This window comes from Cupressus sempervirens, chromosome 9, assembly GCF_028749045.1.
Source record: "Cupressus sempervirens isolate cs-2001-9-10 chromosome 9, ASM2874904v1, whole genome shotgun sequence".
Taxonomy (NCBI): Eukaryota; Viridiplantae; Streptophyta; class Pinopsida; order Cupressales; family Cupressaceae; genus Cupressus; species Cupressus sempervirens.
In genome coordinates this window covers 557,152,435-557,296,613 of record NC_143126.1, presented here as the reverse complement: position 1 = coordinate 557,296,613, position 144,179 = coordinate 557,152,435, and positions in this window count along the sequence as shown.

Sequence of the window (144,179 nt, the reverse complement as noted above, 5' to 3'; positions counted from 1 at the left end):
CTACTACCTATATATGCTATTAGAGTTTCTGCAATTCGAGAACTAAGATTTATACCAAGGAATAATCTATCACTTGAAGGTCTGATAGGTGGCTCACTGGCTTTGAACTATCTAACTTTGATAATTACAAACTTGAGAATATTGAATATGCTTTCAAAGCGAAGTTGTCATTGAAGGAACCTGATGAGAAGAAAAAGAAGAAAAAGATAAAGTATGTGTCCAGTAGCAGTGATATAGATGAAGATGATGTAGAAAAACTTGAAGCACTACTAGCAAGAAGATTCCATAGAGGTAAAGGCATGTTCAAAGGTAAATTACCTATCATTTTTTTTGATTGCAATCAGGTTGGTCATATTGCTGCTAGATGTCTAGAGAAGAAGAACTACAAAGGTGGTGACAAGTACAAAAGTAGAAGAGATGAAGATAGCAAGGACTACAAAGACAAAGGAAAAATGTCATGCTACATTGCTAAAGAGGAAAAAAAAAGATGAATTTGATGAACATGATGATGAAGTGGTGTATGTTGCAATGAAGGATGAATTTGATGAAGATAAGGTGACTACACTTGTGACTTGTGTGAACAAGAATGACAGATGGATCATTGACACCAAGTGTTCACATCACATCACTGGAGACAAAAGTAAGTTCATTACCTTGAATCATTATGATGAAAATAGTGTAATATTTGGAAATGATGCACCATGTTTGATAAAAGGAAAAGGTTCTATCAGACTCATAGATAAGATTTTACATGACAATGCTTACTATGTTGAAGGACTTAACTATAATCTCTTGAGTGTGTCACAACTAAATAATTTAGGATGTAAGGTTGAGTTTTAAAACAAGATTGCTAAGATATATGAAATAAATAGAAAACTTATTGGAAAGGGTGATCAAACTAGGAGTAATCTATTCTAAATTGACATAGTGGATGCTACTTGTCTAGTTGTAAAATTTGATGATGTGTGGCTATGGCACAAGATGGTAAGTCATGTTAATTTTGATAACTTGGTTAGTATTAGTAACATGAGAAAAGTTAGAGTTTTGCCTAAGTTGAAGAATCCTAATAATATAATGTGCAAACAATGTTAATTAGGAAAAATGACAAAGTCAAGTTTCAAGAGTAATACTAGAGATTGTTCATACTAACTTGTGTGGACCAATTGAAGTGTAACGATACAAAGGAGATAAGTACATTATGCTATTTGTTGATGATTATTCTAGAATGATGAGAGTTATGTTCCTGAAGCAAAAATCTAATGGTTTCCAAATGTTTAAGTGTTACTTAGCAAGAGTTGAAAAGGAAACAGGTAAAAGTCTAAAATGTTTGAGATCTAATAGAGGAGGAGAATTTACATAAAATGAATTCAAGATGTTCTAAAATGTTAGAGGAATCAAAAGATAGACATCTGCCCCTAGAACCCCTCCACAAAATGGAATTGCTAAAAGAAGGAATAGATCTATAATGGATTGTGCTAAAACACTCATGATGGAGAAAAAATTGCTTTGAAATACTAGAGAGAAGCTGTAAGTATAGTTGTCTATATCTTAAACTATATACAAGTCAAGAAAGGTACTCAATCAACACATTTTGAACTATGGTATGGATACTCACCCAATGTAAAATATTTTAAAGTATTTGGAAGAAAATGCTATATTCTTAAAGACTTCAGAAATGGTAAACTAGATGCAAAAGGTGAAGAAGATATATTCCTAGGATATTTCACAAGAAGTAAAGCTTATAAGTGTTTAAATACTAATACTAGAAAAGTTGTGGAAAGTACAAATATGAATTTTGATGAATATGCAGAAGTATATGAGGTTGAATCTATGAAAGAACTAGAAGAATACAAATCATTTGTATACTTATATGAAGATATGCCTACTAAAGAAGATGCTACAAATCAAGCTACAAACCAACAAGAAGTTTTAGTAACTACTGAGTCACATACTATGAATGCTGAGTTGCATTCAGGAAACAAGATGCATTCAGATGTTGAGCTACAAAATGAAGTTGAAGCACATTCTGATTCTCAAATTAGTATACACAAAAGAGATATTGAGTTACCTAACAGAGATGTGCATACTAACTTTGGAGTTGAAAGACCAAATGAAGAAACTAGAGCTGAACCAAGATTGTCAAAATATGTCTAGAAAAATCATCTTGCTACAAAAATTATTGGAGATAAAGATGCTAGACCAATAAAAAGGATCAAATTGAGAAATGATACATGTTTACTAAGCATGAAAGAACCTAAATCAGTGAGAGATGCCTTAGAAGATGTGGATTGGAGTAAAGCCATGGAAGAAGAGATTAGACAAATTGAGAAAAATAAAACATAGACTCTAGTTCCTAGACTAGAAGACAAAAATGTGATTGGAACCAAGTGGATATTCAGAAACAAGCTAGATGAAAATGGTGAAGTCAAAAGGAACAAGGGAAGATTAGTTTGCAAAGGATATACACAAGAAGAAGGAATTGACTATGGAGAGACATTTTCTCCTTTTGCTAGATTGGAAGGAATTAGAATTCTACTTGCTTATTTTGTATACAAAAGTTTCAAAGTTTATCAAATGGATGTTAAATCTACATTTTTGAATGACATATTAGAGGAAGAAATTTACATAGAACAACTATAAAGATTTGTTGATGTTAACAATAACAACATGGTATGTAGATTACACAAAGCTCTATATGATTTGAAACAAGAACCAAGAGCATGGTATGAAAGACTTCATAAGTATCTTGTGAAGATTAGATTTGAAAGGATTGATGATAACAACAATCTATACATGAAGACAAAAAAAGGCAAAGGTATTTTCTTATCTGAAATTTTTGTTGATGATATCATATTTGGAGGTCAAGAAGCTTTATGTAAGGCTTTTGCAAATAAAATGAAGCAAAAATTTGAGATGTCTATGTTTGGAGAGATCAAATTCTTTGTGGGTTTGTAAGTATATTAGATGAAATATGGTATATACATCACTTAGTCAAAGTATGTCAAAGAAGTATTGAATTTTTTTGGATTGGAGGATTCCAAACTAGTAAGTACACCTACGGTGATAGTACACAAACTGTCAAAGAAAGATGATTCAACCGAGGTAAATCAAATATTGTATAGGTCTATGATTGGAAAAGTACAATATGTAGTACATAGCAGAATTGATATTGCATTATCTATAAGAATAGTTACAAGATTCTTTGCCAATCCTAGAGAGAATCATCTAATGGCTATAAAGAGAATAATGAGATATTTGAAAGGAAAAGATGAGTATGTACTATACTACAATAAAAATGATAAATTTGAATTAAGAGCCTATACTGATCCTAACTGGGCTAGAAAAATTGATGATAGAAAGAGCACCAGTGGAGGAGCATTTTTCTTACGTAAGAGGTTGGTTACATGGGCTAGCAAGAAAAAAAACTACACTTCACAATCTACTACTAAAGCTGAATATGTTGTTGTTGTTGTAAACTATACAAACATTGTATAGATCGAAAAGCTACTCAAAGGTATGAAAGAAGAAATTAAAGAACCAATGACACTTTATTGTGCTAATACAAGTGCTATAAATATATCAAAGAATCTCATGATGTACACAAAGACTAAACACATTACAATCAAGTATCATTAATTTAGAGAATTAGTTCAAGATAAAGAGGTGAAGATGGAATATGTTAACACAAAAGAACAAATTGCTGATATCTTCACAAAAGCATTAGCTAAGGATGCTCATGAGTATCTAAGAGGTTAGCTAAGGTGATACCCCTATCAAAGGCTATCTAAGTAACAAAAGGAGTACCCTGCATCAAACAAGATGATTTTCATATGTTACAAATTGATGCAGTGGATCTTAGTTTAGGAGCTACCTAAAGTAATCAAAGAGCTAAAACTACAAATTAGTCACAAGCAAGGTGACAGAGGGAGAAATTGAAGAAGTTTATATCTACATGTTAAGATGAAAAGTCTTTGGAATTATTGTCAAAGAGGGAGAAATACAAAAATGAATAAAATTGATCCTAGAGGGAAAGATTTACTAATCAGGTGAAATACAAGAGATAAGAGATTGAACAATGAGGAATAAATCCTAACAACACCTACCTAGTGAGAGGAAGATGATTGTAGAGGGAGATACAAGGAGAAATTCAAAGGGAGTTAAAAGGATGACACAAAGGAGTTTTGTAACATGTTTAGAAGATGAAAGTTGCCAATAGAGGGAGAGATTTCAATACAACAAAGGATTTTTTTTTTCTTTTTTGGTATTTTGTTGGTTTTACTATTTTAACCTAGCCAGTTTGGTTGATTTGTTAAGTTTTCCATAAATGTCAAAGAGAGAGATTGTTGAAAAAGGAGACTGTTGAGAACAAATTGATACAAGTATGATCAACATGTTTCAATCATTATTTTGTCATTGATGTCAAACCTGCTATTTGCTGGTAAGGCAACTACTTACAAATTTAAGTACTATCACTTATTTGATTGATGAAGAGGATTTGATCAAAATATGTAGCAATGACACCTAGAGGAAAGGTTGAGTTATGTTATGTTAAAGATTACAAGAATCAACTAAGACAGTGATAACATGATGTATTAATAACCTACTTAAGGTTACAAAGGCTAGTTACACTAAGCAAGTTTAGAAGAACATGTTAAACAAAGTTTGTATGCCAAGCTTGATCAATTGGGTAGTAGGAACCAAACAACGTCAGTACAAGCCAAATAGAAAATCAGTTGAAGCTAAGTAAAATTCTATTCAAGTGTATGCCAAGAAAAATAGTGAATGCCAAGTAAAGTTTAGTTGATGCTGAGCACCGGTAAACTTTAGTTCATGTTGAGTGATTCTATAGAGGATGATGAGCAACACAATATGTGTCGAGCATCATAAGCTAGTTAATGCTGAGTGGCTACATTATTTGAAAGGTCATGAATTTGATGAATCTGAGCTGACAAGTTTGTTTTCTTGGATTGTGTGAACCAGGTGGAAGATGAGATTGATGAGCTGGTGACACAAAATTTAAGGTAAACCATTTTGAGGTGAATTCAAAGAGGATTCAAGGAGAAGTTTCTAGAAGAGATATGAAATGAGGGGTAGATTCATTGAATCCTACCTAATTTTTCCTAACCCTAAATTGGATGATGGAGAATAAATGACAAAAGATCTTAATTTCCTATTTATAGGGGTGGATGGTTAGAATAAAAGGTTTTTATGTGTGATAACCTAAGGAAGACAAAAAAAGTCAAGGGAATTGCTTCATTAAGTGACCTAAAAGAAAAGCCTGCATTGGCATGTTAAGAAAGAAGGCTTAAGGGTATGAATACTTGAAGGGTAAACAAGCTATTAGAGCTAAAATGTGTGAAGGCCAAGTAGAATGGAGGATCAAAAGAAAAGTTTGTTATGTGTGAGAACCTAAGGAAGACAAAAAAAGTCAAGGGCATTGCTTCATCAAGTGACCTAAAAGAAGAGTTTGCATTGGCATGTTAAACAAGAAGGCTTAAAGGTATGAATGCTTGAAAGGTGAACAAGATATCAAAGCTGAAATGTCTTAAGGCCAAGTAGAATGGAGGACCGAAATAGAGATCTATAATTTACAAATGAAGTTGTAAGTTGTTATCAGATCAAGCCTTACTGTTAAACTCTAATAATTGTATCAGTCTAGGGTAAATCCTTTGGATTAAGGTTGACCTAACATTCATTTGTAAATACTTTAATTGGATGACATTCCAAGTGAATGGTCTAAAGTCCTCTAACAAGGCACACTCCTAATAGGGTAATTGAAATCCTTTAATAGGTCACATTTAATAATGTGTATTATAACCTTTAACAGGGTTGGCCTTTCACAAGGCATTACTCTAGAAGAGTGAAAAAAGAATAGCATGTTAGTAGTGGTTTTTTCACAAATTTGGTTTCCAATTAGTGTGTCAAATGTGTTGTTAAATCTATTTTGTTTCATGTTTACATTGTTGTAAATTGATTTGATAGTAACCTACAAGCTTTAAGTGATTGCATAATCTTATGGATGCACGCATGATGATAAATGTTTTATGGGTTCACTAAGCTGTAAAATTTTTATTTATACATCTAGACCTTGGATAACTAATTTAGCGCAATATTGATTCGCCTCCACTTAGTATTGCCTATTTCTAATAATGGAGTGGGTGAAAAACCATCAATCCAAAGAGTAAACAATTAGAATAATTTTTTTTTGAATATCCTCCATATTTATAGTCTTTAAACCTCTTATATTCTTGATTAGCTTCCCTCATGAAACATTTTTCATTGATTCTTCCTCTGTTCTCCCCCATTGACATCAATGGAAAAGGTACCAAAATGCCAAGTATTAAGACTCACTAGAAAGTTCTCCCATTAATGAATTTATCTCCCTCTCTAATGATAATATCATCAAATTACCTTTTTTAGGTCAAGCCAATATGTAACCAAAAATAAATTTTGAGTACCATAAATTATTGTTATGTCAAATATTATTATATAAGAGCTCTAAGATTGCCTATGCACGATGTGATTACTCCCCTTAAGGAGCAGTACCAAGCATCATATCTTGGTGAATAAATATGCTCTCAATACACTAGATTGATACATATATGTATCAATTACTCTTTACAAGGTGGGTTCATTACTAGAAGAATTCCTCTAAGGTAATCAAAGGTGTCTTTAGCCAAAGTTTTACTAATTATATCTTCTACCTTCTCTTTTGTTGATGCAAGGTCAAATGATAACTAGATCCAAACTCACCCACTTACCATGCAACCACAATGATTTATCACAATGGAAGCAAACAACCAAGAGATGATGCTAGAAGGAGAGAGAACAAAATATATTACTAATTAAAAAATTTACTTCATATATGTCAGGTTGTAAGGCCTTTGTCAATGCAACCAAATGAAACTATTAAAATATAGAACATATTCTTCATGTATCAAATATGATTTGTAAACTCACAGAATTCTAAATTGTTGCTTCTAAATCGTGGCTAAACCTAGTGTAGAACTAGAATCGGTATGCAAAGAACATTAACAAATAAAGTAAACATTCACAAACCAAAAACTAAATTCACATATATGCTTAGACAAAGGAAGAAAACAAGAAGTGCAAACCTCACAAGAAAAAGCACTCCATGCTTTCTTGATTCTGTAGATGTGTCCTTTTGCTGTGGATGTATGCTCAAGATGCTCAAAAGCTGCTTCAATGGAGATGGGTAATGGAAAATTGGTAGCTTTGTGAGCTCTCAATTTGGCATTATAAGGGTATGGTCGATGGCTTTGGTTCTCAAAATAGCATGGTAACTTTAGCTCAAAGATTGTTGATGAAATGGCTTGGGATGGGATTCAATTTATAGGCTAAGGGGTAGAGGGATGGAGGGCTTAGATGCAATGATGGATGAAGGCTTAAGGAGGGCTAGGATGCACTCAAAGGAGAGCACATGGATTGTGCTTGTTTAGAACCAATGGGAAGGTGGCACTTGTCACAAGGAGGATGAGTGTGAGAGGGTAGGGTAAAGGGTTGGTTAAAGTCATGATGAGTGGGGTTGAGTATGTAAGAGGGATGTAAGAGGAATGAGTGTGGAAGAGGGAAGAGTGTGGAAGATGGGTGTAAGAGTCATGAGTGGGCTTGTAAGAGTCTTTATGTTTTGTAAGAGCACTCATGACTTAGTGGTTGGGTTTTTTGAGGGGAGACTTTGGTTTGGATTAGGAAAGTCTTAAACTTGTTTAAGGAATGTGACAACATTAGGGGGTGGATTAGGCTTGGGTTTAGGATCAGCTTAGGGATATTAGAGATGTGCAAGTGGATGGCATTAATGAGGGTGGGTGAGTTAGTGGCTAAGCTTGGTTAGTAGGGGTGGATGGGGTGGATTAGGCTAAATGGAGGATTAGAGATAGGTTAGGGGTTTTTGAATTTTAGGATTTCATTTATCAAATAGATTTATTTAATAAATGGGGATTTTTGGAATTAGATAGGAGAAAAGGATTTAATTGATAAATAATAGATTATTTGATTTATCAATTAGGACTATAGATGATTAATTAAATTAATCAACTAGGGATGACAAAGGATTAATTAAATAGAAATTTAATTAATAATGCCTTTTTTAGATAACTAAATAGGATTACTAAAATAGTGTAATCAAATTTAGGTGTCTACATTTTGCCCCTCTTTGACATAGTGTTGAGACAACACTATTTCAAAGAAGTTTGAATGAAGACGACACGAGGAAGATGTTTTAGCAACAAGGTTGCCCCAGTCTCGGATAAGAAGAGGAGAGACTAGACTTAGATGATGCCCCCTCAAGAAGGCAGCGGGGAGAGAAATGAGGGTCGACGACTTCTTGAAAAGTACAAGAAATTAAGACGAGCTGAGACGCAGGTTGGCAAAGAGAAGGGGCTGAATTAGCTCAAACTCTCACTACAGGAGAATGATAAAGGGAAATCAGAGGCACAATAGTAAAGCAAGCTTAAGACTTTCCAGGATTGGGGGGGGAGATGGAGGAGCGGAGTGCTATAAAAGGAATCCATGGTAGGGAGATGGATGATAGAATGATAAAGCTGATGCAACAGGATTTCAAAGAGTCAGATTGGCAGAAGATGGGTTTCAGAGATCCCTAGGACTAGGATTGTGAATCTTGAAAGATGAGGCTTGGTGGATTGATTGGATTGGTGGATCCCTAAGACTAGGATTGTGGATCCCTAAAGCTAAAAGTAAAGATTGATTCAAAGAGATACTGATGCAAAAGCTAGGGGAGCAGAGACAGATGTTGGATATGGATGGGAGATAATGGAGATGAAGGGAGTCCATTGAAGCTTTTTGAGTGGGGGATACTTCAAAGAGAAGTACCACCATGTAGTTGAGCACTAGATTTGCTATAGGACTATTGGTTAATTGCCAGGGTTACCAAGAACATCAAGGCCTTTTCACCAATCGTCCAGAGGACTGACAAACTGACTCAAAACAAACACACAAGGATTGCCCCAGTATCACACATGAATCCCAGAGGAAGCAGCGTAGAAACGACATTAGGTAACCCACAAGCAGAAAAAGAAAACAAGCAAAAGACCTGATCAAGACCTTACGCTCTAATTGCCCCATTCGCAGCATACCATGATATGGAAGATCGTGGCAACCTTGAGGAGGGAACAAGGAGATTGCTTGGAAAAGATATTTCAAGACCCAAAAGGGAAGATCCCAAACCAAAAGAAAGCAAAAATCCAAAAGAGAACTGTTTGCCAATGAGATGGGTAGGACGAGGTACTAACGGACCAAGATTAGACATGAGGAAAGCTATATCCTGCAAGGACCTATCGGAGGGCACCTAAGCTGATGGATCGGGATGAGTAATGCATCTGGCAAGCTGAACTAAGAAGGATAACACTTTGGTGACATGAGATCTAGCTAAAGGATGCATTGGAATATCTAACCAAGGTGTGCGATGTGTGCAAGATGTTGACCAAGGATGAACTAACACGAAAGCTAGATAGATACAATGATACTAAGCTAAAGAGGATGTACAAGCTGATAGACCAATATATGTTACAAATGTACAATTTTGTTCATGTTTTGGTTTTTTTGTGAGATGGAAATGTTTGTGAAGGATGGGATGTCTATAATAGTTGATAGGTGGATAGGTAGACGGTTTGTGAAAAGCTTAAGGAAAATGGGATTCTGTGTGTGCATGTGATAGGATACAAGCTAGGATACAAGATTATTTACAAGCTAGAATATGGTACAAGCTTTGGACAAGATTCAGATATATACAAGGTATGGTACAAGATTTACAAGGTATAATACAAGCTTTGGTACAAGATTTACAAGTTGTACAGGAGGTATTGACAAGCTCCCATCAGATTTTGGATATTTGATTGGAACACCAAGGGAACAAGCAGGTGTTTTATGGGATGGTGGGTGGATGGATGAGGGATAGGATAGTGATAGATAATGGATTAGTCTTTAGCAGACAAGGCGCCTGAATTACCAAGTTTTCACCAAGGTACCTATCCAAGGCGCTTGAATTGCCAATTTTTCACCATTGGACGCTTATTTCTCTTTACTATTTTTTTGTATTTTTCAAAAGTTGGGTATACCAAAGATCTTCAAGAATAGAACTTCTTGAGATGAATGATGTTAGTGGGATCATTCAAGATTTCTCCTTCTGGTGTAGATAATTGATAGGCTCCGGAGCCAAAGGAGGCAGTAACCACATAGGGACCAAGCCATGTAGGTTCAAACTTGCCTTTCTTTTCTCGATCTGCTTGGACTTTCATATTTTCTTTGAGGACCATGTCACCTGGCTGAAAGTGTCATGGGAGCACCTTCTTGTTGAAATTCCTTTTGAGACGAGTTTGATAGACTGTGAGATGGTCATAGGCTTGTTGTCTCTTCTCGTCTAAGAGATCTAGCTGGGTGAGTCGAGCTACTCTGTATTCTTCATCTGAGATTTTCCCTCGCAAAGATATGCGTAGTGAGGGAAGTTCAACTTCTATAGGTAATACCGCTTCGGCACCATAGACTAGGGAGTATGGAGTTGTGCCTGTGGATGTACGGAAGGAAGTTCGATAGGCCCATAGAGCTGGATTTATTTGAAGGTGCCAATCACGGCCGGAATCATTGACAACTTTCTTTAGGATTTTGAGGAGGGTTTTATTAGTTGCCTTTTCCTGGCCGTTACCTTGTGGGAAATATGGGCTAGAAAAGTGGTGATGGATGCGGAGGGAAGTGCATAATTCTTCCATGTTGAGATTTTCAAAGTTACCTCCGTGGTCAGTGAAGATGGTGGATGGGATGCCGAAGCGGCAAACAATGTGGTACAAGATGAACTTGGAGACTTGAACTCCTGTAGCTGAGACTAGGGGGACTGCTTCCACCCACTTAGTGAAGTAGTCTGTAGCTGTTATTATCCATTTATGTCCATCAGATGAGAGAGGTGTGATAGTTCCAACTAGATCAAGGCCCCAACAAGCAAAAGGCAAAGGTGGTGCAATAGGCTGTAGATCCTGTGCTGGAGCGTGCACAAGATTTGCATGCTACTGACATGGGAGACACTTTCTGACAAAGTCACAAGAGTCTTCTTCAATGGTAGGCCAATAGTAGCCTGCTCTAAGGATTTTTCGTGCTAGGAAAATACCACTCGTGTGGGTACCACAAAGTCCAGAATGTACTTCTTTTAATGCCATCGCGGCCTCATTTTCATCTAAACATCGAGAGAGAGTATCGTGATAACCCCGACGATATAGGGTATTGGCTACGATAACATAGCGGGATGATTTTCGGATGAGGTTCTGGCGTTGGGTGCGTGTGAGGTGAGGGGATATGATACCATCGTTAAGGTAAGCGTGAATTTCATGGTACCAAGGGGATTGGGGACCAACCAAGATACAAACACGGTTTGAATCCTCATTCGCATAAGCGGGTGTGAGGAGCTGCTCAACTAAAAATTCATACTACATAGCATCTTGGGGAATTTCCAAGAGCGAGCCAATAGTGGCCATGGCATCTGCTGCCTTATTCTGCATTCAAGGTACTTGTGTAAACTGAAGCTTTGTAAAATGCTGGGTCAGCTGATCAACTAGCTCTTTGTAGGGTAATAGCTTTTCATCTTTGGTTTGATATTCATTTAAGACTTGTTTGATGATGAGCTGGGAATCGCCAAAGATTTCTAACTCAGTGATATTCCATTCTGCAGCTATCCTTAATCCTGCTACAAGAGCTTCATTTTCTGCTATATTGTTGGTGCTAGGGAATCATAGCTTGAAGGCTTTTGGAATGTAATCTCCTTGAGGTGTAACTAATAATATTCCTACCCCTGATCCATGAGAGGTGTACGAGCCATCAAAATAAAGCTTCCATGGGGGCTGTTCTTCAATTAGGCAGATATGCTCATCTGGAAATTCTGTGAGCAAAGGATATGCATCTACTAGAGGTGCATCAGCTAGGTGATCTATTATAGCTTGCCCTTTGATTGCCTTTCTGTCCACATACTGGATGTCAAAATCACTTAGTAGCATAACCCATTTGGCCAAACGGCCTGTAAGTGCTGTTCTGGAGAGCATATACTTGAGAGGGTCAATCTTGGAGACTAGTTGGATGGTATGACTTAGCATGTAGTGGCGAAGCTTTTGAGTTGAGAAAAAAACTGCCAAACAAGCTTTTTCCATAGGAGTGTAATTGAGTTCATAACCAACTAGGGTTCTACTAATATAGTAGATGGCTCTCTCTCTATTATAATCATCATGTTGTGCTAGAAGTGCCCCTAGAGCAGTAGGTGTTGCTAATATATACAAGATCAAGGGATGACCAGGAACTGGTGGAACCAAGATAGGGGGATTGGTCAGATACTGCTTGAGCTGATCGAAGCTGCGCTGACATAAAAGATCCCACTTGAAGTTCTCATTCTTCTTTAGCAAGTGTGAAAATGGTGTACACTTATCTACAAGTTGGGAGATGAAGCGCCGAATAGATTGAAGTTTTCCCTGAAGAGAGCAAAGCTGTCGCAGTGTCTGGGGAGGAGGCATGTTTAAGATAGCCTTGACCTTTTTGGGGTCGATCTCTATACCTCGTTTAGAAACTATGAAGCCTAGAAGCTTGCCAGATGTGACCCCAAAGACACACTTTTTGGGATTTAGCATGAGATGATATTGGGCCAACCTATCAGAGACTTTCTCCAGGTCAGCAAGATGATCCATGAAGGTGTGAGATTTGACTAGGATATCATCCACATAATCCTCCAAAATGCTATGGATAAGATCACGGAAAATGGCTGTCATAGCTCTTTGATAGGTAGCCCAAGAATTATTTAGGCCAAAAGGCATCATGGTGTAGCAAAAGGTTCCCCAAGGGGTAGTGAATGCTGTCTTATGCTGGTCCTCTTCTGCAATCTTGATCTGATTATACCCAGAAAATCCATCCATAAGGGATAGAATTTCATGTCCAGCTGTAAGATCTACAATCATATCTATGTTGGGCAAGGGAAAATCATCCTTTGGACAAGCTTTGTTAAGATCTCTAAAATTAGTGTAGATTCTGATGTCACCGGAAGGCTTAGTGACAGGGACCATGTTGGAGATCCATTCTGAGTAGTGGATAGGTCGGATAACCTTAGCAACTAACATTCTTTCTAGTTCAGCTTTGACTAGTAATGCCACCTTGGGGTGCATTTTTCTAAGCTTTTGTCTGACGGGCTTGATCTTTAGATCGACTGCAAGATGATGAACTACAAGCTTTGGATCAAGTCCTGGCATGTCCTGATATGACCATGCAAATCGGCCAATGTTCTCTCGTAAAACCTCAAAGAGGAGGTCAGCTTGGTCTTGTGATAGGGATGCAGCAATGTGAACAATTCTAGGGATCTCTAAAGAACCAATGTTGACTTCTCTAGTATCCTCTATTAGAATAGAAGACACCTCTAGTCGATTATCTTGAGGAGGCAATACTAAATCCTCATGTTCTGCTTGTGGCTCTGGATTTTCTTGCTGAGGGGTTCTCTTCGCTGCCTTAGCTAGTCCCAGATTTACCTTAGTTCTAGTTTTGGGTGTATCAAAACTAGGTTGGGGATTTTCTCCAAAATACCCCTTGGGATCTAGCTTGTAGATGTAGGCAGAATCTAGCTTTGTCTTGTTATGAGGAGTTTCAGCTCCCATGAATCTTAGAAGCGATTCCTCTGATGCGAACTCATCAATATGTATGACACTTGGTTGGTCCCAATCTATGAGTTGTGGATGAGCAAGTGGTAGGTCAATGAGATGGATGGATAGTTCTCGGAGAACAGAATCTCCTAGGAAGATTTGGTCTGGGATATCATCGTAGGCTCTCTTTTCAACTTCCTCAGGAATGTCTTCAATTTTGACAAGGTCGCGGTGGATGTTCGAAAAAGCGTGACCGTTCTCGTTTGTGCCCCCAGTTGTGGGTATGCCAAAGCCAAGACCTGACTTTATTTCCCAATCATGTGCTTTGATGGGACATTGCATGCCCCTTTCTTCTGGTCCTAGGCCACCTCCTTGATAGTTCCATTTTTCAGTGACGAGCTTATGTTGTTGGGGATACTTCTGGCTGAAGTGATCAAGGCGTGCTTGATTTCTTGGAGGTGCATCCTTATGTAGCCAATTGTTGATATCTAGAGTGAGCTCCTCATGAAGAGGGTTTTTTGAGGACACAAAGGTGGTTGGGCCAAACTGTTTGTATCGAGGAGGTGGAATCTCCTTAGCTTTGTGATATGTTGGCTGTCCATGGGTATGTGGATCAAGTGGGATTGCTCTGACAGCAAATGCATCTGATAGACTATATTCTCCAAAAACTTTGTTGTTGATCTTCACAGTAGATAAGGTGGAGGCAAGGATGGTTTCTGCATCATTACAAGTGTGGGATGAGCTGGCGATGGCTGTGTCGATGTCTATTCTAGGGCAATGGTTTGTATATGAAGCTTCAACCGCATTGCAGTAAGCAAAGGGTTCTGGATCGGCATGGATGGTTACCTCAGTGCCTTGATGCAAAAATTTGATGCACTGATGGTAGGTGGATGGAACGGCCTTCATAGCATGAATCCATGGGTGATCGAGGAGGATGTTAAATGGTAGGTTTAGATCAACAACATGGAAAACTGTCTCTTGAATGACTGGCCCAACCTTGATTGGTAGCAAAATAGTCCCTTCTGTGGTCCTTTCCAAGTTGTCATAAGCTTTGATGGTGATAACCTCACTGATCATATCTGCCTTAGTATACCCAGCTTATTTTATGAATTTTAGGGTGCAAATGTTCAAGGCTGATCCATTATCTATCATTACTCTTTTCATGGCAAAATTGGATACCATGATGGCTATGCGAAGCGGAAGGGTGTGATCTGGCTCAACCGCGGGTATGTCGGTGGGTTTGAAAGATAGGGCACATGAGGATGAAAGGTGTCCAACAAGATTACGAAAATCAGTAGCATTGATATCAGATGGACACAAGATTCTATGAGAGCACTGTCAAGGATGTCTTTGTACACAGGACTAGTGCAGAGAAGGTCTAAAATGGATATTTGGGCTGGCATGTTCCCAAGGTGTTCCAAGATATTGTACCACCTTTTTGATGGAGCTGATGGTGTTGATGAAACTGGTGGGCCTGCGATGTTAAATCACGCTCTTCGAGTGGTGACTGCACACTCATTGTCTAGTCCTCGGATATTGATAACATTGACAGAAGGCTCTTTCTTAGATATACAACCTATAAGGCTACCATAGTCTATATAGGATGAAGTGTGGTCATTGTTCTTCCCATGCTGTTGGTTTGGCTGGCGGTTGTTGGTGTTGTTTTGGATAGGTGCTTTTCCAGGATTTTGGTTGTTGTGTGGAGGAAAAGCATTTTGATAAATTTGTAAGCCTGCATTGGGAGAGGTTTGGGCACCAACAGTGATTTCCTTCCGATCAATGAGGTCTTGCACATAGTCTTTCAGTTTCATGCATTTGAGGGTGGTGTGACTGTTTACCCTATGGAACTTGTAATACTCATTGTCCTTGTACCATGCAGCTTTGGATTGGCTTGGATCAATTTGCTGGGTAGGAGGAAATTTGATGAGGTTTTCCTTAGCCAATTTCTCAAAAATAACATCTAATGGCTCACCAAGGGGCGTATAGTTTCTAGGTGCAGGTTGGAATCTGGGCTTTTGCCTTGCAGCTACATTGATGGCATTAGCTTGATTGTTAGACCCTTGAAAGTTGGGTATTGTATTGTGATTTTGATAGCTTTGGTTATTTCGTTGTTGGTAATTGGTAGCTTGTTGGTTGTTTGTTTGATATGGTGGGTTAGACTGGTTTTGAGAAGGACCAACGATATTCACATGTCTGGTGTCAGTAACCCCATCTGTTGCAACATGCTTGTTTTTGTTCCAATACCTAGACTTGTCATTGGAATGTGATTGATTTTGGTTGTCCTCTTTGTAAATCTTTACCACACCATCTTTGATGAGTCCTTTCTCAAGGATCATTCCTTTCTCTTTGATATCCTTATAGGTCTGTAAACAGTTCATGGTCATATGGTGAGCCAAGCTGGGATGTGCATTATCAATAAAAATTTTCACCACATGGCGTTCTGGCAAGGTGCAGGATATGCGGGTGGTAAGGGTTTGCCATCTTTGCAGGTATTCGACAAGGCTTTCTCCACCTTTTTGCTTGGTGTGGACAAGATCAACTATTGATAGCTCTGTTTCAACAAGATGGGCATATTGGGCTACAAATGCCTCAGATAATTCAGCAAAGTTTTTAATTGTGCCATAGGGGATTCTATAAAACCATTCAAGAGCTGGTCCAGCCAACCTTTTGGGAAAAAGGCGCAAGAGGAAGACATCATTGTATGCCACGTCTTGGCAATGCATGCAAAATTCTTTGATATGTGTGACAGGGTCTCCTTTTCCTCTGAATTTGTCAAATTTAGGTACCTTAAAGTGTTTGGGAAATGGTGTCGTGGTAATGGCTCTGTCAAATGGGTAAGGACACACATTCTCAAACTTGAATGTCTTTGGATCATTCCCTTCTTGGATGGCTTTCAGAGCTGTCTTCATTTGCTCCCACTCTGAATTGATAGGTGATGGTTGGGGTGCCCCCAATGTAGGAGTGCCTTGAGGTAGGTATGTGCTAGATGGGGCCACTGAATATGGATAGCTGTGAGGGATTTTCTTATAGGGATTGTACATTGTTTGGGCAGCTACATGGTGGATGATGGGTTGTTGAGGGGGAGGTGGCGCATATTGCTGCATGTGCTGCGAGGCTTGCTGTTGATATGGGATTTGAGGTTGGGATTGAGGAACATAAGCTGGCTGTGGGATAAATGGATTGCTTTGTGGAGGTAAGGTATAAGATGGTTGTGAGGCTTCGGGAAAGGATCGGAGGGCTTGTGGGGTTTGACCAATATATGTGGGTTGTGCCCCCATTTGGGATGGTATCTGCAAATAATTGGTGGTTGGCTGGGGCAGTGGATTACCTCCTAGAAGTGGCATTGAAAAGTAGTTGGTAATTGGAGGTAATGGATTAGTTGGTGGTGGAGGTGGTGGGAATTAAAAGCTTGGGAATGGAACTGATGGGGTTTGATAGCTTTGTGGCTAGATTTGGAAGCTTGGTAGAGTGGTGGTGGGAGCTAGGGTCACTTGGGAGCTTGGTAGAAGATTGGCAGTAGCTTGTGGGTTTTGATAGCTTTGTGGAGTGAAGGTAGTAGCTTGTGGATTTGTGGCTGGTGGTATTGAGCTCCCAAGACTTAATGGAAATGATGGTATTGTACTTTGGGCTGTGGTGAACAAGCTGGGGGTGATGAAAGGTTGATTACTTGGCCCCATGGGTGGCATCCCTGTTGTATATTGCTGAGGTTGGCCAAAGATGCTAGCACTAATTTGGGAGATGGGTGGATTTGGAAGGCTAGGTGTGGGAGCAGCAACAATAGTGAAGGGGGTGAATGGTGAGGTGTTTTGAGTAAAGGGGGTTTGGAGTGGAGAGGTATGAACCAAGGATGGAGTGTTGGTGGCTGGGTTGGCTTGTGGCATGGAGATTTCAACTTGGGTGGATGATGGTATGTTTGGGTCTGTTGGGTCATATGGATTGGCTGGAGGCTCTTCTTTCGGAATATATTGAGGATAATTTGGATCATAAGAGCCTATGGGTGGTGGCAGCTGCCCAAACAATGGGTGAGATGGATCTGATAATGGAGGGGGTCTTCCAAAGTCAAAGGTTCGTACATTGTCCCTTCAAAAATTAGCCATGATTGTCTCTTTGTTTTTGTCTATAATGGCATTTACCAATACTGCATTTCCTGGTTGGTTCATGAAAGCTTCAATGTTAGTAGGTGATGGCATAGCTTGCTCTGGGCTGAAGGATGGCTGAGTGCTCAAGGGGGGTGAGGCTGTTCGATCCAAATGATAGGGCTCCATTGTTTCTTTCTTCTTGGCTAAGCGAGTGACGGGTGGCATGAAAAATGCTCCTAGGGATGAGATGCAATAATGCTGATGGATGCAAAAGGGGGAAGGCTTTTCTATGCAAATGATTTCCTAGGTTGAGGCAAAGCTATATGACAAAACCTAAGGAGGATTGGGTTGGGGATTCTAACTTCAAAGATATGTTGTCAAAGCACAAAAGGTCTGCTTTCCTATGTGCAAGCTTGGTGGTGATTGTGTCAACTTAAGGATAGACTGATGATCCTTTAGGAAGAACACGAGATTGACCACTTGCAGATCCTAACCTTTAGCTCAAGGTGATGAGGGATAACAAGTGACAAAGCTAGATTACCCTAGACAAAGCTCTGTCAAAGGGATAACCTTGGTGAGATTGGTGGATTTGGAAGATTTTAGGAATGGCAAACTTTTAGCAAGGTAACAACAATTTTGAAAGCTTAGATGTGCAGATTTTCGATTACTGGCTAGATGGTATGATTCTAAATGAGATGGATGAGCTAATAATGCTTAAGGGGATAACCTAAGATGGCTGGCTTTTCTACAAAGATGACTCTAAAGTGAAGCTTATCCAAGAAGATGTGGAGAAACAAGGGTGTCTAATCATAGAAATCATGCCTAGTTGGTAAGGCATAAGCAGGATTAACTCCTGGATGTTGGCTAAATTTGATGGTACGCTCTAACTAGACCTCTTGAAGTGCTTCGTCGGTAGCTTTGTCCTCTACTTTGTGGAGTTTGGAAATTCGTGGGCTTGGTGTTATTTCTTTTCTCTTGGCTGAAAGTTCTTGGTATGCTAGAGATGGCTTGAGTTTGACCTTGTGAAACTTCTGTTTGGGTTTGGGTTGTTCCGACATAAATTCTTGAATTTGCTTGGCATTGGGAAAAATCTCAGTTGTTTTTCTTCAACTTGTTCAACTTCCAAAATAGGCAGTGACTACGCTAAGTGTGCCCTAAGCTAGGATTGACCAAGTTTGGCAAACATTCATTCAAAAAGTAAAATAAAAACAAGCAATAGATAGGAACACCCAAATAGAAGTTTGTGGTTCTCAGAATGTGGTACTTGTGCCAAGGAGTGTGTATGTTCTACAAATGTTTCGATCAGCCACTCCAAACACATTAACATCCTAGATGGTTTTCTGCAAGGTTGACAGTTGGTTTAGCTAGGGAGTCCTCGATATACACAAGGTACGTGAGGCCCAAATCCGTAGATGAGACCAAAAGGATATCACACAACCAAGAGGAGTGGTAACCCACTTCTCCTCTTTCACTTCTCAAGGGTATAAAGTTCCTTGAGGCTTAGCCCGAATGACAAAATCTCGATCCCAAGAGAGGTGTCTTTCGATTCACCTCCTGATTCTTATACTCTGCTGGAACGCTGGAGTTGAGGTCGTCCAAGGGGTGATGAAATCCCCAAGAAGGCCTCCTAAAAAGAAACAAGGTTTTGGATCCTAATCTTATGCACCCAAGATGGCCTCGAAAGACGACAAGGGGAGAGAAGACTTGGATGACCTTGGGCTAAAAAACACGCTTGTTCTTTTACCAACTGACTCTTATGTGTGCTAATCTAGACTTTTCAAGCACTCATGTTTAAGAGACAATGTTCAATTCCAACTTGAAGCGCCAACAAAAGTAAATTGATCGAAGAATGCAAACAATAAGAAGAGTTAGGGTCAACAAAAGCAAACTCGCGCGCCCGGAGGCCCTCCACGTCAAGTATCCATTAGTTTTCTTTAAGGCATTCAAGATTGAGTGTGAGTTTGTTTTAAGCCCAAAACAAAAGTGTGTGAGATTCGATTTCAAGCGCGCGCCCGGAGGCTCTCCACGTCAGTTGTTGTTCAATTTTAGTGCCCAAACTTGAAGTGTGATCGATTTAATCTAGAGTTTTGGCCATTTAAGAATTTTGATAAAGTTAAAGCAAACGTTCAAAGACCAAGTGAGTGAGTTAGATTGTGGAACATTTAACACCTTTTTCAAGTAGACCCATCCCCATAAATGGCGCTGAGATTGCAACCAATGGTTAATATTTGATGGGTGATTAGAAAAGAGGTGAGTCCAAGGAACTACTCAAATTGATTTTTGTAAATTTGGATTTTAACTTAACAAAGTTTCTTAAATGTCCAAAAATCAAACTTTACCTAGATTGCATGTGAAAAAGAGATTTGTTTTGTTCAATTTTAGAAGCTCCAAATGAAGTGTTTGATATTTTAATGGTTAATTGATCCTTGGCATTCAAGATTGGATTTTTTGTTTTAAGCATGCATTCCAAAGAAAGTTGATTTTAATCCATGACATTCAAGAGTGTGTTTTGAGCAACATTCATTCAATGGAAAATGTGTTTAACCATTCAAGTTCATTTTTTTAGCAACATGAAAACCTGCAAGAAACATGGTTAGTGGTTCCATATGTGCTCCAACCTACAATGAGACAAAAAAAAAAAGCAATTTAGTTAGTTAGCCAAAATCTTCAAAAATGAGAGCTTAACTATGGAAATTTTTTTAAAAACTTTTTTTGTTGTTTTTTCTACGCGTAAAAATGCTTAAGATGGTCTAAATCCTATGGAACCACTAAAAGTCAAATTTTGATTTATACTCTTTTTTTTTTTTTTTTTTTTTTCAGCTACAAAGTGTAGAAATAAAGATTTTCAAACAAGCACATAAAACATGTGACAAGCAGAGACGCCGATTTGCGCAGATGCGGATTTTCGCAGACGACGATTTTTGCAGACGCGGATTTTAGCAAATGTCGATTTGAGCAGACGCGGATTTTTGCAGACGCAAATTTTCGTAGATGTCGATTTGTGCAGACACGGATTTTCGCAGATGTCGATTTGCACAGACGCGGATTTTTGCAGACGTCGATTTTTGCAAACGTGGATTTTTGCAGACAGAACAGGTTGCAGACGCCAAAACTGCGCCAAAAAAAAGCTGAAAAATGCGATTTTTTTTTTTTTTAGATGGTATTTATTCTTCCTAAGTGCGTTCTTTAACCTGCAAAAACAAGCAAAACACCCTCACAACACACTCAAACAAAAACAAACATTAGATGGTTAGAAAAATGACATATAGATGAAAATAGATGATTAAATGACCCATAGTGGGGTCCCACCGGGCGTGCCAAAATGTAGAACTAGAATCAGTATGCAAAGAACATTAACAAATAAAGTAAACATTCACAAACCAAAAACTAAATTCACATATATGCTTAGACAAAGGAAGAAAACAAGAAGTGCAAACCTCACAAGAAAAAGAACTCCATGCTTTCTTGATTCTGTAGATGTGTCCTTTTGCTGTGGATGTATGCTCTAGATGCTCAAAAGCTGCTTCAATGGAGATGGGTAATGGAAAATTGGTAGCTTTGTGAGCTCTCAATTTGGCATTATAAAGGTATGGTTGACGGCTTTGGTTCTCAAAATAGCATGGTAACTTTAGCTCAAAGATTGTTGATGAAATGGCTTGGGATGGGATTCAATTTATAGGCTAAGGGGTAGAGGGATGGAGGGCTTAGATGCAAGGATAGATGAAGGCTTAAGGAGGGCTAGGATGCACTCAAAGGAGAGCACATGGATTGTGCTTGTTTAGCACCAATGGGAAGGTGACACTTGTCACAAGGAGGATGAGTGTGAGAGGGTAGGGTAAAGGGTTGGTTAAAGTCATGATGAGTGGGGTTGAGTATGTAAGAGGGATGTAAGAGGAATGAGTGTGGAAGAGGTAAGAGTGTGGAAGATGGGTGTAAGAGTCATGAGTGGGCTTGTAAGAGTCTTTATGTTTTGTAAGAGCACTCATGACTTAGTGGTTGGGTTTTTTGAGGGGAGACTTTGGTTTGGATTAGGAAAGTCTTAAACTTGTTTAAGGAATGTGACAACATTAGGGGGTGGATTAGGCTTGGGTTTAGGATTAGCTTAGGGATGTTAGAGATGTGCAAGTGGATGGCATTAATGAGGGTGGGTGAGTTAGTGGCTAAGCTTGGTTAGTATGGGTGGATGGGGTGGATTAGGCTAAATGGAGGATTAGAGATAGGTTAGGGGTTTTTGAATTTGAGGATTTCATTTATCAAATAGATTTATTTAATAAATGGGGATTTTTGGAATTAGATATGAGAAAAGGATTTAATTGATAAATAATAGATTATTTGATTTATCAATTAGGACTATAGATGATTAATTAAATTAATCAACTAGGGATGACAAAGGATTAATTAAATAGAAATTTAATTAATAATGCCTTTTTTAGATAACTAAATAGGATTACTAAAATAGTGTAATCAAATTTAGGTGTCTACACCTAGTACTTGACTCCCCTATTTATACTTTCCAAAATGGCTTATAAAAGATTATAGATCTTCATTGGATTAAAAAAAACCCAAAATAGGTCCACACTCTTCCAATAATTGGTCCTATACATTAATCTAGATCACATATTTAATACATAGGTTGGCTTTCAAATAAGAACCAAACACCAAATAGACAACTCGATAAACAAAGGAACTAAGAATCACCAAGCAAACACATATGATCCACCAAGCACACTCATTAAATGAAGAATATAAAAACTTGGTGAACAAAGAAAGGGACCACTAGAAAAACATTTTCACTAAGCCAAGCCAGGAAAATTAGTGAAAGAAGACAAAATGAAGTCACTAAGACAACTACAAAAATAGTCCAAAGATGTAACTAAGCACCTCTATTCCAAATAAGCAGGATAACCAAACAACCCAAGATTCTCCTACATCAGACACTCAAGGTTTAAATTAATGATTCTCCAAATTATGAAACCATCACAACCTAATATGAATACAACCTAGATTGATAAATCCATGCAACATCTTGAATATATTTGTTCTTCTACTTTACCAAGTGCTCCATTTAATCCTTTCCTCTGGCACTCATACCAACTTGGTGGTTCAAAATATGTTCAACCTCTTCTATCTTCTTCTTAGGATAATCACTTGGTACAAAAAATTCATATTTCAATTCATGATACTCATATAAATAAACAATATTAAATATAGGTGCTATATCCATGTCATTAAGTAACTCAATTTCATAATCATTACCACTGTCAAATCTCCTCAAGATCTTACAAGGACTAAACTTCTTCATCTTCAATTTACTGTATGTGACAACAAGAAACCTACCTTTCTTTAAATGCACCATAACCTCATTACCAACTTAAAAAATCACGTGTCTCCTTGATATGTTTGTATAATCCTTGTATTTCTGATTACTTTGTTCCAACTTAAGTTTTACCTCCTCATGGAAAGACTTCATATCTTCAATAAATTGTTCTCCTTCAACAATCTCTTCTCTTCACAAACAATATCTCTCAAATATGATATAACTCTTAGTTATATTCCTATAAAAAACTCAAAAGGTATCTTCCAAGTACTCCTATTCACATAATTATTATATGCAAACTCTACATGTGTCAATAATAAATCCCAATTACTTGGTTTATCTCCAAGTAAGCATCTCAATGAATTAATCAAACTCATGATCACAAATTCTATCTATCCATCATATTGGATAGAATTTAAAACTAAACTTCAACTTAGTATCTAGCTTCTTCCACAAAGTCTTCTAGAAATAACGATCAAACTTATTGTCCCTATCAAAGATAATGCTCCTTGGGAATCCATACAATTTGAAAATTTGCAATCCAACAAAAAATATAAATTCATCCCCTCTTGTTGTCCTCACTTTTTCAAGAATAAAATTCATGCCCATATCACTCCAAGGATTCTTTGGTACTGAAATTGGTGTATAAAATCTAGTATTATGACTTACTCCTTTTGCTACTTGAAAAAACTCCACAAATCCTTACAAAATTTTGAACATCCTCATACAACTAAGGCCAATAATACTTCTCTTAAAAAAAACTAAATGTCTAATTAATACCAAAATGTGTTGGTAGTTACAAGTATTAAGAGGTACTAAGAAGGGCAGGGGGTTGAACTTGGTACCTCAAGTACTAGACCATTTAAAAAACTCTCTTTCTTTTAACTGATAGTTAGCTTAAGCATTTATCCAATAGCATTATTCATAATCTTTTCAATATTTTGGTAGTTATTGAGTTTTGAAAATAAGATAAAATAAGCATTCAAACCATAAACATGAAACATGCAACACTTTGATTTTGGTATTATAGAAAACCCTTGGTTAGAGGGAAAAAATATGGTGGGGATGATACCCACAAATCATCATTGTAGTAACAAGGTGCCCAATTAAGAGCTATACAATAATGTCATCTTTTAAATGATTGCACTCTATTAAAAGTGTCTAATAATCTACTAAGATTATCAAAAATCCCATTATAGACTATTCTATTAAGAGATTTAATCTCACCCTTACAATGTTCACCTGATTAAAGGATTTATATGATAAGTTCAAAATAGAACTTCAAATTCCAATTAAAAACCATCTTGTAAAAGTATTTCACATTCTTGTTGATTAACTATTTACTTGTCGATTAACTATTTAGGAATAAAAAATAAGAAATTTACCTATAATTTCCCTTCCTCTACTAGATAGTTATGTTGCTTCAACTATTCCTTCATTGATAACTTGTTATTATACTTATCACTAATAGCTTCTTCTCTATCCATTTTCCTATAGCTATTGACATCAATACTACTTCTGATTACTCATCTTCTTTTCTACAAAATTTGACACATCCTTCAACTCTTCCTTTTCTCATCTTTTATTGCTTTACCATTTCTACTTGATAACCTAATTAAGGTCTCTTGAATCTTCAACAAGCTTCTCTTGATCTCTTTTCTCTTGTCACATCGATAGATCTTTAGATTCTCTAACACATAAGGTCTAACTATGTCCTCGATAACATATAATACTAATATAAAAATTTCCTCATAAAGTAATATGTCATACAACATAATATAAAGTTTTTACCAATAATAGCAACTTATAAAATCATATGAAAAGGGTGTAGGAATTTTTACTAACTAACAAAATTTCTAGCCAAGCCACTTCTATGTTTTTACTTTATCAAATTAGTTCTAATTGATCCCCTTAGTATACATAATTTAATCCTTTGAACAAACATATATTCCCGAACGAAATAATCTTCACACATACTCAATTTTTCTAAAAATTTGGTTCTTTGCACGCTCTCCACAACTCATAAAAATTAGGATCATTTTTATACAAAGTTTTCATTTCATCAAACCAAGAACTTCAACCTTCACCTCGATCTACAAAGATCACCTTCTACTCAATACATCTACAACTTGGTTAGCAACTCCACATTTATGCTTGATAAAAAATGTAGTTTTTTGCAAATAATCAACCCACTTCATGTCTCTAATTCAATTTAGGTTGACTTCCCAAATACTATAAAGCCTTATGATCAGTATACAACAAAAATTCCTTAGATACCAAATAATGTCTCTACTTCTTCAAATCTTGAACAATAGCATAAAATTCATGATCATACATATAATATTTATCTTTAGAATCATTCAACTTCTCACTAAAGAAAGAAACATGTTTACTTTTTTTATTCAACACGTGTCCTATTGCACTACCTCTTTTGTCACATTCTACTTGAAATGCCTTATTGAAATTAGGCAAAGATGACATAGGTAATTCAACAACCTTTTTTTTCTTAGTCTCAAAACTCTTATCATCTCCATGTGTCTACTTGAACTCCTTTTTATCTCCTCTCATTGTCTCAATCATAGCAATACAAATTAAACTAAAATTTCTAATGAATTTCCTATAAAAATTTACCAATCAATGAAATGATCTTATATCACTAATATCCTTAGCTATAGGCAAATCCATAATTTCATTTACTTTTTCAAGATCCATGTTCAAACCATCAAAATAAATCACAAATTACAAATATACAATCCTTTATTTCATGAATGAACACTTTGTCAAATTAGTCAACAACTTTTCTTTTTTCAGTCTCTTCATCACGTGCCTAATATGCAAAAAGAATTTTTCTATAGTCTTACTAAATATCTCAATATCATCTAGATACACAATCACAAACCTACCCATGAATTTCTTCAACACCTCAGTCATCAACCTTATGGAAGGACTTGGGGAATTAGTTAGACCAAATGGCACAACCAACCAATCATACAAACCTTCTTTTATTTTAAAAGAAGTATTACATTCATCACCTTGTCTTATTCTAATTTGATGATATTCACTCTTCAAATTAATCTTGGTAAATAATTTTCTCCAATCAAATAATCAGTTATATAATCAATCATTGGCATAGGAAGCCTATACTTTATTTTTATCTTACTAATTTCTTTGGAATCAGTAAATGTTAGCCATTTTTTCCCTCCTCCCAAAAATTTGAGTTTTTCCTATCAAGCATGGCCAACGGTCATATCTTTTCAAATTTTCAAACATTCAAATGTCATAAGAATATATTTAAAACTTTGGCTTATACCCTATGCACCTATGTTTCAAGCCTTTTATATTATATCCCTTCGATGACTTCAAGTCATGACTGTACAAAACCCTTCATTGCCCAGTTGCATGCAATCAAGGCTCGTCCATTTTACAAACCACAAAGGTGCAAGGTGGGTATCTTTGTGACTGGTGTAGGGTTACAATTTAAAGTGTTAATATCTAGTTAATAGTTGTGACAAAGTGATCATGGTTTGATGTTGGCTTCATTGAAGGGTCAAATTTAGTTAAAGTTTAACCATGATTAGTGTAGTAATGTAGAAATTTCTCTTTATCAGTCATTTGCAGGGTTAAATCACTAACTTGTGGTCATGGAAATGAAGCTGTAAAACTTATCGATCACACAATCAAGGGTTTAAACATCAAAGTTAAAAGTTAAGTCATGACTAGGTGATGGTGGTAAACCTAATGTCTTTGCATGGTCACAATGGATAGTGGAAATGATCAGTAGTCAGTCACAAGCATGCAAAAGCTATGCTACCAGTTAGGTTCTCAGTAGTGGCATGGTCATAGAGGTAAAGGCCTAAAAGTCATACATGTGTGCAAAGCCACGACTTCATGAATTAAAGGTATTCACATAGTTGAAAATGTTAAATTCAAATGTTAGTAAGATGTGGTGACCAAAAGATTGAAGTCATATAAGAGCTCAAATTCATGCAGTCGCTATATTGTAATAGTTAGTGAGATGAGGAGAAGACAAGCTGTGAAGTGGCAATAATAGTTAATATGATGTAGATCATTATTTCACAAGGCCAAACAGTCAAAGAGAAATTTAGATTGCAAAATTGTGAATATTAGAGAGTCATAGGTCAAAATAAAGATGGAAAGTGGATGAGATGGAAAAAAGTTGAAAGATTATTGGACCACATGGCAAACCCTGAGGATTGACTCCAGTTGGCTAATGACATGGTTGACTTGGCATGTCAAGAACAAAGAAAGATAACTCTTTAATGAAAAATTTGATCTTCTTGATCCTCTACAACCAATTATGAACATTCCCCATGCTTGCTAAATGGAAAGGGACACTCCATCACCACCTGGTTATCCATCTACTCAATTAAGGCATTAATGGCTGCAATTTCTATCTTCTCAGGGTTCTATTGGCTATGAAAGATATGATTTTCATGTTTCTGAATGTGTATCAAGATCAAATATTCTTTATATTTTTAGTAATTGTTCTCTATAACCTTAAATGCAATTGTTGTGCTTGCCTTAAGGTAGAAGCTATTTGAGTTATGCTTGCACTATAAAATCAAATTTTGTAACCCTTCTTAGGGTTGACCTTTTTCTAATTCTTTAGTATTGCATTTAATGCTTTGCTATTGTAATTTCCTTTTCTCTATGAATGAATTTAATCCTTTGTCTTCCCTCATTCTCCCATTAATATAAGTGCAGAAATTCCTAGCCTTTGTTAATGTTTTGTCTTCTGTTATTCAATTTGCATGATAGTATCTACTTGGCCTTGAATACTATAGAAAGAAGTTCCTTCCTTATAGCATCCATCTATTTTATGATCTATATGTGTTTTGTTGAATTAATGCAAGAGAGAATCAGTGTATTTTGAGGTTATGTTAATGAATAATGCATTGTTAGGAAGAAATAAGTTTGAACAAATTATTTTGGTGTATCATCCCTTTAGATTAGATTAATGTAGTTTGCTTTCATGAATTCATTCTCCCTTTTCCTCTCAAGGAGTAGTTAGGTGCACCCTGATAGTAAGGAAGCCAACCTTCTCTAGAGAATCAATCTCATAATTCAAGTCCCAAAACTTGGAGATTGTTTCCATATTTGACAATGTTTCCTTTACGTAAAAAATTTAGGCAAGGGTGCAAGATTTTGTGACAATAGTAAACATTCTCCCTTATCCATTCTTTTTAGGTGTCAGTATAGTAGGTATTGCACATGGACTAGAACTTTCTTGGGTCAAACCTTTCTACAATAATTCATGCACTTTCCTATTGATTTTGTCATTCTTAGTTGGTGTCAATCTATAAGGTTCTTTGTTTGGAAAACTAGATCTAGGAATTAGGTTCATACAATGACTTGTACTCCTTGTTGGTGATAAACCATCAGGTACATTATTTGAAATAATCTCCTTGTACTTGGTGAGTAACCCTTAAATTTTTGTTGGAATTTGGTCAGCAATATTTTCACTCAGTGAATTAGGAATTATGGTAAAGTAAACATTCTTCTATTTCACTTCTTTGACAATCTAATTTACATTCACCAAGAAACCCTTAATTCTTGTACAATGATCCTAATGTTGTTTCTTTATCCAGAGTAACAACAATTGTCTCTTTCTATTATCCCAAATGGTATACTAATTCAATATTCCATTATGAACTTCTTGTCTATCATACTACTTATTGGAAGTTTAATTAGGAAACTAAGATATTGAGAGGGAGGTATAAAAATTTATCCTTCAAAACAACTTTTTTGTATTTCACCATATTCACCTTCTTATATCTACTTTATTTTTAACTTGACTTGTAAATAAAATCTTGTAATAAGTAAATTGATCTATCAATCATATCCATGAAATTTAAACATGTAACACAAAATATTTGGTTACCCAAAAACACTCCAAGGTGAAGGTAAAACTAGGGTGGGGATGACACCTACAAATATTCACTACTACAATAACAAAGTTAACCTATTAGGGTTACAATTTTGATCACTTCTGATGATCTACACTATGAGGGGTTTGGAGAATTTTGGCTTATAATGGTGCTAAACACACCAATAGGTGAATAATAGGCCTAGCATAGTCCTAGGTTTGGGTTAGTTAAGTTGTGGAAGTCTCAAAAGGTCTTAGTTGCTCCTAGTTTCTTAATTAAGCTTTACATGATTTTTTGTGCTTTGAGGGGTAGAGTGGTTGAAAAATTATTTTAAGGTCCCTATTACATTTTTTATAACCATTTAAGGATTTTGGAAAGGTTTGACTATATTTGGAGCAAGTTTGAGAGTCTAACTCCAAAAGATGTAAAAGTTGCTAAAAAATTGTCAATGTTGTCATTGACAACATTTACAACTTTTGTTGCAATAGAGAAAATTTTAAGTTGGAGCTTTGTAACTATCTAAAGTATTTTATATCTATGTAGGGATGTGTTTATAAGGTCATCCTTGACCTTTTGGCAGGGTTGGAACTTGGAGTAAATTCTGGTTGTACGAATTGAACAACAAGTTATAATCATAGTTTTATGCTTTGAAGATTATCAACATTTTAATGGATTAGATTGAGAATTTTCTTTCTTGAAGTCTTAGTAGAGGTTGATGTGAGATTTTTTATAGTGTTAGTTTTTGATTTTGTAAAATTTTAGGTTCTTGTATAAATTATTTTGGTTTTTGTGTGTCTGTTGTTTTGAATCTAGTCTTGGATCAAGATGGGGTCATAACTCTCTTTCCCATCATAGGATCTGCAACCTCTTGGGATTTGGGAGATGACTCCTTGTATATATTTTATATAAAAGGCGGTACCTTGGAAAGTAAAGCAAGTGATTTTATGGTGATGCCCTGGGTGAGCCATAGATGCATGGCTAGGGATCACAATCAAGTATAGAGGAGTTTGGAGAGGTTGAACATTTTTGGTACTTCAACCATAGATTGGAATATATTGGAGGGTGTTGTGGTGAATCCCAAACTTTAGCAGAAGTCATTGACGAAAGTCCTAAGGAGGGAAAAACCATCTTTTCATCAAACAACCTGCTAAACCCTTAAAATCCTTATTTTAAGGCTAAAATTGTGTCTGTACTATACCAACAATTTGAGAACCCTAGACCTCCAAAATCCTTAAGGTCTCTAAAAAGGGTGTCTAGATTAGTGGTTTATTTGACCCCTCATTATATATTTTTGCAAGTTATCTAGGATTTTCTTCATTAGGAGGTCTAATTTCTTATAGCCCTATTTCAAGTAATTTTGTGAAATCATGCATGATTTTTGGAACTCAATTAGGGTTTCAAGATTTTTTGTGGTTAGGAACATTAAAGGTAATCCAAATTCCTTCTTAGGTGTCCATTCATCCATTTTTGGAGTCACGTGAGTATTTGGGGTTTCTTGTAATATTGGAGAGTTATTGTTCTCACTAGTGTGCACTAGTTGAAAAATAAAGGACCTCCTTGTTAATATCCTAAGGGGAAGGGGGTAACTAGTAACCCTATTGGGTTTATAGAAAGACCTAAGGTATCCCTAGAAGTAGCTAGGGTGGGAGAAAGGCTAGTTGTCACATTAGAGTGGTATCAAAGCAAGTTAAAGACTTGGGAACTTGGTGTATGTGAAAAGCCACTTAAGAGTTAGTGGGTGAGTCAAGTATGGTGACTAATGTAGAATTAGATATGGAAGTTGTTTATAAAAAGGAGAATAATAGAATCCTTGAGGGAGGTGAAATTAAAATTGGATGCCGTTGTTGATGTACCAAAGAAGAAGGAAGGAGAATGCATTGACAAGGGTAAATAGGTAGCAGCAGAAGACATAGTACCTGAGCTAGACCCTATCTTGAATGAGGAAACTTTCTTGAAAGATATAAAAGCCCTAGATGGGAAATATTTGGAGGTTGTACCACTATGTAGTGGAAAGATGCATATAGATGTAGTTGTGGATTGGTTGGATGGTACAAAGAACTATTTTGAGTGTGAAGGGGTATCAGAGACACAAAAGATCAAAGTGGTCAAATCAAGACTTAGAGGCTCAACTTTGACATGGTAGAAGTAATACAAGATGAATGAGTTAGGATGGGAAAGAAGCATATAGCCAACTGGAATTCCATGGTTACCAAGTTGAAAGAAAACTTCCTACCCGAGGACTTTTAAATCCAACTTCACAAAAGGAGACAAGGACTGAAACAAAAGGATTTGGATGTGACCTCTTATATAGAGGAGTTTTAGAGGTTATTCCTTAGATCCAAGAAGCAATAAGATGAGACAATAAAGGTAGATAGGTACTTAGGAGGTTTGAAGTGGAAAATCCAAGAGGAACTTAGTTTATGGACACCTACCACAGTTCAAAGGTTCCATCAACTAGCCCTAAAGGTGGAGGAAAAGAATAAGAAGAAAGGTGATTCCAATTTCAAGGATAGAGGCAAGGGAAGAAATCAGAGAGAAAAAAGATGATGTTACCAATGTAAAGGTAATGAGCAAAGAAAGCAGGGTGAGACCAAACTAGCAAAGAAATCCACTAAAAGAAATCATAGAGGAGGATATAGTAGAGGAAGAGGCAATCGAGGAGTTACAAATAGAGATAGAGGATTGGGCAAGAGCAGCTCATACTTTTCTAGTATGAAATGTTATAATTGTGGACAACTTGGCCATCCTATATATAGATTCCTTGAAAAGCCCTATTCTTCAAATCATGAAAAGAGAGTGGCATATATACAAGAGGGTAGTTCTAGCTACAAGGAGAGTGAAGTGGATCACAGAGTCAAAAAAAGGAGAGAATCTTATGTTTAGAAAAGTATTGATCAAACAACCTACTCTTGATGAACCTAAGCATAAGAGGGCTTTGTTTAGGATTAGATGCAAGATCCTTAGAAAAGTTTCCAAGGTTGTGGTGGATTTAGTGTCAACTGATAACATAATATCAAAGGAGGTAGTTGAGAAGCTTAAGCTAGCTAAAATACCACATGTGAATCCATACAAGGTAACTTGGCTCAACAAAGGACAAGGCATACTCGTGAATGACAAAACTTGGGTGGAATTCTCCATAGCAAGGTACAAGGACATATTATTGTGTGATATTTTTCCCATGGATACTTTCCATCTACTATTAGGTAGACCCTGGCAGTATGATAGAGAAGTAGTTTATGATGGCAAGGAAAACTCAATATCCTTCAAGAAAGGAGGCATAACTTTTAAAATCCAATCTTTGTTGGAGGGAGAAAAGCCATAATCTAAGGTGCCTAGTGTATTGTTGTGTAGTGGGAAAAATTTTTTTAAGGATCTTAAAGATGGAGAGATCCAAGGTTATTCAATGGTGTTGAAGTCTAAGGGAGAAGACAAGGTAGTTAAGGAACCCTTACATGTAGAAGTTTGAGCATTGCTTGAAAAGTACAAAGACATTGTGAGTGATGGCACTCCTACTACCCTATCTCCTAGAAGAGTCATAACCATTAGATATACTTGGTTCTTGGTGCCTCCTTAACTAAAAAAGAAACATATAAACTCACTCCAAACCAAAACTTGGAAGTGACAAGACAGGTGCAAGAACTGATGGACCAAGGTCTGATCAAGAATAGTAGAAGCCCATGTGCAGTTCTTGCATCCAAAAAAAGAGGGAAATGGAGATTATGTATGGAATCAAGGGACATAAATAGGATCAAATTCAAGTATAGGTTTCCCATACCTAGGATTAAGGATCTCATGGATTGTCTTGGAGGAGCAATGTACTTCACCAAATTGTATTTGAAAAGTGGATACCACCAAATTAGGATTAAGGAGGTATATGAATGGAAGACATAATTCAAGTCAAAATATGGTCTCTATGAATGTCTTGTGATGTCATTTGGTCTCTTAAATGATCCTAGCACATTCATGAGGCTCATGAATGAAGTGCTTAAAGAATTCATAGGAAGATTTTTGGTTTTCTATCTAGATGATATACTCATCTCTAGCAAGACAAAGGAGGAAGAAATAAAACATGTAGAAGCTATATTGTAGAGGTTGCATGAAGAGAAGCTTGCCATCAATCTTGAGAAGTGTGACTATTTTCAAGAAAGAACTTGTGTATCTAGGCTTTTGGTTTCTAAAGGATCCTTTAAGATGGATTAAGAGAAGGTATCCTCAATTGGCCACCACCTACTACATCTACTGAGGTAAAGAGTTTTCATGGTCTAGCTCAATTCTATAGGAAGATCATTAGGAATTTTAGTGGCATATGTGCACCTTTGCTAGATACCATAAAGGGTGGGTCAAATCCAAGTTTAGATGGACCTTAGAAGCTAAAAAATTATTTGAGATGATCAAGAAACAAGTACCGACAAAACATATATTGCAATTACCTATCTTTGAGAAAATTTTCACTCTAGAGTGTAATGTGTAAGGAAACTTGCAAGAAATAATATAACTATTTCCACATAACCCATAACAAATCTGAAATAAATATGCAATTGAAATCTACATGCAAGAGAATATACAACATACCCACAAAAATGTGACACAAGATTACCCTGGGAAATCCTAATTGAGGGAAAAACCCAGCCTCCAAAAGCATACATCACCATGTATTATTCAACAAAAAATATCATTACAATACAATCATGGAAGCCTTCAAAGCCATATCCAAAACCAAGCAATCTATGTGAACAAGCATGAATCCAAACATGCCATGCCATGCTTCCAACCTTCACAAATGATAACTTGGCTAACCTATCAAGCCTTGTCTCGCTCGACTCTTTCCCTTTTTTCTTTCTATCTTCTCCTTTCTCACACCAACAACTACCCTTGTGGCTGCTTATATAGTAGCAAGTCTCACAAAACCACCAAGTGGCATTACATAAACCATATGCTACCTAACCCATTGACCCCAATATGAAATATTATCACAATGTTACAATACAACTCATCAAGAATATCCCATGGGAATCTTTACATGTTGCACTTCCATCTAAGTGCAACATTACATAATAAAATAAAATAATACAATATAACAATATTATGCAATGTGTGCAACACCCATTATTTCAACAATCTCCCACTTCTTGTATACATTGCATAGGGTCAATTTGTAGCCATATAAATGAACAATCTCTCCTAGCACATCCACCATCATGGATTAAAGTACACCAAATGCTCCATCCTAGTACCTGCAACAAAAATCAATGTATCCAACTTCTCAAAAATAAATCACACCACCTTCTATTATGTCACTATCACTAGACATACTTAGAAGCCATCTAAAGAGAAATCCACCCAACTTTTCGCATTAGAAGATCATAATCCTATACCAACTAAAATACCAAGTACACAAACTTAATCCAAAAATAATCATATCTATCCGTAGTTGTCAAAATATCCACAACTGAAATAGCACCAACAACAACTATCAAACTCATCCACCTATCCATACCTCCAAATATTTACCAAGTGAATCTCACATCATCAACATATCCAATCTACAACCTACAATCACAAGCCTCAAGAGCAATACCTGCCACATATATACCAAGAAGCTTCTACTGCAAAAGATAATATCAAATCTATAACCAATCCACTCACAACATCTCAAAGAAGTGAATTCATGTAGTCTCAGGGACATCCACAATACATAAACCAATAGCTTGCAAGGACAACTCTTATAACAAGTCTCCAATGCTCTCCCAAGTTCTCCACAAAAAATAGAGGAAAGAGATAAAGGAATAACCATGTTATCTCTCACATGACATAAATGAACACAAACTAGTGATCATAATATTCAACCAATATCAAATCCAATGTAAGCAAAAAAAAACATCCAGGAAGATAACCAAGACCAAAGAGAAACCATGCAAATCATAGCCTATATCATGTCCTTCTACACAAACCTCTAGATATAAACTATGTAAGTATGATCTCATCCATAAAACCCCAACAAAAAGCCTCAAACTCATAAACTATTCCTAATCCAAGGAATATACCAATATAAAACCATCTCCCAAACTCAATCAACATAACAACATATGCAAATGGAGATAACCAATGCTAAACCATATCTCAAATGAACCCTCTAGAACTAACTCATGTACCATATCTCAAGATCCATATCCATGAAAGACAAGCATAAACATAATGCACCTAAGAGAAAACAATGGGCTATACCTCTCAAGTAGAAAACTGTTGAGTAGACCAAGAGTGGGGAATGAGAATGCTCATCAAGATATCTAAGTCTCCAACCAAGACTCATATAAGAACAATCTCCTCTCGAGTCTATATTAGGTGAATGCCCCTCAAACTTCCTATTAAAACTAAAATAACTATCTCAAATAATACTTCTCCAATCTAAGAGAAATCAATAACACCACTGTCTCTAAGTATTCATGAGTACCTTAACCAATCAATCCATGCCAATTCCAAATGCAACATAGAAATATCATGAAGCATCCAACTTATGATCAATGTATTCAATACCAAGAAACTAAACCAAGATCATCGTCAAAGTTCCAACCATGGTCTGAGGAACATAAATATGACAACATGATCTAACCATCTCAACCAAATAGATAAAATGCTCCATATGAACATACTATAACATGTCACAAATCTAAATGTGTATCCAGAGTATACCATAACATAATAATTAAACCATCCTCACACCAAGGATAACATGTCAAATAAAACCATAAACCACACCTTTACCAAGAACTTTGTAAGTCTTCAAGATGCAACCATCTCCACATACCATGATGAACCATCTCCACACACCATGAAGATACCAAGTGCACCATGCAAGTGTTAAAGATGCTTCTACAACAACAAGATCTAAGATAAATATCCAACATCTACAAACACTCAATAAATATATCAATGTCAACAAATTCTACTCAACCATGGTACCAAGTCACCTATGGTATCATAAAATCTATCTCCTACATGATGATCCTGTAGGTCTACACTCACACAACCAAAGTGTCAATACTAAGTGAAACCAAGATCTCCAAACCAAGAAGATACAAACCAAGCTAGGAACTAATCTTGCACTATCACCCCATCATTTTTACAAGCTCCCACTAAACTATGTATCCAAGCTATCCATGAAATAATGATGAAAAACCATTCTCTAACCATGAGAATAAACCAAGGCATCAAACCATAAAAGAACTCAAAGTGCACAACATGAGCTCCTCAAAAGAAACCAAATAACCATGATCCTCAACTAAGAAGATATATCACTATAACCAAATCATGAATCCAAGCCAATGAACATCAAGATGTATCTCTATATCTAACCATGTCATGCCAAAATCCATGGCACCATGATCACATCTATGAACTGAGTATCTGACTCTCACTATGTCCAACCTGTAAACTTAAAATAGTCAACCACAATCCTCCACCATGACTTTACCTAGTATCAACATCTCATACCTTCTATATGAAGAAAAATTAGCAAATCATGTGACTTAGGGCATAGACAACTCAAATCAAAGCCATCAATCTAAATATACATCAATAATGAAAGATTAATAGGCAAAGACAACCCATAACCAAACCATAGATGCAACCTATAAGTATAGACTGCTTACAACACTTCACAACTTGTAGATCTAGCAAGTCATCATACATATACAAACCAAACAATGATAACCATTTCATCATGAGACCCATCTGAAATATAAATTGAGTATACAATGACATCAAATCTTAAATCTCCAACAATGTCATAAAATCACAATGCTACCATAGTCAATATATACCATAAATTTTTTAGATCAATATATCACCAAATAAACCATGCCAAACCTACACCAAATTTGAACCAATGTGTAGAGCTCTCGAAGAGATTTTTGTTGACTACTTGAAGTCAAAAATTTGACTTCATATGCCCAAGTTATGCCCTAATCTATGCTCAAAATTAATAACATCTAACTTTTGGGCTCTTAAAACCTAAAAAAATATTAAAATCATAGAACCAAACCTACAACAGTTGTAGTGCTCTGAATTATCTTTTCAACACCTATAAGAAGTCTAAAATTTAATATCCTAAGAGAAAGTTATGGCCGTTTTACAAAGACATCCTTTTTACCATTTTAGTACATTTTATTTGGTGATGAAAATTTCAGCAAGATTAAATTTGATGACCATCATGGGTTGAAACTAAAAAACTCTTTTGTTTTCTTTGAACATGGCCAAACTAGGGCATATTATATATCAAAATTTATGAAAATGTCAACCTGAATCCAATGGTGAGGTTTTCTTTTACCCAAGAGGTCATTTATGCAAGCTACCCCCTAAAACCCTCATTTTAAATGAAACATCCAAAAAACCCTTTTGTCCAACAATTTCACATGCCCAAAATCTACCAATATCCCATCATAACATCAAATCCAACATCTTCAGATCTATAATAAACAACTCTTATATCTTGCTCTTTCTTTTATCCTTTCATGCATTACCATGGATTCAATCTAGGGTTACAATAATAAAACTATAGCTCTGATACCACTTGTAAGGAAACTTGCAAGAAATAATATAACAGTTTTCACATAACCCATAACAGATTTGAAATAAATATGCAATTGAAATCTACATTGAAGAGAATAGACAACATATCCACAAAAATGTGACACAAGATATACCCTAGGAAACCCTCATTGAGGGAAAAACCTAGCCTCCAAAAGCATCCATCACCATGTATTATTCAACAAAAAATATTGTTGCAATACAACCATGGAAGCCTTCAAAGCCATAGCCACAACCAAGCAATCTATGTGAACAAGCATGAATCCACACATCCCATGCCATGTTTCCAACCTTCACAAATGCTCCCTTGGCTAACCTGTCAAGCCTTGTCCCACTCAAATATTTCCCTTTTTTCTTTCTATCTTCTCCTTTCTCACACCAACAACTACCCTTGTTGCTGCTTATATAGTAGCAAGTCTCACAAAACCACCAAGTGGTATTACATAAACCATGTGCTAAAACCATATGCTACCTAACCTGTTGACCCCAATATGAAATGTTATCACAATGTTATGATACAAGTCATCAAGTATATCCCATGGGAATCTTTACATGTTACACATCCATCTAGATGCAACATTACATAATAAAATAAAATAATACAATATAACAATATTATGCAATGTGTGCAACACCCATTATCTCAACATAATGCAAGTGTTCTAGTAGTGGAGGGAGTGTTGAGTCAAGAAGGTAGGCCAATAGTCTTCTTTAGTGAAAAACTTAATGAGGCCAAAAAGAAGTATTCGACATATGACCTAGAACTCTATGCCATAGTCTAGTCTCTTAGGAAGTGGAGACACTACCTATTACACAAGGAATTTTTTGTTTTTATAGATAATCAAGCTCTTAGCTATCTTAACACCTAAGAAAAGTTGAGTAATAGGAATTTTAAGTGGATGAAGTACCTACAAGCCTTCACCTTCAAAATCAAGCACAAAAAAGGGTAGATGAATAAAGTATAAGATGCATTGAGCGTAAGACTGTTAACAATTCAAGAGGTACAATTGCATAGTATTGGGATAGAGATCTTCAAGATTCTCTATAAAGAGGATGAATATTTTGTTGAGGCATACAAAGTATTTTTTGACTTTAAGATTCACTTTCATAGCAAGTTCTCTGAGTTTACATTGCATAATTGATTGCTATTCAAAGGTAATCAATTGTGTGTACCAAGAGGTTCCAGAAGGGAGAACCTAATTTAGGAGAAGCATAATGGAAGCCTAAATGGACACTTTGGTGTGAGAAAGACCTTGGAATTAGTCCAAATATTCTATTATTGGCCAAAACTAGTCAAGGATGTGACTAAGTATGTGGAGAAATTCTTAGTGTGTATGAAAGCTAAGGGTGGAATTAGTAATGTAGGTCTGTATCAGCCCCTATGATACCAAATAGGCCTTGGGAATGTGTGAGCATGGAATTCATAGTAGGTTTGCCTAAGAAAAAATAGGGGTGTAATAGTATCTATGTAGTTATTGATAGATTCAGCAAGATGGGGCACTTCATTCCATGTGAGACTACCATTGATGCAAGCCACATTGCACATTTTCTCTTCAAAGAGGTTGTGAGGATTCATGGAGTTCCATTGAGCATAGTTTTAGATAGGGATGTAAAATTCATTAATCATTTTTGGAAGACTTTTAGAGTAGACTTGGTACAAACTTGTCATTTGGCTCAACCTACCATCCTCAAGCTGATGGCCAAACTAAGGTGGTAAATAGGGTGCTAGGTAATCTCTTGAGGTGCCTAACTAAGGATTATGAGAAAATATGGGATGTCATCATTCCCCAAGTAGAGTATGGCTACGATGATAGTAGGAATAGGACGGCAGGTAAAAATGCCTTTGAAATTGTATATGGCATGCATCTAAGGGGTGTGAGAGAGTTAAGGGATCTTGGGGGGATGGAACATAGGAATGGAGATGCTGAGAATTTTTCCCAAACCATTAAAGAAATCTAGGAACAAGTTAGGAAGATTATACAAGACAATACCCAAAAATTGAAGGCCAAGGTGGATGAAAGGAGGAAAGAAATTTAGTTTGTTGTTGGTGATTGTGTCATGGTGTATTTAAACAAATCTAGGTTACAAAAAGGTATGCCAACCAAGCTACAAATGAAAAGAGTGAGACCTTGCAAAATAATAGCCTAATATCAAGCTAATTCCTATAAAATTGATTTGTCCTTAGATTTGGGCATCTCCCCTATTTTGAATGTCTAAGATTTGGTTGAATTCAAGGGTACTCTACCTCAGAGTAGTCAAGGAGTCAGTACTGACCTAGAACCTATAGTAGTGCCTTCTTCAAACAAGTTGGAAGCTAAACAAGTATTGGATTCAAGAGTGAAGAAGTCCACTAGACACTAGGTGTACATGGAGCACCTCATCAAGTGCAAGGGAAAGCTTGAATAAGAGGCAACTTGGGTTATTGAGGTAGATTTCAATAAGGTGGGCATTCCCCTAGACCTATTATGCACATGAGTGACATAGTTTTCTTTTGTGGGGGAGTATGGTGCAGGGGCACCTAAGTAGGTTTGTGAAATACCTAGGGCTCCTAGGGTATTTTGGATTGAAGTGGTGCTAGCCACACACTATGTGAATAATAGGCCTATCCTACTCCTAGGTTGAGGTTAGTTATTGTGTAAATCTCAAAATATCTTAGTTGTTGCTAGTTTCTTAATCAGGCTTTAGAAAATTTTTGTGTTTTGAGGGGTGGAATGACCAAACTAGTGTTTGAAGTTTCCTATTACATGTTTTATAACCATTTAAGGCTTTTAGAAAGGTTTGAAAACATTTTGAGCAAGTTTGAGAGTCAAACTCCAAAAGATGTAAAAGTTGCTCAAAAATTGTCAATGTTGTCATTGGCAACATTGATAACTTTTGTTGTAATTGAGCAACTTTTCAGTTGGAGATTTGTAACTATCTAAACCAATTGGGGTCAGTGTGGGGATGTGTTTATAAGTCCATCCTTGACCTTTTGGAAGGGTTGGAACTTGGAGTAAATTCTAGTTGTATGGATTGAATAACAAGTTATAATCATAGTTTTATACTTTGAAAATTATTGACATTTAAATGGATTAGATTGAGAAATTTTGTTTCTTGAAGTTTTAGTAGAGGTTGATGTGAGATTATGTTAGTGTTAGTTTGTTATTTTGTGAAGTTGTAGTTGTTTGTATAAATTATTATGGTTTTTATGTGTTTGTTGTTCTAAGTCTAGTCTTGGAGCAAGGTGGGGTCATAACTCCCTTTCCCATCATAGGATCTATATGGCCTCTTGGGATTTAGGAGATGAATCCTTGTACAAATTTTACAACAAATGAGTGCCCTTGGAAAGAAAACCAATTGATTTTATGCTGATTCCCTAGGTGAGCCAAAGATGCATGTCTAGGGATCACAATCAAGTGCAGAGGAGTTTGGAGATGTTGAACATTTAAAATTACTTCAACTAGAGCTTGGAATATGTTGGAGGGTGTTTTGGTAAAGCCCCAACTTTAGTTGAAGGCATTGAGGAAAGTACTAAGGAGGGAAAACACATATTTTTATCAGATAGCCTGCTAAACCCTTAAAACCCTTATTTTAAGCCTAAAATTATGCTTGTACTATACAGATAAGTTGAAAACCCTAGACCTCCAAAATCCTTAAGGTCTCTAAAAGGGTGTCTAGATAAATGGTTTATTTTACCCCTTGTTAAGGATTTTTGCAAGTTATTTAGGATTTTCTTCATAAGGAAGGTTAATTTCTTGTAGCCCTATTTCAAGCAATTTTGTGGAATCTTGCATGATTTTTGGAACTCAATTAGGGTTTCAAAATTTTTTATGGTTAGGAACCTTAATGGGAATCCAAATTCCTTCTTGGGTTTCAATTCATCCATTTGTGGACTTAAATGAGTATTTGGGTTGCTTTTAATGTTGGAGAGTTGTTCTTTTATTAGTGTGCACTAGTTGAAAATTCTAGGACCTCCTTGTTAGGATCCTAAGGAGAAGAGGGCAACTAGTAACCCTATTGGGTCTAGAGACAGATCTAAGGTATCCCTAGAAGTAGCTAGGGTGGGAGCAAGGCTAGTTGTCACATCTTCTACCCTACTAAAAACATTTAAGACTATTAGGTCTTATCTTGTTAAAGAATTCTACACTTACAATGAAGTAAGGAATATGTTAGGAGATTTACAAATTTCTATTAAAACCACCCTATTAATAGATTTTCCTTGAATTAATCTATTAAAAATGTTCATCTAATTGGTTGTTCATTCCTCATAGGGATCAATGATCGACATCAAAATGTTTAGCAAACTCTATGATCATTAAATGTCATGTCTATGTCAGCTTGAAATGGTTTACCTCAAAGTTGTTATCATTCTAGACTTTCATGGTCTCTTTGTGTTACTTGACATATATTGTTTCTAGAGCTTAGTCATAACTATTATTTTTTTAGTTTCTTGGCCTTAACTATATTCAAATTCTTCTGTATAACTTGACACCTATGTACTCTATCTACTTGGAATTCACTAGGCTTGACTTATATATAAAATACTTGGCAACCAAAGAATTTCTTCATTTCTATAGAGCTTGACATATACAAGATTATTTACAAGTCTTTACATGACTCAACCTATATAGAGTAGCTCAGTCACAATGATGGTCGTCTAACTCTGCCTTACATATGACTAAGTGTTTGACACTAATAGAAAACAAGACTTAGAGACATCAACAATATCCCCCCTTGATATTAGTGGCAAAAACACTTTGTCATGATTACATCTTTAAAATAAAAGAATAAGAGTACTCCCCCTTTATAGAACTTCAAAATTTTCCTTTAAAATACAATATATACTTAACAATTTACATGACTCAAATTAGTCTGATTGTAACTATATCATATCATGTCTGTGTTCTTCTCTCCAAACTCATTATCAGTCATATATTCCCTATGTTCTATCAATCATTATTATCCCATATTAGTCATCTAGTCTATCTTCTATCCCACTTGTTTTTGACACATATGTCTATTGCTTTTACTATTGGGGTGTTTGTTGTTGAGACTATGAGGGTGGGATAAAATCATATTTATCAATGAATGGGTTGTGAATTTGGTTTATCATAGTAAGTGCATGATCCCATGTGGTTTTTTATTATTCTAGAACAAGAATGTTCAACTCCAAATTTGTTGCTAAGTCAATTAAGTTGTCAATAATTAAAAGATCATGATTTATTTTCACTATATCCTTTGCTAAAATAATCTCTCATTACATAACCTCCAAATGAGGTATTAACATTGACTTTATAGAGATCAATTTGGCCCACATTTTGTTATCTATTTTTTTAATCTCGGCCGACCTCCCTTGTGAAAATAATAATTTGTTATAGCAAATTGAGCTTGATTCAGTTGACTGAGAGATATATCCTCTTTATTGCTTCATTTCAACTTCAATCCTCTATATGTTTTTGTTAAATTCATTTGTGAATCTAGGCATGTCACAAAGTATGTTGTATAAATTGTGTGCTTTCTTTACAAGTTCCTCTATGTTCTATACAAGTGCTTGTAAATCAACTTTTCTAACTACAATTGTAGTAGAAAATTTCTCCAATACTCTCTTCTCAAATTTATTTTTAGACCAAGATATTAGTTTCTCATTTGCCTTAATATCTTTAGTATGGACCTTTTCAATGATTTTAACCAAGTAAGAGATAATGGGGGCCTTCTCATCAATGGTCTGAATATCAAATGCATCAAAAAATATGTCTTTATTGTCATGCAACACTTGTTTCTATTTTAGTTCTCTTTTTGTCTTGTCATGCTTCTTCTTCCTTGCTAATATGTCATGTAAGATGAAATTTTTCTCAAAAGTGAGATTTGATAGATTCCATTTTAGCATATAAATTACTATGTCTCTTTCCCTTTACTTTTCTTTGGAGTGATGCTACTCGACACCGCTACAGTAAGAGTAGGTGATGGGGTGTCACCACTCGATCTTTCTTGAACTTCAGTGCTTTGAACAACAATGGTAGCTCTCAACACTACATTCTCTATTTCTTCTCCTTTATGTTTAGTCTCCTTATCTCCCTCATCCTAAGGTCCTAAGACATGTGGTCCTTCTTGACCTATAATAGAAGTTTTTACATTGGTTTCATTTTCTTGCTCCTTAGTAGGAGTGTTAGTTGTTGTATCATGAATAGGTGATATATTACCTTGTAGACTCATTACATGTGAGCTTTCTTTATCACTTTGATCATTGTCAATGGCTACTATCACCACTTATTTCTCCTATTCAACTCCTTTAGTAGTTAATCCAAACTCTTCCATAGCAACTCATTTTGTATACAACAACCTCAATTTTATTTTGTAGAATCATTCATGTTTTGAATTTATGAATGAAACAATTCCTATGCTTCTAAAAAAAATTGTCTTTTATTTATTTGATAATCTAGGCATAATCTTGGCCAATATCTTCTTCTTTCTAGTCTACTATACAAATCACTTGGAATCTTTTTTTCTAATTCAATAGGGGACATTTTATTATTAGCCATCATATCTATCATGACCTTTTCTACCATACATATGTCATCATTTCTCAATATATCATATTTCATAAATATAAAACTTGATATACCTACAAAGCTTTTGATATTGGCACATACTTCATCAATAGTTCTTGGCTTTGTAGGTATAATGACTCGGTGATGTCCATGTTCATAAAACTTGGTCTCCACTATATAGATCAACCAATTCCATCTAACTTGGTCTATACATCAGTATGGAATTAGGTTACTCAGTCCATATTCTAATGCTTGGTCAATATAGACAATTTTACTGATGTTTGACACTCATTGTGTGAATGATTCTTTTGCACTATTCTTTCCATAGATATGTTTTTATGCATCTTTTCTCATGTTGATATGAAATTTTTCACATTTTATGTTAGGAATTAATGTAGATAAATCATTAAATAGACAATTCCTTCCATACCTTTCTTGACTAGCTTGAGATGGTATGATTACCTTCTCCATTGGATTGGGTGACCTTGACTTCATTTGCTCCACTATTTTCTTCTTCTACCTTTTTCTTCTAGGTTTGACTCATCTCCTTCTTTGTCTTTTCAACATCTAATTTTAGTTTACCTTTTTTATGATCATTATTTGGTATTAGTGCTTAGGTCATACAATTCTTTCTCACATGTCCAATCTCATGACAATTGGAACAAACTTTCTTAGGTGCATTTATGTTTGTCCAGTAGGGTTTTGCCTGTGATCTACATTCATATGCTCCATGTCAAAAATTTTGACAATTATAACAATATCCCTCAAATCTAGGTGTATTAGGTGTACTTTTCAATCTTGTTATGCACTCATGTATTTGATGTCCTTGCTTCTTGCAAAAAAACAAGAACTAGTAAACTTAGGTTTAGGGTTTTACATACCATTATTACTTATGCAAATTTTGGCAATGTGTCCAAGTTTACCAAAATGATAGCATGTGGGTTTTCCTTTTGATTTTTATTCCTTACCTCTCCACTCTTGGATGATTCTCCTTCTTCAATAGATGAATGTTGCTTTGTATATCCTAGTTCATAAGTGTTTTGAGAAGACTTAGGTGAGTTCATCAGTTCTTCAAAGTATCTTAATGCTTCACTAGGCTTGTTCATTCTTTCCACAAGTTCTTTCTCAGATCTTAACTTAGTCCTCAATAGGTTATTATGTGATCTCATACTTTCTATCTTCATATGTTTCCTATTTAGTTCCTAATTTAAAACCATCAATTGATTCATCATGTCTTCTGGGTGTTTGTAAGCTATTGCACATCACATGACCTTTCTTCAAGTTTGATGATATTTATATCTTGTCTTCCATAGCTACAAATTTTTCTTCTTCAAATTTCTTCTAATTTTTAGTCACTTCACATAGCCTTAATGACTTAATTTCATGCTCTCTTTTCAATCCTCTGACTTCTTCATTTAGGATATTGTTATTCTTTAGTAGATATACAATAGCTGCATCACTATCATTAGAATTCTGAGTATTAAACAATCCATGTGTATCAAATTCCTCATAAAGTGTGTAATTTTGTTGAATGTCCACATTTGTTCTCTTTCTAAGGGATTTCCTCAATTCCTCTCTTGCTACTTCAAGTTGTTGTAGTATGAGTTGGATGTCAATCACTTGATTGTCAACAACCTTTCCCAATTTGTAAGCCTCCATCTCCATGATTTGAACTCAAACTCATAAGATGTTAGAATTCCTTCAAGAGAACCAATGCTCTAATACCAATTGTTGGAACTTTAATTGGGAAAATAAGATATTAATTGGATCGATAAAACTTTATCTGTTAAAATAACTTTACTTTATTCACCATATTGATCTTCTCATATCTAGTTTATGCTTAACTTGTAAATCAAATGTTGTAATAAGTAAATCTATTTATCAATCATATCCATTACATGTAAACACATAACACAAAATATTTGGTTACTCAGAAACCATCCAAGGTGAAGGTAAAATTGGGTTGGGGATGACACCCACAAATCCTCACTACTGCAATAACAAAGTTGACCTATTAGGCTTACAATTTTGATCACTTCTAATGATCTACCCTATGAGGGGTATGCCCTCCTAAAAGTTTTTGAGACTGTTAGGTCTTACCTTGTTAAAGTATTTTACACTTACAATGAAGTAAGGACTCTGTTAGGAGATTTATAAAGGTCTATTAAAACCACTTTATTAAGAGATTTTCCCTTATTTGATCTATTAAAACTAGCTCAATACCTAATCCTTCCACCTACACTATAATTTATGATTATAGATCTCCTCCTTTCAATCTCTAATCTAATATCTGATTTAATATAGGTTTACTCAATCCTTCACTACTTTATAAGGTCACTATACTTTGTGTAGTGCCTCTCCCATTTGATTTCTATGATTCATCTTGATGGATGAAACCTTGATGATCCTTCTTGTGATTGATCATAATTAGGACCATGAGTGGTCTAGACCCTGGAGGTGATTTGATTATATTGTTGCATTATCTGGTTGATTATGCCTTTGCCTAATTTATGATATTATGATGTCTTAGATGGTTTCATTGAGGATTATCAATATATATTGTTGGTTTTATTATGATGTGATTGTGCTACATATACTTAATTTATTCATTTTAGTTGCTATGAAAAATGTACAACTTAAATGATTATTTAAATGAAAAATATTAAAAGCTTTAATTGCATGATTTTGAGTAAATATTGCTTTAGCTATTACTATGTTGCATTTACACTTGATTGGGTGTGTTTATTGTGCAAGACTTATATGCCTAGTGGTGGCACATGGAGTTACTAATAATACCTTTCATGTTGAGCCAATATTGTCCCTGTAAGGACAATGCATCTTTATTGACATTTTAATCCACTAGTAATTTGTAAATTTAGATTCATACTGCATTATGAGATTAGAGTTGTGAGTGTGTTTGTACATTTAGGAATCCACAGTGGTCATGGAAGTTATCTAATTATTGTTATTTAATGTCTTAAGGGAATTTTATATTGATTTAACTTATTTTAATTACTGACCACTTTGTCATAGTTGAGTTCAATTTAATTGGAATTTCCTGATTTTGGTCCAGGTTGAGAGGGGATTTAATTAAGTGAGCCAATTATTTTCCTATTTTAATATTTTACTTTTAAAGTGAATATATATCCCAAAAAGGGAATTCTTTCTCACTTCTCACACTTTGAATTAGAAATTTTGAGAGAAAAATTCAAATCCTCTTTAGGAGTAATTACTATTATTTGTTACAAGAGCTATAGACATGGAATCATCGCGAGGTTGGTCTCGTTGGATCCGGCTCGGGGAGATATTATTTTCTCGATCTTTTGGATGATCTCTATGGAGTGATTATTTTATCACATGCATTCCTATTTTGCCCCTTTTGGCTACCAGGTAGGGCTCTCTCATTTTTATGATTTGACTCTATTTTAGAGTATTTTTTAAATAACAATTTGCTAAGAGTTAGAAAACTATTGTTCCCCTTCATTCTGGTATGTTGGCTCTACCAAGTTGGGTGGGTATGAGCATTTGATTTCATTTTGACTTGGGGTTTTGGGGTTTTGGACCATTATGCTGGTCATTTTTGCATACAGACTCTGAACTCAAATTTTAATGGATATTTGGGGTTTTTACACCTGCTTGTAAAAAGGATTTTAATTTCATTGATTTTTGTCAACATTAAATTTTGGATATTTTTTACTTTGCCTTGATTTGTGTTTCACCCAATTTTCTTGGGTGTTTCTTGGCATAGATGTTGGTTGTGGATTTGGGTTTTCCATGAGGATTCCAATCTAGTCATATTTGTATTCTTCTTGCATTAGGATTTGTGTTAAATCTATACATCCAACTATATTTTTAGTTGAGTGATTTTGTACATGGTGTTATCATTTCTAATTGAACCCTTACTATTATTTCATGGACACTAAGATTTGTGTAGAATTGATACTCCTAGATTTAGTCTAGTTGAATGAGTTCATGATGTTTGATGAATTGTTGCATCATTGGGATTCATGTAGACTCCTGTTGAGCTGTCGTTATGCACGATGCTAAACGACAAGAATTCTTGCAAACTCCTCTCTTGAAAAGCTAATTTTGTGAATCAACTCCAAGGTTCTAGGTTCATCTTGTGACCTACTAGAATCCGTTCAATTGAAGATAAATGTGATTGTTTGCAAGGAGGCCTTTGCTGGTTCATTTCAATTTTGGATGAGATGAAAATCTAAAAAGCTACTTCAAAATAACACACAAAAGAACTATATTTTTGTATTTTTATGTTTTCAAATGAATGCAATCTAACAATGCAACTAATATGAATTCCTACGCTAACAAGGGGGTTAGCAAACAAAATAATGAAACTTGAAAGTAAATAACATGAAATTGAAAATTCCTAATGTACATAAGTTATGGAGAACAACACGTCTTGCAAATTAAGCTTTCAAAGAGATCGATAAATAACCAATGAAAGAAGGAGCAGTGCTTCCCTAATTCCACGGATGCAATCATCGATGAGAAATTTAGTGAGCGTATGATGTTTCACCCTTCATCAATTTGCAAGTCCACAAAAAGTGTGCTCATGCGAGACAAAAAGTTATGTAGGCACAATTCAATAATTTCTTCTCAAGCTAGTTATGCAGTGGGATTTGTCAAAACAATAACAGACACCAAAAATAATGAAATGCAAAACCATAAACAAAGAAATAAACCTTTGGCTCAATCACAATTCCATGACAATAAATCACAAAACAATGACACATTTAGGCAAGAATTACTACACTCCAAATGCAAGCACCAAAAGCATAATATTATTGCAAAATAACGACGGCCCACATTACATATTACAATGGGGTATTTATAAGAAATTGTCTCAATTTGTGTTGAGAGTAAGAGATACTCTTCATGCAATAAAAATTCTTTTAATCAACAAAATAAACTAATTATATACAAACTTCAATCTAATTGGTGCTAAGTACGACTCCATCCATATTTTATTCATTAATTGGATGCATGAGCCTTTACATGTTAAAAATAACAGAATTATGAGAGAAGAAAGAATGAGAAAGCTCTAAGTGGAAGTGGAAGTGTCTGAAAGTGCCAAAATTGAAAGTTGATCCTTTATTGGGTGTTTTTCAGAGTTAAAATTCCATTAGAATGTGCTTTTGATGCATGGAAAGCTTGATTTTTGGAACTGATAGTTAACTGTTGGCAAAGTTTTTTGAAAATGTGGACCTACAGACTTGCACACTTGTGCACCTACAGAGCTATGCACCTCAAAATATTCCAAAATCTCAAAATTTTACTGAGTGTCAAAATTGGAATTCTGGCATTTGGGTTTTGTACTTCTTCATCCAAGCTATGTTTGGATGTTTGCCCTTGAATTTCTCTATAATCTCAATAATTTTAGCCATATCTGGTAAATCTAAAGCCTCATATTTGTCCTTGACCTTTTGCCTATAATTATCTACCTTAATTTGGGTGTCAAAAAAATCCCTGAGTTTGGTATCCAATTCTAACAAATCTTCTTTAGTCATGTAGGCTTGTTGGATATCGTCATCATTAGCAGCTTCCACAAAAATATTCTTACAACTTTTCACTACTACCTCTACAAGTAACAACTTCTCTCATTCTTCATCCTCAAAAATCCTTAAGCTAGAATTGTTGTAATGCTTTTTAGCTTCCAAAATTTACTCTTGAGCTTGGTCCTTGAGCCTATGGATCCCCACATGTAATGTTTCCATTACTTTATTACTATCAGTGATCTTTTCTATCTAATCATCGATCAAATCTAATTCTTCAATAGTGTACACATCTACCAAAAATCTATACCTTTGCCCCTTTATTGTCTACAAAATTTGTAAGTCCCTTCTCCAGGACCTTACCTCATCCATAATGCTAAAGTCCTCCTTCAAAATGGCTACCATTTTATTCACATTCTCTTATGTAGCATGCAGTAACTTTAGTTTCCCTTGAATTATCAAAATTACTTTATCCTCAAAACTTTCTTGCCACTATTGACAGGCTTTCAAAAATGGATCCACATGTACAATTTCCCCTTGTCTGAGTATGGTATTCAATGTTTCCTCAGGGAGCTTAGGATTATGAGGACCAACCACTTCACCTAAATATCCCCTTAGGATCTTGTTCTACCTTTGAAGTGTTTAGAGTTTGACCTCTTCCTACTCCATGCTCCTAAAGACTTCTTCCCATGGTCACCATCAATCGAGTTGTATCTCGTGTGGGTCTTCCCAGTGTCACCTCTTTGAGCTGATAATCTTGGGAACCAAGACTTTCTACATCTATATCTTTAGGAGGAACAACCACTTGTGCAAACAACTCCTAGTCCCATGTATTGGTGACAAACGCCAATGGTTTTGCCTCATGCAACAACAACTCAAGCATATTCAAAATCTTTGCAATTTATAAAATGTCCTCCTCATCAACATGGAATTGAGGTTTGGTACTCATTATTTCCTTTCAAAGCCATCTTAGGATGTGCTCAGCTGAAGACCAACCTCTCAAGGATGAAGGAGTATGTTTTGCTACCTCCTTCCCCTTATCACTCCTCCTTGGAGTACTTTCCCTTTGTGAGGGCTCTCCTTCCACAGTCTATATCTCAGTAGACCCTCTAGTTTGCACCTCAATGTCTTGGGAAGGTGGTTGAGAATATTCCACCATTTTTCCCTCCCTCCTTTGACACTTCATCAGTTGCCATTTGTTTTAGTTCCTCACCTTGTGAGGGTTCCTTCTAAACCTATTCCCTCTTCCAAAATTTGGGGTAGAGGAGTAACAAAGCCTTTATCTACCACTATGACTTGTGGTAGAGATGTGGGAGTAAGATTAGGACCCTGTGAGTCTAGCAGCATCTGCATCCAGTCTTCTTGTTGAGGTTTACCTATAGGGGTATCCCTTATCTTATCCCCAACTAGCTATGTTCCCACAGGCATAAAATCAAAATTTGACATTTTGAAAATGTCATCACCCTCTTAACTTTTTTCATCCACCCATTATTGTACTTCATCCTCTGAAGAAGATACTTCTAAGGGTCCTATTGGGGTGGATGGTGATGTACCCATGGTACTCCTCCTTTATTTCTCTATGGCTCTAGCTATTCAGGTTCTTCTCTGTAGGGGCAGTTGTTCCTCTTCATCTATCTCCTTTTCTTCTTCCTCTTCTTCTCCCTCTGGTATGGTCTCTGGAATAGACAGAAAAGGCACCATCCTCTTAGTCACCCTTTGCCTTTTCTTCTTTTGGATTTTAATCCTCTTTTATTTTGTGGAGGCAGAGGGGTTGCCAACTCTTCTTGTGAAGGAGGAATGAAAACTTGTTGACTCTCTCCCTCTTCTAATTGGTAGGGCACAAATGGAGGCAATTGAGGGCCATCTTGGACTTGGGAAGCTCCAATATCCTTAGACCCTCATACACTCTCCTCCTATTGCTGGGGAGGTACTTGGACTTCACCCTATTCTATTTGAATCCTCTGAGGGGAGGTCTTCTTCCTCTTTTTCTTTCCTTTCCTCTTTGGAGGATGATAGTATCCAACTGGGCAGTCAAGTTGGTATACCATCTCTGGCCTAATGGGAGACTGGGTTGTAAAGGTAGGAATTGTAACTTTTTTCCCTCTACCTTTCTCAGGGTAGGCTTGAGCATGAAAGATCATAGTATCAAGTATTGGATCTAGTTAAAAAGGCTTCTTGATCCAATCCTTTATCATTTTGACTACATGCCTTGCTCGATGATTAATATCATCACCCTCCTCCCTGTCAACCTCAACATTCATGATGAGCCTCTCTCCTATTTTGTTTGAGTTGAATAGGGGGTCCAACAACTCCTGTGAATCTTGTTGCCTTATTTCCTCTAGAATGTCCAGTTTGAGAGCTTTCTTTGTTATGTACAAAGTCATCCTACAATAGTCCCTTATGTGAACATCATACTCATTTGTTGCATTCATCCAATGGTCTTCACTGGCATCTTCATGGTGGAACTCCTTGCCAGCCAAACTCTCCACTTTTCTGATATTATCAAAATAGGGCCTAGGAGAATTGTACTCCTCAAGGGGATAATTCTCCCACTCCAACTCAAAGGATAAAATATCTTGTTTTTGTTTCACTTGATATGGTCCTATGACTAGGGGCCATGTCAAACAAGGCCTTCATTGTCTCTTCACCCTCTCATATGTAGATTCAATCCATTGTGCAATCTCCAATAACACCAGCTTTGTCACTAGGATATTTGGGGAGCTTCTTAAGGTTGATAGATGCACCAGCTACCCAAAAATATGTTAATGTCTAAAATTGGATGAAGTAGGCCCCAAGAGCTATTATTTGTGCTTTCACCTCATTGAATAATTTCTTTGTATAATCACCCTCTATGAATTGGATGACCACAAAAATGAATGTGTCATTCATGACTTGGTACTCCTTACTCTATGCTGAGAGCTTCTTCCTCCCCAACTGAGGGTAGATAATGTAGGGCCAGGCATTAGGATCGTAGGGGTAGTTTGTAGCCCTTGTTGCAAGTAGATATACCATGTAAGAAGTCATATATAACTTCTTATCTTTAACTACCCCCAATTGCTCACACAAGTTCTCACTCAAGGTGGTAGCCCAGTTCAGTGGCATCCTTGCTGTCTTGATTATTTCAATGAAATTGACCATGAAAGCACTGAGGTGGCTAGGTGCTAGTAGACCCATGACTCTTCTCAAAAGGATAATGGAATAGCCAATATCTTCCTTCATTTATCCCCTAGTCATTTCCACTTTTCCTGTGACCTTGCCCAAAGGAGTCTTCTTAATGAGATATGAGGATTGGATGATTTCAAATGCTTCTTTCGGGTGCTCCCTATACCATCTTTCTACTACTTCATAGGAGAGTTTGATGAATTGATCTTCCCTTAGAAAGTGGAAGACCCTCTCAATTTTTTCAGGTCAAAGGTCAAGAACCACTTCTCCTATCATGCTCTTAACCACTCTCTTCAGGAACAAAATATTGAGCTAGTGTCAAGATCAACTCTGCTGATTACACTAATACTAGATGCAAAGCTGCACTCACCAACCTAGAATAGATCAAAGTAGATACTAGAGCTGACCTCTTAGTGGGCTTGTTGTAGATTCAAAGGAACTCTCCCAAGTCTGTGTGTCCTAGACCAGTATCCTTAATCTCTGCATAATATTCTTGGAACCTTGACTTCAATGGTACACATTGGAACTTGAACAAAATGAGCTTAGCTGCCATTTTCTCTTCGAAAGTGGATGCCATTATTTTTGTACGACACAAGAAAGGCATTTATTAATTCAAAATAATGAAAACTTAGAAAAATACAAAAGCACTATTTATTAACGAAAAACAAAATAAAAATAGGATGCTCAATTTGGTATTTTTTTATCTATATTATTTATTTTATTATTTATTTATATATATATAATATTAATATTATTATTTATTTTTTAAATATTATTATTATTATTATTTAAAATTTTTTTTTTTAAAGTGTTTTGGGTGAGGATGTGCGTAATGAGTGCTACACAGGAGGCATGCATGCGTGGTGAGAGAGAAGTGCACAATGCATGAAGCACACATGGCCCTTGGAAAATAAGGTGCACAGTGTGCGGCCTATGATGGATGAAGCCCATGATGTGTGATGCATGAGGTGTGAAGCAAAGTTTTGTGCAGTGGGTGAGTGGCAGTCTTGCATAGGGTTTTGAGGCGGTGCAGAGAGAAGTGGCAATGAGGGTTTCATAGGTGTCGGACGTGGGTGGCATGATGCGTGCAGTGCACATTGCATGCAACAACAAAGTGGAGGAGGTGCACCCAGTGTGAGGTGTGTGCAAACGTAGAGGTGTGTAGTGCATCGTAGGCATGCCCAACAGTGCATATGAAATTATAGTGTACATGATGTATGAGTGTGCAGTGTAATGTGCATTGCACACGAAATGCATTTTATGCACCTTGCGAGGGTGGAGTCGGAGAACCAAGTGTGGAGAGCGTGATTTAGTTTTGAAGCCAGAAAAAAAAGTGTGAAATAGTGAAGTGATTTGAGGGGGCCCAGGGTTTATATAACCCCTCCCACCCATGGGGTGCATGCTGCACCCTTGTGCATGTGCACAAGTGTGTGCCGTGCACCACCATGGGTGGTGTGCCTCTTGTGCACCATGAAAAGTGTGCAAATGCACAAAAATAAATTATTCTTTATTATTATTATATATATATATATGCAATTTTTTTTGGTTTTTTCTATTTTCCAATATTTAAATTTTTTCAATTTTTACATTACAATTCTTTAACATTTCTCGAACCCTGAATTGTGAATTTGAGGACCTGTAAAAAGTAGGGGGTCCCCATTCCTAGTAGGGAATGGGGCGTGCATTATGGAAATACAAAAAATAGACCTGAGAAAATGAAGAAATGATAAAGGCATTTCTTCATCAGCAAACATGCTTTCAACATGTGTTAAACACCAAGAAAACTTTGAATGCCTCAAGCATTATTTTGGATGACTTCAAAGTCAAAAGTTCAAGATCTGAAATCTTCAAGCTCAGTGTGTGACTTGTGCATTCATTCTCTTTGACATTTCAAGATACAGTCCATCAAAGTCTTCTAACAACTTGGAAACAATCTTCCACCCTTCCTAGTTCATGCATTTGGAATCTTCACAAAGGTTGTTTACCAATCGCTTGCTTGACCAGATGAGAAAATCAGTTTGAGGGTTCTTAGCAGGCTATCGCTTTCTTTTAATTTTTTTGAAAATTTTGAAGGATCACTCCATGTAGCTTGTAATGTTACTATTTGATGAAGCAATATTTTAGTAAAAGATACTTCATTTTGTAATTTTATCCATTAGCCATTTCAGATCTTTAGAATCCTTCAGTCTTAACACTGCCCTTTTCACTCTTTTTTTCTCTTTATTATTTTGTATCTTGACTACACTTAGACTGTGTAGCTAGGACATCAATGCCATTTCTTGGATTTGATCTTTGGTAAACATCCCTTGCATTCCTCTTTCAGAACTTTTAGAAACTCTCACACCAAATAATGATCTTAGTACCCTTCGAGAAGACCCCTCCTGTTTGAACCAATTGGAGTTTGAATTGTCCCTTGCTACCTTCAACCTTAATTTGAAAACACCTAAGATGGTTGGTTCTTAAATTTGAAAAGTGTTGAGAGCTCATTGGTTCAGAACCCTAAACTTAAGATTGAAAGCCTCCCTATTTCCATAGGCAACGTCCATTGTTCAATTGGTATAAAACACACAATCATCTAGATATTTTGACAAAGAAATATGTCATGCCCAAACTAAGAGGGTAGGAACACAACAATTTTTTTTTTGATTTAAAATTCAACATGCTCTAAGTTTGATATGATTGAGATAGAAGCTTTAGCACAGGTTCTTTACATTACATCCTAAGATTTTAACCATGAGGATGATAACATCGTTAAAATTTTGAAGCTTTCGTTATTAGATTAATATCGATAAAATCATGATATTACATTAACTTATAATGATATGCAATAAAACTTATTTAAATAACAATGTATATGAATTCGGATTTTAAAATTACTGGCAATATCAAATCAATCAAACCTACATTAAAACTTATTTAAATAGCCAATTAATCGATAAATTTAATCTACTTAAAGGTTAAAACAATTAGATTACATTTAAATTAAAACCAACTAAATTAGTATTTAGAAATTTAAACATAACTATAAAACTAAAAAAAAATTTATTAACAATCGACACAAGGAGTCCTTAATCAAAACATAGAATAACCTTAAAACTTTATTAAATTAACTAATTATACTTTACAATTTAAAGTTTCATTGAAACTAACTATTAAAATAAAAATATATAGAAAAGAAACTAGACTAAACTAATAAGTTAAAAAAAAAATTTAATAACTAAAAAAAACAAATATAAACTATACTAATTAAATTAACTCTAACCTAAGCTAAACCATCTTTTAAATTACTAACTAACACCTAACCACTAACCCTCCTGCCCTAAGATCTTACCTACAACCTAGCCCCTAACATCCACTTGGCTACAAGTCAAGTCGATCTAACCCCTCCCTACACCTCTCCCTAGGCCCCACGCAACCCCAAACCTGCACATCAAGGAGAAGGTACGTAGGGGAGATGAATTCTTAAGTTTTAAACAAACATTAACTTGCAACAACAATACCACCCCAAGGCTAAGCCAACGTCCAAAACTAATGTCATGTCATGACAAGCTCTCTCCACCCCACTTGCCACGCAGCCCAAGGTAGGGAAAACGCAACCCAAGAGGTGGGCACATGAACAGAGGTGAGCAAAGGAGTTTTAAGGAATTAAAGTGACCACCTCAATTTCCTTTCTCAACATAAATGCCACCTTCCCCAAACTGGCCGCTAGGAATGGAGAAGAATGGGGATGGGACAAGGTGGCAGGATGATGTCACCTACCCATCCCATCCACTTTGACTTGAGACAGACACTAAAACCTTTTTAAAACAAGGCTAACTGACATCCAAGGCCAAGGAGGGCAATGAATACATAAAGTTTTATAGGTGAAAGAAAAGATATTATGATGTTAACCTTTTTTTTTAAAAAATATACATATTTATATATTCAAAATTATGCACCCATGAGATTAACATAATATTTATTTGTTTCTTATTTCATTTAGAAAGGAATCTGAGCAAGAATATGCTTTGTGGTCTTGGAAGGAAAGAAATTTCTCCTCATGTATTTTCCAGAGAGTTTTTACTCCTGGGAGTGCATATTTTTTTTTGAAGCAAAATTTTAACAAGGCATGGTCATGTCATTTTATGCATTTCATTTATGTTACTAAGGATTTGAATAAATCTATTATTAACATTCTTCCTTAATACAAGTATTCCAATGCAAAGGAGTACATTAGGTATAGTCTCTCAATCTCTTATTTAAACATGTATGTTTTATATTAATTCTTCAAGGACATGGTATGAGTTCTAAATTCTAATTATTATTCTTATTGGTTTCAAGAATACAACCTCTTAGTCCAATTGATCATATTTGAAGAACTTAGGAGGTGAATGATACTATACACATAATTTTTTTTTAAAAAGTGGTGGATTATTCTCATTCAAATTTGATTTTAACCACCATGAAATTTATCAAGAAATGAAATATCTTTGATTTCGTAATATAGGGTTTGCTCTTGATTGATCTCATCATAATACTTATACATCATAATTGAAACTCACTATATCAATTCAACTCTTCATTATCGTAATTAAAACTTGAACATTCATAAATCAAGACATTATCTATGATTATATTCTCCCATCTATATATATGAAAATTTATTTATTCTATTTTGATGAGCACTCATACAACTGAACATTATGATCAAATATTAATTGAACCAAATACACTCAACCATTATTTTATTGGCTAACCTGATTCAAAGGCTCAGTCGGGAAAGAATCAGGAAGAAAACTCGGCTTCGTTGCCATTTACAATAGGGTTTAAAAATACAATTTACAATAGGATCTCAATCCCAACTTTCAATAATTTTATCAAATTTTCTTCATGATCATAATCAAGGAGTTTGTAATGTTTTTTGAATCTCATTTCAAGAACCATGGAGGAAACCAATATCTAATCAGGTGACAACCAAGCAGAACCAAAAGAACATCAAACATGCATAATCATACATGGTTTACACAATAGGATTCATAATGAATCAAGACTAGGGAAAGGTGGATTCTTCCAATAGGAGAAGTCAAGAACAACACCCATTCAGATGCCCAATTGGGGCTAATAACCAAGAACTTCCGTTCTTCCATTTAAACTTGTCATACTCATACCAGGTTTGTGCTGATGGGTAAGGGCCCATAACACCCTACCCTTTATCCCTCTTCTCATCCTGAGAAGAGACTCTACACAGGTTGGAGTCCAACTAAACAGACCTTTCCCAAAATTGGTCACTTCTGCCCTCTCCAAGGGTGAGTAATACCAAAACACCCATGTAAGGAAAACTCAAAAAAAAAGCAAACATAACAAGGAAGGAAAACAACCAAAAAGACATGGTTTTCAAATCTTCCCACATACCCACAACCATACAACAGTGAAACAACAACAAGATAACATGAACATGAAACCAAACATAAAATCTGAATAAGGGAGATGAGAATTTCCTACCTTCACAAAGAGGTAATGGCAATGAACAAGTTTGAGTAGAGTATCCCTTTCCTTTCTTCAAGCTTCAAGAAAAATCTTCTCTAAAAGTAGAGATTGGGTAACAACCCACTAGTCCAAGGAAGGCCTCCAGATAAGCCTCCAACTCAACCACCCAAAAGGAGCAATAACTATTTCCACCCACTAGCCACTCTAGAAACTCCTAACTCAACCTACACTATGGTTAAACCCCAAGTGGAGATGAGGTGAGGCAACTCAAGATACCCATGATCAATTTTCGCACAAAGGCAAAAAGGGACTTTTTGAGTGACCTCAAAAGTCAAAACAAGGGGCTTAGGGGTTGGAAAAGACTCCTAACCCATACCCATACCCTTTGGTTAGAAAAAAAACAAGTTTTAAAGCCTTAAGAAGAGGTTTAGAGTCAAATAAAATCTAGGAATAAAATAGGTCCAACTTACTACTCTAACTTTGCAAATAAGCACTAATCCGGATTAAGGGATGACTAACCTTGATTAAGAACCCAATAGAAAACTGATACTAACTTTAACCAACTTGGTCCAAAGGTTAAAAAATTAACCCTAAATAGCCACTGAAGCACATAACCATTTTACGAGTGTCAAGCGACACTGAAAGAACATAATTACGAACATTTAACATTCACTGAGCAAGGAAGATGCATACATACATCTCACAATAAAAATACGTGAATTACGAACAACAAGGTTTTCTAATTTAGCACATGGAGATCAGTTTTGTTCCTCTGTAGGGTTTCTTGGCTAAATATCTGCACACTCATTGCACACATCAGTAGTCCCGTAAAATCATATGTACATAAATGTATACGTATTCAGAAATTCACATAAATTAAAACATACATCAATAAGGGTTTCTTTATCCTACTTAATTCTTAACCATTTAAAATATCTTAAATCAAAGCCTCGATCCTACCTTTACTGATTTCATCAACATACATATACATGAAACATTATATGAAAATCATCAAATATATCTGAAAATAACATCACACAACATGAAATAATAAAATATGTTCTAAGCATCAGATAATGTCTCGACATCTCGAGTCGTGAATAACAAAATAAGGGTAATGTATCACTATGCTACGATGGGTCAGGGCGAGGCCTCACAAAATACCTCTCCCTAAAATTAGAACCAAAGAGTGGTTAGTGAGATATCTCAAGATAAAATCTTGAGTGCACTTACCCCTTAGGATTGACACAACTTTGAAAGTAAACACGTGACTGAAAGCAAATACACGACTGAAAACAAAACACACTTGTAGAAAATAAACACTCTTCCGAGAATAAAACCTAACTAAATGCAAAAATAGAATTTAACTAAATGCAGAAATAAAACCTAACTAAAAAATTTTTGTGTTTCTTTTAGGCCTCAAAATAATGTTTCAAAAACTGCCCATTTACTGGTAAGGGAAAAAATCCCCCCTGTATAGAACTGAGCCTAAAAGTGTTTTCTGTAAGGATTTTTGTGATCTAATAAGGACCAGTCCACAAGCATTGAAACTTGGTATGGTTGCCTAGTTTTTCTTTTGCCTTATCCCAAAGTAGAACAAGATCAAAAATCCTAAAGGATTTTATCATGACTCTCTTGTCAAACCATCTCTTTACAACAACTTGATGTTTAGCCATTTGCTCCAATGTAGTTGTGCATTTTTCATCCATCTCAAGAAGATTCATCAATCTAATTTGTATTTTATCAGCATCTTCAGTGTATCCACTCATGAACTTCAAAATAGGAATTCTAAGGTTGAGCAGAAATACTAGCTCCTATAAATAGACAAGTAAATATAGAGAAGTCCCCAAAGAATTCTTGACCCTCGCTCAATCTATCCATAAGGCATATTTCAACTGCATATGCCAATCTCTAGGGTTCTCCTTCAACAATCATTTTATTATTGTTATCAAGTTCTAATTTGTAGATTTCGCTACCCCATTTCCTTGTGGGTAGTAATTGGAAGAGAATTTGATGATAACTTTCTTCTCAAATGCCCATTGAGTTAGAAATATTGATGTGAAAGTAGATCCATTATCACATACAAGCACAAATGGCATTCTGAACTGGTAACAATATGTTCCTCTAAGAAATCTGTCACCACCTTAGTAGTGCAATTCTTGTAAGTTTTTGCCTCTATCCATCTTGTGCAATAGTTAGTAGCCATAATAATGTAAGTGTATCTAATTGATGATGGTAGGTTGACTGGGCCAATGAAATCCAACCCCCACTTTGTGAAAGGACATACCTCATACACAAGCTGTAGTGGCATCGCCGAGTGTCTTTCTTTGTTAGCACTTGTTTGACAAACATGAAAAGAGCGCACGTGCTCAAAAGTTTCCTTTAAAAAAGGTGGGCCAAAAATATCCTGACCTTAAAATCATGTGAGCCATCACTTTTGCTGAACCGTGCCTAGTACCATATTTGTCATGAAATTGTTTCAAGAATTCCTTTGCTTCTTCACATTCTAGGCATTTCAAATAGATCCCTTCATAATTCCTTTTGTATAACTTGTTGTCTTGTAGCATATAGGACTCACACTTCATTTTAAGTCCTCTGCATTGCAAACTATTCATCCAACTTGGGCATCAATTTTGTAGGAGATAGTATAGAATATTCTAGTACCAGACATCTGTTACTATGCCTTGGCCAATGTCCACCTGAGATACTATCATTTTCTTATAATCTTGATCATCTAATTTTGTCTCAAACTCAAATTTAGTTTCATTGCCAATCTGGTTATCAGCTATCATCCTCAACAATCCTTGACCTCTAACTAATTTCATAGGTTGAATCTCAAGGTCAAACTCTTGAAGTATTGCCATCCATTTACCTCACCCACCAAGCTTAGTTTGCATCAACAATGTCTTTACTGTTGGGTTAGGTACAATAGCATACACCTTACTTCTAAATATGTAATGTCAAAATTTCTTCACCACTTTAACCAAAGCAAAAGATTGTTTGTCAAGGTTAGAATAATTCAACTCAGTGTTTCTCAATAGGCAACTCATAAAAGCAATAGGTCTTTCATCTTCCTTCTCCTTCTTCTTGGTTAAGACCTTTGTGCATGAATGCTCTAAAGAAAAGGAATATATCTTAAAGGGAAGGTTGTAATTAGGTACAAATACCAGAGGTGTGGAAATGACTACCTTAATCTCCTCAAATGATTTCTTAACTTGAGGAACTCATTCCATTTTAACTCCCTTCTTGAGAAAATTATTGAGAGGATGCACAATCTCTACAAATCCACTTATGAATTTACAAACAAAATTTATCTTTCCAAAGAAGGATTTGAGTTCCTTCTGACTATTTTGGGGTGATAACTTCAAAATGGATTCAACTCTATCAGGATCTATGGAGATGCCAGCTTCAAAAATGATATGACCTAAAGGTTTTCCCTTAGTGACCCCTAATGAACACTTTTTGGGATTGACAGATATGTCGTATTTATGACTCCTATTGAAAACCTGTCTAAGGTCAACAATGTGGGTAGTTAAATCTTTTGAAAAGATGGTCAAGTCATCCATATAAATAACTATACATCTATTAATTAGTCCCTTAAATGCTTCATCCATGGCTCGCTGAAATGTGGCTTATGCATTAATCAATTCAAATGGCATTCTCTTGTAGGCGAAGGTTCCCCATTTGGTCATAAAATTAGTCTTTAATCTATCTTCCTATTCTACCATTACCTAATTATAACTAGAGTATCCATCCAAGAAAGACATCATTTTTGAACCATTCACAATTTTTAAGACTTCATCCAGTGAGGGCAATGGGTAATTGTCCTTCTAAGATACCAAGTTCAAATTGTGAAAATCTACACAAAGTCAAATCTCTTTGGTATTCTTTTGTATAGGAACTAGATTAGCCACCCATGTAGAGTGATGCACAGGGAAGATAATCTTTGCATCCAACAATCTCTTGACTTCCTTCATTATTCGAGGCTTGAGGATGGGATTGGCAGGTCTTTGCCTTTGTGAGAAAGGTTTGGCGTTTGGCTTGAGGGGGATAACATGTATAATGATCTAATGATCGTACATCTTTAGATCTTCATAGCTCCAAGTGATGACATCCCTGTATTCTATGAGTAATTTGAGCATGTCTTCCCTTTCTTGTAAATTGCATGCTTTCCCAATTCTTACCATCTTGGGATCATGTTCCATTCCTAAATTATATGAATCACCTTTGTTGGTCCCCTTTTCTTTAGGAATTCTCTTGTTGAGTGTTGATTCATCATGATCAAAGATATATTCTAATTCAACCATTCCTTTTGGAATAGTATTCATTTTCAGATTAAGAATCCCATCTTTGTCTTGAATTGTAGTATCCTCAGGTTTGTCTTCTAGGGTATCATCTATTTTTTATCCCTTAAAGTGACTACTTCACATAATAAACTCTAGTATATGTTGATCATCTTGAAAAACTTGGAAGTTCATGATATTTTTGGAATAGATGGAGCAGCAACCAACTCAACTGAAAACCATTTTAACTTTGTTCCTTCAATGGGCTGCAATGTGCTTGCTAAAATAGCAAGGGTATCAGCTACCATGTTTTTCCTTCTTGAATAGAATTTATGTTCAAAGCTTGGAAGTCATCTAACAGATCCCATACCCTTTTCCTATAGGCAATCAATCTCTTATCATTGCAAGAATACAATGATTTTACTTGTTGAATCACTAATTGAGAATCTCCTTTGACGATGAGAGCCATAACTCCTTTCTCAAGTGCAAAGAGAAGTCCTTGAATTAATGCTTCATACTTTACAACATTTTTAGTGCATCTGAATTGCAATTGGTATGCAACATAGAAAGATTTACCTTTTGGATCAACTAGCTCTATACCTGCATAGGCTCCTAATTTACACTTGGAAATGTTGAAGCGGAGCATCCAAATTAGGCTTTCCTTGGGTTTTCCAACCTTGTGCTTATTTGTTCTCAATTTCTCTTTTATCTAAGCTTTAAAGGATTATTTCTTAGGAACCGGTTGTAACTTTCCAAGATGCAAACTCGATGATTCTTCATTGTGAATCCATGATAAAGGAGGTGTGTATTTTTCTTGTTTGTCCTAAATTTCCCCTATTAGTTCTTGAATTTCTTCAACTTTGGGTAGAGGGTGAATGATCATTGAAGTCCACCCCTAGCCATTTATGTATCATCTTCTTCTTTTTACTTAGATCATTTTAGGTGGAAGAGAAGATAGTCCTCTACCGTTTGAAGAGGTATCACTATATGATGCATTCAAATCTTCAATTTCCCCTTCAATCTCTTCAATAGCATTAGATGCATTTGTAGGAATTTGGTTTTCAATAGGTCCATTTCATGGATCCTCGACTTTCTTTACTTCAACCATTTGTGTCAATACCTTAGCAACCAGTTCTTGACATGATGAACATTTAAACTTCAAATGGCTAACTTTATGCAATCGAAAAAATCCTAGAAGGAGGACAATATTGGGATTAACTTCTTCTCATAGACATTATAGATTAGCCATCATATGGTCTATGAATTGTGTTACAACCTCATCTTTTGGGGCAAAAATAATGGATTCCATATCTTGATCATTCAATTTTTTGGTTGACATGGTATCAAAAACCATGACCTTGTAGGAGCCTAGATCTATTTGTAAGAAGGCTACCTCATTAGGGGCATCGTAATCAATGATCATCTTTTTTAATTTGGATTTTGCATCTATCTTGATTTGATTTTTCAGACCTTTCCATGGTAACCAAAGCTGAGTGAAATCCATGGAAAATTGTCCCCTTAGACATTTTGTCCATTCTCTATTGAGGAGTAATCCATAGGTCTCTAGGATATCAACCACATGTATATCAATAATGTCTTGAATTTAGTGGTCGACTGTCAACTGTATCTACATGTCCTTCAATACACCTATGACTTCCACTTCTATTTTATCCAATTGTATCACTACCTGATTGGTAGGTTGAGGGTTGACCCCTAGCTTTTGTGCTATGGATAATGGCATGACATTGCATGAAGCTCCTGAATTGATAAGGAAATTGTGAAGATTCTTCATGTATATTCTAATACTAAGAAAAAATGGAGCCACCTCTACATTATCTTTAAACATGGTGGGAAATGCTTCTAAAACATTAACTTGTTGCAAGCCATCTTTTGAGGGGTTGTATTTGCATTATGGGAAGTCTTTGTATGGTCTAGGGTCTTCATGAGCACCTCTCATTGTTGTGGAAAATTTTGCAACATGTCAAATATTGACATATTGGCCTTTTTTCATTTCAAGTCTTCCACCAAATTGTATCTTTCGGTAGACCAAGCAAGATTTTTCAATATTGTTGGTACATTCACTTGATTCTAATTTTGTTGTCCTCTAGTTGGTGGTTTGACCAGTGTCAGGTTGTTACTCAACCTTGGATCAGGAGGAGTTGGTTGCAATGCTGGAGGAATTCCATCCATCAAAGGTTCCTTTCTACTTCTCAAGTTGTACGTATTCTGATTGTCACTACAAAAGGAAAACATTTCTTCATGTTGAAGGTCAGATTCTTGGCTGAATGGAAATAAGAACTCTTCATTGACCGATTATTCTACCTACAGCTTTTGTGTGGGGTCATAGGATTCCAACAACATATTGTTAAATTGAATAGGAGTAGAATTATCACTCACTTGAGAGCTTTGAGTCATCTCTTAATTCCCATTATAGTACGAACCATCATTGTTAGGTGCATTGTGAGCGTAATCATACTAATTGATATCTACATAATGAACTTTGTTGTTGTTGTTGTCAGCAAGAATACTTCCATTGTTTGGACGTGTGTTCCATTGTTAGTTCTACCTCTAGAAGCCATTATTTTGGTTAGGAGGATTGAAGTTATTTCCCCCATTATTGTTTCATGCATTGTTGTTGTTTCCATTGAAGTTGTTTCCCCCATTATTGTTTCCTGCATTGTTGTTGTTTCCATTAAAGTTTCAGTTGTAATTTTGGCCATAACTATTGTTGTAAGGACTAGCATTGTTTCTCTAGAAGTTGTTATTCAGTCCTTATGACAACCTAAGATGATTCAATTCCTTATTCATTTGTGACATAGTCTTTTTCATATGATCAAATTCTGAAATGAAGTTATTGTTTGTTTTTATAGGAACTGTTGCCTTCTTCTCGAAGAGAGCAGTCTTAAGAGGCTCATACCCTGGATAAGTCAGCGTAGGGTTTTGTGGAGTGGGTGCTTACTGTAGTGGAACTGGATTCATTGATATGAATGGACTAGGCATAGTGGGTACTCTGGTTGGGTATGTTGGCATTGTCGTGATAGCTTGAGGTGGAAGCATCAATCCTCCTCTGTTAGGATTGGCTTGCTTGGTAAAAGTTATTTCTTCTATGAAAACCTTATCTTGTAGGAAGCCTTCTAAGAAATATAGTAGTAAGAGGGTCCATGGCATTCAGATAAATCTAAATAGCTACTTTAATGGGTATAGTGTATGGTGCCTCTAGTTGGCGATATGCCATATGGAAGTGATGTTTGGAGCGATAAACTGTCTCAGCTGAAGCCCTTTTGATTGATATAAATTGTTGATGTAACAAGGCTAGGTTGATGAATTTTTTTAATTCACAAGATGTTATAATTCCTTCAAGAGAACCAATGCTCTTATACTAATTTTTGGAACTTCAATTGGGAAAATAAGATACTAATTGGATCTATATAACTTTATCCCTTAAAATAACTTTACTGTATTCACCATATTGACCTTCTCATATCTAGTTTATGCTTAACTTAACTTGTAAATCAAATGTTTTAATAAGTAAATCTATTTATCAATAATATCCATTAAGTGTAAACACATAACATAAAATATTTGGTTATCCAGAAACCCTCCAAGGTGAGGGTAAAATTGGGGTGGGGATGACACCCACAAATCTTCACTACTGCAATAACAAAGTTGACCTGTTAGGGTTATAGTCTTGATCACTTCAAATGATCTACCCATTGAGGGGTATTCCGTACTAAAAATGTTTAAGACTATTAGGTCTTACCTTGTTAAAGTATTTTACACTTAAAATGAAGTAAGGATTGTGTTAGGAGATTTATAAGGGTCTATTAAAACCACTTTATTAAGAGATTTTCCCTTATTTGATCTATTAAAACTAGCTCAATACCAAATCCTTTAGCCTACACTATAATTTATGATTATAGATCTCCTCCTTTCAATCTCTGATATGATCTCCAATTTAATATAGGTTTACTCAGTCCTTCACTACTTTATAAGGTCACTATACTTTGTGTAGTGCCTCTCTCAGTTGATTTATGTGATTCATCTTGATGGATGAAACCTTGATGATCCTTCTTGTGACTGATCATGATTAGGACCATGAGTGATCTAGACCATGGAGATGATTTGATTATATTCTTGCATTATTTGGTTGATTATGCCTTTGCCTAATTTATGAGATTATGATGTGTTAGATGGTTTCACTGAGGATTGTCAATGTATATTGTTGATTTTATTGTGATGTGATTGAGCTACATATATTTACCTTATTCATTTCAGTTGCTATGCAAAATTCCCAACTTAAATGATTATTTAAATGAAAAATATTAAAAGCGTTAATTACGTGATTTTGAGTAAATATCACTTTAGCTATTATTGTGGTGCATTTAAACTTGATTGGGTGTGTTTATTGTGCAAGACTTATATGCTTAGTGGTGGTACACGGAGTTACTAATCATACCATTCATGTTGAGCCAATATTGTCCCTATATGGATGATGTATCTTTATTGATATTTTAATCCCCTAGTAATTTGTAAATTTAGATTGATAATGCATTATGAGATTAGACCTATAAGTGTGTTTGTACATTTAGGAATCCACAGTGGTCATGGAAGTTATCTAATTATTTTGATTTAATGTCTTAAGGGAATTTTATATTGATTTAACTTATTTTAACTACTAAAACTTTGTCATAGTTGAATTCCATTTTATTGGAATTGCCCGATTTTGGTCCAAGTTGAGAGGGGATTTAATTAAGTGAGCCAATTATTTTCCTATTTTAATATTTCACTTTTAAAGTGAATATATATCCCAAAAAAGGAATTCTTTCTCACTTCTCACATTTTGAATTAGAAGTTTTGAGAGAAAAATCAAATCCTCTTTAGGAGGAATTACTATTATTTATTGCAAGAGCTATAGGCATGGGATTGTCACGAGGTTGGTCTCGTTGGATCCGGCTTGGGGAGACATTGGTTTCCAATCTTTTGGACGACCTCTCTAGAGTGATTATTTTATCATGTGCATTCCTATTTTGTCCCTTTTTGCTACTAGGTAGGGCTCTCTCATTTTTATGGTTTGACTCTATTTTAGATTATGTTTTAGATAGCAATTTGATAAGAGTTAGAAAACTATTGTTCCCCTTCGTTCTGGTATGCTGGCTCTACCCAATTGGGTGGGTACAAGCATTTGATTTCTTTTTCACTTGGGGTTTTGGGATTTTGGACCATTTTTGCATATGCACTTTGAACCCAAATTTTGATGGATATTTGGGGTTTTTATACCTACTTTTAAAAAGGGTTTTAATTTCATTGATTTTTGTCGACATTAAATTTTGGACATTTTTTACTTTGCCTAGATTTGTGTTTCGCCCAATTTTCTTGGGTGTTTCTTAGCATAGATGTTTGTTGTCGATTTGAATTTTCAATGAGGATTCCAATCTAGTCATATTTGTATTCTTCTTGCATTGGGATTTGTGTTGAATGCATACAACTAACTATGTTTTTAGTTGAGTGATTTTGTACATGGTGTTATTATTTTTGATTGAACCCTTATTGTTATTTCATGGACACTAAGATTTGTGTAGAATCTGTACTCCTAGATTTAGGCTGTTTGAATGAGTTCATGATGTCTAATGTTTTGTTGCATCATTGGGATTCATGTAGAATCCTGTTGAGCTATCATTATGCACAATGCTAAATGGTAGGAATTCTTGCGAACTCCTCTCTTGAAAAGCTGATTTTGTGAATCAACTCCAAGGATTTGGGTTGATCTTGTGACCTACTAGAATCTTTTTAGTTGAAGATAAATGTGATTTTTCACAAGGAGGCCTTTATTGGTTCGTTTCAATTTCGGATGAGATGAAAATTTGCATGCTACTTCAAAATAACACACAAAAGAACTATATTTTTTTATTTTTATGTTTTCAAATGAATGCAATATAACAATGCAACTAATATGAATTCCTATGCTGACAAGGGGGTTAGCAAAGCAAATAATGAAACTTGAAAGTAAATAACATGAAATTGTAAATTTCTAATGGAAATAAGTTATGGAGAATGACACATCTTGCAAATTAAGCTTTCAAAGATATCGATAAATAACCAATGAAAGAAGGAGAAACTTAGTGAGTGTATGATGTTTCACCCTTCATCAAATCACAAGGCCATAGAAAGTGTGCTCATGCAAGATGAAAAGGTATGCAAGTACAATTAGATGATTTCTTCTCAAGCTAGTTATGTAGTGGGATTTATTAAAACCATAACAAACGCCAAAACTAATGAAATGCACAATCAGAAACAAAGCAACAAACCTTTGTCTCAAGCAAAATTCCATGACAATAAATCACATAACAATGACACATTTAGGCAAGAATTAATACACTCCAAATGCGAGCACCAAAAGAATAATATTATTGCAAAATAATGATAGCCCAAATTACATATTACAATGGGGTATTTATAAGAAATCATCTCCTCAATTTGTGTTGAGAGTGATAGATATTCTTCATACAATAAAAATGCTTTTAATCAATAAAATAAACTAATTATATACAAAATTTGATCGAATTGGTGCTAAGTAAGACTCCATCCATATTTTATTCATTAATTGGATGCATGAGCCTTTACATGTTTAAAAAAAAAAAATTATGATAGAAGAAAGAATGAGAAAGCTTTGAGTCAAAGTGGAAGTGTCTAGAAGTGCCAAAACTAGAAGCTAATCCTTTACTGGCCATTTGTTAGAGTTAAACTGCCACCAGAATGTGCTTTTGATGCATGGAAAGCTTTATTTTTGGAACTAGTAGTTAACTATCAGTGGGCACCTATGGACCTACAGAATTGTGCACCTGCGGACTTGCAAAGCTGGGGATCTGTGGACCTGCACACCTCAAAATGGTCCAAAATCTCAAAATTATACTGAGTGTCAAAATTGGAATTCTAGCATCTGGGTTTTGTACTTCTTCATCCCAAAGCTATGTTTGGATGTTTGCCCTTGAATTTCTCTATAATCTCAATAATTTTAGCTGCATCTAGTAAATCTAAAGCCTCATATTTTTCCTTGACCTTTTGCTTATAATTGTTTACCTCAATTTGGGTGCCAGCAAAATCCCTGAGTTTGGTACCCAATTCTAACAAAGTTTCTTCAGTCCTATAGGCTTTCCAGATATCCTCACCAATAGTAGCTTCCACAAAAATCTTCTTAAAAATTTCCACTACTACCTATATAGGTAACAATTTCTCTCATTCTTCATCCTCAAAAATCCTTAAGCCAGGATCGTTGTAATGCTTTTTTTTTCCAAAATTCACTCTCATGCTTGGTCCTTTAGCCTATGGATCTCCACATATAATGTTTCCATTACTTTATTATTATCAGAAATATTTTCTATCCAATCATCGATCAATCTAATTATTTAGTAGTGTACACATCTACCTAAACTCTATACTTTTGCCCTTTTATTGTCTGCAAAATTTGTATGCCCTTGCTCTAGGCCCTTACTTCATCCATAATGCTGAAGTCCTGCTTCAAAATTGCTATCATTTTATTCACATTCTCCTGTGTAGCATGTAGTAACTTTAGGTTCCCCTAAATTATCTAAATTCCTTTATCCTCAAAACTTTCCTACCACTATTGGCAGGCTTTCAAAAATGGAACCACATGTATAGCTACCCCTTCTATGAGTATGGTATTCAATGTGTCCTTGGAGTGCTTAGGATCAAAAGGACAAACCAATTTGGCTAAATATCCCCTTAGGATCACATTCTACCTTCAAAGTGTTTGGAGTTCGACCTCTTCCTGCTCCATGCTCCTGAAGACTTCTTTGATTCCCATGGTCACTATGAATCGAGTTGTATCCCATGTGGGTCTTCCTAGCATCACCTCTTTGAGCTGATAATCTTGGGGACTAAGGCTTTCTACATCTATATCTTTAGGAGGAACATCCACTTGTGCAAACAAATCCTAGTCCTGTGTATTGGTGACAAATGCCAATGATCTTGCTTCATGCAATGGGGACTCAGGCTTATTTAAAATCTCTACAATTTCCTCATCAGTGCAAAATTGAGGTTTTATTTCCTTCCAGAGCCATCTTGGGGTGTGCTCAACTGAAGACCTACCTCTCAAGGATGAAGGATTATGTTTTTTTACCTCCTTCCCCTTATCCCTCATCCTTGGAGTACTCTCCCTTTGGGAGGGCTCTCCTTCCATGGTTTATGTCTCAGTAGACCCTACAGTTTGCACCTTAGTGTCTTGGGAACGTGGTTGAGAATAATCCACCATTTGCCCCTCCTTTGACACTTCATTGGTTTCCATTTGTTTAGGTTCCTCCCCTTATGATGGTTCCTTCTGAACCTGTTCCTCTTCCAAACTTTGGTGCAAAGGAGTAACAGATCCTTTATCTACCATTGTGACTTGTGGTGGAGATGGGGGAGTAAGATCAAGACCTTGTGAGTCTAGCAGCATCTACGTCCAATCTTCTTATTGATGTTTACCTGTAGGGGTATCCCTTATCTTATCCCCAACTAGATCTGTTCCCATGAGCATAATATCAAAATTTGATTTTTTTAAAATGTCATTACCGTCTTCACTTTGCTCATCCACCCACTATTATACTTCATCCTTCGAAGAAGAGACTTCCAAGGGTCCTGATGGTGATGTACCCATTGTAATCCTTCTCCTTTCTTGCTCTATGGCTCTAGCTAGCTAGGTTCTTCTCTATAGGGGTAGTTGCTCCTCTTCTTCTTTCTCTTCTTCTTCCTATGGTATGGTCTTTGGAACAGATGGAAAAGGCACCATCCTCTTAGTCACCCTTTTACTTTTCTTTATTTGGATTTTAATCCTCTTTTGTTTTATGGAAGAAAAAGGGGATGCCAACTCTTCTTGCAAAGGAGGAATGGAAACCTACTAACTCTCTCCCTCTTTTGGTTGGTTGGGCACAAAGGGAAGTAATTGAGGGTCATCCTGGACTTGTAAGCTCTAGTATTCAGGGTGGTCAAGTTGGAATACCATCTCTGGCTTGATGGAAGATTGGGCCACAAAGGTAGGAATTGTAACTTTTTTCCCTCTACCTTTCTCAGGGTGGGCTTGAGCATGAAAGATCACAGTATCAGGTATTGGATCAAGTTGAAAAGGCTTCTTGATCCAATCCTTCATCATTCTAACTACATGCCTTGCTTGATGATTAATATCATCACCCTCCTCCTTGTCAACCTCGGCATTCATGATGGGTCTCTCTCCTATTTTGTCTGAGTTGAATAGAGGGTCCAACAACTCTCATGAATCTTGCTGCCTTATTTCCTCTGGAATGTTTAGTTTGAGAGTCTTCTCTGCTAAGTACAAAGTCATCCTACAATAGTCCCTTATGCAAAGATTGTAGTCATTTGTTGCATTCATCCAATGGTTTTTAATGGAATCTTCATAGTGGAACTCCTTGCCAGCCAAAATCTCCACTTTTTTGATATTACCAAAATAGGGCCTAGGAGAATTGTAATCAAGGGGATAATTCTCCCACTCCCACTTAAAGGATGGAATATCTTGTTTGTGTTTCACCTAGTATGGTCCTATGACTAGGGGCCATGTCCAACAAGGTCTTCATTGTATCTTCACCCTCTCATACATAGATTCAATCTACCATGCAATCTCCAATAACACCAATTTGTCACTTAGATATATGGGGAGCTTCTTAGGGTTGATAGATGCACTAGCTACCCACAAATATGTGAATGTCTTAAATTGGATGAAGTAGGCCCCGAGAGCTTTTATCTGTGCTTTCGCCTCATTGGATAACCTCTTTGTGTAATCACCCTCTATGAATCAGATGACCACAAAAATGAATGCATCATTCATGATTCTGTACTCCTTACTTTGTGTTGAGAGCTTCTTCCTCACCAGTTGAGAGTAGAAAATGTAGGGCCAGGCATGAGGATCTTGCATACTACCTCTTTTGTACAAACTGGGGTAGTTTTTCTCCCTTGTTGCAAGTAGATATACCATGTAAAAAGTCATATAGAACTTCTTCTTATCTTTAACTACCCCCAATTTCTCACAAAAGTTCTCACTTAGGGTGGTGCCCCAGTCCAGTGGCATCCTTGTCGTTTTGATTGTTTCAATGAAATTGACCATAAAAGCATTGTGGTGGCTAGCTGATGGTAGACCCATGACTCTTCTCAAAAAGATGATGGAATAGCCAATATCTTCCTTCATGTATCCCCTAGTCATGTCCACTTTTCCTATGACCCTACCCAAAGGAGTCTTCTCAATGAGATATGAGGATTGGATGATTTCAGATGCTTCTTTTGGGTGCTCCTTCTACCATCTCTCTATTGCTTCATAGGAGAGTATGATGAATTGATCTACCCTCGGGAGGTGGAAGACCCTCTCAATGTTGTCAGGTCAGAGGTCCAGAACCACTTCTCTTGTCACACTCTTAACCACTCTCTCTTTAGGAACAAAATGTTGAGCTAGTGTCATGATCAACTCTGCTGATTGCACTGATACTGGATGCGAAGCTGCACTCACCAACCTAGAATGGATCAAAGTGGATACTAGAGCTAACCTCTTAGTGGGCTTGTTGCAGATTCAAAGGAACTCTCCCAAGTCCATGTGTCCTAGATTAGTATCCTTAATCCTTGTATAATCATCTTGTAACCTCAACTTTGATGGTATGCCTTGGAACTTGAACACAATAGGCTTAGGTGCCATTTTCTCTCTAGAAGTGGATGCCATTATTTTTGCATGACACATGAAAGGCATTTATGGTTTCAAAATAATGAAAACTTAGAAAAATGCAAAAGCACTATTTATTGCTGAAAAACAAAATAAAAATAGGATGCTCAATTTGGTACTTTTTATTTATATATTTTTAATTATTTATATTTTTAAAAAAAATTATTTATTTATTTATTTTTTTAAAAATATTTATTTATATTTTTTCTCTTTTTAAAAAATTTATAGTTTATATTTTTTAGGGTTTTGGGTGAGGGTGTGTGTAATGTGCACTGTGCGGGAGGTGTGCGCAATGATTGAGAAGTGTGCAGTGCATGAAGTGCGTGACCCTTGGCAGATGAAGAGCATGGTGCACAGCCTATGGTGGATGAAGCACACAGTGTGCAGCCCATGGTAGATCAAGCATGTGATGCGTACACATGAGGTGTGAAGTAGAGTTTTACACAGTGGGCGAGTTGTGGTCTTGGGTGCAAAGTAGCGAAGCAGGAGCATGCAGTGCACAGAGGGAAAAGAAGCACATAGGGTTTTGAGGTGGTGCAAAGAGAAATGGAAATAAGGGTTTTGTAGGTGTGGGATGTGGTTTGCACAGTGCATGCAACGTGCATTGCATGTGATAGTAAAGTTGCACCACGCGTGTGGTGTGAGGTGGGTGTGCATGTAGAGGCACGAATGCATAGTGCGCAATGCATCTTGGGTGCATGCATAGTGGCATGTATGAAATTAGAGTGCGCACAATGTATGAGCATGCAGGGCAATGTGTGCCATGCGCAAAATGCATTATATGCACCTTATGAGTGCAGAGTTGGAGAACCAAGTGCGGAGAGAACAATACAGTTTTGAAGCTAGAAAACAAAGTGTTAAATGGTGAATTGATTTGGGGGGGCTTAGGTTTTATATAACCCCTCCCACCCATGGGGTGCCTGTCACACCCCTGCACAGGTGCGCGTTGCGCACCACTGTGGGTGGTGTGCCTCTCATGCACCATGCAAAGTGCATGGGTGCACAAAAAACAAAAATTATTCTTTATTTTTAAATTTTTAAAAAAAAATTATTATATATATATTTTAGAAAAAAAATTTGCGATTTTTTTTTGTTTTTTCTATTTTCCAATTTTTTGATTTTTTCAATTTTTCAATTTTTACTTTACAACTCTAACATTTTTTGGACTTTGAATTGTGAATTTGGGGATCTAAAAAAAGTAGGTGGTCCCCATTCCTAGTAGGGAATGGGGTGTGTGTTGTGGAAACGCAAAAAATCCATACTCTTGGATTTAGGTCGGTTGAGTGAGTTCGTGATACTTGGTGATTTATTGTTCATTGGGATTCATGTAGAGTCCATACTCCTAGATATAGGCTAGGTGAGTGATCTTATTATACTTGGTATTTTATTTTTTCTCATCAAACCCTTGTTGTTTATGATCATCATGTAGTTGGTGTGCCCATAAATGAGCACATGAGCATGCACTTGTCAAGTTCTTGCTAGACTTGAGCTCTCGATTGCTTGTTAATTGAGTTGTGTTTATTGGGGTTGGTTTGGGAAACTATATTGCCTATGAGAACTCATTGTGTGATGAGCATGGGTATGTAGGGTAGACCAATGGAGGGGCTTCTCTCATAACTCTAGGTCATGATCCTAACAAGGTGTATGTGAAGAAGTTTCTAATTAAGTGATAATTAAATAAATTCATGGGTAATTAAATAAGATAAGAAAATACCACATTGTTTGCATGACTCATCAGAGGATGCAACATGTTGGCCTCTTGAGGGAGTTCCAAGGAGAATGGTTCATAATAATGTTGAGCTTGGGAGTCCCAAGCAATCTACTCTCCACCAGATTCCCTAAATAGTAGACCCATAGAGTGTCTGACTAGGACTAGTTGTATTGCATCATCTCATGATCTTGGTTTCAATCCTCTATACAATGTTGCATGAGTGTTAGCTATGGATGATTGTGTTGTGTTTTTTTGGTCAAATCATTATCTCCATTAGCACAGTAAGAGTGGGCCTATGAGTGACCATGTGGTTGGAATGTGTAGCTACCTATACCATTGTAGGGTACCAATGTACAAAGATGTATTATTTTTAATTTGAGACCAATTCTAAATATTCACTTAGTACTTCAGTGTATCTGGAGTATGTTTCCTTGTTATTTATATTTTACTTTAGATACATTTTATATCATGTTTAGATGATAGTAGTTGTTAATTGATGCATTCCTTATTATGATATTATAACTTATGGTTTAGATGAGATTCCTTACCATCACTTTGGATAGTGTTACTATTGATAGATTAGCATGATTAGATGTATTTTTCCCTTATATTGTTATTGATAGTATAGGTAAGAATTATCTCATGAGACAACTCCAACTATCTTGTTGGAAATTTGAGATTCATTCGTAGGGGATGGCTAGGGCTTTTGAGCTCTCATGATGCTATTATGGATGGGAGGAAATGAGCACAATTGTTGTTAGTTTGGTGGCTTCATTATTTGTGCTTCCTTCTTGTAATGCTTGATGTATGTTCACTGTGATGTTGCTTTCCATGTGATTACATAAGATGTTATAGATTAGATGTTAGAATTATTTGATCTCCTTTATTATCTTGATTGATCATTCCTCAATTTACATAGACCTAGTACTATCCTTTGTGGAGGTTTCATGCTTTTATGCATTTTCTTCTTGCTTCAATGTTGCATTGTTGGCATTCCTTGCATGGGAAGGGTAGTTTCTCATGCAAGAATGTATTGTATTGCATGGACATACATTCTCACTCATGTGAGCATGTAATTCCTTGCATAGAGAAATGAAATCTCATGCAGAGTGTGTACTTCCTCATGCGATGTGATGTGAAGGCTCATGCGATGTGATGCAAAGGCTTGTGCATGACATTTTTGAAGCCTCACATGAAGTATTGCAAATCCTTGTGTGTAGTTAGGAAAGGTCTCATGTAGAGAAGAAAAGTCTTGTGTGAGACTAAACATTAGTGTTTCCCCACACAAATAATAGTGGGCATTTTGGCTTAGCTAAGGAAAGTTCAGAAGTAGGTTTTGGACACACTACTGGGTTCCACACCTTCCTAATTCAAAAAAAAATTTCTATTGGGTTTACAATATATCATTTAAGTATAAAAAACCTTATACATAAGGTATATTTTATTATATGCAATGATTCATTTGAGATAGGTTCCATACCTCTCCAAGTTAAGGTAAAGATTCTAGGAAATTTTAGGGCTTCAAAAATTCAAACTTAGCCAAATTTTAGGGCTTCATAATTTCAAATAACCAAATTTTAGGAGTCAACATTTGTATTTTAGCATGGTGACTAGTAGATGAGTGGTGATAACTTTGAGCCCTCATCCTATGTATGACCATTTTTGGTCTTTGCTTATAATTCTTGATTATGTTGTGATTAGTGGAAATGGATTTGTTTGTCTAACCATGCTAGGAGCTTTTACTTTGGGTTTGAAAGAGAACATCCCCTTGGTATATTCTCATGATTCATGTATCTTTGGTTTTTGAGTTTTGGTTTAGTGCTTGGAGATATTTAGAAGTGTTGTAAGACTTTCGTTCTTGTAGGTGAACATGTGAGTTTAGCCATGTTCCCTATTCTTATCACCTTGTTTTGATGTTTCATTATTGCACTTGGTTACTTTATGTTGTTGATTTAGTAACTTATCTTAAGAAAAAAATTATTCCATGCATGTTTTATCCTTGTGTTCCAAGGATCTCTGGGTGAGGAATTACACTATTCTCTTCACAAATCTCTCTTCACTTCTTCACTTCCTTCGTACACTTCACAATCTCTTCTAAGATAGTTCACTCCTCTATATGAAAACATGGTTTGGATCTACCTATTTAAAGACTTATGTGGAGTCCTCTAGATGTTTCCCTTTCTGCCTCTTCATCTATTTGGTTATTCATTCCTCATAGGGATTAGTGATCCACATCAAAATACATAACAACCTCTGTAAAAAAATCTACTATCATTAAATGTTGTATCTATATTGGCTTGAAATGGTTAAACTAAAAATTTGTATCATTCCAAACTTTCATGGTCACTCTATGTTACTTGATACATACTATCTTTGATGCCGTTCATAACTATTCTTCATTTTATTGCTCAATCTTAACTGTACTTGGCCTCTTTTGTATAACTCAACATCTATGTGCTTTGTTTGCTTGCCATTCACTAGGATTGACTTATATCAAAAATACTTAGCAACCAAATACTTACTTGGCTCCTATAAAGCTCAGCATATACATAATTATTTACAAGTCTTTACATGACTTGGCCTATATAGAGTATCTCGATCACACTAATGGCTATCTAACTCTACCTTACATATGACTAAGTGTTTGATTCTAATAGATAAGACAACTTAGAGGTATCAACAACTACCAAGGTCTACCCAAAATAATATGACAACACTCTATAGGCATAATACCACATAGAACTTCATCATAATATCTCCTAATCTTAAATTTTACAAGTTACTTCTCAATTACCAATAACTTATGCTCATTTTTTATCCAAGCAATATGGTATGGTTCAGCATGTCTCAACCTTTGCAATTGCTACTTATTCACAAACTCCTCTAATGCCAAGTTATCTAAAATTACACTATGAATTATTACCTTGCAATATGTTCCTAAAATCTTACATCTAGTCTTGAAAGTGAATCTTCTTAAAAAAATTCCTTGTCAACTTTCTCATTCCACAATGTTCTCCTCATCATAAAGTTTCTTCCATTTTTAGGTTCATTAGCTGGACCCAAATATTATTCTTGAACCATGGAATTTTCAATACTACTTCCAATCTTCTTCTCAGATGAGTACATTCAAAGGATATATGAACCCCTTCTCTGCACTTAAAACAAGTTCCATGAAATCCTTCTCTACCATAACTCCCTCGATAAAAAATACCTCTTCCTCAGTGTGAACTACCACCGTTCCACTCAATTTTGTCTTTATTTTCATCCTTCCATTCAATTTCATATTTATCTTTTAGTGTACTATCATATCTCCTAGTTTCTCTTTAATATCTTCCTTTGCCTCCTTAAAATATTCCTCCTCTTCCTCTTCCCTATTCTCTTTGTTCATGCCTCTTTGTCAAAACATCTTCAACCTTCAAAGCATACTTCCATGCTTCTTCAACACTATCCATCTTTACATAATTGATCTAATCTTGAATTTATTTCCTCAAACATTAAGGTATCTATCAACCTTCACAACCTCATCATCTACATGTCTAGATTTGATGTCCAATTTGTAGAATTCCTGAGTATAAACCTTCACAATTATGTTTTCTACCTCAAGTTTAGCATTCTCCTCATCAAATTAATCTGGTAATCTACATGAAAGAATTTTTCTTTAGTTTACCTATCATGTTCACCCAAGTTATGATCTTCTCTTTTCCTCTTCTTTTCCTATCCATTTGTAAATGTTCCCACCAAAATGAATCATGTCCCTTTAGTTTGGTGACTATTATCTTCAGTTTCCTATTATCAAGGGTTCCTTCTTACTCAAATAACTTCTCCATCTTAGAGATCCAATCCAACAATGCATTGGTATCCAATTTCCCATCATAACTAGAGACTTCAACAATAGGTTTACAATTTTCTCTAGACAAAATGCTTATAAGTCTTTCTTCATCTTCTTCTACTTCAAATTCAAGGTTAGGTGTTCACGAGGCCAAATATTGCCTTTATTTCATGATAGTTTTAAAACATTTTATTGATACTCTATTTTATTTTTGCCAAAACATTTGTGGACCTATGCTTACCAAAACCTATGATAAACCTATGGGTAGATACTATGCCATCTTTTGCTAGTATTATATATATTATGTAGTATTTCATATAATTATCAAAATGCGTGTTCTTATATTTGAATTTAATTTGATAAATGATTATTTGCAAACATGTCTCTACATAATAACTAACCTTTTAGCGATGAAGTTGAAGATGATTGGGTGAAGTTAAAGATGAATGGTGAATACAATTAATAACATTCAAGAGGAGAAAGAACATTGAAGTTTAAGCCATGGTAGAGAAGAATCATATCGGTACCAAAAAACACGACTGTGAGAATGGAGGAACTCTGAAGACTTACTATATTCTCTGCATTTATGTCAAGCAATTGTTGTTTATACTTTATTCTTCCTGCCTTGAACTATTACTCTTCCTTCTTTCTTGCTTGTGGATTTGTAGTTAGTTTGTTTGTTTTTCTATTTTTGGAATAAGTGTCAATTTCTTATATATAGGGATTGGACCAGTTGTGTGCAAGTTTTAGAGAAGAAAGAGTTTATGAGAATAGACTGTTAACTTTTACAGTGAAGTTATGTATGTGTTATGTAATGAATTTCTAAAATGTAATGAAATAAGTTTATGGCTTCTATCCTATGTTATTAGTTTAGTTGAAGCTGGCCAAGAGGGCCCACTTGGAAGGTGGATTAGATTAGGTTAGTAGAGATTTATTTCCAAGCATTCTTAGTATTGTAAGTAGAAGTTGTAAGTTCTTTCCTATAGCACCGTACTTCATGAATTTTCCTACAACATATGTGAGAATAGTTATAGTGGATGAACTAATTTGGAATATTTGTTAGCCTTTCATTGTATTTTCAGTATTCATAGAGTTAAGTGTGTTAGTTTCCTATAGAAATAGTGTAAGTTCTTTTCTTTGCATTTTACTTTCCTATAGCATAAGCTTAGTGACTCATTAAGAGACCTAGTGCACATACTATGCCGACCATTTCAAGTATACATCCATGGGTTGACAAGATTAAATGCACCTCATAGTGGAAAAAATAGTCCTTAGTTTGAATATATTATTCCTATGCATGGCCTAGAGCATGACTATGATACACCTATTATGAGGTGGACCATTTTTGGCACCATTGCTGAGGATGGTGTCAAGCTACGAGCATTTTTGAGCCATAGTTCTCAGATAAAGTTTTTTTAGAAATTTCTAGTTTTGAAGCTTCTTTCACCAGTGTGAAAAGTTTAATTGCATGCATCAAAGAGGAAGACGACGAGATGAATATGGCAGATTTCTTCCACGAGAGTTTGTTAATTTGAATGAAGAAATTGAAGAAGAAGAAGTTGAGTTACCTTTTGAAGACGCAAGCCCTATTTTTCCCATGACATTATCATCAAGAGCTAAACCAATAGATACAAGTGGTCTTCAACCTTTTATTGAAGTTTTGGCTAGTTTTCTTGATAACACTGCTCTGAATCCACCAATTGTTAATAACCTAGTACCCAATATTCCTTTTTAGCAGCAACCTCATAATTTAATACCTCTAGTAATAGAACAACCTACTTTTCCATTTCCTCTCCCAAGCCTTGTAAATACTGATAATCTCAAGAATATACTTGCAACTGCCCTTCCAAAGTTCTATGGCCTTGCAACCAAAGACCTTGATACTTTCTTGTTTGAGTTTGACATTCTTTGTCATAGTTTTGACTACAAAACTAATGTCCATAAGCTTAAATTATTTCCAACAACATTAAAAGAATCAGCTCTATGAAGGTTCATGGGCTTATGACACAATGCAATAGGAAGTTGGGATGAAATGCAAAATCTAATTCTGGATATGTACAAAGAGTATCGCAAAGCATTTGGTTCAAGAGGAGATGATGTCTTCAGGATCTTAGAAAGAGGAAGAAACATTGAAAGACTATGTTTCACATTTCTTATATACATTTTCAAAGAACCCTTAGCATGTGTTGTTCGAGGATTCACAAAAGCTAGTCTTTCTAAGAGGTGTGAATGATAACTATTTAGAAGCACTCAACCTAATGGCTAGTGGTGATGTATATCAAGCTTCATGGGAAGACCTCAAGAAGATCTATCAGAACCATTCAAGGTCAACCATGAAGAAAGGCTAAGGACCTCGTTCCACAGTCACTAAAGGAATCAGTTAAGGTTTTTCAAAGCTTAAGATATCTAACCTATTGTTAGATTTCAAACAAGATATCATCAACAATGTCACTACACATCTTGACACAATGACTGCAAAGAAGATGTATGTAGAAGTTGAGCTACAACTAGCTGAATATTTTCCTCATTTTTGAAAGCAAAAGAAGAATTTCCAATGTAAACTAGTCACAAGCATGGAGAACCAACATCTTCTAACTGAGTATATCAAGATAGATGGAGATGATGAGCAAGTATTCTTTGTTTCTCAATGCTGACCATGGGCCCAATGTCAAGGTATGCCTCAGGACCCTTTGTAAAATTCAAATTCATATGGTAATCAATGGTAAAATTGTAATCCCCAAAGTTCTCCACAATATCAACCTCATTGGAACAATGCTGGGCAAAACAACCCGCAGCAATCCCAATGGCCTTAGAATTCCCAACCACCCTAGCCTAACCAACAAAGTAACCAATGGAAGAACCAAGAAAACTACTGGTAGAACCAATGGCAACCACCCCAATGGAATTGTTAGTCTACAAACCAATGGAGGGGATCTCAACAGTGGCCTAACCAAAATACTAGTACTCCACAATTGCCACCTCTAGTTCAACAACCTGCTTTGATGCCACCACCTACAAATCCTAGACCTCAAAAGTAGACATAGTTACCTACACAACCTTAGCCAAACCCAAATAACCAATAGCCATAGTAGCCCATGTATAGTGTTGATGCTCAACAGTATCCTGCTTATGATTTGGGTGTTGCAGATATACATCTAACATCTGGTACAACTTTACTAGCACCTAAACTGCCTCTTATAACTAAAATAATAGACCTTCCTGTAGCATTAGAACCATTAGTTGCTTAAACAATTGACCCAACCAATGTTACCATGTCAACCCAAGCAGTGGAACCTCCTTTTCTAGAAAAGTTTATACAAAGAAAACCTATACAAGCAAAGGAAGAACCTTTTGATATTTTTGATTAGTTGAAAAACATACATGTCCAAATACCCCTATTTCAAGCCATTAAGGATGTTCCAATTTATGAAAAATCCATTACAGATGCTTGCCTGAAGAAGCTTGGAAGGAAGAAAAAGGACCCCACCATAGTCCATGTTGAGGGACAATTGGTTGACATCATGCTAGGGAAATTGATCACACCAAAATATTCTGATCCAGGAAGTCCAGTAGTGAATATCAGTATAAATGGTCAGTTTTTTAAAAATTCTTTAATAGATCTTGGCACTGCTATAAATGTCATGATCAAGGATACTATGAAGAAGTTGAAAATAGAAGGACTAAGGGCTACACCAACAATTTTGCAACTTGCAAATAGTTCTACTGTCACCCCTGATGGGATGATAGAAAAAATAATTGTAACCTTAGATTCTCTAGAATATCCTGTAGACTTCATGATTTTATCCCCCAAAGTTGATCTATTTGGTTACCCTATCATCCTAGGTCAACCATTGTTAGCCACAACTGATGAAAATATAAGTTGTATATTAGGGAATATGACCATATCAAATGGCCAAGCAACAAACAAATTTGATTTATATCCCACAACACAACCACTACTAGATTTGAGCACATCTATTTGGCCAAATTTAGGGGATGAAGAAGAAGAGTTAAATTATATAGTATAGCTCATGATGTTGCATAGACAATCTTTTCTAAAATTGCAAGAGGAAGATTTAGTACTTCAAAGTGTCCTCACTAATAGTTGTGTGGTAGAAAAAGATGTATCTGAAAGTTTTGTGTTGGAATTAATCACATATGAAGAATGTGATAAGAATTGTACTTTTCTCAAAGAACTTAATATTCATCATCCAATCTTACTGTGTTAATTAGAAGCAAGTTCAATATTTGAAGCTACTATGATAGAGTCCACCACTACTATTGAACTAACTAAAGGTCATAAACTCCATGTTAATCCCAAATTAACAACCACACAAATAGAATAGTTAAAAGAATTGCTTCAAAGGCATGAAAAGGCCTTTGCATGGGACTATAGTGATATGAAAGGTTTGAGTCCTACACTATGGATCCATAGGATATACATCAATGAAGGTTGTCTACCACTTCGTCAACCCTAGAGAAGGATAAATCCAAGCCTTAGAGGCACCCTTGGTCATAGTGCCTAAAAAGGGAGGAAAATGAAGAATTTGTGTAGATCATAGAGAATTGAATGAGGCCACCAAAAAGGATCACTTTTCTTTACCATTTATAGACCAAGTTCTGGACACTCTAGCTGGAAAGAAGTATTTCTCTTTTCTAGATGGGTATAGTGGTTATAACTAAATCAGTATTACTCCTGAAGATCAAGACAAAACCAAATTTACATACCCATGGGGTACTTTTGCATACTTTATTTTATCATTTAGTCTATGTAATGCTCGTGCAACGTTCTAATGAGTAGTTATTAGAATCTTTGCTGATATATCACATGATTATATGGAAATATATATGGATGATTTCACAACATTTGGAGTCACTTTTGAGGAAGCAATAATGAATCTTGAAAAGGTTTTGGTAAGATGGAAAGAACATAATTTGGAACTTAATAGTGAAAAGTGTTTCATGCTCATGTAGGAAGGTGTGGTACTTGGTCATTTCATATTAGCTGTAGGAATACAAGTGGATCCAACTAAGATAGAGGTAATTCAAATATTGCCCATACCTACAAAATTAAAAGATGTAAGATCTTTTCTAGGTCATGCTAGATATCATAGACATTTTATAAGAGATTTTAGCAAAATAGCTAGCCCCTTGTATAAGTTACTCACAAAAGAAGTTGAATTTAGTTGGACATCTAAATGTGATGAAGCCTTCCTGCAACTTAAGAAACTTTTGACTACAACCCCAGTTTTACAAGATCTTGATTGGAATTTATCTTTTGACATATATACAAATGCCTCTGATTATGCCATAGGTGCAATCCTAGCACAACAATCCCAAAATCTTGAAAATGCAATCTATTATATTAGCAAGAGCCTTAATGGACTAGAATTAAACTACATAGTGATAGAAAAAGAGCCGCTAGTAGTAGTTTATGCCCTGAACAAATTTTGGCATTACATAACTAGCTATTCCATATTTGTTCATACTGATCATGGAGCAATTAAATATCTAATGAATAAACCTGCTATAACTGGCAGATTAGAAAGATGGTTATTGTTGTTGCAAGAATTTGATATAACTATTGTTGATAAGCCTAGAAAAGCCAATGTTGTAGCTGATTATTTATCAAGAATCCATCATGATGATACTGACACTATTTTGGTAGATGATGCATTTTTGGATGAGCATTTATTTCATATTTCTATTCAAACTCCACAGTATGTAGATATTGCTAATTATATTATAGTTAATAAAATACCAAAACATTTTTCTTACAAGGAAAAGAAGCTGCTTGTAGAGAAAAGTTTCCATTTCTCCTCAATAGATAATCTCTTATTTACATCGGACATGATCAAGTTATGAGAAGATGTGTGAAAGAGGATGAGATATATGACATTCTACATGCATGTCATAATGAACCATGTGGAGGACACTTTGCCGCAAAAAGAACAACCTTGAAAATCTTGACAACTGGTTATTATTGGCCTACAATTCACAAAGATGAATCCAAATATACATGAAAGTGTGACAAGTGTCAAAGGATGGGCCAACCAACAAGAATAGATGAAATGCCTCTTAACCCTCAGATGGCGTAAACATCATTTGAAAAATGGGGCATGGACTTCATTGGTCCAATTGATCCTCCATCTAATGGGAAATGCTATATTCTTGTGTGCACTTATTACCTGAAAAAATGGGTTGAAGTCAAGGCCATGAAGCATGCTCGTGATAAAAAAGATGTTGAATTTATGTATGAAGAAATTTTTACTCACTATGGTGTACCCAAAGAGCTAGTCATTGACCAAGGTGTGCAATTTACCTCTAATTTGATCTCAGAGTTGATGAAACAATATAACATTAGGCACCAAAAATCTAGTCCTTATCACCCTCAAGCTAATAAACAAGCAGAGGTCACAAACTATGAACTAGAGAACATCGTAACAAAAATGATTCATGTACATTGTAGGGATTGGACCAGTAGATTACAAGAAGTTGTTCAGGCTTACATAATGACATGGAAGACTACTACAAGATTCACACCACTTGAGCTCCTATATGGAAAAGTAGCAATGCTTCCCATTGAATTTGAGCATAAAACTTTGAGAACTGCAATGGAGCTAGAAATTGAACTTCCTATAGACAAAGAGAACATCTTCTACATCTTAACTCTCTAGATGAAATGCACAAAGCTACTTTGGAATGCACTGAACTTACATAGAAACAAAGGAAACAATGGAATGACTCCCATATTATCAGTAAACAATTTCAAGTTGGTGACTGCGCACTACTGTGTGATTCCAGATTTAAAGATATGCCAAGAAAGCTACAGACAAGATGGCTGGGACCATATAAAATTAGTCATCTTTGATAATGGAGCTATTTAATTAACTACCATTAATCTAGTACCTTTCAAATTATTAGTCAATGGTCACAGACTCAGATTATATAAATGGCCTCAAAAAAAAGAGGACTTCTTGCAGTAGTTTTAGTGGCTGCATTCAAATACACATCAGGTAACTCTTCCTACAGCCAAAGGTGTCAACCTTCTACCTACCACTCTTCAACATTAGTTTCTTTGTGCATGTTCATAATAAAAACTGTATGACCACATAAATTTCACTTTCTCATTCACTTTCTCATTCCATCTCATATCTTTACCTTCCACCCACCCACCTCATCTCATTTCTTTACCTTCCATCCACCCACTTTCCATGTCATCATTTTCTAATGTTTCAATAAACAATGCAACTTGCTAATGGATGCTATCACTGTTCATGCAACTTCCACCACCTTTTTAGGTATGTGCAATGATCATTTGACATGTATAACATTTCCAAATTATTATTCACTTATAGTATGCAAATTTTGTTAATTATATTTAATATTGCATTCTTTATATGATGGCAGCATTATGTTAGTCCCTTACCCATACTAGGTTTGACAAGTGTGGATGCTTGTCCATATTTAGCAGGGGGTAGGGAAGGTCACTAATATCTAATGGCATTTCTATTTATCCGTAAAGATTTTTTTCAAATCTTCATATTTCCTTCATTGATGGAATTTAATTGCCATAAGTACACAAGTGAGGTGTCATACCCCTTATTTTTTAATGATTTTATTGTCAGGCTGTGATGTGACTTGTGTTTAAATTTTATATGATCTGAACCCCATTTTTGGATGATTCTCACACATATTCATGATTTACCTTTGTTAAAGCCATATTATTGTGCATAACAATTCATTATGATATTAATTACCTATTAAAACAAAGAAATGTGAGTTGAGATTGTAAAACAACAAAGTGGCTTGAATTCAAAAGGGAAAAAATAGAGTAGATACAGAAAGTGTTAAGAAAATGGGTGGACAGTTGTAGAGGAGAGAACCAGTGGAACATACTATGTTGCTTTCAGATGTAGAGGCCATAAGAAGGTTTAATACATGCGGATGGTTAGGGTATTTCCTGAGTTTGACTACATTTGATGAGGAGGCAGCCACAAAATTTACAAGGATGTTTGACGAAGGTGAAGCTTCCATTTGGGTTTTAATAGTGATTGCAACAAAGGAACACATTGCTGAAGTAACTGGGTTGCCTACAATTGGAGAACATTATCCCAGCACACATGATGCAAAGTCAGCTTGAGATCAATTTACAAGACTGACTGATCCTCAAATGGACATTACAAGGCAAGGTTGCAAGAGAATGTCACTACTGCCACCATACAATGAATTAGCCATGCATATTATCAGATACCTTACATGTGAAGGGAAATCCCCATACTTATATGCACATCATTTCAAATTACTTAGTTGTATAAGGCATAATCTTTTAGTAAACATTCCAAATTTCTTGTACAATATGCTCTATATTAGTGCAAAAGAAACTCAAAAAGGAAAAGATAATTATGTTACCCATCATGCCCTAATTAAATTAATGATAGAAAGGTCACTTAGGGATGTGTCTCCCATAACATGGGATGAATTTGTACAAGTCAAAACTCTGCAACCCCAAGCTACCCCTAGTGAATAGCCCAGTGAGGAAAATGTAGTCCCTACCAATGAGCCTACTAAACAAAATACCCAAGAAAATGTGCAAGAAACTATCTCTATTCAAGAGATTGTACCTTTACCTATTCAAGAAACCCAAAAACCTACTTCTAGCATAGCAAAAAGGAAACGAAAAATGCAAGAAGAAATCTCTGTTCAGGAAAAGGAAGAGCCAAACCCTATAGTTGTGAGACAAAAGAGAACTAAGAAAAGTCATGTAGCAACTACTCCTGCAGTAGCAACATCCAAAGGGAAACATAGACAAAAGGTTGTGGTACAAGAAGAAACCCCCCATAAGGAGAAGCCCTAGGATGAGAGGGCAAGTTTATAAAGATTCTACTTTGTCCAGAACATCTACTAAGGAATCCCCTATGCAAATTGTCTCTAATCACTCTCCTCCCCATTCTGAAATTACAAGCATTCCCAAAAATCATAATGAGGAATGTAGGGATGAAATCAAAGAAAATCTAAATGATACCCTAGCAGGTCAATCAGATATTTTAGGTAGTAAAGATAAAACTATTCCTGAGCAAGAGTATCCAAACACTACCCTAGTTCCCCATAAATCAACATGGATTACTGGTTTTGTATAACATTTATGGAAGGAATAGAGGAAGAGGAAAAGAAATCATGAAGAAGACAATGGTTCTATTACACTGCAAAAACTCCTTTTTTAGTTGTTTGGATAGCATATTTTTGTTGAGGCCTTATGTGAAGAAGAGAGGAAAAAGATGAATAAAGTCATAGCATCTCAAGGTGAAGAAATCGTAGATTTAAATGAGCAATTAGCATGTCAAAAGCAACGGATGGATCATGCCCTCAAGTTGGATGATCAAGCACTTGCTTGTAGACCATTTCCAAGAGTTTATGCTCTCTATTTAAAAGAACAATTTCTTTTGTTTCAACTAATGTTAACTCTTAAGGATATTAATGCAAAGTTCAAATTAGCACAAGAATTTTATGGATTATATCAAACTCTACCACCCTAGAAGCATAATTTTCTTTGTGAATTATATGTTCATAATTTTTTTATCCCTTCAGAGACTCAATGGAATCTCTTGCTCTATCTAGGGGATATACATTTAAGAGCCCTCATGTCCTAGATGTCTAATGAAGCAAACTATGATAGGTAGCTGAATAATTATAGGGATGAGGAAAGGACATAGCCCTTGCCTTTAAGAGCTAAGAGTAGCAAGCTAGAAAAAGTTCTTAGGAATTGGTTCACATTAACTTATGGAAAGAAGAATCTAGAAGTAAGGGATAGAATCTTTGCTACAAGAACCAAAGCCTATGCTGATTATGAGAACTTACCCTATTTTTCCTTCTAGAGAGCTATGACTGGTGTTAGAAGTAGATGGGCCAAATTGCTTGAGTCACTTAAAAAGTTAGAACCACATTGTCCCATCAACTTGGAGGCAACACTTCATAGGGTTCCAAAACATCTAGAGTTAGGGAAACAGACCAAACTAGAATTGGTGTGTCCCCTAACCATGTAGCCTCCAATGCTCCCATGGATTCTATATGACATTAATGTTGATAGACTCGACAAGTTGTAGGAAGATCACATAGGGAAGTGTGGGAAAGAACAAGAGGATTTTACTATACCTTCAAGAGCAGTAGGAAAGGAAGGACTAAGATTGGAGAGTTCAGGTCATTAACAAGAAAGTGCAATGCTTAAGGGCAAGCATTAGCTTAGTAGGTGCAAATGATGAGGCCGAATATTGTCTTTATTTCATGATATTTTTAAAACACTTTGTTAATACTCTATTTTATTTTTGTCAAAACATTTGTGGACCTATATTTACCGAAACCTAGGATAAACCTATGGATAGATACTATGCCATCTTTTGCTAGTATTATATATATTATGTAGTATTTCATATAATTATCAAAATGTGTGTTCTTATATTTGAATTTAATTTGATAAATGATTATTTGCAAACATATCTCTACATAATAACTAACCTGTTAGTGATGAAGCTAAAGATGATTGGGCAAAGTTAAAGATGAATGTTGAATATAGTTAATAGTATTCAAGAGGATAAATAATGTTGAAGTTTAAGTCATGGTGGAGAAGAATCATATCGGTACCAAAGGACATGGTTGCAAGAATGGAGGAACTCTGAAGACTTACTATATTCTCTACATTTATGTCAAGCGGTCATTGTTTAGACTTTATTCTTCTCGCCTTGAACTATTACTCTTCCTTCTTTCTCGCCTACAGATTTGTAGTTAGTTAATTAGTTTTTCTATTTTTGGAATAAGTGTCAATTTATTATATATAGGGATTGGACCAATTGTGTCCAAGTTTTAGAGAAGAAAGAGTTTATGAGAACATACTGTTAACTTTTACAGTGAAGTTGTGTTTTTATAGTTCTATGTGTTGTGTAATGAATTTTTGAAATGTAATGAAATAAGTTTTTGGCTTCTATCCTATGCTAGTAGTTTAGTTGAAGCCAACCAAAGGGGCCCACTTGGAAGGTGGATTAGGTTAGGTTAGTATAGATTTATTTTCAAGCATTCTTAGTATTGTAAGTAGAATTTGTAAGTTCCTTCTTGTAGCACTGCACTTCATGAATCTTCCTGCAACATATGTGAGAATAGTTATAGTGGATGAACTGAGTTGGAATATTTGTTAGCCTTTCATTGTATTTCCAGCATTCATAGAGTTAAGTGTGTTAGTTTCCTATACCAATAGTGTAAGTTATTTTCCTTGCATTTTACTTTCCTGCAGCATAAGCTTAGTGACTCATTAAGAGACCTAGTGCACATACTATGCCGACCATTTCAAGTATACATCCCTGGGTTGACAAGATTAAATGCACCTCATAGTGGGAAAAATAGTCCTTAGTTTGAATATATTATTCCTAAGCATGGCCTAGAGCATGACTATGATTCACCTATTGCGAGGTGGACTAGGTGTCACCACTACTCCATCATCACTAATATCATCAGGATGTACTCATCTCCTTTGGGTTCTCTAAAAAACATCCAATATAGCTGAAATTTATCTCAACATGTCCATGATAGCATTATTTTTATTTCCTCTACCTCAAACCATCTTGACCAAAGGTTCATGCAAGATTGTAACCCTGTACAAGCTATAGGTTAGAACTAAAATCTGTCACCCTACAACCAATCCATCTATGGTTCTCCACAATTTGAAAATTTACAAGGACAAAATCTTTGCTTTGATACCACCTAACACAAGGTTAAATGATAACTAGGGCCAAAGGCTCACCTAGTTACCATGAAAGTACACTGAGTTAACACAATGGAAAAAAAACAATCAAGATATAATGCCAGAAGGTGAGAGAACAATGTATCTTTATTGATTTTACAATTTACTTCATATATGTCAGGTTGTAAGGCCTTCCCAGTTTTAGACAAATGCAACTATTCAAATACAAAGAAAATTCTTCATGTCTCACAAATGATCTACAAAATCATAAACTTTCAAACTCTAGCCTCTACATCATGCCTAAACCTAGGACTCAACTCCCCTATTTATACCTACCTAAATGGATTACAAAAGATTCAATATCTGTACTGGATAAAGAAATAGCCCAAATTAGGTCCACATTCTTCCTAATGATTAATCATATAATTAAATCTAGATCACAAATTAAATACATAGGTTGGCTCTCAAAGAAGTACCAAATAGACAACTCAATGAACAAAGTTCAACTAATCATCACCGAACAAACATAGACAAGCCACCAAGCACAGTCAATGAATGAAGAAAAGAATGACTTGGAAAAAAAAAGCAAGGGACCACTCGATGAACATGTACACCAAGTTGAGCCAAGCTAACTTGGTGAAAGAAGTCAAAATGAAATCACCAAGACAACTAACAAATACTACCAAGAAGTAACAAAGTGCATCTATTCCAAATGAACAAGATAACCAAACAATCCAACATGCTCTTGCATTATTTGTTCTAACATATTCCTATGTATTTTTCTTCTTAGTGACTCTCTCTCAAAATAAGATACTTAATAGCAATATGCTTAGTTTTTATATGTAAAACAATATTCTTAGATATGTTAATTGTATTACATATGTTTCATATCTTGGTATATGTTTTGAACATGTTAATTGTACTTGTATTATCAAAATGCATATTTATAGGTTTGGGAATATTAATGTCCTTTAGCTTTTATTTCATCTACATGAACTGATTGAAATTGATTTTTTTTGCTACATATTTTTCTTTTGTTGTGGATTTTGATATGAAATATTTTTTCTTTCTCAGCCATGAAACTAGTCTTCCTCCAAGGAAAAATATTCCTTCACTAGTATTTTTCTTGTTATCGACATTTCCTACCCAATCAACATTAATATAGGCATATAGTGTGAAACTATTTTCTCTATCACCCTATAAACCAAATTCCAAAGTTTCCTTCAAGTACTTGATTTTTTTTTTTTATTGCAGTTAGATGTGATTCCTTGGGATATTCTTAATACCTCACCACAATATCACCCACACTAGCTAGGCTAGTCCTATTATGAGTCAAATATTGTAAACCACTAATCCTATATCTTTGTATTTTGTAAAAAATAGTGGGGTAATAATCATTATTAGTCAATTTACAACTTATAATCATAGAGGTTCAAGTTGGTTTGTAATTTTCCATACCCAATCTTACTAACAACTCCTTGAGATACTTAGTTTGAGCTATTTAAAATCCTAAAAAGTATTTCATTTCACCTATCTTAGATATCTCAAATTAACCATTCATTTCATAAAATAATTTATCACCCACCTCGTCAATTCTTCCAAAAATGACATTATCCATAAAAATTTCTATAATCGGTAATCCATCTGAGTTAACTCGTAGATACAGACTCTCATCTACATTTCCCTTTTTGAATCCAAGATTTAACAAGTTTTTATCTAGTCATTTTACATCAATTTGACATCATTTTTTTTTAGTTTCACATGCCATGAATAATTTAACTACTTCTAATCTTGCTACATGAGAAAAAAATTCTTCAAAATCAATACCTTCTTGTTATGAATATCCTTTAGATACTAGACTTAATTGTTTCTTATCACTTCTCCTTGCTCATTCATTTTGTTTTTGAATACCCAATTAGTTCCTATAATATTCTTATCTTTAGGCCTAGGGACTAACTCCCATGTATTATTCTTTTCAATATTTCATATAATTAATCCATAATTCATCTTTGCATGTTTTGTTAGTATTCTTAGGTTCAAATTGTGTAATCATACAAATACCTTTCCCATTCTTCATCTTTCTATTACTCCACTACATGCATTGTTGATAATCTAACCATTGAGATGAGTTAACAAAACATACCTTGGTGCTCTCTATTATTCTCTAGATTCTTCAAGCTAAACATGAATTCTATTATTAATCTCAAATAATAGTTCTTGTTTTGTATTATGATCTTGATCTTATTTCTGACTTGTGCTTGAACTTGATTTGAATCATACTTATTTCTTTTATGTACTTGAAATATTTCATCAATTATTACATTTGTACTTTCAAAAATCTTCTTTAGCCTCAAATTGTAGCATATGTAAGCCTTACATTTAGAATACCTAATAAATATACCTTCATCACTTCTAGAATCAAAATTCCTTGTTTCATTATCTTTTTGATATATCATTTAGTTCCAAAGGTTCTAAAATACTTAATAGTCGGAATATGACCAAACTAGAGTCCATAAGATGTTTTACTTATTCCTTATCTAATCTAAACTTTGTTCATGGTGTGTATTGCACTATTCATTGGTTCTCTCCAAAGTACATGTGTTACTTTACCTTCAAATAACATTTCTCTTATTTCCTCACAAGTGTTATGTTTTTTCTCTCTTCTACTCCACTCAATTCTCATGTTTTAGGGGTAGAAGTTTGTTTGAAATTCCACTATCCTCACAATATGCCCTGAACTAACTAGATCTAAATTATTTTCCTTGATCAGACCTTAAAAATTTCATCTTTAACCCTTATTCATTCTCAACTTTTTAAAAGATCTTTAACTTATCAAATTCCTCATTTTTTTCTCTTAAGAGATCAATCCACATCATCCTCATGATATCATCAATGAAAAAGATAAAATACTTTTCATTATAACATTCTTGTCTTGGTAGGCCCACATAAACATGTGTAAAATCTCCAACTTTTTAAAGTAGTGAATAATTTGCTCCTTTTCTACTTTTCCATCACACATACTTTACACATCATGTTAGAAGGTCTCAATATTAGGTAGATCTTTCCCAACATTGGAGTTACTAATCTTAACTATGTTATCAAAAGATATATTAAAAAATATCTTATGCCATAACCAATCGTCATCAAATTTTTAAATAAAAATAACTTATCTTTGAGGAATTTAAGTTAAATACATTACCTCTAGTCCTATTACCATTTGCAATCTCATTTCCTTATTTATCTTTGATTGAACATTTCTTATTAGTGAATTGTATATGATAATTGATCTAGATTATAGTGAAGATCATATGTTTGAAACTATTTTGTTCATATTTTTAAAAAGTTTGTTTAGGTCTTTTTATTTGGCTTTTTTGGAGGTCTTTTGCTCTAGGTCAAAAGTTATGACCCCAACAAGTTGGGGTAATTAAACACCTAGTTTTGATTAGTTTTAGTTTAATATTGTTGTTTTTATTATAGCCACATATATATTTTGAATTCTTGGCTATGGTGACTTTTTTAGCCATCATTGTATATATTCTTTCATTTTTGAATAAGATGAGGGCTTTTGGTTTGCATACAACTCTCTTTTTGAATTTTTGCAAAAATTATAGAAATTGAACATTGATATAGTAGGTATTTGATTCTCACCAAATATTGTGTCTCAGCCCATTTCTTAAAATCATATCAATAACTCTTTTCTACAAGTTGGCCAACATATATTAAACTATGTTTCAATCCATCAACAAGTAAAACATCATCATTGCTAGTCTTACCATCAAGTGATATTGAACCTTTTCCTTTTATCAACTAAGGTGTATTTCAATAGACTTTGGCAACACCTCCATCATAACTTTTTTAGTTCCACAAACTTATTTTTTTCACCTATCATATGATATGAATGTCTATTGTCTATAATCTAGTATGTTATACTTTCTCAACATGTGAAACAAGTTCTCTTTTTCCCTTAATAGAACTTTCCTCTTTTCTAGAAACAAATCCTATCTCATCCTTATTATCATTATCCTCAAAGTTAATATCTCTCAATCTATCATCAATAATATAGAGACAATCTTTAGGAAATTTATTCTTGTAGAGTCTAGGTTTAATCTTAGATTATATTTTAGGACATCTTGTTCAAAATGAGCAATTTTATTTCATGTACAATAGTATATAGGTAACTTGCTTTTAATATTCCCTTGCCTTTTAATCTCTCTTAATGATCAAATCTTTAACTTCAACAAATTTTATTTCATATTTTTAAATTTATTCCTATTCATTTTCATATTCTCCAATATTTTTTCTCCTAGTTCTCACACTATTTATTAGTATACTTTTATCCTTATATGCACTAGCTATAATCAAAGTCTCAGCTCTAGGAAAAGAATATTTGAATCTTGTAATTTTAAAAGCTTGGAACTTACCAATTAACATTTGCCTATTAAAATGGGGTAGCTAAGGGAAATCCTAGGTTTGAGTATTGAGAGATCACTTTGGTTGATGTCATGCTATGGTGGCACTTGTCTTGGGAAAGAAGACCAACCACAATGTGAAGGTGATGGTGACACTCTAAGTTACTACAATGGCTAAAGACATGGTTATTTCTAAGCTTTGGTTGGAGGGAGATTCAAATAAAATTATCAATTCTTTAAAGGGATTATCAAAACCTTCTTGGGCTATTGATAATATAATTAAAGAGACTGAGGGTCCTTAATAATATGAAGAAATTTTGTATATCTCATGTTTATAATGAGTCTAGCAAAATTGTTAACTCTATTAACAATGTGATGGTAAAAATCAATCAGAGGATGTGTTGGTGTGGTGACATGGATATCCCTATGGAGGTCACGTCAAATTACAATTATGATATGATTAATAGAAAAGAGAGGTTTATTTCAAATGTTGTCAAAGGTACCTCAAGGTGATGGTTTATTAATTACAAGGTATTTTGTGAATCAAAAGGATATGAGGTGTAATTATTTCCCCTTGAATTATCACATGTTTTATGGGTAATTTTGACCACTATTTCTTTCATTCAAAATGAGTTCAATTTGGGAAAGTTCTTATTTGCTACTTACTTGGGTTTTTGGTGTGTCAATTGACCAAGGAAATATGGATAGACAATGAAGATGTAGGATGACAAAGAATTTTGATAAATGGTGGAGAAGATTTGGGCTGTGGGAGATATTTTGCAATGGTAGTCTAACACCATTCATGGAAAGGCTACATCATGGTAATCCTGATATTACAAAGATTTTTCATCAAGAACTAGAATGAAGGGACCCTAAACATTTATGGGAAAAGTGTCACAATTATGGAGGATCTCATTTCCTAGGTTATATGTATCCCTCTTGTGGACAATAATTTTTAAAAATATAAGATCTCTAATAGTGTTGTTGAGTATTTCCCATGACCAAGGAGGATTGCAACTCTTTAATAAAAAATGATAAGACTTATTACCATACCAGTTATATAAAAACCTCTAGAGATTTTTATTGAGAGCCATTATGTATTTTGTCACTTTGGATGGGATATTTTCTTGTATCTACACCCATCATTTTGTTTTGTTGAACCATTTTAGACATGCTTTTAAAATTTCCATTAATTTTATTTGTACACTTCTATGAATTCCAACATTAACAGGATTAGGGAAAAAGTGGTTAGAAGCCCTCCCATGTGTTGAATCTTAGATCAATTTTGACTAATGAGTGTCTAAACACTTAAGTCATTTACTTAGTTCATGCTAAACAAGTAGTACATGCAAAGAACAACATGTATATAATAGAGCACTCTGAGACCACAGAGTGTGCCGAGTCACTCAAGTGCTAATCAGACAATGTCTCCTGAGTGATTTAGGAGCTCAATAAGTAGTGCATGCTAAGTGATATAGATGTTGAGTCAAAGTATAGAGAATAGTAAATGTTGAGCATCAGAGACTTCAAGTGCTGAGCAAGCTAGTTTTGTTATAGTTGTTTGTAATGGCACAAACAACTATGTAAACCATTTTTTAGCTGACTTAAGGATTGAATCACAATATTTGGAGATAAGGACAAATCTTAATTTAGATTCCCAATGTATTTCATGCATCCAATCAAAAAAAAGGGAAGGATTAAGCAGGAAAATGGATGAATCATAGTTGTTAATTCATACTTAACCCTAAGTCACGAAGTTTTCTTAAGGAGAACAAACCGCAAACTATCTATGTTGTGAAGAAGAAGTGAAAGGAGAAAAGAAAGAAGTGTGCATGCACAAACAGAGCATTCATGGTGGCTAAGGAAGTTATGAACTGAGATTATATTATAGAATTAGTTAAAGGAGAATAGAGGAAAAGAAAAGTACACAGCAACGAGAGATTTGATCAAGAAGGATCAAGAATACATCAATATAGAGGTGATATGTCATCAAGCAATCAAGTGCTAACCACAGGATCATTGCTGAATCATTTTAGCAGGTGAATCAATTAAATCTCTTAATAGAGTAGTCCTAATAGGCTATATTACAATCCTTTAACAAGGTACTTACTTAATTGTGAGTTGAAATCCTTTAACAAGGCACACGTCTAACAACATGCTGAAATCATTTAACAAGGTAAGACGTAATAGTCTTTGTAAGCCTTTAACAGGGTAGACCTTTTACAGGGTAGATCATGTCTCATGATCAAAACATTGTAACCTTCATTGGATACACTTTATTACTACAATAGTAAAGATTTGTGGGTGACATCCCCACCCTAGTTTTACCTTCTCATTGGAGGCTTTTTAGGCAATCATATCTGGTGTCATATGTGTTTACTTGTTTGCATGTTTTAGATGTACATGCTTTACATGGTATTTTTGTTTACTTAGTAAATGTGTGAGATGAATGTGTGGTGAAAGTTTTTATGGGTAGAAGTTTAAACTATTGATTCACCCCCCCCCCCCTCTCAAATTTTTTCCTTTCTTATTTTAATTCCAACACCATGCATGTTGGTCTCATGCTTCTTATTTATGAATATATTAAAGTTTATTCTATGGGGAAATCCATTGAAGATAAGGCAATTCTCAAGGAGGATTATGAAGAATCTGACTCCCATTAGAATTTCTCAGAGATGGAGGTGTTAGAAATAGATAATACTAAGGGGGGGGGGGGGGTGAATCAATATTCTATAAATTTGTTTCCCACAAGTGGATATTGTTAATTACTTTACAACATGCATATGAAAGTAAAACAATAATTTTGAACAATAAATAAACCCATACACAAAGAGACCTCATAACACCATATTTTATTAACTATGGGAATGGCACCCATAGAATGATCCACTAAACAAAAGAATCTTGTTAAGGATATTGACCCTATTAGGAGTCTATGAATTACATATAGTGTCTCAATCCTTGTTAGAGGACTAGGCCCTATTAAAATCCTCAACCCTATTAGGAGTTGGTAATATAATTACAACTGTATGCAAGAAGAGCCCACTAACCTAACATGCAATTATATAATATAGTGTCTTGATAAAAAATGAGATAGATACAAAAACCTCTTTATTGTTGATTGTTGTACTTCAAATAGCTCTAAACTAGCATCATAATTTGCATCATAGATCTTTCATACAAGTTTTCATGTCATATACATACTTCACATACTCATCATATACTTCGCATTCGCATTGCATAATATTCACAACATCTCCTTTTCTTTGCATGAAATGACTCTTTACTTATACTCTTTTCTTTCACAAAAACTCTTGTTCAGTCAACTTGATGCAATCACCTGATAGGCTAACTTAGGGTAAACATCTAGGATGTCATCCCTACATAAATAAGTAATTATTTGGTGATCAAAATAATTCCATAACACTTTATTCCTCTATTTTTTTTGTACTTTATTTTGTTGTACATACTGTCTTTACAGGTATTTGATCTATAACTTCGTCCATACTAGCTATATCGATATGCACACTTAGGTATGTCATTATGATACTCAGTTATACCCACCCTTTACTTCACACATGCTAAATATCTTTTTAGCCTTTGCAATACCAAAAACTATCTCTACGATGCTAGAGAAACTATCTAACACTTAGACAATTTCCTATTTTTGACTATAGAATCTTCAGCAGTATATTCTATCATCTTGTCCTGAGGTATATGTTTCTATAAATGACAACCCTAACTCATTATACCTAACCATATTTCCAATAGGAGGATAGTGAAGGCATGCAATCAAAAGATTTAGAGGACACTACTACCAATGATAAAGGTAAGAGACCCTCTTCCAAGTGTCCCCTAAAGAATGTCAAGGAGGAGGGTAAAAATTACAAAAATTAAAAAGTGGTTATCTCTTTTGATGAGGATTACAATGATGAGGAGGAGGACATGGAGAAAAATAGAGAAGAGAAGGGCATTAAATTAAATAATAAGGGTTCCCCTTCCTAGACCTTGAAAAATAAGAAATAGAAGGTCATTTCCAAACTCCCAGCATTGAGGGAAAGAAGGTGGTCAAAGATATTCCTTGAGAGACTTCCTAGGAGCTTGCTATAGTTTTCCTATCATGTTCCCCTATTAGGGATACCCCCATGGTGAAGAAAATGGTCTGGAAAAAATTGATATGGACATGGTAAATTGGGAATTATCAGAGACAAGCTAAACATGGTTGTTAGGAGTGAGGAGGCTAATGAAATTTATATTAGGAAACTAATTAACACTTAAATTTTAGGTCTAAGTGATTTTAGAAAAGAGATTCAATTAATGGATGTTCTTCACATGGCTAGGAACAACCTATTAGACAATTCTAAGGTTGTCAATTGGTTGTTCTATGAGATAAATGAGATGAATGGTAGGATATTTGTCCTTGAGACCACATTTGATTATGTGAAGGAGAATGATGGTACTAAGGGTGATGGTGTTGAGACAAGGTATGTGATGAATATTGCTACCCTTTATAAGCTAGAGGCAAAAAATTTAGATTTGGATGATAAAGATAACACCCTCAAAAGAATTATTGATCAGACCATCAATATCTTAAAGATCTCCAATGAATACATCAAAATTTTCATCAGTAAGTTGGAGGGAATCTCTGAGGATACTTCCATCATTAAGATCCCAAACAATAAGGACAAGCATGTTGATAGTTAGGTAGGTTTAGCTAAGAGAACTAGGTCCAGCACCAAGATGATGGCTTCTCCTACTATTATAGAGATCAAGAAAATCAAATAGGTGGATGATAGGATGGATAATCTTGATTTGGAGGCAATTGAGCTTCTCAAGAACATGGGCTAGTTGATCTATATTTTTTAGGACCTTCTCTTTTTTATGTTTTTTGGTATGTTGGTTCTTGTCCTTTTGTTGTTGTCCTTTCCTAGTTGGACTTTTGTTTTTGGATAGCCGTATTTTGTTTTGTTTTGTCTCATCTTTTGGGTTATAATATTTTAAATCTTTAGTCTTAATTTGTACAGGGTTTTAGGGACCCTTCAAAAATTATTCTCTTAATAAAAAAAAATTATTTATTAAAATATTTAATGAGAGGAATGACTTCCTCAATTGCGTTGAATTTATTCTCATAGTTTTGTGTTATGATCCTAGAATTTTTAGAACAATTCATCTTCTATTATAGCTAGTTCCTCCTATGCTCTTTATCCCTATTGCAATTTTACTAATCCTTTGTGCATATGCTCTAGTGGTTGCATCTTCTAGCATTCTCTAATCTACTTTCCCAATTTTGTAAGTTTTCTTTCTTTGTATATTCATCACCTTCATATACTTTTTATAATTTATCCTAAATATCACGTGTTAGGCTATGCTCCTTTAGTTCAATGAATTTTCATTCATTTAGGGAACTTCTTAGTGTCTCCCTTGTAATCATGTCGTACTTAAATAGCTTTTTTTACCCTCATCAGTTTATGAAGATGACTTCCTTTTAGTGTCGACATTAGTGTTATCCTTTGTGATCAGCCAATAATCAATTCTTGTACAAATGACATGTATTTGTGTCGTATACTTCCAACTATCATAGTTATCACTAAAAAAAATTTAGGAGTCTCCTTCTTGTAATCCATTGCAAATATCCTCAGGATACTAAGCTTCATTCTCAAAGAGGAATTAATGATTTAATACCAATTTTTAAGAAGTAAAATATAATACAAATGAGAGGGGGTTGAATCAATTGTGAACATAAATAATTATATCCAAACTTATAAATATGATCACCAACAATTAAGATAATAATGCACAATAGTAAGAAATTTTATACCATAACACAATAACTTGTTGACTAGGGAAACTCTTTCTCATAGGAAAAACCTTGGTGGTGATTCTATTAGAAGATAATGTATTAATTTATGAGTTCCTTATGAAAGGATGTGATCCTATTAAGATTCAAATATAATTCATTAAGTACGATAGTTCCTAATAAAGGATAGATCCATGTTAGGAGACCTTGTACCCTTTTTATAAATTTCTAATTAAAAGAATAAGTAGTTCCACTATCTAAGTGCTCCAAAAAAAGTGAAAGACAACACTTTTAAGAAAATATATACAATAAGTATGAATTGGTTGATCTGCAACTTACATGCCAAAGAAGTTACATTGAATTCCACTCAATCATCCAAAATCATCATTTCTCTACTATGATAATCTATCATCAAGGCTCACATAATATGTATACCATAGATCTCACGCATATATTATCACTATTCCAATCAAGGAAAATAACTTTCTTTTATACCCTTTACAATTAATTAATTAGGTTATCCTATTGGAGCTTCCCTAGTGTAACATTAATTATAAATGGCCATGATAAGGCATGCATGCCTTCATAAGCATCAATACAATCATTACATTAAGTATCCCACATGTTATAATGATAATATTACATTTTCAAATGATAATCCACATGCTAGAAATATAACATAATCAATTGTAATATACCACATGTTACACACTAATGACCTTCCAAAATAATCAAAATGCCTCACACTTCTAAATATATATGCATGAACAAGTCTTCTACCATTTTCTATGCTTGCTATATTTGACTCATATTTGCAATAAGATATAGCAAAAATACATGTAATTATCATTTTCATTATTTTCTATATACTGATGTGCTACTAGCATTAACTAAATGATTTTTAATTTAACCAAAACATCACATAAATGATAGAAAACATAGATATCATGTCTACACACATTATAGTATGTATGTGTAAGCTTTCAAATCTAAGTTTCTCAACCACTATCCTCGTTGGTCTATTAAACAGTTAATGATATACAAAATTTGAGTTTGACATGAATTAAAGAACATATATTGTCATCAATGATCAAACCTATCATCAATACAACATCTCTATAACTCATTCAATTGTCAATAATATCCTCAATTTCTAAACATAAAAAGGTAACTTTCATAAGAGAATAGAAATACAAATGCATTAAGATGCTAGAATGATATTATTGAAAATGGACAAAATAAAAGTCTACATAATCGACCTCGTTAATTTGTTTAAATAATTTTTTCCACCTCACCAAACATTAAATGGCTCTATATAGTTGTATTGTATTAAAAACCAAATTGGAATTATATGATATATTATTATGTATCTTATATAGAATCTTTGAATAAAGGAATATGATAGATTGATGTCCTTAATTTGGAATATTGACTATGATAAGTTATACCAAGTAACAATAGATATATAAGGAATATTCTAAATATATCCTAGAATTCAAATGTGGTAGTGTTGAAACTTGGGCCATGAGATTGCATGTGTGTGTTTATAAATTGGTTTATGGTTCCCTAAAACTATTGCATGGTTTCTTGTGGAAAACCAATCTAGCTAAATGTGCGTATAAACTTGATTATTAAAATGGCTAGGAAAGATTGATAATACAACCTCTTGGGCCTTCAACATAGCCTTAAAAATCAATCAGATATGTCTAATAAGATTCTTAACCTATATATCGTATAGAATAAGTCATGAGCATGTAAAAGCACAAATCTAAAAATTCAAAAAAAAAAAAAAACCCTAACAAGAATCTTAAGATTACTTGAATACAAAGACATCTAAAATTAGTTCTCTATAAATGAATCAATCTTCCATTAAGATCACTGACATTCTTAGATGGCTACTCTCTATACTATTTTTTATGACATGGTATGTGTTATCTTTATTACATAAGTTTTCTTTGCAATCACACCAACTGTGGATCGTCTATAGTGACATCACACACATATAGATGAGCAACAACAAATAATATTTTATTAACCAAAATTTTACTTGAAAATATTAACATTGTATATGTGTTTTTAATAGAAATGATCTAATTTCTAAATTAATGATCTTTGAGGTGGTGCAAGATACCTTAGAATCCCTTGATTCATCATCAATTTCCCCACCCTTCTTATTCACTACATTGTCTTATTAATAGAGGGAAAGTAGTTCTCCTTACCCTTCTTATCTTAAGCATGAATATTCTTTTTATGATAGAATCTTCAACATAGAGGGTGTGAGGATTATACATGACCTTTTTTTCATAATGATCATAATTTTCAAATTTCTTCTTCTTCCTTTTCAAATTAATTTTTGGAACCTTTATATTCATCTTATATCTATTTTATTTGGAAGAGCAAGAGAAACTACCTAGGTCAAGATAAATAGTATACAGTTGTGTCTATTTATGCTAACTAGTTTAGACAACAATAGAGGCTTGCAAAGATGATTATGAAGTTAAGTATATTTTATTACCACTTCTAATACATTCTTACCCATTTTCATATTCCTTATGTCAAACTCAGTAGTGCATTCTTGTACCTTTTGGCCTTGTTTTTTGCTAGAAAATTTGTCACTCCATATACTTCTTCCTTATATATCAAATACAAATATTTTCTAGTTATTTATTTAAAATGATCCTAATAACTTATAGATGTATTTTTCATAGAAATATATTATAAGAAATTTACAAACCAATATGTAGCATTTTTCTCCCACTTTAGTCTAACAAATAAGACCTTTTGATTTTCAGGTAGTAGGCATTGTTTCTATGTACCTCAAGTTGAGTGATTTGACTCTCATGCATTTTCATACTAAATATTTCAAAGGGAAATATATTTATTTTGGTCTCTACCTTGAGTAAATGTTAGTTTGGAATAATCTTATCAACCTTTGAAAACTTATAGGTCATTTTATAGTCTTTGATGACTTTAATAAAATTGCAACAGAATTTTCTATCCTTTAGAATTCTAGTTGAAGACTTGTGAGTGAACTATAATAAAAAACACAAAATGAATTTTAAAAGAGTCAAGTTGTTATGATTCCACTTGAGCTATAAAGTATCATGATATTTTTAAATTAGTTTCTCAATAACACATAATGCTAGTCTTAAAGTGAGAGAGAAAAGATTGAATGTTTATGCAAATGAAATATAGGATACATGGTAACAAGGAAGTTTTAAAACCTAAGAATAAGAGTGATACCCCTTGGAGAAGCCATTTGTGGGTTGAAAATACTAGCTAAATGTAATTATATACTAACACAATACTTATACAACTTACAAGAATTGATTCAATGTGGACTTATATCGATCTCTATACAATTGTTTAACTCTTCAAGTACCAACTAAAGATTCTCAAGTGAGCTCTTTTCCTTTGTGACTTTTATGCCAGTCATGAACCTAGGACAAAACATATGAAAAAACTCATTATAAAATATTTCAAGAAGAGAGTTAGGACTCCTAAATTTAGAACTTGATCTTTAAGATATTATAAATAGATTATTTATGCATCATTGTAATTATTGTCTAAAAGGAAGTTTTTGGGTTTTTCTTTTTTCTTTTCCTTTTTTTTTTTGGGGGAGGGGGGGGGTGTGGGGAGATTTAGAATGTCACTTGAGGTCATGGCTACATGAAATATGTCATTTCAACAAATAAAAATCTATCTCATAGTAGCCACCAAAAGCTTAATTTTTGAAGATCATGCACATCAAATCTACACATGAACATTCCATAACATCTTGACCATTTTTCAATATACAAGCAACCCTTCATTGCAAAAAATGTTGATAAGCACAAAACTAAATCTCTTTTTAATCATTCTACTTCTTTTTTTCCAAAAAATTTCCAAAGAGCTAAGATATAACATGTTACAACATTCATCCCACTTTAATAGTTATTAAATATTTTTCTCTTAACTAAGTTTCTTCCTTTACAAATGATTTGATTCCTTATATTTCCACTCTCATGCTTTTATTTCCACTATAGAATTGTCTCTTATCTATAGAATGGGTGTAGTCACCTATCAAGTGACTCTCAAATTGACTTAGAATGGGAGAATACACTAATCTTTTCCATTAATTTCCATGTTCACGTACTAGTATAGAAAAAATGAATGAGATAAGATGAAACTACCACCTACAAAAAATGTGCAAGGAAAATATATGTCATTGTAATTTAACAACATGATATCATAATAGAAAGACTAGTAGTTGATTATAGCATAACTACCAATCATTTTGATATGAATATCATTCTATATAATCCATACTCTTAGGTAGTTATATCAAATCAAATTTATTGAGCTAAAATATTCTTAAATAATAATTAAGACAAATATTAAGTACTAATGAAGAAATATTTGAATAATATAGATAGAACATTAATAAAACTAAATAATATATTGATATAACTTGGAGAAACTCAATTTAAATGAAAACAATTTGATATATGAATTCAATCTCACATATGTATTCCAAATGACATATAGTATAGGGTGTCACACACTTAAAAGCAAGTTCTTTAACACCATTAGTCTTAGCGTAGTGACCATTAAAAATATTTCTCAAGTCTTTCCTTTCCTCCACTCATTAAAACTAATAAATTATAATATAAAATATTCTTCTTCAACTCTCTACAATGCATCAAATGATTCTAAGGTGAATAATTCACATTCCAATAGAATTTACACCTTTATAGTCCACCTAGATTTAAAGAAATCAAGGAAATGCAAATAAAACTAGCACTTGGAATGTTATGCCATACCAAAATATATGTTAAGAGTTATTATTATTATTATTATATTAATAGAGAGTTGGTTTAAAGAGATCTCTTGTAAAATAAAATTCTTCATTTACTTTTAAAAAGCTTTCATGAATTCAAAATTCCTAAACCTAATTGTTTTTTAATAAAACTCAAAATTTCTTTGGATGATAATCATAGATTTTGAATATATATTTGTGATGAGGTGATGTTTTCAAAATTTTATAATAATATTCTTAAAGTAGTCCAAACCTATATAATTTTGTATTGGTGCTTCTACATAAGTCCTATTTTTATTCTTACAAATAGAGATGTCACTCTATTGTCCATTTATCCTAGTGCAAAGATGTAATCCTCAACTATAAAATTTCCTTACATGACTACAAGAAAAATAAATAGAAGACATTTGTCTATAATTAAATTGGAGTCCTCTTGAAAGTTTAATGTATGTTAAGGTCTATACTAGATAGGACATTGACATAATAGTGAGTTCTTTCATGATTTTATTTTCAAAAATTGCAAGAGTTCATTGAGATTTAGTTAAAATTCTTGAGATATGTTAAGGGTGCCTTAGAGTATTCTCTATTTTTTCATAGAAATTTTATAAGAGACAATATTTCTATTTATACTCAATCGTATGTGCATTCAAACTAGATATCTGATATTAATAACAGAAAATATATTAGTTCTTATGTATTTTATTTATTTAGTGGTGGAATAAGTTGGATGAGTAAGTGATAGGATATGTGGTTTCTTTTCCCACTACTAAAGCTAGAAATATGAAATTTGATCATGCATGTAATGAATCCATTTGGATTAAGAGATCATGTTTAGGTATTGGGATAAAACAAGGTGCGAGTAAAGCTTGTTAAGGAAGTAGATCTAATGAATGTTACATTTGTTAACTAAGGTTGTGGGCATGGAGAAATTGAGGTTATGTCCAATGTCTATGGACCTTGTGGTACCTAAAAATTAAGTTATGATGTTAATAATATCTTTTCTTTGCAAGGTATTTGACAAGTGGGAGAATTTCAAGAAAATGATAACTCAACCTTGCATTTATTTAGTAATACTATATAAAGTAAGTTTATATTTGAGCACTAATTGATCAAGAAATTCTCCAAAGCCACACATTAGTGTTTAAAGTCTATGGGCCTCACAAGCCCTAAAAATTGTATTATGACATGGATAATCTCTTTTTTTTTTAAGGTATTTGACAAGTGAGATATTTTAGGAAATTTTCTCTCAACCTTTCAAATTTATTTAAGGTTTCTATTTTAAGTAAGTTTATAATTAAGAACAAATTGTTCAAAATTTTCTTCAAATATATAGATTTGCTAGATAATCAATTTGATAAATTTTCTTCTCAAGGTCATCTCATGATTTGAATACATTAAAGTTTCCATTTTTTTAATTTGTCAATACAAATTTCAAATTCTATTTTCAAGTATTAGGAGATTTTAAATGGACTGAAAATTGATGTAATATAACTTGATAAAGCACATGAGATTTTTTTTTGGCACTTCAAACATTTAATCAATCAAAGACCCAACTTAAAGTTATGTCATTTACAAGTTGCTTCTCTTATAAAAAGAAATAAAAAATGTGTTTCACAAATGAGATATAAATTAGAGTTACATGTGTTGATGTGTGCTTTAACACATGATAAGGCACCTAAGATTAATATAAGATGAATGCCCCTTTTTTAGTGGTTTTTGGCCCATAGTTTTGTAATACCATTTGATAGTTTCTTGTATTGTGTCTCTTATATATTAAGTTTATGAGGTATAGGTTGTGTAAGACTCTTGTAATTGTTGATTTACCTCTGTATCTCTATTGTGATTCTTCTATAATAATCTTTATTTACAAGTATATTGCATTATGTTATTGAATTTTTAATAATATATTGGGTGACTTTGAGAGTGGGGCTTTTCCCTGAAAGAGGTTTCCCCAAGTCCTTATTTTGTGGTATGCATGATATTCATGTTTATTTTTGTTAAGTTTCTATAGCTTTTGTAAATTTATGAGATTTTTTTTTTTGCATAACCCTCTTCTCAAGGTTAGTGTAATAAGTTGTTCCACTACCTAAGCTTTCTTGTAAAACCACCTAACAATGAGTTCATATAGTAGAGGAAGGCATTCATTGAATTGTCTTTTTTACATGTGTATTGATTTTATTTATTCCCATATATATTGTGTTTCTACTTTTTGAGTTGGCAATGTGGTTATGAACATGTTTACCAATGCAATCTCTATGGCATCATGTCTTGGATAATTTTTCACTTCTTCTAAATTTAAAAATTATAGGTGTAGGTTTTTCTCATGTTTTTAAAATCTAAATTATATCATGATCCTACTTCCTACTTAACACACCTATAACTAGATATCGTTGATCATTTTTCAATCCACAAATTCCAAATTGTACACCTAGGATAAGGTAAACAAAGGAAATTTTCCCTTTGATCTTTTGGATTTTTGTAGAATCCTAATTTCCACCAAATACACTACATTAAAAATCATTAATAATTATTAATCAATTATATTTCATCATTAGCTAAGTTATCCTTTGCACCAAGTGAAAAATCCTTAGATCTTTTACTATGTCATTTCTATTTCCATTGCATTGCACTATTAGGATAGAGTATTTGTTGGAAATTTCATGATGGTATGAATTTCAAACTTTTTAATTAAGAACATAACATTTATGATAAATCCCAAGTTTAAAATTTACTAATTTAAACCTCATAGGTGGCAATGAAGAAGTGCACATAGTTATAATTGGTTTGAATATTAGTAAAATTATATTGGAAAATAAATGCATACATAAGAATTTATTTTTAAACGATATATGTCATAGTATAAATTAAACCTTAATTGCTCCTCCTACATGTTCACCCAAGCAAAATCCTTTACTTTCATTCTTTTGACAAGACTCTCTCTCTCTCTCTCTCTCTCTCTCTCTCTCTCTCTCTCTCTCTCTCTCTCTCTCTCTCTCTCTCTCTCTCTCGTGCACACACACACACACACACACAAAAGGAATATTTGGTAAAGTACTTTTAGTTGTTAACACCAATAGCAAGTTGAGATCTTTTAATATCACTTATTGGTAACTCTCTCTTGTATCGTGTCTTTAATATTTGATATGTAAACATTAGTTTCATTTATTGTTTTGGGGGTTTTCATCCATAATAGTATTTTTTATGTGGCATGTCCCTTTACATTGTGTCTTTTATTATAGTTTTCTATATGTTAGCTTGTCTATCTATCCCATTGAGTTTGAAAGATGAAAAATAAGGATTTGACTAAGGGAAAACTCTGTACAATCCCCAACAATTTTCTCATTTTTTCTAGCATGAAAGTATAGAGACATAATAATATTAAGTGACACTCGAAGAGAATATAAATACACTAGCATTTGTGTCCCAGATCCATTCTAGTTGGTGATAAGTTCCCTCTTATTGATACTCTTTGTTTTTGCACGTTAAAAAATAATCTTCTTGTAAATAAAAATGATAAAGTTTTTTACATTGTACTCTTATCAAGTTAGTACAAAATTTAATATTTTAGCATACAACTTATTATTGGTTTCTACACATAAAGAAACATGGGGAGAAAGGTAATTGTCAACTTTTCCTTATTCCACAAATTAGAAGGAAGATGGCTCAACGACCTCAAGTAGGACTCAAACTCTAAGTGATTCAATGATTAAGATGAAATGTATTTGAGGGGAGATTATATAATCATGCAAAATAGGAGGTTGAATAAGAAAAAAATGACAAATGTTGAGAAATATAGGATGACAAAAAACAAGTAGACACCTTCAATGAATTGAAATAGAAACAAGAAATGTTTACTAATCTATAGTTTAAATTTGAATTAATTTTATATGGTGCGATTTGAAGTGGGCATTCTATTCTCCAAAACAATTTGCAATTTTTTTTCATTTCCTCTATGATTCAACCTAAATTTTAAAAACTAACTCAATAGGTCCTAGACTTTCTAGAAGAGTTTCAACAACTATGAAAAAATTCATGCACATAGAAAAATGGGGGAAAGGTTGTGGAATGAGATTTTCCTTGGTAAAATTATATTTAGAAATCAATCTTGAAATGAAGTTAAATTGTATAAAGGAAATAAAATGTAAACATAAATATTAGATCTACCTTTTAAATACCTTGATGTATGTATTTTGAGATTCTAGATATTCATGAAGATGTTGTATGTAACCTAATTGTAGTTGTTGACCTTAAATGTATAAAGAAATCGAGAATGGCTTCTCAAATTGATGCAAGGACTTCTGAGAGTCATTGGTTTTGACTCAGATGAGGGTTTTGGCTGAAATTTATACAATGACTTCATGAGGAAGAGCTAAGTAATTTTCTAATTCAATTTTTTCTATTAATAACCATACATTTTTATTTTTGAGACCTAGAAAGATCATCCAAACCTTCAAAATTAGCATTAATTTTTCTTTCTTCTTTTTTTAGAAATTTTTGTTTGTAATAACTTAGAAATAATACTTCTAATCTCAAAGGTTAATTTTCAATTCTTCTTCTCTAGCTAAAATGTATCTTTAGGAAAAAATCATCTTTCTAGAAGTTAGTAGGAAAATTACCTTAAATGGAAAAATTTGTGATTTGTGAAAATTTTTCGAAAAGGGGAATTTTGAGGTTTAGAGTTTTTTGGTTATTTAATAGTTTGTAGTGAATTGTAGAAGCATGTGGTAATGCATGGAAAAATAATTGAGCCGCATAAGTGTGTGTTATCTCAAACTATGCATTATTGTGAAGTTAAAGTTGTTTGCTACATCATAAATGCATGGATCTATGAATGTCAGATATTAAATATTGACATTTTTGATTAAATATTTGATAGAGATGAAGAATTAATGTGTATGGAAAAAGGATCTTCTTTCTTGATTGAGAACTCCTCTACTTGGTTGTCATCGGAGATAATCTTTTTACAATGGAGAATATTTTCTTCACGATTCCTTAGACTCAAAATTAAGCAAGAATGACCATGGAATCTAACATCCCATCTAAATAATGTAGTGGTTCCCTAGTTACAATTCGAGACTAAACCTAATGGAACACAATGTCTAGGGAATTGCATTATTAGGAAGATAGAACCCCAGGAATTATCTACCTAGGAAAACACATCAAAAATTCAATGGGGTTCACAAAAATAAGGAAGATGTTGAATCAAGGGATGAATAGTATCTTGGTCATACATAATACATGAAATATCAAAATTTTCAAAATAGGGCCTTATTAAGCATTCAAATATGGGTGCTAGCTTTTTATGATGTTGAATCTAACCCCCTACTTTAGTGGGAGTATGAGACAACCTAATAATCATGGTAAAGTAGGGAAGGAGACACCAAACCCCTAAATGAATTAAGTGCTAGTAGAATGTAAAACCATGATAAAAGGAGAGAGAGAGAGAGAGAGAGAGAGAGAGAGAGAGAGAGAGAGAGAGAGAGAGAGAGAGAGAGAGAGAGAGAGAGAGAGAGAGAGAGAGAGAGAGAGAGAGAGATCATCAACTAGACTAGTAAGGTATTACCTTGCTATGGGTGATAATAAAAAGAAAAAGGAATACCACAAATGATGGAATTAATTGTATAGAATTCTATGCATATTATTCAATCCATCCAAATAGGGAGATTGGTCCTTAAGAAAACTATGTATCCATTAAGGGTTCTACAAAATAGGCTAGTCTAAGGACTAATTGAAAGAAGTGTCAGTCTTAGGATATACTAAATAATGCATAAGGATTGATAATGAAACAATAAACCTAATGAAAATATTTTCCCTTAATCATATACATAATATATCGAACTAAATCATTGTATGGTTTTGCAAAATTTAAAACAAAGAGTAGAATGTATGACCCCATGTTAAAGTAATTGCAAAAACATTAATAGGAGAAATTACTTTAATGAAATATAAATTCACCAAGTATAAGATTGTCCGCTACGAGATTCCCCTAAGAAAGGACAAACGAAGGGAAATAAAAGAACATGATAAGATAAACCAAAAAATAAATCTACCAACTTTGGGGTTAATATGATAATATGATTACTCATGTTTATCAAAATTATATCAAAATGAATTTCCATCATCTTCCAAAGGTAGAAAAACTAAAATAACAATAGAGGAAGATCTCATAAGAGATTAAAATAGGATATTATTTTTAGGTACGCATTATGAATACCAAAAAGAATGGTAGGTTCTTTTTTATGTCATTTAAAATTAAACAACATAAAAACCCATTTATAAACAATAGTGTATACATGAAAAAATGTTTATACAACATATAGAATAAAAAGAGATAGAAATAGTTGAATACCATGATAGATCAATTCCTTTATCATATCATACAATTAGAGAATAAGGGGTCATTTATACAAATCAAATCTAAAAGAAGTGCATAATGGGGAACCACATTATACTAGGCAAACACAAAAGAGTCACCACAAAAGAGGAGCTAATCAAGCATATCACCTACTCCCCATTTCAATCTATATGGAAGGTGGTAAATAAACAAGAGGATAAATTTTGAGGGGGATCACCTTGTGTTTTAGTGGTGATGCATGAGCATCTTGGGATCTTGGGAAATCTTGCATCAACCAAAAATATTTCTTGTTTTCCTATATCACTACATTGTTCATAAGACAACCCTTATTTTTCATGTTCTTTATTTCCACATAATTGGTTACCTGATTTAGACCTTTCATCTAGACCTTTCATAGATCCTTTCTCTATGTTTGTGAAACTTGATTCCATTTCCTTGAAGAGTTATCTTCTTCCTTTCTTGAGGCATGTTATTTCCTAGTGTATCAAGCAACATGTTGGTGTGAGGTTCTAGTGATTTAAAATATTTCTACAACCTTGGGGACATATTCTTGGATGACGTGTCCTTTGGTGGACTCCTTTACTTATATTCTAATGTTATTGATACACATCAACTGGTATAGCTACAACATGAATGTGCATAAGATATGTTAACATCAATAATTTTTATAACATGAACAACATCAACTTCACATGTTAACACCTACACCATAGTCTCCCCACTCCTGAATAAAAACCCAATTTTGGACATATTAGTGTATTGGTTCTTTCTATTTGTGATGAGATCACCAATATTTTAGAATGATCATTATAAGTTGACCTAGATGTGGATATATCTTAAGAACCCTATATAAGGGTGCCATGTCTAATTTATTTCAATAACTCACAAGTTCACTTTTAAAAGAAATTATTCCTTAGTTAAGATTATATATGAGTACAAGCAACATCAACCATCCTAAATCCTCAAATATGCTTTACATGATGCATTTTATGATTATTTGTAATGTTATTATATCAAAACTTAGAGATATTATCTGAAAAGCATTCCATCACTAATTATTAACCCAAATGTATAAACTTGTCAATTCAATATTTCATTTCAAATTTAGCTTCTACCCTACTAGGTGTAATGTCTATTTTATAATCATAATAGTTGTATTGTAGCTTGATACCTACCTAGATTTTAACTTGGGATAGACCTATACAACACAATACATTTCCCTCCTTTTTGTGTCTAGCTTCTAGATACAAGAATACAAATTTATGGCATTATAAAGAATAGACAACAACATGGAGTTCTTTGAATAGATGAAAACAAGTAACCTATGGAGTCTCACTTCATAGACCAATAATTCTTTGTTTAACATTTAGTAAAATGATTTACAAATAACCATGATCCAAAATTTAAATATTAAATTCATTAACAATACTTTGTGCCTAAGATGCCTCAACCTATAAATTCACATATCTAGGTCCAAATTTCAATGAAAGGTTTCTATCTAAATTTGATTTCTAGGTTTACATTTACATTCTTATTTATTGTTCTATATATTTATGTTTACATTAATTATATTAAAATCTGAATCCTTTCACCCACTTCTTTTATTATTTATTTTCTTCATCATTGCACTCGAACTAAAATTTAAAAGGTAATAATAAAACATTGGTGCCTAACTCTCCCATGGGGTTGAGGATGGGCTTAACAAATTGAACTCCAATGAAAGAGTTTGGAAATGGATCTTAGTTTACAATCTTAGGCTAGAACCTAGTTTTGCACATATAAAAAATATAAAGATGTATGAACACACATTTATCATGATTCATTTTTAATTTAGTTTATTTTAACATAACTTTATCAATTGTATTACATTTTAGTAGAGAAGGAAAAAGTGAATCAACCTAGAGACTAGTTAAAATCTCAAGGGGGTGAACCTTTTGTTCCACTTCACTCAACTAGCATGTAGATCTAGGGAGATCAAATCTGGTTTGTTGTGGGATAATTTATTTATTGTTCTTGAGTGTTAAAATTTGAGTACTTTATCTAAAATAAACACTAAATATTCCAAAATATGATATATGAAGTAAATTAATTGACAAAAATGTTTAGACTACTAGGAAAAAGGAGCTAAATATATATATGATAGATACTAGTATTGGAAATATATGATAAGCTAAGTTACTAAGAGGGGAGGGGTGAATTAGTAACTTATAAAACTTAATCTATATTTATTAGTTAATCCTTCATGTGTATTCTAATCTAATTACATGCATGAAAAGATGAAAGCATTAAAACATTCATAACACTTTGACATGCAATATGGTGACCTAGAAACCTTCCAAATAGAAAGTAAAACTAGGGTGGGGATGATACCCACAAGCTTTAGTACTACAATATAAATTTGGCATGTTAAAGCTTACAATGATCACCTATAATGATATTCCCTATTAGGAGCAATAAGGACTACTAGGTCAACCTTGCAAAAGGATTTACAAACATATAATGAAGTATGCACTCGGTAAAGAGATTTACAAATGACTATTAAGTCTACCTTGTGAAAGGATTTAATTGATCCACCTATTAGGATGAAATAGTGGTTGATATCTAATCTACAACTTGGTTTGCTAAATGAAATTCCTTTGAGTGTAATGATCACCTTGCTGTGATAGATAAATATTTGTTGCTCCTTATATTGTTGTAGCTTTTTTTTTTACTTCACACTTCTTCTCTTATTAAATTCGCATCATATTCATGTCATGTATTTCTTTTTTTGAGTGCGATACAATACATTACATATATATCAATCCAATTTACAAATCAACAAAGTCGACTACAATACAAGTTTACACAAAATACACAAAGTCGGTCCAACTATAAGTTTAGGTTCTGAAGACTAACTCAGTGAGGTTCTAATACTCGACATCTACTGTCAATGCTCAGCATCATCATGCACTCAGTAGATGTAGAAACTCGGTCCATACTGATCACTTCCAAGTAGTCTAAACTCAGTCTACACTGATGACTTGGTAAATACTACAAAACTTGGCATATAAATTGAATCACTTGATTCACATTGCATAGCTTGATCAATGCTATTACTATGAGCTTGGTATAAACTGAATCGCTTGGTTGACATTGAGTGTCTCGGTCAATACTCAATTCACATCACTAAAACTGTGAACTTGGTAACCATTTTATAACTCAGTTTGCACTAAGAAACTTAGTAATCATTAAGAAGCTCAGTTTACACTGATAATCACAACCTGTAGAAACTGCTCGACACAAACTAAATATTGTTCCTGATACTTGATAGCAACTATAGAGCTCAATAGATTCTAAAATACTTGGTTAACATTGTTAACTATATAATAAGCTTGGTAGATACTTACTATCTAAATAAGTGTGTGTGTGTGTGTGTCACTAATAAACAAACTTGACTGAAATGTCAATAACTAGTGTATTTGAGTTAACTCCCTTGGACATCGATATGATTCATGGATGGAAACCTAGGCAAGGGATGCCAAAGCAACACATGCAAGTCCTACATGAATAGAGTATAGAGAGTATGCCCAAAAAACAAAGCAAAAAACTAATGAAATACTAAATTAATATGGAAAATAAAAAGGAATAAAAGAGCATAACAACATATATACCACTTGTTGATAGAAATTAAAAAGAAAGAGGAGATAAATGTCATATTCAAAGTTTGATGAAGTAACTTATTGAACTTGTTCCTTTATAAAACCTACACACACATAAAAAAGAAATACATTGGGGCTATTTGGAGAATTTCCTAAATCAATCCCCTCTTTCTCTATTCCCACTTCTATAGTATCTTAGTAGACATAGATCTAAAAATGAAAAACAATGGTATTACAAGAGATAGATTTTATTTTCTAAATACTAGCAAGAAAATAATGAAGTAAAGTAGAGAAACTCACCTCAATGAGATAGGATCCCAAATGGAAATATTAAAGATGATATGTGAGTGGCATCATGATCTTGAAATCTTAAACACCTCTAAAATTTTGAGAAATAACTTGGAAATGAAGTGAGAAGCTCAATAACCTACAAGTATATGTTAGAATAAACATTTAGAATGCATAAATAAGATGTGTAGAAGGTCCAATAAGTTTAAATGAATGAAAAAGAAGTATATAGATTGTATGCATGTCAAATCTCACATAAATTGATAGAGGATTTGGGTGTTACTAATATAGGTTGGTTATTCATAATAACTTAACAACAACCTAGATCTTTTTAGATTCAAAGATGCTAGCATGTTGAATGGAAGTCTCTGCAATACTCATGCATCATATTTCTATACACTAAGAAAGTGCACTCCTCTAAACCATTCTATCTAAGGTATACCATGAGTTATAATTGTTTGAATGGCATCTTAGAGCTCCCTATTCATGGAGTGTAAGGTGCATGAAGTAAGCATGAAATGAGCTCTCAAATGAGACTTAGAGATACATCTCTTGCTAGTAAACCATGCAATGGGTGATTCCTTCGACAATAACAAGAATGTAAGTGTCCAAAGTAGTTCTCAAGCATGCAATGCAAGAAATCATTTAAGATATAATGAGATGCGCAATTCAACTATTCTAAAAATATGATAATGTTTCCAAGCCATGCTAATTAAACTAGATGTTTTAAGCTATTCCAAAAGAAACTAATCTATTTTTAAATGATTCTAAGACAATATGAGAGTGGTGATGAGATAATTTAGACAAGAGGTGAGAAGTTCTCAACAAAGTTCCAAGAAATATGTCAAGAAACATGTAGCATAAAAATAATAAAAAAGATGGATCCTTTGAGAAGGAGAGAGCTCTATCTTTTAAAGGTGTACAAACGGTTGAGATCAAGATCAAGGGTGGGGATTTACTTTTGGAATATTCCATTTACAAGAGCAAGTCAACCAATGAACAAGAGTTGAATTTTCATGTGAGACAAAATCATTTTATTTTAATTTGAAAATAGGAAAAGGACTTTATGTGTGCACATTGAGTGGGTTAGAAGAATGGGGTTGTTTATTTAATTAAAAGGGGACATGTACTTTTAATAAAATATGGACTTAGGATAATATAGTCAAACTATAGGTTAAAATCAAATTAACTAATTTTTAGCAATTTGGCTTAGAGAAATGATTAATTAATTTAGCCAAAATGCTGAGAAAGGGGATAATAGTCTAGTTGGCCATTTTTTAGGTGATTATAATTTCATCTAGGGAACATGGTTGGGATTATGAAGTAGGTGTTTACTTTGGAAATACAAATGGATATCAGGATAGGCTAAGTTAGGGGTGATGTAAATTGGTGATTTACATAAGGGTTTAAATATTGGCCATTATAATTTTCCACCACTGTCTAGTGAGAATATAATATAAGAGGGAGATGAAAAGCTAAAGTAAGAGAAGATTATTTCACTTTTTTATGATGATTCTATCATATTGGGTTTCCTTAGCTTGGAATAATTGAATTGTTGATAATTTGCAACCGCCACACTAGTGGAAACTACAATTGGAACAATTGTTATGTTATCATTGTTGTTGAATCCTACTTATAAAGACATTTACCAAAAATGTAGAGTACCATATCATTTGATTGATGAAGAGAATCTTAAAAGAGGAGAAGCGATGTGAGTTATTCAAGTTATTGAGAAGAGAAGTTAAGTATCATGGAATTAAAATGGACACTTGATAAATTGGTCATTGAAAACATAATGTTTTTCTAAATCATTACATGAAGTACAACAAGACAATTGAATTGATGTATGAGAGAAAGGAAAAGAACTTGAGTAAAACTCTAAGCTTGACTGACTACCAATGTTGTCCAGTCAATGAAGAAAATGAAACATAAGCTTAAGGAACTTAAGAAGAAGCTGAAAAAATAGTATATGTCAAGAGATAGTTATGGCTGAGAAAGTTGATGAAGGAAATGTTAGTATTGACCACGAATTGGTAACAACTAAGTATGATAGTGAATGTTGAGAAATAAAGGATAGTAATAATTGAGCTACACAATAATGACTGAGTAGAAGAACTTAGTGATTGCCAAGGGATAACAAGTTGATAGTTTATAAAATACTTGAGATCTTAGGATAACAGAGTTGTATTTTTGTATTTTTTGAAGCTTTTTTATGATAAGGATTGGCGAGTTATCATGTTTAATAAATGATGAGAGTTTTTTAACTAGTCTATGGCAAGGATTTGATGAGAATTTTTTGGAAAGGAGAAGGAGAACACAATGATGAAAGGATTTGATGAATCTAACCTAACCCTAAGATCTATGGATGTGTTTAAGCATAAAAAAATCAAGCTTGTCTATTTAACGAGACATAAGAGATGTCTTCTAAGGTTGATTTTTTGTTGATTGGTGATTTTAAGGAGAACCTGTGAAGAATAGAGTAGTAAAGGAGAAGTGTGAAGATTAGTGAAGTGTGATTTCTTGAAGGGATGCCAAGAAGCTCAGTGATGGAGATGATAGTGGAGGCTAGTCAATGAACTAGAAAATGAGTTGAATGGAGATATGAACTTGCAAAGTGAGTTGTGTTTTATAGATAAGAAATTTTGTTACTTTCTAACCATTGTAAAAGTCAAAATACTTTGATCAAGGTTGACCTAAATGCTATTTTTTAAATCTTTAAAACAAGGTGACATTCTAATGGAATGATAAAAGTCCTCTAATCAAGACACTCTTGATAGGGTGATTAAATCCTTTAATAGGAAAACACCTAACAGTGTGTTTGGTAAACTTTAACTCAGTTGGCTCTTAATTGAGCTTAATTCAAAAGCATGAAAAATTAGTAGCATGTTACTTGTTGGTTATCCCAGATTTGGTTTCCACATTAAATATGAGTGTAAAAGTGTTATGTATGTATGAATTTTTTTTACATGTTATTTACTATTTTATGCTACTATTAGTCAGCATACACTAAAATAGAGAGTTGAGAAACTATGTGAATAAGTTGATTTACTATTAAGATTCTATATCGACTGAGTGGATTTATGAATTATTTGAAGATGTTAAAAGTTGAATTACTACATCTAGACCCAAGGATAATGGATCCCCCCACCAGTTATTCTAATTATTCTAACAATTGGTATTAGAATTGTGGTTCTTGTAAGGAAATATTAGAGGGACTTATAGCCAAAGATCAAGATGTAGAAGAGAGAGAGATACCCAAGATAAGCAAGGAGAACTTCATAGCATGACAATGTTTGATGAGATTGCATTTATCTAGTATTGGAGATTCTAGATCATACTACTTGGACAATGAATACATTGAGGTACCTAGACCTGTGATAATTGAAAAAATGAAAGAGGAGTAGGAGCACAGCCAAATGAATGATAGAACTAGCAGAAACCCTAAGTTATGTTGAATTTGATAATGTAAAGGATTTCAATACTACAAAGAAAATATGGGACAAGTTGGCACAAATCTATGGAGGAGACATAAATGTGTTGAGAGGTAAAGTAGAAAGCTTGAGAGGTAAGTTTGATGACATGAGAATGAAAAAAGATTAGACTATTGCACAATATTGTGGCCGAATCAAAGAGGTGGTGAATTCTATTAAGGGATTTGGAGGCATCATATCTAATGAGACTGTGATAAGTAAGGCATTGAGTAATTTACTTCTTATCTATGCAATTAGAGTATCTGCAATTCAAGATCTAAGATATACACCTAGTAATGATCTAACCTTAGATAGTCTAATTGGTAGACCCACTACATTTGAATTGTCAAATTTTGATAATTATTGAATATTCTTTTAAAGCTCAACTAACCCTTGATGGATCTAGAATAAAGAAGAAGAGTAAACATGTGGAAAGTGATAGTGAGTTAGATGATGATATCGATGAACTTGAAGTATTATTGGCCAAAAGACTAAGAAGAGGAAAAGGCAATACAAAGAAAGTCCCTATAATTTGTTTTACATGTAATATAGTTGGTCATATTGCTGCAAGGTCTCCTAAAAAAGAGGATAAGGATGAAATGAACAAAAAACAATATCGAGGAAGGAGAGACAATAGAGACTGTCAAGGTAAAAAATACTACAAAGATAAAGGTAAGAAATCTTGCTACATTGCTAAAGGAGATGGTTCTGATAGTGATTCTAATGGTCATGATGAAGAAGTTAATTATGTTGCAATGCAAGATGAATTTTATGAAAATGATAAAATTACATAAATTTTGCATAGGATTAAGAAAGATAAATGGATAATTGATAGTGGTTGCTCACTCATATGACTAGTGATACAAGTAAGATTGAGAAGCTAGACATCATAATGGAACTAAAATTAAGCTTGGAAATGATGCACCATATTATCTGAAATGTAAAGGATCAATTATACTTAATGATAAAAATAGACGTGATAATGCACATTGGTTGATGGTTTGAAAATATAACTTGTTGGGTGTGACACAGTTGATCAATTCAAGCTGTTGAGTTGAATTCTAAAATAAAAAGGTAAAGATCTATTATGGTATAGGTGAACTAATTGGAAGTGGTGAGAAAACAATATGTAACTTGTTCTATCTAGATCTATCTAAAGATACTTTTCTATTTGCACAATTTGAAGATAATTGGTTATGGCATAAGAGGCTATGTCATGTGAACTTTGATAATTTGGTAAGCATTAGTACTATGAAAAGAGTAAGAGGGTTACCAAGATTAAGAAAACCTAATAAAGTGATGTACAAAAAATGTCAAATGGGTTGACAAAGTATAGTTTCAAGAGAAAAACCTATTCTTCTGATGATATTTTGGAGTTGATTCATACTGTTTATGTTTTCCTATTGAGTGCAAATCTATTATGGTGACAAATATCTCATTTTTTTTGTTAATCAATTTTCTAGAATGATGACTGTGATTTTTATTAAAGAAAAATATGATGCATTTTAAATCTTTAAGTGGTATTTGGATAGAGTTAAAAAGGAAACATGAAAGAGTGTGCAGTGATTGACATTAGATTGAGGAGGTGAATTCATATCAGATAAGTTCAACATATTTTGCAATGATAAAGGAATTAAGAGACAAATGAGTGCACCTAGGACACAAACACATAATAATATAGCTAAAAGACAGAATAGATCAATCATGGACTATGAAAGGACACTGACCATGGAGAAAAATATTTCACAAAATATTGGAGAGAATTTTTAAGTATTTTAGTCTATAGTCTAAACTGAGTTCAATTGAAGAAAGGTACAAACAAAATACCTTTTGAACTTTGGTATGGCTATGCACCTAATGTGACTTATTTCAAAGTTTTTGGAAGCAAGTGTTATATATTGAAAGATGTAAGAAAGGGAAAAGTTGATGCAAAAAGTGATGATGGAATATTTCTAGGATATTCCACTAAAAGAAATACCTACAAATATTTGAATTCTAACACTAACAAAATTGTGGAAAATGCAAATGTTAGAGTTGATGAAATTGCAAAAAATAATGAAGAAGAATGCAAGAAAGTGTTGGAAATTTGGCCAAGGAAGACATTGGATGTTGTCATTTATGGAAACATATCTTTAGTATGATGATGTAAAACTTTTTTGATTAAGTTACAACATTAATACTTAGAAAATTATCTAGGTATCATACAAATTATCGAATAGGACAGATAGAGTTTTGGTTGATGAACTTCACATAAGTTATATTAGCTTGTGTGCACTTAAGGGAAGGTGGTAAAAACTACTATGATGATGTATGTCAGATAACAAATTAGTACAAACTATATAGACAAACTTATGAGTAGATTACTAGTTATGGCAATATACATGCAGGATATAGTATTTTATAAAGCATAGAGACTGACTAGACAATAATATTGTAATTGAAAAGGTATGAAATAAATTTTGGAATGCGAAGTTGATGTAATGAATAAGTGATGTATACGTGAAATGTGATATGCAAATTTTGATGTATGATTAGAGGTATTATGAACTGAGACAAAGTTTTGTATAGAGCAACAAAAGGCAAATATCGGATATTGAAGATATTAGTAGCACTGCGAAAGAGATTTTTGTATCTATCTCTTTGTATTGAGGAACTTCATTGTATATTGCATGTTTGGGTAATGGGATCATCTTGCATACATTTTTTATTTTATATAACAACTCTTAATAGGGTTGAGGCTCCTAAAAAGGTTTATGTCCTCTAACAAGGACTAAGACACTATACAGATGTAATAGACTCCTAACAGTGTCAATATCTTTAACCAAATACTTTTGATTAGTGGATCATTTTGTGGGTACAACCCCATCAAGGTTTTATCTTGGCTAGGGTTTCCCTAGTGAACAAAATATGGTGTTATGAGTTCTGTTATTGCATGGGTATGTTTACTATTCAACATAATTAGTTTACTTTCATATGCAAGTTATAAGGTAATTAATATTATCCAGTTTGTGCTAAAGTTTGTAGAATATTGATTCACTCTCCCACCTCTTAGTATTCCCTATTTCTAAAAATTGGTACAAGAGCGTAGTTACTCAAAAGAGGCTTAATAGCTTGAGTAAGATCTCTATGGATATGGAATAGTTATAGAAGAACCTAGAACAATCTCTTGAGAAAAATGATATTCTAACTAAAGAAAGGGATAACTTTAGAGAAAGATATGAAGATGAAAAAGAATACATAGGAAAGATGAAAGACAAGATTGATCATCTCAATTTGATAAAGGAGACTAAAGATTAAATTAAGGATAGTGATGAAGTTTCAAGATTGAAGAAAGAAAATGAGATCCTCAAGCGTGAACTGAAGATTATTGGTTTAAAATTGAGCTTGAAGGAAGATGATAGTAAAATTGAGTCAATTCTAAAATTTGATAATGTAGATCTAAGATCCCATCTTACAAAATTTACATATGAGCTTGAATCCACCAAGTTGTAGTATGCAAAACTTGAGAAGTACAACACTATTGTGAAAGGAGAGATAAACCAGACTAAGCAACAATTAGAGAATTTATATTCTAGTAGTTAGAAAATTGATGAGCAAATGTATTTTTAGAGACCTTCTTATGATAAGATTGATCTTCGATGTTTTATGGGAGAAAATTCAACTAAGAAATTTGAAGCTAGAAAGGAACCTAGTCCTAAATTTCATTAGCCTATTCAAAAGAAATAAAACCTTAACAAGGTTGACACAAATCAATCTAATATTGCACCCAAGGAAATTGAACAATTTAATCAACCTAAACAAACTAATTAACCTAAGCAATCTAAGAAAAGTGAGTCACCTAAAGAAGAGAGATATGAATACATAGGTAGATGTTATGCATGTGATTAAATTGGTCATATCAAAAGGGACTACATAGGTAATTCTTTTAAACATGCTACTTATTTTTATTGTTATATTTATCATAGTTTGGTTCATTAAGCAGTTGATTGTAAGAAACCAAAGTTTGATAATAGCAATAACAATGGTAGAATGTTTAGAGTTACTAACCCTACAAGAAGAAGATCTGAAGAAGGAAATAATGGAGCAAGGAACAATATTGTATTTTACAAGTGTAACAAATTTGGACACATATCCAAAAATTGCAAAGTACGTGTAAACTAGCCTGGACCTAGATTTGGAAGCAATACAATAGTGTGATATTTGTGTAACAAATTTGGTTATATAGCGAGATTATGTAGAATGGCTATGAGGAACATCAATAGGAATCAAATTGTAGAAGGAACATGAACAGAAATGTCAGATGGACAAATAGTAGCAATGATAGTCAGAAAAAAAGCTTAAAGGAACATGTAAAATAATTCAAAGAGTTATTTATCAAATCCAAAGATCCATCTAGTTCACATGTAGTAATGGAAGAACAATCATTTGAAGCACCTGAAAGAAAATTGAATTCAATAATTGTATTTGATTCTTCTTACTTGAATTAAGTAATTTGGATAAGAGATTAAACATTAGAAAGGAAAAAATGATGACAAAGAGTGAGCTTAGCTTTGTATAGTTAGTATGAGGTATAACATGATGTTGAGAAGTACTAGTTAAGAACATGGATCATTTGGAAGTCATATGTGAGTGCGCAAAAGAAATTAAGTTGTCTAGTTATAAGAAAGAACTTTTTGGTGATTGCATATTTACACAACTAATCTTGAAATGAATTAGAGGCAATTTAAGGTTTGAAATTGATTGATTGAGTATCATTCAAACATGTAAGATTTAAGGAAGTGCTTTCGAGTGATTTTATTTAAAAGATTTTTTGTGTGCGAGCAAGAAGAAGCCCTAAATATGCAAAAATTGGGTATTTATCATAAGTGGAGTCATATTTTTGAAGATTTAATCTATACAATGATAAATCCAAAAGTTTTTAATGTGAGTGAGCATCCTAGATACAATTTCAAGAAGCATCCTTATGTGTCATTAGAAGATGATCCCTTAGGAACATTTTCTCAAGTTCCATAGAATGTGTTACACGTAGAAGATATAAGATCTTATATCTATTGAAAATTTGAGAGCATTGGAGACAATGATATCCACAAGGATCTAGACCTAGTATGCAATAAACCTAAGTCTTAAACAAGGGTTTGAACATTTGAGTGGTTTAACCACTGTGAAGCATACATTCTACATAGGTTTTGATAATCATGAGTGGAGTAGGATAATTCTAAACAGAACTCATGAAGTAATGTTTTGGGTAGGAAATATCATTGTGGTAACGACTTGATCCATAAGCTTCCTAGACTAAGTAATGAAGGTTGTAACCCAATTAATCAAAAAAATATGAAGAAGCTAGTAGAGACAAACTTGAAGGCCAAGTCTAGTGGTAGGAACATGAGGATTGATTTGATAAAATAAAGTGATGTTCGAGTAATTAGAAAAATCATTGGATATAAAATTAATCATAGTTCTAGAGTGAACTTTGTGCCTTTTGGATTCATCCATGTAGCCTATCTGATGACAATCAAGAAGGAGAAGGTAAATATTTGTAAAAAAATTAAGTAGTAGTTACTGGACAACATTGAGAAGTTAAAGAAGAAAAAGAATGTAGTGTTTAGATATGAATCCTTATTGACACATCTATTTTTTCAACTAGTTAGAAGCTTTTCTAGTATGTCAAACAAAGAATGGGATAGTGATAAATGTACAATGGGCATAGTAACTCGTTACTACAAGAAACAATCTGAGGTAAGAATGGTAGATTATATGACCAGAATGATCAAAATATTTTAGTCTATAATGAAATAGAGATTTATTATTCCACCTACTTTAGTTGAGAAATACAAGAATGACATTTTTTTATGGGAGAATCTGACGTCACATGTATAGAAGCAATAGAACCAAGAGTAAAATGTATTGACCATATGGGTTATGAGATGAGTGGAGACTTAATTGAAGGTTATGCCAAGATGATATTGGAAACCCAAAGTATAAAATATGGATGTACAAATAATTGCTAATAGTAATTATAATTTATATAGCAATATGGATAGATTACAACTAGAGAATTTTGTAATTAGACATATGATTCTAGAAAATAAAATGTTTGAGGACATATAGAAGGATATTCTACAAGACTTGTATAATAGATTGGTTAATAGAAAGAGAAGAGTAGTAGATGAGGATAGAGGTATTATATAGAATCAAATAAGTAAATTGGGTGATGTAAATAGTGATGATGACATGGAAAGGATAATGAAGGTTATTGAACCCTTGCTAAGGAATAGGAAGAGATAAATTTTGTTAATGGGTAGTAATTATGAGGAAGTGAAAAAGAAGACAAAGTCAGTAATTTTAAAATTCATGACCTCCACATCTAGTATTCCATAGCCTAGAAGAGATTTAGGGGGGGCAATCTGTATGCCTTAAGTAAAGAAAACACCTACAAATATTGCAATAGAAGAGAAGAAAAAGACTACAATATCTACATTAGAGGTGGAGAAAAAAAATAGATAACTTGATGACAGAGTCAACTCTGCAAGTTTCCATTAGAACTAATACCATGCAAGTAGAAAGTACAAGGATCACTTTAAACACTACAGAGAATCCATTCAAATTTTATGATACTAATGTTGGCAATTTGGTGAGCTATACCAACTCTAAGAATGAAGAAGAGGAAAAGAAAAGGAAGAAGGAAAAAGAAAAGATAAAATTAAAATTTGAGGAGAAAAAGAGAAAATAAGAGGAAAATAAGAAGAAGAAAGAAGATGAAGATAAAAGGAGAAAGAAAAGAAGAAAATTGAGGAAGAAAGGAAGAAAGTAGAAAAGGAACAAAGGAAAGAAGAAGAAGAAGAAGATAACAAGAAGAAGAAAGGGAAGATGACCTTGGTATCAACACTTGAAAACTTAACTGATGATGATGATCAACAAGGTTTGACTTTAACTTTGAGTAAGTTATTTAAAAGGAACAAAAAGGTCAAAAGCTTCGAAAGAACATTAAGAAAGGTTTTAGACAAGTTAGAAGAAGTTTTATCTATTAGGATAACATATATTGACCCTTAGGAAAGAGTAGTAAAATTTATATGTATATTTGACAATGAACATACTCAGTTAGTTGAGGAAGTAGCTAGTCGAGCACAAATCAAGCATAATTCATAGTTATTTAAAACTATATGCATAAATATGAAGAATGACCCAAAATCACTTAATGCTTGCATCAAGGAGCTGAGAAGATGTTTAGAACAAGGAAAAAAATTATATGGACAAATCACCTTGTCATACAGTTACATAAAGGATATAAATGGTGACTTCAATGCTAAGTTATATGAGCTACAAGTTTTGACATCTAGATTGCAGCAATCTACTAAAAACATTGAGGATTTAGAGGTAGAGATTGCACATGTACATGATGATATTAGAATCATTGAGCTGAAAAAACAGAGAGAGTGATTAAGAGGTTCTCTTTTCTAAGAGAACATCTCACACTAGAAATCAAGTGCAAAAAAATATTGAGGAATGTCTTGCAACTAAGACATTTTATGATAGGATTGTATATATAGACTTGAATGTAGTTGATGTGGCATCCTATGGCTTATGTGCATTTCTCAATATATCAAAGGCAATAAGGTACACCTGGAAGAAATAGTTTGAGGGCTTGAAGAAAAGCCTTGCAGATTGCATATCTAGAATCTCAAGTTTGGCATGAATCAGAGGTAATACAATTTTGACTTGTAAGAGAGTTTTGGCATCTTTGTCATTGATTTCAAAGGGGGAGAGAAAGGTAAGGAAAATTGTATAGATGTATGTATATAGATGGAAAAGAAAGTGATGGGGACACATTCAAAGCACAGAATGGACAGAACAGGAAAGGGAAATTTTATTAACTTTGTAAATAAGCTAATACATTTAGTACAAAGAAAATAGACTTCAAAACATTCCCTATGGGCTTACAATAGCATAAATATGGAGATAATTTCTCCTTTCAGTACCTCCTCTCAAATTCCACTTCGAACTGCCATTTACAATGCCAGAAATGTTCTTAAATAGACCCCGGAGGGTTAAGGATTAGGAATACATTCTAGAAAGTGCTAGTTGGCATCCACCGACCAAATAGAAGGCTTTAGAAGCTGCATTAGAAGTCAGCACAAAATTAGAAGAATCCAGAGATGATAACTGAACTTCCCGGAGGCATAACTTTTGAACCATAGCTCTAATTGACAAACCGTTTACATTTCTGGAAAGCTCTCGAAGCGCTCTATAGCCCTATGGACAAGCTTTGCTCATCCCACATTTTTTGGCCATGTTCAAGGTCATTTAATGCCCCTAAGTTAACTTTGAAGCATTCTTAGGAGGTCTCCAAAAATTGAAAAATTGCGATAACTTTCAAACTGTGGGGCCTTTTGACCTAATTCTTTTTCTGGAATGCTCTAAATTACAATTACATTCATCCAACCAATTTAAACCTTCTAGTTCACCAAAATGATGGCTCAATTACATACATCTATTTTTTTGGCATTTACACATATCCCAAGGTGTTCAAATACTCTATCCTAGAACACTGATAGTGGAACTGTGAGAGTTGGAACCTTTATTTGACCCAAATGGGTATCTAGAAATGAAAACACATGAAACAGAAACTAAGTCTAAGTACATTTTTTTGGTTGACATAGGATTGCCCTTATACCTCTGGATGCTCCTGCATTAGACACCCAGGGTAGATTGAAAAGTGACCCTGTCACTTTATGAATGGTAGAGGAAATCCCAAATGGGAAACTTCAGCTACTGAAATCCAAGTTGAGTCCTCTATCAGTCGTCCTTTCCACTTGACCAAATACTCTTCATACTACCTATTTTTGGTACTCCTATCCACACAATGATCTAGAATGTCTTCTCTCTCCTCCTTCTTAGAAGTAGGAATTGGACATGGTTCTAACATCAGCTCCTCATCTGCACCATCATCATGATACTCTGTTAAGTCTGCAATGTTGAAAATAGGAGAAATGTGAATTCCATTTGGAAAATCTACTTCATATGCATTTCATGAGTCATGTTTTTTCAAAATTTTGCAGGGGCCAAATTTCTTCATTTTTAGCTTGTTGTAAGTACCGGCTGGAAATCTTTCTTTTCATAAGTGTACCATGACTAGATCCCCTACTTGGAATTCCTTATGTCTTCAGCTTTGATCAACCCTAGCTTTATACTCTTGATTCATCTTGGTAATGTGTGCCTGAACCTCCTCATGTAGACGCTTGATATGTTTAGCAAATTTTTCAGCTTCAACACTTGTCCTCTCCCCTTGCTCTATCTTCCTCAATTCTGGTATAGTCCTTGGGCTACTTCCATATACAATTTGGAATGGTGATTTACTTGTACTCCTATTTACAGAGTTATTGTAAGAAAATTCTTCTTGTGGTAGAATCAAATCCCATCCCTTGGGCTTATCCCCAACTAAACATCTCAGCAAATTGCCCAGACTTCTATTTACCACTTCTATTTGGCCGCCAGTCTGCGGGTGATGTGTGGAACTAAATTTCAAGTCTATTCTCAACTTCTTCCACAATGTCCACTAGAAATACCCCACAAATTTAGTATCTCTGTCAGAAATTATACGCCTTGGGAGGCCATGTAGTCTTACCACCTCTCTGAAAAACAAGTCTGCAATATGGATAGCATCATGAGTTTTGTGGCATGGAATGAAATGTGCCATTTTGGAGAACCTATCAACCACCACAAATATTGAGTCATTACCCCTTTGTGTCCTTGACAATCCAAGAACAAAATCCATACTTATGTCCTCCCATGGCTTTGATGGAACAGGCAATGGCTGATATAGTCCAGTATTGTGACTAAATCCCTTGGCCACCTGACAAATCTGACAACTCTGTACAAATTTTTCACATCCTATGAAATTTGAGGCCAAAAATAATGTTCTCTAAGAATGGCAATGGTCTTATCTCGACCAAAATGTCCTACCATCCCTCCACTATGTTTCTCCTTAATTAGATTTTCCCTCATGGAACTCCTTGGAATGCATAATTGACTGCCCTTGAATAACATACCATCCTGAATCAAATAGTCTAACCACTTAGTTCTATCTACAACAACAGGCTCTTTACAAGCTTTCCACGCTTCAGCAAAATCAGGATCCTCAGGGTACAAATTCTTGAGTTCATCAAACCCAACTACTTCAACCTGCATTACTGTAAGCATCAATTGTCTCCTACTTAGTGCATCTACAACCCTATTAGATTTTCCACTTCTATGCTTCAACACAAATGTATAGCTCTGCAAGAACTCTACCCACTTCATATGCCTCTGATTCAATTTACCTTGGCTATTTAAGTACTGTAATGCCTGATGATTAGTATATAAAACAAATTCCTTTGGAAATAAATAATGCCTCCATTTCTTTAAGGCCTGAACTATTGCATAAAACTCTTGATCATAAATAGAATACTTCTTTTTTGCATCAATCAATTTTTCACTAAAATATGCAATAGGCTTACCTTCTTGGCTTAATACAGCTCCAATAGCATTGCCACTAGCATCACAATCCACCTGGAACACTTTTCTAAAATCTGGAAGTACCAACACAGGTTGTTCTGTCACCTTCTTCTTTAGCAATTAAAAACTTCTCGCACCATAGTCCATTTGAACTCTTTTCTATCCCCTCTTATTGTGTTAGTCAGAGGTGCACATATGCCACTGAAATTCATGTAAAAACTAACCAGACCATTAAATGATCTTACCTCAGTAGCAGACCTTGGATTAGGCCATTCCAAGATGGATTTTACCTTTTTTGGATCCATTTTGAGACCTTCAGGTGATATAACAAACCCCAAGTAGACTAACTCCCTTTTTGCAAAGATACACTTCTTCAGATTAATTAATAGTTTCTCTTCCCTTAATCTTTCAAGGACACTACGAATATGCAATAAATGTTCTTCCAAAGTCTTGCTGAAAATTAAAATATCATCCAAATAGACAATAACAAATTTTCCCAAGAACTTCTTAAGTACCTCATTCATAAGCTGCATGAAAGTGCTTGGGGCATTCATCAATCCAAAGGGCATGAATAACCACTCATAAAGACCCTCCTTGGTCTTGAAGGCTATTTTCCACTCATCTCCTTCTCGTATCCATATCTCATGATAGCCACTCTTGAGATCTATCTTTGTGAAATACTGAGCTCCACTCAAGCAGTCCATAAGATCATCCATTCTTGGCAAAGGAAATCGATACTTAATGGTTATCCTATATATAGCTCAAGAGTTTTTACATGTCCTTCATTCTCCATCCTTCTTTGGTGCCAGTATTGTAGGTACTACATATGGACTCAGGCTCTCTCAAATCAAGCCCTTCCTCAATAGCTCCTCAATTTTAGTAGGAGTCATCCTATGAGCAACCTTGTTAGGAAAACTAGCTCCTGGGATTAAATCTATCTGATGACTGATTTTCGTTATCGGTGGCAATCCTTCTGGAACATTATTAGAGATAATATCTCCAAACTCACCTAGTAAATCTGAAACTTCAAGTGGTATTTCACTACTACCTTCTTTATCTTTCCTAGGAATCAAAGCATAGCACATATGTTGATGTGTCATGCCATCTAAAAACTTCCTTCCATCAACAAGAAAAATCCTAGCATTGCTACATACCTTTTTTCCTTCCTTTTTCATGGGCTTTAGTTTGTGGTGAACTCCATCCTTTGTTAGAGAGTATGTGTTTGCATGACCATAATGTACTGCATGCCTATCAAACTGCCACGGTCTTCCCAACAATAGATGGCAATCATCCATTGGAATAATATCACAGAGAACTTCATCGTGGTAATTTCCAATTTTGAACTTCACTAAACATTGTTCACTTACCAAGACCTTATGATCATCCTTCACCCAAGCAATTCAATAGGGCTAGGGGTGTTTCTAGCTCTTGAGCTTCAGCTTAGAGACCATCTCCTCTGATACCAAGTTATCAGTGCTACCACCATCAATGATCACATCACAATATTTATCCTCACCCTTGCACCTAGTACGGAATAAACTCCTCATTTGTCCTGGTTCAATCTCACCATTTAGTTGGACCCTTTCATTTACTAAAGTCTCTCCTCTTTCTACATCCTCTAAATGTGATGATTGTGCATCCTCATCCACATGAACAACCCTAGCTTGACCCTTAGCTCTCCTATCTATCCTTCCTTGTCATTGAGGGCATTCAAAGGCACAATGACCTTCTTCATTGCAATGGAAATAGGTACCACAGAAGCCTCCTCTTCCTTGTCCATGTCCTCTACCTCTTCCTCTTTGATTTCCAAAGTCTTGATCATGGGAGCGGTTGAAACCCTTGTTCCTCTGGTTCCTGCTAGTACCCACATCTTCATTCTTTTTTTGGGTTTCATTTCGGCCTCCAGATGACCTACCACTACCCCTTCCTCCGTGACTTCACCCTCTTTGTCTCCCTTCAAACCTCTTATTTAGCTTCTCTTCAACTCATATGGCAAACTGGTATGCCTCTTCAACGCTGGTCATTCTTACCAGACTTAATTCCTCCTGGATGCTAGGTCGCAACCCACTGATGTAATGAGAAACCTTCTCCTTATTTGCTTCTACATACCCCACTCTAATCAGAAGTTAGTAAAACTCCTTTGTATATTCCTGGACTGATTTTCATGCTTGGTTTAGCCCATGCATCTTCTTGAACAAATCAAGCTCATAATCAACAGGAATGAACTGCTTCTTCAATTTGTCCACCATACAGTTCCACCTTGTGATCTTAGCCTTTCCTCTTTTATTTCATTCCAATTGAACCTCTTGCCACCAAATTTTGGCATGGCCTTTTAGTTTGGCCTTTGCAAACTTAACCCTATCTGGATCCATGATATCCTCATACTCAAAGTACTCTTCCAGTTCATTGATCCAATCGATCAACTCATCTGGTTTCAAATTTCCTAAAAATATACCCACATCAATTGTAGGTCTTTTTCCAAACTTAGTAATGGCCCTAAAAAGCCTTTCCTCTGCCTGATTCAAAAATTCCCCGTCAAATTCCCCTTCTAGTCCAATTTCTTCTTCTTCATTGTCATCCTCACTTTCATCACCTACATCAACATTTGTTCCTCTATAGAGCTCCTCCTACAACACTTGTACCTGCCTTTGGAGGGCTCTAACCTCCTCAAGATTAATGGCTTCGACCCTTCCACCATGCTCTCTTTGTAGAGGCATCTTCTTAACTCAAACCCACAACCACACAGTCCTAGTACAAATTGCCTCGCAGTCGGCGCTTTGTCTACACACTTAGAAAAACCTACTCTGATACCACTTGATGGAGACACAACCCAAGCATAGAATGGACACAAAAGGAAAGGGAAATTTTATTAACTTTGTAAATAAGCTAATGCATTCAGTATAGAGAAAATAGACTTCAAAACATGCCCTATGGACTTACAATAGCATAAATCTGGAGATAATTTCTCCTTTCAGTACCTCCTATCAAACTCCACTCTGAACTGCCTTTTATAATGCCAAAAATGTTCTTAAATAGACCTCAAAGGGTTAAGGATTAGGAATACATTCTAGAAAGTGCTAGTTGAAATCTATCAACCAAATGGAAGGCTCTAGAAGCCCCATTAGAAGTCAGTGCAAAATTAGAAGAATCTAGAGATGGTAACCGAACTTTTGGGAGGCATAACTTTTGAACCGTAGCTTCGATTGACAAACCGTTTACATTTTCAAAAAGCTCTTGAAGTGCTCTATAGCCCTATGGAAAAGCTTTGCTCATCCCATATTTTTGGCTATGTTCAAGGTCATTTAATGCCCCTAACCTGACTTTGAAGCATTCTTAAGAGGTCTCTAGAAATCAAAAAATTGCAATAACTTTCAAACTATGGGGCCTTTTGACCTGATTCTTTTTCTGGAATGCTCTAAATTACAATTACATTCATCTGACCAATCTACACCTTCTAGTTCACCAAAATGATGGCTCAATTACATACACCTTATTTTTTTGGCATTTACACGTATCCCAAGGTGTTCAAATACTCTATCCTAGAATAGTGATAGTGAAACTATGAGAGTTGGAACCTTTATTTGACCCAAATGGGTATCCAGAAATGAAAACACATGAAACAAAAACTAAGTCTAAGTACTTTTTTTGGTTGACACGAGATTTCCCTTAAACCTCTGGATGCTCCTGCATCAAACATCCAAGGTAGATTGAAAAGTGACCCTGTCCCTTTATGAATGGTAGAGGAAATCCCAAATGGGAAACCTCAGCTGTTGAAATCCAAGTTGAGTCCTCTATCGACCATCCTTTCCACTTGACCAAATACTCTTCATACTGCCTATTTCTGGTACTCCTACCCACACGATGATCTAGAATGTCTTCTCTCTCCTCCTTCTTAGAAGTAGGAATTGGACATGGCTCTAACATCAGCTCCTCATCTGCACCATCATCATAATACTCTGTTAAGTCTGCAATGTTGAAAATAGGAGAAATGTGAATTCCATCTGGCAACTCTACTTCATATGCATTTCCTGAGTCATGTTTCTTCAAAATTTTGCAGGGGCCAAATTTCTTCATTTTTAGCTTGTTGTAAGTATCGGCTGGAAATATTTCTTTTCATAAGTGTACCATGACTAGATCCCCTACTTGGAATTCCTTATGTCTTCTCCTTTTATCAGCCCTAGCTTTATACTCTTGATTCATCTTGGTAATGTGTGCCTAAACCTCCTCATGTAGACGCTTGATATGTTTAGCAAATTCTTCAGCTTCAGCACTTGTCCTCTCCCCTTGCTCTATCTTCCTCAATTCTGGTACAATCCTTGGGCTATTTCCATATACAATTTGGAATGGTGATTTAACTGTACTCCTATTTACAGAGTTATTGTAAGAAAATTTCTCTTGTGGTACAATCAAATCCCATCCCTTGGGCTTATCCCTAACTAAACATCTGAGAAAATTGCCCAGACTTCTGTTTACCACTTCTGTTTGGCCGTTAGTCTGTGGGTAATGTGTGAAACTGAATTTCAAGTCTGTTCTCAACTTCTTCCACAATGTCTGCCAGAAATACCCCACAAATTTAGTATCTCTATTAGAAACTATACTCGTTGGGAGGCCATGTAGTCTTACCACCTCTCTGAAAAACAAGTCTGCAATATGGATAGAATCATGAGTTTTGTGGCATGGAATGTAATGTGCCATTTTGGAGAACCTATCAACCACCACAAATATTGAGTCATTACCCCTTTGTGTCCTCGGCAATCCAAGAACAAAATCCATACTTATGTCCTCCCATGGCTTTGATGGAACAGGCAATGGCTGATATAGTCCAGTATTGTGACTAAATCCCTTGGCCACTTGACAAATTTGACAACTCTATACAAACTTTTTCACATCCTGTTAAATCTGAGACCAAAAATAATGTTCTCTAAGAATGGAAATGGTCTTATCTTGACCAAAATGTCATGCCATCCCTCCACTATGTTTCTCCTTAATCAGATTTTCCCTCATGGAACTCCTTGGAATGCATAATTGACTACCCTTGAATAACATACCATCTTGAATCAGATAGTCTAACCACTTAGTTCTATCTACAACAATAGGCTCTTTACAAGCTTTCCATGCTTTAGAAAAATTAGGATCCTCAGGGTATAGATTCTTGAGTTCATCAAACCCAACTACTTCAACCTGCATTACTGTAAGCAACAACTGTCTCCTACTTAGTGCATCTGCAACCCTGTTAGATTTTTCACTTCTATGCTTCAACACAAATGTATAGCTCTGCAAGAACTCTACCCACTTCATATGCCTCTGATTCAATTTACCTTAGCTATTTAGGTATTGTAATGCCTGATCATCAATATATAAAACAAATTCCTTTGGCAATAAATAATGCCTCCATTTCTTTAAGGCTTGAACTATTGCATAGAACTCTTGATCATAAACAAAATACTTCTTTTTCGCATCATTCAATTTTTTACTAAAATATGTAATAGGCTTACCTTCTTGGCTTAATACAGCTCCAATAGCACTGCTACTAGCATCACAATCCACCTGGAACACTTTTCTAAAATTTAGAAGTACCAACACAAGTTGTTCTGTCACCTTCTTCTTTAGCAATTCAAAACTTCTCACAGCTACCACAGTCCATTTGAACTCTTTTCTATCCCCTCTTATTGTGTCAGTCAGAGGTGCACATATGCCACTGAAATTCTTAATGAACTTCATGTAAAAACTAACCAGACCATGAAATGATCTTACCTTAGTAGCAAACCTTGGAGTAGGCCTTTCCAAGATGGCTTTTACCTTTTTTGGATCCATTTTGAGACCTTCAGGTGATATAACAAACCCCAAGTACCCTAACTCCCTTTTTGCAAAGATACACTTGTTCAGATTAATTAACAATTTCTCTTCCCTTAATCTTTCAAGGACACTACGAATATGCAATAAATGTTCTTCCAAAGTCTTGCTAAAAATTAAAATATCATCCAAATAGACAATAACAAATTTTCTCAAGAACTTGTTAAGTACCTCATTCATAAGTTGCATGAAGGTGCTTGGGGTATTCGTCAATTCAAAGGGCATGACTAACCACTCATAAAGACCCTCCTTGGTCTTGAAGGTTATTTTCCACTCATCTCCTTCTCATATCCATATCTAATGATAGCCACTCTTGAGATCTATCTTTTTGAAATATTGAGCTCCACTCAAGCAGTCCATAAGATCATTCATTCTTGGCAAAGGAAATCGATACTTGATGGTTATCCTATTTATAGCTCAAGAGTCTGTACACATCCTCCACTCTCCATCCTTCTTTGGTGCCAATACTTTAGGTACTACACATGGACTCAGGCTCTCCTGAATCAAGCCCTTCCTCAATAGCTCCTAAACCTATCTATTTGGCTCCTCAGTTTCAGTAGGAGTCATCCTATGAGCAGCCTTGTTAGGCAAACTAGCTCCTGGGATTAAATCTATCTGATGACTGACTTGCCTTACTGGTGGCAATCCTTCTAGAACATTATCAGAGATAATATCTCCAAAATCACCTAGTAAATCTGAAACTTCAAGTGGTATTTCACTACTACCTTCTTTATCTTTCCTAGGAATCAAAGCATAGCACATACGTTGATATTTCATGCCATCTAAAAACTTCCTTCCATCAACAAGACAAATCCTAGCACTGCTACATACCTTTTATCCTTCCTTTTTCATGGGCTTCAGTTTGTGGCAAACTCCATCCTTTGTTAGAGAGTATGTGTTTACATGACCATCATGTACTGCATGTCTATCAAACTGCCATGGTCTTCCCAACAATAGATGGCAATCATCCATTGGAATAATATCACAAAGAACTTCATTGTGGTAATTCCCAATTTTGAACTTCACTAAACATTGTTCACTTACCAGGACCTTATGATCATCATTCACCCAAGCAATCCGATAGGGCTAGGGGTGTTTCTCCCTCTTGAGCTTTAGCTTAGAGACCATCTCCTTTGATACCAAGTTATCAATTCTACCACCATCAATGATCACATCACAACATTTATCCTCACACTTGCACCTGGTATGGAATAAATGTAAGGAAACTCAGGTGTGGAAACAGCTTCTTACACTAATCTCATAATGAAAGTATGATGAAAATCCTATTAAAATCTTCTACACTTACAAATTCAATATCATGTAAACAACAATATTGCAACCAACCATGCATATGGAAAATAGACAAAGAAAGAAACACATAACACAAAGATTTGCCGATGGGGAAAAACTTTCTGTAAAACAACCCCACCCCTTTAGAGCCTATACAATGTATCATCTTCAACAAAAGGTTACAATACACTTGCAGTGCAAGCTCAACAATGACAATAGAAGACTCTAGTAGCAACTTGCAGTACCAATAATACACCTTTTCCACATCATCTCTCTTCACAACCCTAAAAATGCTTATAACATGCACTTCACTTTAGGGCTACTCCCAAAGGTAAACTATATTAGGGTTTTACCATTCTTCGAGAAAATAGGAACCCCAAAAAAATTGGGGTAGAGTGTACAGTACTCAAATATCTTAGTTGCCACATGTCTTCACCTGTCATTGAATCTTCCTAAAATAGTTGTTACGTGTCATAGGAATCCATCATAACTGTTTTAGCCATGATCTCCTTAAACACAATTCAAGATGTCGACACATCAACATTATTTGCAAGAAATACATTTTACAAAACAAATAATAAGAATAGGAATTATACAAGGTTGAGACACCTTATTCCTAACAATAAACTCCTCCTTTGTCCTAGTTCAATCTCACCACTTAGTAGGACCCTTTCATTTACTAAAGTCTCTCCTCTTTCTGCATCCTCTGAATGTGATGATTGTGCATCCTCATCCACATGAGCAACCCTAGCTTGACCCTTAGCTCTCCTATCTGTCCTTCCTTGTTGTTGAGGGCATTCAAAGGCACGATGACCTTCTTCATTGCAATGGAAATAGGTACCACAAAATCCTCCTCTTCATTGTCCATGTCCTCTACCTCTTCCTCTCTAATTTCCAAAGTCTTGATCATGGGAGCGATTGAAACCCTCATTCCTCTGGTTCCTACTAGTACCCACATCTTCATTCTTTTTTTAGGTTTCATTTTGGCCTCCAGATGACCTACCACTATCCCTTCCTCCTTGATTGCACCCTCTTTGTCTCCCTTCAAACCTCTTATTTAGCTTATCTTCAACTCGTAGGGCAAACTGGTATGCCTCTTCAATGCTGAGGTTATGGTCTGCATTGTTCCACTGATGACAATGTGAAGAAGAGAGGAATTCCTTTTATACCTATATGCCTCTATTATTTCATAATCTCCCCTATTCACATAGATAGATTCCTCTATTACGAAGACACATAAGGAGTTTCTTTAATGAATTATATCTTGCTACTGGTTTAATCATTATTTTTATCAATTTTTAGAATGCTCTTTGCTCAGTAGACAATATATTGCCCATGTTTGCATCAATTAATTCTGTCTCCACATAATGAAAAATGTTATCTATTGGTTTCTATCATGGTATTTGTTTAAATATAAATATGTACCAATTTATTTCAGCACCAAACATATTTAACTCATTCTTCAAATATTTCTACTTTTCAATTGTAACCCTTTTTTGCAAATTGGACCTATTGATGTCTGATTCTACTTCTGTCTATTTCAACTTTGTTTGTTGAATCTTGTTGTTGACATTCTCTATGATGGTTTCTCTACTTTCTTGTGAAATTCCCTTTATATCTTTGGATATATAAAATAAACCTTGTATACATATCTGGTATCCTCCCTTGACTCTAACATTATATCCTCTTGACTCTTCTTTTACTTTTCTCTATACCCATCTCTACTCTTAAATCTTTATGTTCATTTTGATGGTCTTGAAGTTGTGCTGATAATTTCTCCTTATTCCTTTTGAATGTTGCATTCTTATACCTTTTCATGGAAATTTTTATAGGTATTTGTATTTCTTTCTATAGAATTAATTGGCCATCTTTGTTTACGACTTTGCACTAGTATGTCCATCATGTATTACAAGCTGAAAATAGTCTTCAATTCATGTTTTAAAGACATAATACAATATCTGACCTATAGCTTGCAACATCCTTTATATAGCATATTTCTTGTGCTATAGCTTCTTGATGATTTTGTAACAATAGTTTGACACTCATCCTTTTTTCATATTATCAATTATACATCTTCCCATTTATGTTGTAGGTCTATGTTGACAATTTTCATACTTTCATCTTGAAGCTTTTGAATGTTGCTGCACCCATTTCTATCCATAATGTTTATGCTCTACATACTAACATTTCATCATCATTGCTACTACTTCCTTCCAATTAGATTCTGTAATCCTAACTCTAATAAGTACACCAAGCTCAATAACCCTTGTGGGAGCCTATGGTTATATGTACGTACTTATTGTTGAAATGAAGAATATTGATGAAACCTATTATGGAACAATCATTATTTTGTCCTTGATGTCAAACCTTGATGCTTGTTGGTGAGACAATTGCTTACTTTGGTATGAATGCCATCATTTGATTGATGTGATAAAGAGGATTTGAAAAGAAAGGATAATAAGAGAACCCAGAGAAAGGTTGAGTAATATGGTGTCTAAAAGGAGTACTAAGACCAAGAAAGACATTGATGATATAGTGTATTGTTTATCTACTGAAGGCTATAATGAAAGAATACTTGAGCAAAGACTAGAAGATGACTAAGTAAAGAAATGTGTCTACCAAGCTTGACTGAGCAAATAGTTGAAGCTGAGCAAGTTAGTGTAGGCCAAGCAAAAAGTTAGTTGAAGCCAAGCAACAAGTTTAGTATGTGCCAAGAAAAGAGAAATATAGTAGGTACTAAATGAAAAAATCCTAGTATGTGTTGAGTGTGTAAAGATGGCAATAGCAACCTAGTGAAACTCAGTGTATGTTGAGCAACCTAGTGTTGACTAAGCATCATAAGACATTATTTGCCAATAAAATAACATGTTATTGTTGAGTGTCAGTAAAATGAATTTGATTAAAGATTTGACAAATTTGAACCAACAAATTTGATTTTTTGAATTGTGTGAACCATGTGGAAGATAAATATGATGAGCTGGTGGCACAAAATTCAAGATAAGCAATTTTGAGACGAATTCAAGAGAATTATAAATGAAGTTTCTAGAGGGAACAAAATGGAAAGATGGGTAGATTTAATGAATCTGACCTAACCCTAAGATGAACGATTATGGTTAAGAGGCAAAAGATCTAAATTCTCTATTTAAGGAGATAATAGGCTAGAAGCAATGTGAGTCAAGAGCATGAACTTGAGATATACAAGGAGTCAAGGGTGTCTTCATATGGTGGCTGAATGAAAGAGTCTACAGTTGGCATACTAAGCAAGAATGTTTAAGGAGATGAAGGATTAAAGCGTGAACAAGCTATTAAAGATGAAGAGGATAAATGCCAAGCTGAATGAAGGACTGAACAAGTGATCTATGATCTGCAAGTAATTTGCTTTATTATTAGATCAGGTCTTGCTATTACTTTCTAACAATTGTATTAGTCTAGATAAATGCTTTAGACTAAGGTTGACCTAATAGTCATGAGTAAATCCTTTAATACGATGACATTATGATGAAATGTTCTAAAGTCCTCTAACAAGGCTAGTAATTGAAATCCTTTAATCAAGGTTACATTTAACAGTGTGCATTGTAACCTTTAACAAGGTTGGCTCCTCACAAGGCTCTCCTTAGAAGAGTGAAAATTAGTAGCATGTTACTGGTGATTTTTCCCAAATTGGATTTCCACATAAAGTCCTTGTGTCAAAATGTGTAATTAATTTTTTGGTATTTCATTTTTACATTTATGCAAAGTTATTTTGAACTAGGACAATAATATGCAAAATTTTAAGATATTGAATGATCAATGCATGCATAATTATAAGTTGAAGTACTATAAAGTTTTATTTGTACATTTGGACCTCAAATAACTGATCAACCCCCACTCTCAGTTATTCTAAACATTCCAACAATTGGTAGCCGTGCACCAAGTGCTTGTGAAGAAAAAGTTTGAAGGTACTTAAAGCTAAAGATCGAGATGTACAGAAAGGAGGTGCCCAAGTTAAACAAGGAAAACTTTCTTGCATGATAGAGTTTGATGAAGCTACATCTAGGAGGACTTGGAGATTATGCACAATCAACTATTACCACTTAACATGTTGATGCAATTAGATCCCCAACTATTGAACAATTGAAATAGAAGAAGGAACACAATCAAGCAATGTTGGAGATTGCATCTGCCCTAAGCTATTCAAAGTTTGATGACATAAAAGTATGTGATTATGCTAAGAGGATATGGGATGCCCTACAAAATATTCATGGAGGAGACAAAAATGTGCTCAAAGCCAAAGATGAAAGTATTAGTGGAAAATTTGATGAAATGAGAATGCAAGAAGGTGAGACTATAGTCCAGTACTGTGCAAGAATCAAAGGTTTTGTTAATGCAATTCGAGGATTTGATGGAGCTATTGAAGATGAGACTATGATAAACAAAGTATTGAGAACCCAATCATTCTTACTAGACTTAATTCCTCCTAGATGCTAGCTCGAAACCCACTGATGTAACGAGCAACCTTCTCCTTATTTGCTTCTGCATGCCCCACTCTAATTAGAAGTTGGTAAAACTCCTCCATATATTCCTGGACTAATTTTCCTGCTTGCTTTAACCCATGTATCTTCTTGAACAAATCAAGCTCATAATCAACAAGAATGAACTGGTTCTTCAATTTGTCCACCATACGATCCCACCTTTTGATCTTATCCTTTCCTCTTCTATTTTGTTCCAATTGAACCTCTTGCCACCAAATTTTTGCATGGCCTTTTAGTTTGGCCTTTGCAAACTTAACCCTATCTGGATCCCTGATATCCTCATACTCAAAGTACTCTTCCAGTTCATTGATCCAATTGATAAACTCATCTAGTTTCAAATTTCTTGAAATACACCCACATCAATTGTAGGTATTTTCCCAAACTTAGTAATGGCCCTAAAAAGCCTTTCGTCTACTTGATTTAGAACTTCCCCGTCAAATTCCCCTTCTGGTCCAATTTCTTCTTCTTCATTGTCATCCTCACTTTCGTCACCTGCAGCAACATTTGTTCCTCTACGGAGCTCCTCCTGCAACACTTGTACCTACCTTTGGAGGGCTCTAACCTCCTCAGGATTAATAGCTCCAGCCCTTCCACCATGCTCTCTTCATGGAGGCATCTTCTTAACTCAAACCCACAACCACACAGTCTTGGTGCAAACTGCCTCACAGTCGGGTGCTCTGTCTACACACTTAGGAAAACCTACTCTGATACCACTTGATGGGGACACAACCCAAGCACAGAATGGACACAACAGGATAGGGAAATTTTATTAACTTTGTAAATAAGATAATGCATTTAGTATAGAGAAAATAAACTTCAAAACATGCCCTATGGGCTTACAATAGCATAAATCTAGAGATAATTTCTCCTTTCAGTACCTCCTCTCAAACTCCACTCTGAACTGCCTTTTACAATGCCAGAAATGTTCTTAAATAGACCCTAGAGGGTTAAAGATTAGGAATACATTCTAGAAAGTGCTAGTTGGCATCCACCAACCAAATAGAAGGCTCTAGAAGCCGCGTTAGAAGTCAGCACAAAATTAGAAGAATCTAGAGACGGTAACCAAAATTTCGGGAGGCATAACTTTTGAACCGTAGCTCCGATTAACAAACTATTTACATTTTCAGAAAGCTCTTGAAGTTCTCTATAGCCCTATGGACAAGATTTTTCCATCCCCCATTTTTTGGCCATGTTTGAGGTCATTTAATGCCCCTAACCTGACTTTGAAGCATTCTTAGGAGGTCTCCAAAAATTGAAAAACTGCGATAACTTCCAAACCGTGGGGCCTTTTGACCTGATTCTTTTTTTGGAATGCTCTAAATTACAATTACATTCATCCGACCAATTTACACTTTCTAGTTCACCAAAATGATGGCTCAATTACATACACCTATTTTTTTGGCATTTACACGTATCCCAAGGTGTTCAAATACTCTATCTTAGAACACTGATAGTGGAACTGTGAGAGTTGGAACCTTTATTTGACCCAAATGGGTATCCAAAAATGAAAACACATGAAACAAAAACTAAGTCTAAGTACATTTTTTTAGTTGACACAGGATTGCCCTTACACCTCTGGATGCTCCTGCATCAGAAAGATTAGAAATGTATGATTATATAGTTATGTATGGAAGGAAGATTATTCAAAGGGGTGTTATATAATTTAATTTGAAGATATAAGGAAAGATGGTTAAATTTAATGATCTAAAAGTTTTGAATTCTAAATTTTTTTGAGAAGGACAAAATTTTGTAAAGTTTTGATGCTATAAGTTTTTGGGACTCAGCCAATTTTTCCATTTGTTCCCATCAATGCCAAAGGGGGATATTGTTGGAAATTTGGCTAAGGAATAAATTGGATGTTTTCATTTATGGCAACATATCTTTAGTATGAAGATGATAGAATTTGTTGATTAAGTTATGGCATTCATAGTTAGCAAATTGTTCTAAGTACCATATAGATTATCTAACAGGATAGATAGAGTTTTTTTTGGATAACTACATATAATTTATATTGGTTCATGCACACTTAAGGGAAGGTAGTATAGAATACTATGATAATGTATGCTAGAGTACAATTCAGTATAGACTATACGGACAGAGTTATGAGTAGATTACTAGTTACAAGAATATACAGGTAGAACATAGCATAATAGAGAAATAGATACATTGGGTTAAGAGATTATTATTTTTACAAAATAATTACTTAACCAATTTGGGAAGACATACCAGTTGTTAACCCTAATTCACCAAGTTATAATAATCTATTTTATAAATTTTGTAAAAGCATGAAGATTGACTGGGCAATAATATTATAATTGAAAAGGTATAAAATAAATTTTGGAAATGCAAAGTTGATGTGATGAATAAGTGATGTATATGTGAAATATGATATGTGAATTCTAATGTATGATCAGAGGTATACAAACTGAGACAAAGTTTTGTATAGAGTAGAAAAGGGAAAATATCATATATTGAAGATATCAGCAATAGTTTGAAAGAGGTTTTTACATCTATCTCTTTGTATTAAGGAACTTCATTGTATATTTCATGTTTGGGAAGTGGGATCATCTTGCATATATTTTATACTTGTATATAACAAATCCTAATAGGGTTGAGGCTTCTAACAAGGCCTAGGTCCTCTAACAAGGGTTGGGACACTATACAGATGTAATAGACTCCTGAAAGATATTCTACTTGTATTATGTTTAGGCATGAGCTATTTTATTAGGCAAATGAAGATTCATGAAAAATAGAAAGGTTTTCATAGCCCAGAAAAGTTTTTAATCTACAAGAAAATGTATGCTCTTCTAAAAAGCCAGTTTCAAACAAAATTTGAATACTATTGTAC